Below are 144,179 nucleotides of genomic sequence, written 5' to 3'. Positions count from 1 at the left end.
GAGAAGTTTTATCATTCACTATTCATGTTTTTAGAACTTTTAAAGTTGTGCAAAAGCAACCATTTCAACTGTGACTTTTCCTTCACGTTTGTCTCTTCCGTCCCTCTGCCTTTCTTTTCTGTGTGAACAGGTATTTGGGAGACTGAAAACTTTATCAGAAATCTTCTTAATACATCGGATGTACATAGCCTTCCGCTTTGCCTAAGGTTGTGTTGTTCTTTTGCTCTTTTGACAGTGTGTATGAAAGAGGAACCACAATAAATAGGGTGTACAGTTTAATACATGCTCTTTGCAACTATGCAGCATTTGGAAATTTCTTCTTGATTCAGTATTTCTATTTTGAAACATGAGATTTTTTAATTTGGGGAAAGTATTGCAGTCTTGAGGGCTGGGGATAAGCTGAATTTCTTCTTGGCATGACCTGCTTCAGTGTGGCTTGGCTAGCAGGGACCTTTTCCAGCACAACCTGTCCTGGTGTGGGTCACTGGAGGGAGTAGCTTTATTGGCATGCAGACTCTTCGCCAAGCTCCAAGCACTGAATTGCAGCCAAGGACTGCTGGAATTTTTTGTAAGCTTATAAACAGCTTGTCCTCTGGAAATGTCTGGGGGTTTGTATTGTGGGTTTCAGGTTGTGGGATTTTTGTTGTCTTCCCGCTACAACTCCCTAACCTCTTCCCAGCAGATCATTTCATTGCCATTTCTGTCTTTTTCGTGAGATTAGCAGCAAAGTAACTTTCTCAGGTTGAAAGGAGCTATCACTTCTACACTGTAAATGAGAAAAGAGTATTTTATTCTATTTTATTTCGGAATGAAATATCAGCTTGTTTACATTTCTGCTGAGTCTTAGAAAACAGGAGTGGCTTGATTTGAATGCATACATGATAACCTTCACTATTTCAACACAGTATATAGTAACAATTTACAAGTTCATCTTTCCAAATGAGTAGTAAAGATGATTAAAAAGATCAAATGACCTTGAGCAGAGACTGACCATTTAGGAGGCAAGCTGTCCTCCTAGAATATAAAAAGAGGTAGAGGCTGTGTAAAACTTTAGAATACAAATAATATATATTAACTATAGAATTCAATGAGAGAAAAGAAAATAAAAGAGAATACAGGTAAGTATTAAAAGAAAATAGTCTTGGACTAAAAATGGAAAAGCTAATTAAGACTATTTTAAAAGGTCCAAGTTTAGTTTTTAATGTCCCACTAAATTCTAATAGTAAGTCTTTTACACGCCTGCATTATCTGGCATTTATTCACAGATGGAAAAAATGTCATAGGTCAGTTTTGAAGGCCACGGAAATTAGAATTCATATTAAATTAGTTCTTTAAATCATCCAGCTAAGCTTTTAAATGCTACAACACATATTGTAGCCTTAAAATCATCTCTACTGCTGGGAAAGCCAAAGATATGCTATCAGCTGCCAACTTTAAAGAAACTAACTTCTTTTTTTCCTAGCCAGTTCTTGTCAGACTTATAGTTTTAACTAGACAATTTACAGTGAAAGTTTATAAGATCCTGTAACTATTATCCTTGTTTATGCTGGAGTGTCTCCCTCCATTTACAGTTTTAAATTCACTTTCTTAAATGTGTAAACGGTCCTTTCCTTCCTCTGTGTATCCTCCTCAAAATCTGAGGATTTGAAGCCCAGCCCCACCAAGGAAGCCCTGGAGGTTTATGTAAGGCAGCAGGAGTTGTGCCTGGGTAGCACAAAGATAGGCAGGCTTGGCACAGTCTCCCTCAAGTTTGGTAGAGCTTTCCTCCATAAAAGGGTCAATGGTAGATTTCAGGGCTGCTGCCAGCATTCATTTCTGGCAGATGACTAGGGGGACCTGTACCATGTGAAAGGCGCTTGCTAGGTGCCAAAATATTAATGGATGAGTGCTAGAAGAACCTGGCACAGGGACAAACTTGCCTATGATCCATAATTACTATTAGAAAAAAGAAAATCTCCTTGATGGAAAAAGATAATAAAGAACCTTGGTGTGAAGTCCCAGTATCATTCTACAAGAACAATCTAGTGAGAACTGACAAAGCAACACTCATATTTAGCTTCTTTTTCTTTGCTAATTGATATGAAAAAGAAACTAGTTAGAAAAAATAATGATTTGAACTGAAGAACAGTTCCTCAGGTAGCAAAAAATTAGGATTCTAGTGGACATAATGCAGTTTGCACAAATCAAGGATTTTTCCTCCAGCCTTCTTTCAATTCACTATTATTTGCATTTCACAGCAGCCTCTGTCTTTGGTCAGAGGCTTTGTCTTCGGCTTGTGTTCCTCTCTTTCGTCTATCACAGTGAAAAAAGCCCTCATTAAGGAGTCACTTAATTCTAAGGCATCTGTCAGGAGCTAGAGCTGCTAGTGTTGAATGGGTATTATTATATTGTATAAGCAATGCAAAATATAAATAGCCTACTTCACTACTGGGTTATATATTTTAATTCTTTTGCAGTGACTGCAGATAGACTGTTGCTTTATTTTACTTTTTCCATATATTTTACTTACACAGCCTTGGGATAAACTGCTGGGGGTGAAGCTATTGTCAGGAAACACTGAAAAAAATCCTTACTTCTCCTAAATGCTTAGCTTTGAGTTCCTTCACATAACTTTTGTTGCCAAAAGCCTGAGAATGCATCTAACTTAGACAAGAGTTCTGCATTTCTAAATTATGTTTTATTTCTCTTGGTCTTCTGCTGGCATTTGGACATGTTCTCTTTTGTATTATTATCATTATTATCATCATCTATAATTTAAGATAAGCCATGTTAAGATCCTTAGGGCCTAAGCAATGTGCTATTGACCTTGCTTTATTCCACAATAATAAAGGAATTAATCATTTCATAGATTTTCTTTGCTGTTTTCAAGATTTTCTATCTGATCTACTCAGGTCTCATTTTGTTCTGAAGACTTTGGTCTTCAGGGTATGCACATGAATCACAGAAGCAATCTATCTGTCTATCCAAATTTCATATTTAACATGTAACATCACTAGGGGTTTTACAGAAAAGACAGACTGAATCATTTCTTAGTATTGCATCCTCATGCTAAGTTCATGCCAACATGAGAAAGTTATAACATTAACCTTAGGTGAGACTATAATTGGTCATTTCAACATAAGAACAAATTCTTGTTTCATTTTACCAACATAACTGTAGTGATATTAGTGAGTAGGAAACTACAACTGATAACATTTTCCCAGCTGAACAGATTCACAGGTTTTCAAAGATATTCAGCCCTTTCTATTCAGCTGTAGCACAGCCTTTTGTTTCCTAAACCACTTCCCATCTTCCTAATTATATATGTGTGTGTGTATGTGTATATATATATATATATATATATACATATATATATATATATTGCCCCTTAGTATTATCTTCCAGTTTGTAGTTCTGCCCCTTTTTACTGGATTTTTCCTTTACACTTGATGGAAGACTTTTTATGACAATCAGAAGTATGCTGTCATGTTCATGATACACCACTTACTGGAGCACTCTCCCCTGCATATAGTTGTTTAATAAGACTTTCTGAATTAGGTCATCTGACTTACTGTTGAAGAAAATATTTCTGATTTGGAGATTCACAGACAGATTTCAACTGAATTTATGCCCTTAAATAAGACATGTAGTTTAGCCTACTTTTTCCAAGATAAGATAAACCAAGTGTTCATAGGTTAAACTTGAAATAACAGCCACATCCTACAGGAATCTGCAGCAAAGGAAATAGACATTATTTTATTGAATGGCTGTGAAAAATGAAGTTCTTAAGTAGAGATTAAAAAACTCTCACAAACAGCATTCATCATATTTTCATTTTAATGAGAATGCAGCAGTACTTGTGTATGCTAATGCTTTTTTTGTTGTTCAAACAAACACCTTGCCGGGATCAGTGTTTCAAGTAACAGCAAGCAAGCTGAGTACTTCTCTGTATGATATCTCTATTGTACTTTACATTTCACCTCTTTTCTAATACAGATAAATTCTATTACTTTGTCTTGCTTGCTTAAATGAAACATTATTTTTTCTTCAAGACCGGGCAGATCAATGAGGGGCATAAAATATTAATGATAAAAGCTTGGGGAATTAGTTGCGTCTGTGACTATAGGTTTATCTTCCTGGCAGAGCTTTCTCAGTCTAACCTATTTCTTTTGTGTGATCTCTATCAGAAATGATATACAGTAGAAAAATATTATGTCTGTTCAGATTAAAATATGTGTGTTTTTTCAGGCCAGATAAAGGGCATGAAATTTGTATTTAATGATTCGAGTTTATTTAACTGATTTATAAATTTTACAGTACCATTTTGCTGTTCAAAAGCAGAGCTGTTTGCCAGTCTGCCATTTCACTTTATTTCTGCTAATGTCGAAATGCTCTGCAGAATGCCATTCCTCACGTGGACCTAGAAGAATGGATAGAGAGTGGAGAAAGAAAATTATAGTTTCATTTGCAATCTTGTGCCATGACAGGAAAAAAAGGATGCTTAACGGGCTAACTGCCATAGTGGATACAATGTGTGCTGCAAGAGCAGCTGGTAAGAGGCTTTTAGTTTTGGACTACTCTCAGTGATTTGGGGGGTAAGGGAAAGGTAAGTGATCGTACCTTCTTTCTTCTTTCCCAAAGCGTTTTTCATTCCACTTGGCGAGGGCTTGTTTGAATTGCACTAAATTGGATTGAAAATTCTGCCCAGAAGGCTCAAGGGCTGATTGAACCCCTTCTCCGGCTGAGAGACATTTTATTTTATGTGCCTTGCTGCACCACCTCGTATTTCTTGATTTCTGTCTTCATTAGTTTGCTGCTATTAGCACAGGTTAGTTAACTAAAGAGAGCCTTTGGCTTGAAGAGGTAGCCATGGTTTTCAGGTTAATCTTAAACCTGTGCTGGGTAGATGTTAACTGAGTATCCAGACTGCAAAGTGTGCAGGAACAGGTATCCTGACTCTGCAATGAAAAAATAAAAGGAATTACATAAGAATAGACATATTAGGTCAAGCTAAAGGTCCATGAAGGGCAATAAGCTCTCTCTACAAGTAGCCTGTAACTAGTTAGCTAAGAAACAGCTAACCAATTCTCATTTGTAAATTTATTTTGTTCCAGAATAAAGCTACGTTCCAGTGTATTATGCAATACCAATGTATTTATTTAGAAAGTGAAAATGAAATACAATGATCAAGTTTATATTAAATCGAAAGTATGCCAGTGTATAAATGACACAATAATCTTTTAATATTCACTTTATTCTGAATAAGATGTTTATTTTCTAACATTCAAATCGTAAAAATTGCTTGTTGGTGAGAGGAATATTCATGCAGAAGTTCACAACTAGTTTTAAAATATTCTCTCTTCCCCTTCCATAGCTGACATAGAAAGAAAATTCATGATGCATAATAAGAATGCAAAATTAGGTCTTTCAGAATTTTTTCTTCTGTTTTTTTTATGCAGTTAGGTTAACCTATCTAGGTCACATAAATCCCATGGTAGATTAATACATGTTGTTCATTATTGTCTGCAGCAAAGTTCTTCAGGAGAACCTTAAAATTAAATAATAATGGAGATTTTTGCATCCTTTGTAAGTTTATTACATGACACAAGGAAGATTTTGTACTATTCTCCCATTTGAATCATGCTGACTGACGTGCATTTGTTATTTCCAAGTTCTTTTGTTTACTACTGAGACTGAGCATTTCATCCAGCTACTTAGAATACAATTTGGAGAAAAATGGCTCAGCTTTCGTAGACACTTCAGAAATTACCCTGAAGCAATAAAGGTAAGGACAAATTCTATTCAGTTGCCCTGTGTGACAGGACAAGAGGCAACGGGCAGAAATTGAAGCACAGGAAGTTCTGTCTGAAGGTGAGGGGGAATTTCTTCACTCTGAGAGTGACGGAGCACTGGACCAGGTTGCCCAGAGAGGTTGTGGAGTCTCCTTCTCTGGAGATCTTCAAGGCCCGCCTGGATGCAACCTTGTCTAATATGCTCTAGGTGACCTTGCTGAGCAGGGAGGTTGGACTAGATGATCTCCAGAGGTCCCTTCCAACCTTACTGATTCTATAATTCTGTGATTCTGTGATTCTATGATTTACCTCATTTAACTTTAGTCATCTAAAAGTGGAATCAATGGAGAAAAACAGCTTGTCTATTCAGAGCACCTTTCTTAAATACTTGTCTTAACATGGGTTTGGTTACTTTATATGTGCTTATATGCCTAATTTGGATTATATGACTAACTTAAATGGCTAAAACCGGGTAGGATGAATCCTTTCCTAACTGTTTAAACAATATTTTGCTGCTTCTGTTGACAGTACTGTTAGCCAGCTGCAGGGTACTGTCTTTGTGGCTCAGAAAAGTGTAGGAGGCAGTGACATAAGTGTTAACACTTGCTCTTATACCTGGTCTAATCTCAGTACTACACTGGTAATTTCAATCTATCTTTCTAATCATCCTGAAAAAGTTCTTTCTTGTCAAAATTTCTCGTTAAATTTATATTTACACTCATCATGCGGACTTGAGTTACCTATCTTCTAGTCCTAGATTCCCTAAAACTCTTTATTCAACACTATTTCCTTTTTGTCCATCTCCTTAGAAATCAACAATTTGGTGATCCTGCAGTCACTGAGATATATCCAAGAGGTTCCAAAGGTTTTTGGGCTACCAAATCATTTGCAAAGGATCCCCTGGTTTCAGAGATTTTTCCTGTTGTCTGTTTCCACTGATGCTGAGTCACTGAGAGTGCTTCCCAAACGTCAGAAATTATATGAGAAGTTCCTAGGGAGACAGGAGAAGGACGACCTGTGCTATACTGTAATTGGCATTTTAATGGGACATTTTCAACATTTTTACATCCCATTCTTATTCAAACAAACCTTTTTCTCAAAACATCAGAAAAGAAGTATAAGCTTCAAGGAGACTTGATCCTTTATAAAAGTTTGCTCTGATAATGACCAGAAACCCTATAGTACAACATAGCTCTGATCTGTGCCCAATATGCCTCACAGATCAAAGTCAGGGTGGCAGTGGAGGACTAGAGTGCTTGTCCATAGAGTCTAGAAAAGTAAAGAAAAAGAAGAAAAGCGTTCTTTTACTTAGAGCTTAACATTTCATTTTTTTTCTTTTAAGTTTCACAAATACAAAAAGAATCAAGGGATCTACTGCGTCATGTTGACTTTTTGCATAGCATTAAATGCAATCATGTTTGACTCAAACTTTCCAGTTTCCATTATGCTGTGCTGGGGAAGTCTTACAATAATTATCCTTTCAGTTAATAGCAGTACATTTTTCATTTCTCTCCATCTTCAACCTAATTTACGTTTTTCTCTTTCTTCTTTTTTTTTCAATCTTCTGATTTGTGCCTCTGAAATGATAAGTTCAGGTCTCTCTAATTCACAGCTATCAAATGTTTGAGCTGCACTACAAAACAGCAGACACAGCAGGGTAAAGCTTATTTTATTTCTAATATTTCTGAATTAAAATATCACTTTGGTATGATAGAAAAATAGCTCTCTGATGCTCCATTTTTCTTAGATAAAATCATGTACACTCATAAAGATGTTCTCCTTTGCATCCAACCTGAAAGGTTATTCATTCTGGAAATGTATAACACTTTTTGCAAAAAGCAGCATAATTGCTCCTTATATATACAATAGAATTTGATCTTGACTTAAAACTGAGCTCACCTGCAGACTTTGAATTACTTTGCCACAAGGTTCCCACTTCTTATTCTCTGTTTCTTAGGCAGTATTTTTTGTCACTGTATTCTACAAAAATGTGGAGCCATTTAGCAACAAAGTACAGTACAAGAAATCTTATAAGCCGGTGTAAGCCAATATGGAAGAATTGATGGCTGTATGATGTTTTCTAAGCATGCATAGTAGAGAGGTCAGGTGAAAAACCTTTGAACTGATTGTTTATTTTATAAAGCTATAGAAAAGTGGGCAAAATGTCATAACTATAGTTTTCTAGAGCAAAGAACATTATAGACCTTTTCTTTTTTTTCTATCCACTCAAAAAAATCTAATAATATACTTCAGTTTGACTATTTCGAAGAGACTAAAAGCTAAACAGTCAAACAGATTAAAAGCATGGAGATGCCCCTAAGAGTCTGTTAGCTGATCTGATGCTCTATAAATACCTCTGTCGAATCAATTAATCCTTACTTTTTGTGTGCATGCATGTGTGTTCAAGGTTTTTTTCCTTACACTCATATATACATTTATAGGAACCTACAAATGCACCTTTAAAGAGTGTCATGACAGGAAACAACATTAACCTACTTCTGATGGTTTTAGTACTGATGGATTTACCGTGGTGGCTTTCAATGTGTATTTTTTCCATTCAGAGAAATTGCTTAGGCGATTTAGAAATTTAGACTGAAAAGCACCTACCAACCTTAACAAGAAATTCACCATTAACACACTGATGTTGTGTTGCATAGCATTCTTATGGGTCATAGCGGGACATCTGCCTTCCAGTTTGCCTCTCAGCAGCCGAAAATATGGTTTTAGTTTGGCAGCAGTAAGAAGGAGTTGCAATCAGAGAGTTAACCCTCCAGCTGCTCTTATGGCAACAAAGTTATCCATTTGGTTGCAGTTTTAATATTACAAAAGAGATCATGAATTTAGCAATGAAAGATTGGAACTGTAATGCTGAAACACACAGTGCAGGAAGGTTTAAACAAGATAAAAAGCTCTATCCTGCCCTATTGAAGACAATTCCTATACTTTTCCTAGTTACATACTATCTTTAGCAGTCTTTAAGTATATTTTCCACTCTTTAAGTATATTTACTTCAGCTAGACTTATATTTTACATGATGACTATTCTTTTGACTAAATTTAACAGATCCAACACTTTGCAAAACATGAATTTTAGAATTAGAACTGCAGCAGAAATGTTTAGATACTTGCCAAGTGGTTGTATGACATGTTGCATGACATCTGAGAAATTATTAACCTATATGGTATAAATGGTAAGTGTTTCCAAGGAACAATTTGTAATCAAGTCAAAGACTGGGGGGGAAAAAAATCATTACAATAATCTTAAAATAGCTGAATTCATAATGTATTCACTCTTATCCTCTAAACAAGAAAAAATAGGGTAAATGTGTTAGATAAATTATTCATTGTAAATTATTTTCACAGTGTTAGTTTGGATTCAAGTCATTTGTTGGTTCTACACCTACTTAAGATTGGAATTGTCCTGTCATGAATCAGTCCATTTCTACTAGATTATTTTACACCTTTATTTTGGATATTTATATACAGTAGTGTAAGATTTAAAGAATATAAGCTGATACTAAACAATAACGTAGGTGTCCTATATTTTAATTTCACAGATTGTTGCTGTTGTCATTTTGGGGGGGGGCATAGAACTGTGAATGAAACGAATCATAATCAAATATAGCTGACTGGCTTTTCTGCCCTAATTACAACATCTTGTCAGCAAATAATTCAAAAATATGGATATTAACCACACCACTTCTGGGGGATTATTTCAGAGTGATTGGCATTTGTTCCTAACATCAAACAAAAAAAGGACCCTCCCATCCCAGTAGCTAACATAGCTTTAGTGTAATGAATTATCTGGAAAAAGACATTAGATAGCAAAAAGGTGTCTGCATGCTTTTACGAACTGGGAAAAGATCTTTTACAGATTTATATTATGATTGTATTCAGATTTAATGAGAATATTACTTCTGACAGACCAGCAAAGGTGCTGCAGTGCTGCCTGTTCCAGAGAAGCTGGTAATAACATCTCTGAAAATGTATTTACAGATGTGATGCATTGATCTCCAAACACCAGCTAGGAAATCATGAGAATCAAAGAGACCTATGTAAACAGATTCAGCTTTTATGTCACTAGATGAAAGAATTTTACCTAATAATTTAATTTTGCCATATAATGAGTAAAGAAAATGTAATAAAGATGAGGTATGGCAAATTTATGTACAACAGTGACATGAAGTACATTCAGATGATGATTATGTGGATACAAGATAAAAATCAGAATAAATATAGGAAGAAGAAAGACTGAAAATAAAGCAAAAGTAAAGAACATAAAAATCCACTAATGGGAAATGAATATCATAGAATTGTTTACTTATGTGAATTGAGTAGTCTTCAAAAAAGAACTTGGACATCTGCAAGTGAGAATGTCTGTCTGAGCAGAGATTCAGAATCAGAGAAACATAATATCTGTGATAAAGATCTTTTTATTATTTTAATAATGTGAAATGTAAAAATCTATATAGCTTAATGAGATAATATGTGGTTTTAAAAAGGCAGAAAATTTACATTTATACATTACTTGGCAATCAAGATGTTTCTTTAGACAGTCTGCCTGTGGAATGCTATACTCATCTCTATTTTGCGTCTTCAGTATGACTTAGCCTAACTAAATTGACTAGATTGCCTGTAAGAGTGATTCATTACTAAACTACTGCTCATTCTATTTTATTTCTAATAGTTAGCATGTACTCTTACATCTGATGCCTACCTAGACCTACTAGAAGTCAGAATTAAATGATGGGCTTGTAGACATATGGAATAAGTCTTCCTTGTTTGTTCAAAGTGTCTACATTAATGAATGCTCTGTTCAGGACAGGGATGAGGGAGGTTTTCTGATCATCTTTCCTTGCTGCTTGTACAGGGTCTAGTTGGAGGCTTGTAGCTAGCAGTGTACCCCAGGGGTCCAGTCTTGTTCAACTTATTCATCAGTGACCTGGATGAAGGGACAGAGTGTCTCCTCAGCAAGTTCACTGGTGACACAAAACTGGGAGGAGTGGTGGATACACCTGAGGGCTGTGCTGCTATTCAGAAGGACCTCAGTAGGCTGGAGAGATAGGCAGAGGGAAACCTCATGATATTCAACAATGGCAAGTGCAGGGTCCTGTACCTAGGGAGGAATAACCCCAGCAGCTCTGTGCAGAGGACCTGGGAGTCCTGCTGGACAACAAGCTGACCATGAGCCAGCAATAAGCCTGTGTAGCCGAGAAGGCCAATGGTATCTTGGGCTACATTAAGAAGAGTGTTGCCAGCAGGTCGAGGGAGGTGATCCTCCCCATCTACTCAGCCCTGGTGAGGCCACATCTGGAGTACTGTGTCCAGTTCTAGGCTCCCCAGTACAAAAGAGATATGGAACTGCTGGACTGAGTCCAGTGTAGGGCTACTAAGATGATGAAGGGACTGAAACATCTCTCATGTGAGGAAAGGCTGAGCAAGCTGCAACCATTCAGCCTGCAGAAGAGAACACTGAGGTGGGAGCTTATCAGTATATACAAATATCTGAAGGAAGGGTGTCAAAAGGATGAGGCTAGACTATTTTCAGTGGTGCCCAGCAATAGGATGAGAGGCAATGGGCACAAACTGTGAGACTTCCCCCCCCCCCCCCCCCCCCAGGGAAACAGAGCAATTGTGCAATGTCTGTTGCAGGTAGGAATCTACTAAATGTGGCCAATTTAACAGCAAACATGAAAGAAAAGGCCCATCTTTCACAGTCAAAGAAGGTTTGGGAAGATTTATTTCCAAATTGTTTTATTTCTATCCTGTCTTGTTCTGGGTTTCTCTGTCTAACAATACAACCAGTTTCCATTTCTCTTCTAACAAACCTAGCTGTAGACATTCAGAAACCTCTTGGATGCTCTCTGGTATGAGCAGAACTTTCAGTTTCATCCCAAGACAGTATGAGGCAGATGGGTGCTCAGAGCTGGTCATCATGGCCAAATTGTGCTTAGTGTAAACACTGGTTGAAGATCACAGTGTTTTTTTTTTAAAGTTAGCATAACACTGAGCCTTTCAAGATATCTCCAAAAGGTGAGCTTGGGAGCTTAAATTTATAGTTTTGTTAGTTATGGTCTAAATACTACTATTGACTTTATTACCTACTTTTTGCTAGTTAATATACTATGCATTGTGGTAATTACTTGTCTATCTATTCTAGAGAAGATGAGGAGATTTCCCCCCTGCCTAGCTATTAGTCTTGCTGCAGGTATCGGCACGCAATATAAATTGACTAACATAAATTAAATATAGTTCCCAACCTGCATGTAGTTTAAGGTTTGCTATTTGTTTTAGACTCTTGAAGCACTTTTATGCCCAGTAGCTTGTCTATTTTACTAAGTATATAGCAGACTCAGAAGATACTGTTTTGCCTTCCTTACTTTTATTTACTCTACCACATATGCAGCATTACTAGCAGTTCCTTCTCATTCATTCTAGCCCAGTACTTAAAATCTCATTTTGCAGAGTAAGCTTTCTAATGTTAGCTACCCATTATTTTCTGGGACAGATGTTATTAGAAAGTTAATTTTTTAAGGAAATGTTGAACATGTGTTATATTTTACAGATACGTAAGGTATTCTTCCATACAGATTTTGTGGACAGAAAAGGATGAAATAAATTTCTAATATTTAGCCTTTCTAAGTACCATACAATCCCTCTAAAATATTATGTAGCTCCATATGGTGTGTGATCCCTCTGAAGTCTTATACAGCTCTGTGTGGTCTCAGATATGACAGTCTTAAGTACAATGTATTTAATTTGTCACACATAATTGTATATCCATACAAGTACACATTCTGTTTGGCCTATGAACATTGCCTTTAACCTTTTTTTTTCTTTCGTTTGTATAAAATTACTACTGAAAGGTCCATTAAATAGTCACAACCAGATAATATATGTTTATATAATATGTGGTTTATATGTTTTTCCCTATGTGAACATCACAGATTCTAAGAACATTTCTCTTCCTGACATACTTCTAAAACATGCTAATATATATTTATATTAACTGGGCAATAAAAATGCACAACAATATTTAAAGAATAACTTGCTATACTGAAATCAATCGTATTTTAGTAATGTATCTAAGTATTATGTCTGTTGATATATGTTTCATGCCTGCACTGTCTCCTACTTCAAGAAAAACTGAGGGTATGGAAATAGGTATTGGATCAAAACGAAATGGAAGAGTCTAACCACTTAAATAATTGATACTTTTGCACTTCTTTAGTCATTGCACACTGTAAATTAGTATAGAAACATAAACTATGTTTTCATATAATTTAAAAGGAACAAGGGATAACAAATCACTCTGTGGTACAGAGCTAGAAAACCTGAAATAATCCTGTAATATTTTTCTAATCAGCTGCATTTCTGCACATATGCTAACGATACATAACTGGACTGCATACCTCACATAATCTTGCTAGTATATGCTTTCTTTATGCAACTGTCTAACTTTTGATGTAGCACTCCAAAATAACATATATACATGGTTAAAGGGAATCTCAGAGAGATGTCACTTCTAGGGATGTCACACAAGAGTACACTGTGTTAGTGTTAACAGAATTTGTACACTGAGATGCCAATGGGACACTAAAACCCTAGGCTGATACCTCGTTGTAGTCCAGGCATGTCAGAAGGTGTCACAGAAAATGGTGTTTTTATGTGAGAATCTCGATGGTCATAGAAACTTTCTATGTATAAAAGTGGGGGCAACTCTTTTCTACCTCTCCTCCTAAACTCACCCTTCAAAATGGTGAACATACTCTGAGCATCAATTAGATTTTATATCATACTGAGATGGTACCAAGCTATAGCTGTGTTCTCAGGGCTTTTGATTTCATGCTCTGGAAGTCACTGTAAAGAGCAGGAAGCAATCCTAGCAGGATGTATATTTTCTTTTGGCACTTCTTTAAGAGTTCATCTCCAAAATTCTATGGTATAAAATTAAGAATATCCCAACTGCAAATAAATGAAAATCCCACCATCAAAGATTTTTAAGAAGGTTTCAATACATATTATAAGCTTATCTCACCACCATATCTGCTTCCCTGAAACACTCACTCTGACAAAACAAGTATGGGAGGAAGTAATAATTTTAAGTTTCCCCTCCCCACTAGACATTCCTTATTCCTTACATTAAAGCTTTGTGTAAAATTAACAAATGTCAGGTACAAGTAGAAGCAGCCCCTTAATAGCCCCTTAGATGAGCTAGCTACATTGCTTTAATCTTTCCTTTCCTAAGTAGCAGATCTGCAGTGAATGATCCAGAATTGTTGTCATTTTGTACAAAAGAACTAGTTTCCACAAGAACACAACTGACGTTTCTATTGCAGAAAGAGTGCTGAGGTCCTCAGCATATTCATTGGACCTTTGTTGATACAGGGGCTAAAGGCATGCATCAGTAGAACCTGTCAGCAATTTGAAATCCTAGCTGCAAATAAGACAAGCGCTTATATTTTACTGTTGAGAAAAAGTGCAGCATGTAGAATTACTTTAGGAGAAACTTTGGACTAAATCGTCTACATTTATATTTACTTCTGTACGTATTGTTGGTCTTTGAGTTAACATAAGAAAAAAAGAACATCAATTTTCAACAAACTATCAGGCTGATATTCTAAGGACCATAAAGAAGTGTTGGTGAATTTGGTGAATAGTAACATTTTTGTAAATAAGGCCTTTTTTTTCTTTTTTTTTTTTTTTTTTTTTTAGTTTAGTTTACAAAATGGTTTGCCAAAAGAAATTTGTTTGGCTTAATATTGACTTTATATTTTAAAAAGGAACTTGTAAAAATTGTCTATAGCTTTAATATTGTCATTCTCTGTCACTTCCAACTAGTACAGTAGTTTCTGTAGAATACCTTACTAGTGTAGCAAAAATTTGTATTGCATTCTGCACACTAAATTGATATTAGTTGCTAAGATGCTGTAGGTCTAATTGAGATATACAGAAGTCAATAGAGGATTCAGTGGTCTTTAAAAAGGCCCAGAATCCACAGCTTGGAAAGATAATAGAATAGAAGTGATGAAAAATTTCCTGTTATAGAAAATACTTTTGAGGTAAAATGACAACTTGTCATCTGATACTGAAACCCATTTGGATCACACATGTTATCTCTTGAAACAGCTTTAAGTGTAAACAGCTGACAAATCCTTAATACTTTTCTTACTGCTGACCACAAATTTTTATATGATTCCTAAGATATAAGAATAAAATTTAAATAAAAGACCTGGAACAATTTTTTTTCTACAACAGTTTTTTCATACTAACACTCTTCCTAAAATCATAATGTACTGTCCCACTTTTTCAGGCAACATAGAGCTTGGACAGTGAGTCATATCCATGCATGCAGACATTTTCAAAACTAACTAGTACAATAACTAAAATTTATCATTTTTTTACTCTTCTAACGTTCTTTTCCTACAAATGCTTTATTTACTGATAGGAAAACCTTGCCATGAAAAAATTGTCCAAAAGGTTTTCAAATCACAAGCCAATGTATTGGTGAAATACTGTCTCTCACTCACAAATCATAGTATTTTAAATGAGGCTTAAATGATCTAGCTCACTGGATATGAATAACTGCTGTATGTACTCCCAGTTTGTCTTTGAAATTTACTTGTAAAGTAAGCTGAATGTACAGGAACGTTCCCTTAAGAAAAAATGTCTAGCATATCATAGTTTAGGTTTTAAAAAATTAGATGAATGTGGAATTTCTGTTACATATGTGTAATTAATCCTTCATAAATTTAAATTTCTTCTCACATAGGAAATAAACCTTAAATATTCAGAATTCAATATGTGTTCAGCCCTCTTTGAAACACTGGTACATCATACAGAATTTATGGAAAAATCAGTTTTATATATAAGCACAAACACGTAGGCAGTGTCTCTTCCATCGCATTTAAATACAGGGCTTATTTTGGTGGCTGGGAGTGCCTTGTGGATTTAACACAATGGGTCACATTCCCTTCTGTTTTTCATAGCATGAAAAGTTTGGGGAAGGAATTATCAAGCTGATTTCAGGCACCTGATCTTTCTTAAAGTTCAGAAATACTTCCTATAGAGCAGTTGATTGACAGCAATAAAGGTGTCAACAGACTATATGACCATGGTTGATCCTCACTGGTTCTAGAAAAACTAGAACCTTGAGTTCATTTTATCCAATGATACATTTTTTTCTCCTTACTTTGACTTAAATTTTTGTAGCTCCAGAGAGTCAAGAAATAATGTTAATGCCTCCTGTTTCTACATACTTTGAGAATACTTTGTTGCATGTATTTAGCACACTGCTTGTTAAGCTTTAGAGTTCTCCAGCAACTGGAAGCCTGTGATGTATTCTTTTTTTTTATCAGTCTGATGAAGCCAGAACTGTCTCAAGTAAAACCCAGGAACCAGCACGAATGAACTCAAGAATTCCCTAATTCCAGAAAAGGTTAAGTAATTCTCAAAATAGACAAGGAGGACTGACTCTTTCATCTTCAGTGGGAATGAACAGATCCCCCTCTCAACCCTGAGAAAACGAAAACAAAAACACTCTTGAGCTGAAGGGCATTGCCATACATCTGCCAAAAAGCGTGTATAGTGCTAGGGTACCTGGTGCCTTACCCAAATGTGATGCCCTGAGGCTTCTTCTGCGAAAAGAATCTGTGATTCAAGAGTGTGGTCAAAAAGGTCAAATTTTGTCAGTAAAAGATGTATCTTTTTGGTGTATACCAAAGGTTACACAAAAGATATCATATTATTTTGAGGAGTTGAGAGAATTAGAGTGAACAGTATGTACAATAGATGTCCTACCTTCAGGCAGAAGAGTATGTCTATAACTTTGACTCACCCACAGTGCCTGGAAGATCAGACTGTCAGTTCGTTCACTACACTGAAATGAAGCAGCTCTCTGCCTTATTGTCCTGCCATATAGAGAATTTATTTCACCTAAAATCAGATGCTTCATTTGAATGCACTGAATGAACTGAATTTCTGATCTTGCTAGGCACTGTAGGAGAGTTAAAGATACAGATAGACCATAGAGTGCATACCCACTAACACAACTTGAGGGCATGAATCCACCGTGGCTGTTAAGCCCTTTAATGGGTATTTCTTTCTGGTTTCAAATATCATGCTAAAAAGAAAGAAAGAAAGAAAAAAGCTATTAGGATCCTACTGTGGGGCATGAAGGTAATAGTCTGTCCTCTGTGTGTTGTACTGTGATGAATCTATTGAGCGGAAACTCTATCAGCAGCAAAACTATGTTCTGGATAAAGCCTAGGGGAGGCAGAAGAGACTGAAACCTGAAGTCAGATAACTGGCTTGTGAGATGAATAAAGGGAACTGTCTTGGGATAAACGCACCGAGCTTTCAAATTTTTAAAAGGAGGATAACTTGCAACAGTATATTGCAGCCAAGATGTGCCAGTCATTGTGTCATAGCTAGGGGAAGGTCTATGATTGACCTAATGTTATTACCAGAATTGGGAGATTTCTACTCAGGTGCAGGTCCATGTTTTGGAGCTAAGAAATAAGGCTTAGTGTTTAATCACTATCCCCGAAGAGACAGCAAAAAAGACAAAGTAATTGCTATGGGAAAATGTGAATAGAATTCTTCCCTTTTAATATCTATATATGAGCCAGTCTTCTAAGGGTGTTTTTGTAGTCAGTGAAGAGAAATAGGTATTTTTAGGGCACAATTCATCACATCTTAGATATTGACTTTATAGTGAGATGAATCACAATATACAAATACTTTTTTTTTCTTTTTTTTCTTTTTTTTTTTTTTTGCTTTGGCTATAAAGGGAGACTAAGTGTGACTAGCTTAGGTACAGACATCATAAGGTGTCTGTGTTTCATCAAGTGAATCTCATTCTAAGAAGACAATGAAAAAGAATTTAATTGAGTTCCCAAACAATGGGGCACACGTCCAGTAGACATATATCCTGATACTCAATAAATGAGAGAGCTATTGCACCTATAAAGGAACAGAGCTGTATGTAAACTGTAGGCTGAAAATCAAATTCTTTTTAAATCTGTTATGGAGCCTTTATATCTAGTATTTGCTTTTACTTTTTTTTTTACTTTTTTTTTTTTTTTTTTTTTTTTTTTTGCTTTTATCTAAGATATTGCGGCTTTCTTGGTTGTTTCTTTTGTCAGTGAAAAATATCTCATTTTTCACTACTGTTTGTGTTATAGTATGCAGGACCAACTACAAATTTAAATTAATAGTCAGTCCTATTTTAACTTTAGTTACAAAGAAATGCATATTTTTTTACTGAGCAGCTCTTTTACTGTGCTTCTCATGGCAACATTACATTTTTTCCCAAATCTGAAATTCCCTTTCACCTCTAGACTGTAGTTTGTATTGCAAAAATGAAAAAAAAAAATCCCCAAACATGATGAAAGGGTACAAAGTGTACATTCAGACCACTTGACTTTTGATCATATTTAGGAAAGCTCCTTCTTGTCTTCATCACAGTGCTCTATCAATTTACTTGCACTGAAATAGCCATTTTACTTATTAACCATGTCTTTATGATATTATTATGATCTAAGACACAAAGAGTGAAAGTTTTCTGTTGCTAATCTGAAGCAATATTTTGCAATTTCTTCAGAGGAAAAGTAGTTTGGAAGTTTACATTGAAACACTTAAGATAAAATCAACAAAGATATCTTTCAGGTTTATTCACTTCCTACTACCAACTTTTCTTACTTAATGTATCTGTATATAGATAAAGAGAGATATTTAATAGATTTTATCCACTGACACTTTACCAAAGAAAGGAAGATATGGATACAAGGACTGATATGTTAAACAGCAAGCTAAAACTTCTATGGACAATCTTCGTGCAAGACGTCTGTCTTGTGTAGGGATTATCACACATGACTGGCTACCAAGAAAACCAAAGTCTTCGAGTCTATTAGGCACCATACTTTGGTATGCTAAGGGGATACACAAATCTGAAGGTATCCTGCAGGTCTCAGCCCCTTCAGCCAAAATCTAGCCTGTGTCAGCTTATCTCTCAGTAATACTTATTCTGTGAGCTAGAAGCTCACAGGTCACCCCAGCTCAAGGTTCCGCTGTCTCTTACCTGAACTTTACAGAGGAAAACTTGTCCTCCACCATAAACAAGTACCTTGAAATCATTGTTTTGATGGAATTGCACAGAGAAGCAGATAAACTTTTCAATCGGTCAAATTTTGGTGGTGAAAAGAAATCAGACAGACTTGACTACTTGGGATTCTTCAGAAAAAATTCATCTTGACCCTGACTAAATCTGGTAGTGTTTTTTTTATATATATATATAGCATATCATAGCCTAATTCATGTTACCTTCTAAAGAAAAAAATGAGTAGCTTTTTAGTCATTTCTGATTATGATCTGTAAGGAAAAAAAGTGCCTACATGCAGATTCATAGATATATTCCAATTTGGACCAATCATATTTGGTGTAGCCTAAACTGGAAAGGTGATGTTAGCTATTGAGTTGAGACAGTTGCTCTCCATCCTCTTCTTCCTTCTTAGTATCCATGCCTAGTCACAAGGTGGTAACATTACCAGAGGTACAGAAAACAGAAAGCTTTTTTTTTTTTTTTTTTTCTGTTCTATTTTTATCACAGAATCACAGAATAGGTAAGGTTGGAAGGGACCTCTGGAAATCATCTAGTCCAACCTCCCTGCTCAAGCAGGGTCACCTACAGCATGTTAGACAGGGTTGCATCCAGGCGGGCCTTGAAGATCTCCAGAGAAGGAGACTCCACAACCTCTCTGGGCAACCTGGTCCAGTGCTCTGTCACTCTCACAGGGAAGAAATTCCCTCTCACGGTCAGGCAGAACTTCCTGTGCTTCAGTTTATGCTGAAGTACGAGGAATTTCTTCTGTAAGAAGTAGGAGCGTTGGAAAAATACTCTTTGAACAGTATCTTCTGGGCCTACATCTGGGTCTTGAAAACTATTTAACATAGCATCTTTGCTCATTATTTTACACAACTTACATAGCATGTATTTAGAGCATCCTGTCAAGTTAAAAAACAATGAATTTTCATTAGGTGAGTTCCATATAAAATTATTATTTCTTTAAATGATACTGCAGAGTCCTTTACCCTCTGGGTAGACTTAGTTTAAGTATTTCAAGAGGAAAAGGTCCATTTAGAAAGGTGGCTAACTGTTATAGAGCAACTCCTAAACTCCTACTCATATAATTGATTATTTGCACAGAGTTGTGTATCTGTGAAGTCCATGGTACCTCTGGGAAATAATGTAAAATAGATTAGGAGATTAAATGTGAGAAAATTGCTTTTCGCTGGCTGTATTATTAATCTTTTTCTGAGATGATTGTTTCATTAAGACTTTCCATTGAGCACTCAGATAGTAACTTCCTGATCAATAAAAATAACTCATTCTAAAAAAATGAAAACTATGTATAAGTGTGTGAGACTAACTGTCTTATTCTTTCAAGAAAATCAATTTCATTAAGTTTTGATGAATAAACATCTATAAAATGAAAATATTTCTATATGAAATACTGCATCTGTTCCTTGGTATTTTTTTTTAAGGTTTCATGTTCCACACTCCATATATTGTCACACATATACTGCTATCATCTTTAAAACGTAATCATTTCTTTTCACTAAAAGCTATGTAGTGTGGACAAGATATGTCTGAAATCTGTCTGCTTTAGCTCTGGTCCTGCAGTCAGATTTGCTAGCAGAGAAATTCACTGATATCTCTGGGGCAATTCATGGAATCAAAAATGAGTAGTCTTGACTGCATTTCTTTAGTTCTTAACAAGAAAAACTAAAATTATGTGTGCTGTTCCATGGACTTTGGTATTTGTGGGCTAAGTCTGGATCCATTACTTTAACTGATGTTGATTATATAACTAATAGAGACAGTTTAGAAGTACCATAAAATCTGCAACATCATGCTTAAGTTACCTTACACTGAAAGCAATTAGGTCATATAAACTAAGCAGGATTTCTAGTGGGAGAGTCTAATAGCTACTGTTGCAGGTAGCATCACTGCGCCTGTCTTCTTAGTCTATATTTAACTGGAGATCTTGCGTTTCATAGAGGACAGATTTATCTCCCTATCCCCACTCAAAAGTAGACCAGGTACACAGGCAGGTTTCAGCTGCCCTGATGGTGATTTTAAGCTTAAATACCAGATTTCCAGTCGAATTCAAAAGAGTGCCTCTAGGCAGAAGTGAGATGAGGCAGAGCTTGAGATGAATAGCTACACACAGGGCTAAAAAACATTTCAGAATCCAAGAAGGCAAGTAGCATGGAATCTCTATGTGAACACGCAGTTATCTAAAGCTATTTTTAGTGAGTAGGGCCATGTTACCTCACATCTCTGTGCCCCGTCCAGGAAAACTAGCTCTGTTTGTGTAGGGAGTGGCTTTCCAAAGCACACGTGCAGCTGCATGCCTCTCCCCGTGGTAACCTCCACTATCCAGTGGATGGATGAAGCCTCATCCATTAAGCTGATGCACCATTATGCAAAGGCATAGCAGTGAAGGAGAAAGGATTACTTCCTTTGTGTTGAAGCAGATTCATTCCCAGTCTTCTTTAGGTGATCCTTATCCCATTCCTTCAATTTGTCTGTTTGCCAGCATTATATTCAGTGGTAACTATTAGGCTGTGGCAGAGATGAATCTTGCAACCTCAGCAAAGCATTGTGTTTCAAGACTGCTTTAACAGAGATACTTTTTTATTTTTTTAAGCAGCCCTAAAATGAAACATCAACAAAATGTCCAATGATGATACGGCCAGTCTGTCAGGTGTGGGAAATATACTTTCATCCCTTTAGCATACAATGAACGTGATGATTAATAAATGCTTAATAACCTTTTCCACTGTTCTATACTGCATTTATTGTAAATATATTCAAACTGTAAGAATAAAAAAAAAATGCTCTTTTAAAGATAAAAGATGTCAAAAATTGTACTTTGAATTTTCTCTTTTTACCAATAAATACTTAAGTATTTATATGACATTGAGGATTTTGGCAGCGAATATTGACTTTACATTATCATCCACCTGGTGGATTTCCACCAGGATTCCTGTAAGATTGCAGATTCAAGGCGCTAGTTTGGAAGAAAAGGCATTTGATCATGTCTCTCTCACATGTCAGGTTGTTTGCTTTTGGAGCAAAAAAAATAAATAGACGATACTTGTTTGACTCAACAGCGAAGAAGAATGGTGGTCCATTTACAGATAAAAATCTGATCCCTCCCTATTTTCATGGAGGCATCAAAACTGGAAGTGCAGAAATGCCAGCATGACTCCACTAGCCTTTACACACTTATTAGATGGGAAAAAAAAAAAAAAAAAAAAAAAAAAAGAATAGACATAGACTACCCTATTCCCCACACAAAAACTTTAGGTTATTTCTGCTCCCAATATTATGACTTTCTTAAATTACAGCTATAGGTAAGATTATATAGGACATACAGATGACATAGGGGATATTTTGCCCTCAGCTCCTGCTTTGATAGCCCTTCCCTATTACCCAAGTGGAGAATAATGAATGGCTTTAATTTTCAGCAGGGATCAATGAGCTTTGTTCCCCAACATAGTGTGGTTGTAGGTGACTAGAATTTCACTGAGAGAAATGGTTGTCTTTCTGAAATTAAGATGGGCAATTGGCTACAATAGGCCTGCCAGTTAGCTGTGGGTAAGAGACAAGCAAAAGCATTAATATAGGGAGCATCTTCTCCCATCTTAGTCATTGCTTTGCCTTGATTAGATTTGATTCCTCCATGTAAATAAATATACTCTACATTTTACTCAGAGCTCTACAGCCAAAGTAACTTTTCTAGCACTGTTCTATGTCACTCTGAAGCCATCAAACAGGGAAGTCAATTTGTCCTCCATACATCTCTATATCTCCGTATCAAATTTAAGCTCTTTATTTTTCTGTATTGTTTTGTAACTTGCTGCAGTTGGAGGATTTATTCCCTTTCAAATTCTCTTTAAACTCCCATCCCCAAACTATTGGCTGTGTGTATTTCTATAAGCTATGCCAATACTTGAAATAGTTCCTCATGTTCTGTGGGTTAAGGATCAAAATACCTTTCAAATCTCTTTCTAAAACCCACTTCTGCCCATCTTTTGCCTATCTTTCCAACGGTGCTAATTTTGAGCAATGTACCCACTCATATACCTCATTTTTGAGTTGCTTTATCCAGAATATAAGTTCTAGAACACATAAGATGCTTTAAAATGTTCACTTTGAACCCTAGGGAGCTACACAATGACAAGTCATCCAAAAACGTAAACTTAGTCCAAGTTAAAACCCCCACTTCAGCTCCTGTATTTGCTAGCCGCATTCTGAGCTACACTTTCCTTTCCCCTACACCAGTTTTTACTTTTCTGCAGCTAGTGACAGCAAACCTCCTGCCTGTCAACCTTAAGCATTTTATACATACTTTCAAGCTTTCAGTAAGGCAGACAGTGAATCTTGTTGGGAGTCTATCTGAGCAGGATGGAATAGTCTATCCATTACAATTTTCCAGTTCACTACCAACCATAGCTCAAATGTGCATGATGACTCAAGACTTTCTTTTTTTTTCCATTACACATAAGAATATAACACACACAAACACAAATATCCCAGACCTTGATGTAGAATTTAGTAATAATCGTGTTTAAAAAAATCCTGTATATTTTTCTGGATTTTTCTCTCTTTTTCTTCCTGAAAGTGTTTCCTTTGCTTCAATCGCTCTGTTTGTAAAGACGATTGAATGCAACCCTTGGGACATCATGTGCAGCCTTCCAAAAAGAAAAGCAGAAAAACAAATTGGACAAGCATTGAGAAGTTCAAGCAAAGCAATTCAGTTACACAATGGTGGAATAGTATGTCACAAGACTGAGGGATGAAGAATCCGCTTCAGAGCATCTTAGTTAAATCAAGGATTGCAATAAAGCTCACAAGGGGGTTTATTAATCCAATTATGCTTTTTTGTGTGTTATGTATGGATTTTGTTGGTATAATAAATGTGATAGAGGATCTGCTCTACTGTACCTCCTGGAATACAGACTGTGCAGTGGCAGGCAAAACTGCATGGCTGATTTGGAAATACTATTGTTTAAACATAATGCAGCTGACAATTCTGACAGCCATCAGTTCCTCTACAAATAAGCAACTTTTCTTGAACTGTTGAGGCGTAGCACTAAAGCATGTGCAAAATATAATACAAAGAGGACCTTATTGCTACAACCCTCTGCATCTATAGATAAAAGCAGTTTTTACTGTCCTGGTTATGTAGTTATGTGGTTAGGTCACTAACTTAAGTTGGCCACACTTAAGAGTAAAGGAACTCCATAGGGCCCTTTTACCTACTAGTTTGAGGAGGGAATAGTTCAGGAATGTAAACAATAATCTCTGAAATCAGGACAAATCACTAATATTATCAAAAAGCTCTGAAGAAGGTGGGTTGAATGGTTCACCACAGTGACCTTGCATGTGTGTGTGATGGAGAAGTTACTATGGGGCTCATGAAAAATCTCTGAAAAGGAGGAGGGTAAGGAAGAAAATCTTACTTTGACTCGCTTTTTCTTCTTGGAAAAAAACTATATTGACAGCACAAATGAAAGATGTTTAAAAAGGTTTAACACATTTTTTTGACTTCAAGGATTTGGTGCATTAAGAGTAGATTCTTATTAAAGGTCATTTTGTTTTAGTTTTTTTAACCAACAATTTTCAAAATTCTACTGTGTGATGTAATTTTTGCAAGGGAAAGCTGCACCTTATCAAGAATAAGTCAGTCTTGGTCTTTGCACAGCTTTCATATCTTTGCAGGATCTATAAAGAGCAGCTTCTTCAATATTGTGAAGGGATGTCGTTTATTTTAGCTCATTGTCTTCTCAATGCTGTATCGGTTTATAGAATCAAAAGAAATGTGGATTCATATTACTATGCAAAGCTACACATGTATGTGTCTATACAAATATGTATTTAGGGATTTGGGATCTGGAAAGAGAGAGTGAGGAAACCAATATATCTCATTTATAAAGGAAAAGAAAGTTAAAATTCATGCATTTATATTAAGTATTACATTTAGATGCTTATTGGTGGCTTTATGAAATGATTACATTTATACCATTCTGATATCTATTTAATTGTGTGTGAATAATGAAGGCAGGAAATTTTTAAGCAAATCTGTGATTTCAGAGTTGAATATTGAATTGAAGCCTTTTTTTCTTTTTAATCAGGGTCTTAGTTTTGAGTAACAGTGAATCTTTTGTTCAAACACCTTAATGAACATCAGGGGTCTCACTGTGGAAGGTTCTAAATCCATTTTTTTAAAGGGTTATTGACGTGACCTACACCCAAGGCAAAATTTACTTTTTTCATCACAAATTTCGCTTACTTTTTGTTCTATGATGCAATGTTACAAGCTGGAAATAGTTGAAAAAGAAATAGTTCTGGGAAAATGTAAAGAATTCTGTCTGCCTATATGAGGCTGTGCACGTTGTTATACTAAAAGCCTACAATGTGAGTTTAACAAACAGTACCTTTACACAGACTGGTTGGAAGAAGGAGCTTTGCGAGCAGGTTGAAGGCTGACGAGTGCGCATCTGCACTGCCATCTGCTGTCAGTGAGCGCGTCCAAGCCTTCTTCGAGGACCTGGCAGCTGTAGCAGGTTGCATCGTAACTGCAGTGTCCTCTTCAGTTCCTTAAGTTGGCACGAGCAAGTAAACAAGTTCATGAAGGAATAAGCAATATTAAAACTGTACTTTGCCTTCAGCTGTTTGAAGGGCTCTGTTTGCAAAACACTAGTGTTGTAATGACTTCACGTGAAACCAACACAAAAAAAAAAAATGCAAGTGTTTTCTTCTAAATGGTAACCAGGCTGAGTTCTCTTTCTGTACATCAGCATCAGTCCTCCAGTCTCATCTGTATGTTTCCCTCAACTTCTGTTCCTAATCTAAAAATGAAATTATCTAATTGATGAAAACTGTTTGGGAGAAATATATCAGCAAACATCGTTTTGAGTCAGCGCCCTCACGCTTAGTGACTTTGGTCAGGCTACTCAGACCCAAGAGGAGGGAACTGTGTACTACTTCAGATCAGCAAATATGGCACATGCAGTAATTCTGTGACTAAGAAAACACTTATTCATTCCAAAGTTTTCCAAAGGAAAATTTCAGTCTGTGCAACTGTGGAGCATCTCCATATGTTATCCCAGGAGTATGTGGGGGAAGCATCTGGAGAACCATAGTCCTTTTATATCGAGGTAGGGTCATCTGGCAGCCCTTACCAAACAAGATCAGAAGCAAGCCAAATCCCCTTTTACTCATTGCTACATTGTGGTATAGCAGTCATTGTGGTATAGCAGTGTGTATAAACTACACATGCTGTCCTGAATTCACTTGTAAATCTCATCCAAAACAGAGCAAGCAGGATGTCGAACTGTGTAGATGTAGCTGCAAAATTGGTACTGCTAAGTAACAGTTCCAGTACCAGATCCTTACAGGAATCTTAAAGGAGATATTCAAATTTCATTTTTGTAACAAAATTTAAAGTTTATAAAAGAAATGCTCAGTATTCTTCTCGGGGGGAAATGAGCTATCTTACAGAATTTTTTTTATGCATCTGAAAGTATATTCATAATAGTACACATGACTTTGAGCACACTTTGGTAGAAACACACTGATGATGTTATTAGAATACAGACATATTTGGTTCTTTTCCTATGAATAGAATTAGCCTAAGGATAAAATCTCACTTCTAAGAATAAAATTTATCTTCTTGCTAATGTTGATTTTCATACTACATTAAGAAGAAGGAAAGTGCTACTGTAATCTGAGAGGGCTTTTTGAACTTCAGGCTGAAAAATCCTTTGATGTATAAGTTATTCGTTTCTCAACATAACGATTTTTAAATTATGTTGTGTACAACTAGTGTTTGTTCTCTAAAGTTCACCATGGATCTAGATGGATTACACCTAGCAGTTTAGTGTTTGCCTTACTAATACTTGATGTAGATACATCCCTGTTCTCTAGATTCTAATGGAGTCATACTTCCTCAGTTAGATATATTTAATCAATTTGGCAAAGTATCTATGGATTTCATTTTGCACTTAGAACGTTTTTTAATGCTATTTTTGTCCTAAAAATTCTCAATATGGCATAAAAATTAGTTGAGAGAACTCATCCTTAGGTCTATTTTATGTCAGTTTAGATATTCAGTATTTTTAGAAATGTAGGTATACTAAGTCTATACTTTAAATATAGGATTTAACTGTTGCACACGCAGTACCATGCAGTGCTTTTTACTGCTTTACATAGATTAACAGAGCTTTAAGGTTTCTGTTCATATATGACTTTAATATATTACATTTCATAGATGATCAGATATTGTTATGGACAATAGCCATAATACTTTTGCATTTAAAGCAAATAAGAATATAAATTAAAAGTTTTAAATTTATTTTTCAGTTCAGAATCCCTTAGAATTTTGGCAGTGTGACCTGGAGTCTGTATTTATGGATTTTTTTTCCTATCTTGTGGCCACATCTTGTTTAAATACATGGAGTCCTACACAGGTTAATGCTTATGATTTGATAGCTGGGAATGAGATTCATCTTATTTAACTAAGGTAGTCATCCATCTCTCCTGTTAGTGGAGAAAATGGCACTTCCAGAGGGTGTTATTCCACCCTAGTGCAAATGTCGAAGGCTGATGGATGGTCCACAGCCTCGGTGCTGTTTTGTGCACCTACTTGCATCCTCACTGCAGGGAGGGTCGGCATCATGTGTGCCCAGCAGTTCTGATATCCAGACTTTTCCAACTGGTGAGGGAATAGGATCGTACAATAGCTTCTTCCCCACCTCTTGGCCTGTCTTTGGAAGAAAATCCAAATGCATGGGGAAAGAATGCATTTTCTGCCATCAAGTTGGAATGTAACAGAGTTGTACATGGGGAACTGGACTGCTGGTGCACGTAGTGGACCAATGGCAGGAGCATATGGTTTCATCTCAGCATAAAATGTCTAGGAGAAATCATGCTTTTTCTTTACTGACAAAAATAAAGAGAATTTAGATCATAATTAGGGCTCTATTCTTAACCTGAAGATGGCCATGTTTAGATTAAATGGATCCCATATATTCTATAAATGCTTGAAGAAATTTAATATACCTGAAGGTAATTTGATGTACAATCATGATTATCAGATAGACGAACAGTTATTATAACACTATGGTTTTCTTTCACAGGTGACACTACTGTTTGCCCTTCTTCACATGAGACACAACTTGAAATATTTTGATAAAATGAGATGCTTGCGGAAAAGATCGGCAGTATCATTCTTAGGAGTCCTTGTCATTTGCTTGCTGTTCATGAACTTGTACATTGAAGATGGTTATGTTTTGGTAAGTTTCTTAGACAGAAGAAATGATGCTGGAACAAACAAACAGAACAGGATGCATCCTCAGTGAAGCAGCCGAATTCATAATTCCTGCAGTTTCCCACAGCTAGTGTATCATCAGCAGTGGAGCTTCCTCAAAACATGCCCTTTATGACCAATCCATCTTATCATTATATACATTTTATGGAGTGTACCAGTAAGATCCTAACATTTCTTTTTACAGAAGTAAAATATAGCTTTATTTATTGTGGGGATGGGAAAATAGGTAACAAAAGTAGAAAAATACAGAGCTATTTCTATCAGATATTCTCCTTTGAGTCAAAATATTTCCCATATTTCACTTCCTTCTGAATTTATCTCAATTTTAATGACAAAATTGGTTACATCTGGAATAATCACATGACTAGGAGCTCCATTTTCAGTCCAGACTGCAAATATCTCACCTGTCAATATTGTATTATGTAAAATTATAAAAATATATATAGAGAAGAGAATTTACACTAATTCTGCGTTATTTTAAGCTGCTTGAATGAATAATTTCTTTTCAGTGTTTTTAGTCTGTGTTTTTGTCATGTTCTGTATCCCAGATTTAAGCCTCACAAGTTCAATGTTACAAAGTTAACAACTGGATATAAATGGTGTATAGTGCAATTTTAAGATTTTTTAAAAAAGATTTATTGAAAGATCTGAGTTAGGATTTTCAATAATAGGCTACCAGCAAGGTATTATAAACCTGAAGTTTATATATAACCTATGGGAGTCTCACAGCTGAATCCAAAGAGGGTTCTGTTGTATTCATTAACATATTGAACTTCCAGGCTATTGGTAGTTGTACTGGGCCCTGTAAAAGGTAGCTTAATATCTGGAATTTACAAATAGTCAAATGACTAAACTACATATGTAATTCTGTGATAAGATTAGACAGTGTTTTTCTGGATCTTGAATTAAACTACTGAGTGGTTTTCTGATCCTCTATGCCATCCTCTTGTTTGTCTCATACATCTAATTGGGGCAGTAGAGACTTTCTGATACTCTGGAAGATGAAGTTTGATTTTAGCTGGGTCTGAAAAGCAGCATCATAATATAAGAAATGTGTAATACATACATAGCAAAATCCTTAAATAAATTTAGTAGAATTATAGATAACTTGACCTGAAACAAAAATATTTTCTTATAACATTAATTCTAATAATATTGTTAATATTGTAAATATTAAGGCTATCCTAGTGCTTCTTAAATAATTCAAAAGAAAAACCATGCTTTTATCACATTACTGCATTACAGATATATTGCTTTCTCTAATAGTACTTGTACTAAGGTTTTGCACTATATTTAATTAATTTTTAATTTCTCGGTTGTGATCAAATTTGACCTGGCTTACCACATATTTTTTTTCCCCCAGTGGCATTCTCCTTGCTTCTTCTTATGTCACTAACTGCTTCAAAGTCCCCCAGATGTTTCTGAAAGTGCTTTTATTATCACTGCTAATGGTGTTCCTCTTGGTTTGTTTTTCAAATCTTTTCTCATCCTGTTTGCCAGCTCCCCAGATGGTTCCATGTCTTATTCCTAATTTGCTCTTTCTTTCCTGTTTTAGAAATTCACTTTCTTTCATTGCTTCTCTCATAACAGTTCTGGCATGTTTGCATTCACGTAGCTTCCAGCCAAGTCTCTTGCCAAATCCCTTGACAGTTCTCCCAGATCTCTTGATACCTTTATGGTCCATCAAGCATTTTTCAAATGTGTTAGAGTATTGACTTTTAGTTTATTTATTTATTTTTACTTTTAACTTCCCTGACCATGTCTGACAGCTCTGTTACCCTGCCTGGTGTGTTTCCTCTGCTAAGGTAAAAGATAAGCAGTTTCAGTGTCAGTGGGTCAGTGGTAAGGAGATATATTCTCAAGCACGCCCTTCAAGGATAGCAGGCTAACCCCTAAGGATAAGCGAATTTGAAAATCTTCAGAACTATGAAGGCCTTCTGACTTCCTAACTGTAATTTGTCTCCTGCTGGAATATCTCTTCAGGGTAACAGATAGAAGAAGAGTGTACTTGGCCCCAGATCCTCTCTTCCCAGTCTCAAAGAGCAAGCCGTACAGAGGGATGTGGGGCTGTCATCTCTTTCTCCAGCTATAAGATGAAATGAGTAGCATTTTTCAGGAAATCAGATTGAAAAAAGTGAGATGGATTGTGGCAAATCTTCCACAGAGAGAGGTGAACTTTCCCTTTTCGTTTAAAAATTCTCACATGCCTTAAGAATCCTTTCAGTCTTTCCTGTAGGGCATTTGTTGTGGGACTGGAAAGTAAGGGCCCACAGGTAGAAATGCTTCATCTGCAGTGTGTGTTATCACATCTGATCAAACATTTTGAAGACATTGAATTAATATAAGCTAGATCACTATATCTGTATGATTTGCAGTGATTTTTCTTACATACTCTGAGTAGTAAGTGAATTGTAAGTGCAGCATGTCTTCTTAACACTTCTATGAGTACTAGTTATTTTAGACTGCATGAAAATAGTAATAGCATTGTAGCTGACACAGCAACCTTAGTAGGGCAGAATATCTCTATAAAGAATGGAGCACTTCCAGCCCCTGCAACACCCACAGGAGCTTCCCAAGTTCCAGCAAACTACAGAATATAAGTTAGTAGTTAATTAATAGAGGAAATAAAGAACCAAGATAGAAAAGGTTAGAGAGCTAAAGAAAGCTGATCAAGCTCTTCAGCTTCATTGACCTCTGCATAATAATCAGAGAAGAACCAGGTTTTTTAAATTTATGGAATTTTCTGTATTTTAGTTTTGTTTTCCATTCAAAAAAGGAATGAAAGCAACAAAAACCAAAAGGATTGCTACCCACAAAATGAATTTAAGAGGAAAAAAAAGAAAAATGTTTGTGGTCAGTTCAAATATTTTGTTTGTTAAAACACTTTGTCCTGACATTCTCTTTTTCTAAACATTTTATAACTTTTTATGTAGAAGAACCTCAGCAATATGAGTTTCCATTCCAAAACTACTTATGAAATGAGGAATTTCAGTGTTCCATTCTGGAACTGATGGCACAGGATGTTATGACATTAGGGAAAAGACTTTGTCAAAAAAAAAAATAATAAAAATATTTGGAACCAGCATTTTTTTTTTTTATTTGACTGATTTCCCTGAAATCTTCTGAAGTTTTAGCACAGTCTCTTGCTAGGCCAATGACTGACATTTTAGTCAGAATCTGATCGATGTAAACCTTCATCTCATAACTTAAAAGCTAATGCAAAGTAGCATAGCAGCACTAGAAAAGTTTTTCGGAGAGACCTTGCAGATCAAGAGAGCATATCAGAGCAGGTAGATGCCCCTGGATGCTAGCCAAAGATCTTGACTGAGCTCAGAAGTGGATTATTTACTACTGCTACGAAAGAAAAATAATGAACGTTAGAATGAACCTAGATCTATTTACAGGAATGTTTCTTTATACTATAAAGTACGTATCTTGAAATATTTTTATTTTTGAATATTTGTGCTTTAAAAAATGAATGCTGTTTACCGTTTGAGTGATTGCTTTTGTAAGCAGTAGCACTGTTTACTGCATAATGCTCTCATTTAATGACAGGTTAGGAAAATTTTAGTGTACTAGCATATTTTAGCAGAAGAAAGAAACTCATTTATACACTGGCCTGTCATCAGAGACTTTAACCAAACACTATAAATTAAATAAGCATTTTTACCTTTAGCTTCAGTCTCCTGACACTGCAATATATTGGACATTTTCTCCTTTCTAAAAGGCTGAGGGACAGATTTTTCCTGAGACTTCTGTGAGCTTAATAATAGGGCAGTGCTAACGGAGCCTCCCCATTCCCTGTGCAACTTCACTGCAACTGGGGAAGTGTTTAGGAAGACAAAAGACAGGAAGAGGTGGCCTGGCCATAAACTTGCCTTTTTCTATACCACCAGTGTTGGCCAAAACCAGCCAAAGCTTTGGCTGTCTGGATGAGCACACGCACTTCTGCTCATGAATTTGATTCAGAGCTACTCAGGGAAGTGGCAAAGTGAGACAGATGTCAGGACACAGCTTCATGTTACCTTTGCTACAGTTGGTTTATTGTTTTAACATTGCCAAAAACATTTTCAAAATATCTCCCCCAGTGCATCATCTATGAAAATTACACCAATCACTGCTGAATGATACTCTTTATCCCTATATTGAGCAATGCAACACTTTTTGTAATCAATTTGATATCTTCAGTCCTTCTAGAAAACAGAATTTCCAGAGCTTTTGTCCAAAATATTTTTTCTTCTTTTCCTCTTACCATAATCTGAAGGGTTATGGTAGATTTCCTGTAACCAAAAATGTGTGATATTCGATAATGGGTTTTAAAAAAAAAAGTGAGGTGACATCTACATGCTTTCAGGAAAGCTGACACTGAAAAATGTTATTCTTGGAAACCTGCCTGTCCCTGTTTTCTCTCTGGCTGGCATTCACAAATGTGTTTCTCTCTGTCTCTTTCCCTCTCCTATTCTTTTTGTTTTCTCACTAATAGGAAGGGGACAAGCAGTTAATCAGAGAAACAGCCACGCACCAGCTTAACCCAGAGCGCTATGTTCATACTTTTAAAGATTTGTCTAATTTCTCAGGATCTATAAACATTTCCTATCGCTACCTAGCTGGCACGCCTTTGCCAAGGAAAAGTAAGTAACTGCAATCCGAATGTTATGAAATGAGGTAATTAAAAATGGGTGAAATCCATATAGTCCCTGTGGTATTTCTATGAAGGAGGGTCTCAGTTAAACGACGAAGGTCTTGGAGAGCTTAGTGGCACATCTGTCTTTGGCTAGTAGTCTGTGGGTAGCTGGAAGTTCATCCCTAGTAGTGAACGACTCCAGGTCTGTTCTCTTTCTGACCTGATTCGTGGTCTTCCCACAGACAGCCCCTGGACAGCTGGTGTGAGCATGCTTTGTGGATTACCCCCTTGCCAATATTAAGGCAGCAGGAGCTATGCATGCTCTGGTGGTGCTCAATAGCCACCTTCTGAGACCCTATTGTCAGCCTCTGCATGTGCAATCAGTAAATCCAATCAAAGGTATCTTTGGGATCAGGCAATGTAGATATGTCCTTCTGGTCCTCTGTTGTGTTAGTCCAGTAGCTGTAGATGGACTTCCTTGCCCCATTAGCTGTGATGATGGGAGAGAGGAATCGTGGTGTTATGAAGGTGGTAGAGGAGGATTCGTCTCCCAGCCATCTGCAAAAGGAACATCTCGTAATTTTGACTTCAGGTAGGATTCAAGACTTTCAGCCTGTTGTGAAGGATGGCCATAACTAGATTTTAGGTAGGTGTCCTTTTAGTTCCAAATCAATCACTTCACAAACATAAACAAGGCTCAAAAGTCCAAGCAGCAATGATAAAATAAAGCCATCCTTTTTTGTTGATCTTCATAGAAGATGATAAAGTTTGTTCTAATAAGATTTGAGAAAATTGGGTCTGTGTAGACAGCATAGAAGTCTTTGAGGTTGTACTACACTGTACAAATGCATTTTGAGCAGATTTCAGCCTAGCGGGAAACTCTAAAACAATTCATCAGAGCACAATATTTTACAGACTAAATTATTTCAAGAAAGCTGGGATAGTTTCGACTAAAGTACACCTTGGTAATTATAAAATGTTAACTTTTTTACATTACAAGTTACAAAACGTGGAGACATTAACAAACATCTGGAAAAAATGGTTTGGACTGCTGGTAATAATGCAGTGGTAGTGACTCCAAAACAGCATATATGAAAATTAATCCTATATAATTAAGCCATAGCTCTTCCCAAGAAAATGTAACAGCATTAAAAATTACTTATAGAAATACAGGTATGCAGTTGTATGCTCTCTTCTACTTTAAAATTATATCTAAATTATGCCTTACAAGAGGTATTTTCCTGTAAATTGCTCACTAAGTCCTGAAAGAGGCTTAGGAGAAGAAATACTAGCAAGGAAAAATTGGACAAATTCAGTTAAAGATAAAAATTCAAAAAGAAATTATCCATGCAACATTTATAAAACTACATTTAGGTGTAAGTGTAGTCTTGTGCAATCTTTAAAATGATCAAAGTTTGGCAAATAATCTTTAGTTTACACTTCTGTGCTGTATTTCACAGTGGCTTGAGTTAAAAATGTTGCATGAATCATAACTCACAATCCCCTTTCTTTTAGCAGATTTTATAGCTTTCAACATTGTCTAAATGGATTTTTCCCCTACCAGGCATATACGTGCACATTGCTTTGACTTTTGTCCATTTCACACCATTCCTTGCAGTTAACAAATGAATGTTCAATGCAATAGTCTCCATATGTCTATTTGCTTGCAATACAGTTCTTCTTTCATGAAAAAGCAATAAATATCCTTTGTTGCATGCAGTTTAATAAGTTCACATACCAAACTTCTCAGACTTCACCATTCAAAAGGTTTATTATATAAGCACAGCCCTGGAGGGTAGCTTTGTGGCTAGATGGTATTCAATGTCAAATATTCAGTTTATGTTGACTTCTCTTTTGTACAGGGTATCTTACGATTGGACTATCCTCTGTGAAACGGAAAAAGGGAAACTACTTGCTTGAGACTATCAAGTCCATATTTGAGCAGTCAAGTTATGAGGAACTTAAAGAAATTGCAGTAGTGGTGCAGCTGGCAGATTTTGATTCAGCCTGGTGTGAAGGAATGGTCCAGGATATTTCACAGAAATTTGCTCATCACATAATTGCAGGCAGATTAATAGTTATTCACGTCCCTGAGGAATACTACCCAATATTGGATGGCCTCAAGAGAAATTACAATGACCCAGAAGACCGAGTGAAGTTTCGATCCAAACAAAACGTAGATTATGCCTTCCTGCTTAACTTTTGTGCTAATCTTTCTGACTACTACGTGATGCTGGAAGACGATGTTCGCTGCTCGAAGAACTTTTTGACAGCTGTTAAGAAAGTAATTACCTCACGAGAAGGATCCTACTGGGTGACTTTGGAATTCTCCAAACTGGGGTATATTGGAAAACTTTACCATTCCCATGACCTTCCACGCTTGGCTCATTTTTTGTTGATGTTTTACCAAGAAATGCCTTGCGATTGGCTCCTGATCCACTTTCGTGGGCTGTTAGCTCAAAAGGAAGTGATACGTTTTAAGCCTTCTCTGTTCCAGCACATGGGATACTACTCATCTTACAAAGGGGCTGAAAACAAGCTGAAGGACGATGATTTTGAAGAGGAATCATTTGACATCCCTGACAACCCACCTGCAAACCTGCACACCAACATGAATGTATTTGAAAACTACGAGGCAAGCAAGGCTTACAGTAGCATTGACGAGTACTTCTGGGGAAAAGCTCCTTCTACCGGAGACTTCTACGGGATTGTATTTGAAAAGCCCATTAAAATCAGTAAAATTAAAGTTGTTACTGGAACAGAAGACCGGCAAAATGACATCTTGCATCATGGGGCCTTGGAAGTGGGGGAAAAGATTGTAGGGAGTAAAAAAGGGAGACAATGTACAACTTACTTGAGACTGGGGGAATTCAAAAATGGAAACTTTGAAATAACAGATGTAGAGCACAAAGTTCTGTTCGATATTAACTGCATGAGAATACTTGTTACCAAAAGTCAAAAAGAGTGGCTGATCATTAGGAGCATTAGCATTTGGACTTCTCAGACACCAAATCAATAAAGCAAAGCCACCTGAGGTGGTACAGAGCGAATATGATCACCTGGGTCCCAACTGGTGCCATTCCCCAGAAAAAAACTGATTGACTTCCGGTTCTTTACTAAAGACACAGAAATTCTGGGGAAATCGTAAAACAAACAAAGCAATTTATTTTTTACTAGTCTGGCCAGGCAATATATAAACACTCATTTGTTGAAAAGTTTGAATTTTATAGGAAAGGCAAAGTTCTCAAACCTTTCTTGAGATCTTCAACCCCTTTTTTATTATCATTTCTCTTTTAGGGAGATCTGCTGGACAAAACAAAACAGAATATCCTTATTGTGCCAAAAGGTTTAAAGCTATAACTGGTATGTTGTGAAAAGAAATTATATTCCATCTTATGCACATACAAATTTAAAATGTTATGGTAGTATGCATTTGTACAATAGTTGATGATGTGTTTCGTTCAAAGGCAGTTGTGACAAGGAAGTTGGTCCTGGTCCTGGCAGTTTCATTCCGAGCACTGTAAGAAAATGGTGTGGCTAATCTTTGCAGCTTCTTTTCAAAAGGGAATGTATGTAAAATTATAAATCTGACATGACAACTATGTAAAAAATAGATAATTGCATCTATTATTCTGTCTCAGCAATTATGCTTTATTTCTTTTCCTGAGTGTTTTCATTGAAATGAGGCACTACTTGGATTCAGTATAACTTAGGGGACCAATTTGCTCTCCTTATTCAGGCAAAATGCCTCATAGTAAGGATTCTGCTTGAGTACGGATGTCACTATCAAACCCAGGCACCTCAAGGGCAACACTTCTCTTAGACGAGCATCTGAACAGATCTCAGCTTCAGCATTTTCTTTTCCCTCAACATATGCAGAACTCACCATGAGAAATATGCACATAGCTGAAAACTTCAGCATACTTTCTGAGAATTGTTATTCCCTCTATATTTTATATCCAATCCATTTATGATACAAATGCAATTGTTAGGTACCAGGTTAAGCAATTGGAACTGAAGGTAATCACCAGTCTTTCCTGGCAGATCTCTAGGCAACACAGCTGTGAAAAATCTTCTCCATGGTATGCAAAATGAAAAATCTTGATTTAATGAAAAAAAAAATGTTTCTAAATCAGTTTTGATTTTTTTCTATAGTTTTCCAGTCCTGATCATGTTATTTTCATATCAGTTTTTCCACTGCCTCTGGTTATTTCCTGTAACTTTATTTTGCCTGGCTTGAGCCAATAAGCTGAAAGGTTCCTTGGTCCTAATGACTTCAGTGTCAGCTCTGAGCTGTTAGTGTATCACAGAGGGAGACTGTATAGCTGTACGATTTATATTATACACATACATACTTGAGTTCGCACAATCTATGAAGTTTTTCCTTTAAGAAATTCTCCAGACTCTTTCAGTAGATACTAAGAAATCCACAAATGTCAAGTGTGACACAGATGAACACTGTATTATTAGTCTCATGAATACTGTGGTTATCACCTAATTGCGTGTACGGGTTTTAGTTAAACCTGGGAGGCAAGAATTAAATTTCAAGAATGCCTGCACTGACCAAGAGTGAACTAAGTTCTGTACTCTGCCTCATATGGCTATTTCGCAAGGATAAATTATTCAAAAGTCTACACAACACAGCAATCCAATTGCTTTTCCTGATTCATAAATCCTGCTAAATTCAGATCCAGGTTTGGCAAATCTCCCTGTACAGAGGTAGTATGCTTTTTAAAATAAATTCTCTAGTAAATGCTTTCACAAAATTCAAAAAAGCATCCTTTCTAAAAGAAGAGTCTTTGCTTCTTTGTTCCGTAATATCCATTTAAATCTCTAACTTTGGTAACGATAAGATACTTTAAAATATCTTTCAATCTGAAAAGAAAAATATTGCTTTTTAAATGAAAAATACAGGCTAATCTTAAACGGCTATAAATACATATGAAGGTTGCGCTCTTTTAAGATCAACTAGTTAGGTGATAGTTATTCATTAGTCAACACTACTTTTTTAATGATCTGTCATTTTTTCCCTATTTTTCCTTTCCTTGATCATTAACTATTAGTGTGAGCAAACATAGCTAGGAATATAGAACTGATCTTTCTTTTTATTCAGAAAAGCAGTGTTTCCAAACGTATGTTATGACTTAGCATGGAAAATACACGCTATCCTAAGGCTTAAAATGTTCATGTAATCAAAACCATACACAGCGTGAATGGTTAGAACAAATTAAATGCTCTCAACATAAGCCTGAAATAATTTAAATGGTATTTTTGAATTATAAATACAAAAAATCAGTTCAGCTGTGCAAAGACATTTCTTGCTAATGAAATACATTTTTGCTGTGTTTATAGTAAACAAGCTAATTTGCAATTATGTTCTACATAACAGACCTTCAGAAGGGCAATTTCAGAGTGGAATTTAGATGCTGGCACTCAGTGCCTGGACTTGCTGTTCGCGGCTGGGAGGAGTTCGACGTGTCAGCTGAGCTGGTCACTGCAGCCCCTCCGAAATGCCAAGTCCCAGGATTTAGGGGACAACTCCTCTGCACTGTGGCCTCTAGTCCTCTCCCAGGTGCAGGAAGACCTTGAACTGCCTACAACCATTCCTCTCAGAGTTGAATATAACTGCTTAACCTTTCAGAACAACAGTAGTAGGGAGTCCCATCTGCTCTATCGTAGCATAGTGGTGAGCGTTCTGGTATGGTTTCAGGCTGTTTCCAGGCAAACCCACAAATGTCAAGAGTATGCTCTCAAAATAAGCTTTTCTTGGGTATGGATGCCAGTATATGGTGGGAATGAGAGACACTCACTACTCTTGTGGAACTTGAGCTGATTTGCAAAAAATAAAGAAAAGTTAATTCCGGGAAAAAAAAAAAAAAAAAGAAGCCAGAGCGTGGATCTGTAGGCTAGTGCTTTGAGTGCTCATCTGAGTGTTCAGATTCCGGTTCTTGCTCCAGAGAATAAATATTTTGTTCAAATCCTCCATATGAAAATGGTTATCAAATTCTGCAAAAGAGAGAGAGAGAGGAAAAAAAAAAAAAAAAGGATGTCATGAAAGTTAATTATAAATGTTTTTCAGATAAATTTAAGAAAAAAAATCAAAGAAGGTAGCTTCTTACTATGTGTTGGGAAAAGTGTTTGTCCTTTAGAATGGGGAACATTTAATCAGAAGTGTATATGTTCACTAACACTTCTTAATACTTTTAGAGTTTTTTTTTTTTTTGCAACATTATTGATGAAGAAAGGATTGGCAGAGTCGCAAAGCTCTGTTCATGGGTGTACACAGTTGTTTCTGTTTCTGTATGTATTTGTTGTGTTCATTTACGGAGTGAACGTCAATATTTTCATATTAAAATTCCAATATGGAATAATTTAAAAACATTGTACTGAGATTGAACACTAACAGATCTATTCTTTACAGAATAGGCATATATTGTTCCTATTGATACTGTTTGGGATTCTTCACTGTACAACATCTGTGGGTTTTTTTATTTCTTTTTTTTTTTAACTAAAAGATAGTTTTTCTTCTATCTTGCTTCATGTGGTGTAATCTCTTTGCCATTGAGAATTCTTAGGAAGTAAAATACTACTCACTGTGAGTTAAAAGAAGAACTGAGCCCTTAATTTAATACAAGATATTTTACAAACCCAAAAAATTGTAGTTGTCAGGCAACATAATTTTATCATATCTTCTTTGTACTATATTTACTATGATGAAGAGAATTCGCTAAGGTGCTATATGAATGTACTGTTTTTACATCAGTGTGTTCTAACATGATGCTCTGTTTTACTATCTGCTCAATATTTTCTTGTTAGGTATTAATGTTTTTTGCTTTTTTAAAGAAAAATGGGATTTTGTTCTTTACTGAATTATTAAAAGTGAAATAAACAGCAAATTGTAACAATCTAGAAAATATTTCATCTCAGAAAACGTTAAAAGAAAAAAAAAAAAAAAAACGTGGCAAGCATCCTTTAAACCGGAGATACAATTGGTTTTCATTGTGAAGCATTTCAGAGACTCTGATGGAACTGGTATTTCTTACTGCTTTCATCTAAATGTTAAAGTTTCAGTTTTATGTTAAGCAATGTTTTAATAAGTGTTAAATTAGCAATACTAATACAGATCATGTATTATGAGCTGAAGAAGTGTCACATCCTCAGATGGCACAGCATGATGGTTTGCAAAAAACAGCCTTTTTGCAAAGTACAGATGAATTATAATGAAAATAAATTAAATTATTTCATTGTCTTAGTCTATACACTAAGACAAGTGAATTAAAATATCGCCACTGTTTCATCAACTTTTCAGATAAAGTAAGACAAGGGGATTAATCCTGCCCTTGGAGATTGAAATTACAAAAATTTCGCTCCCTTTAGTGGAAGCAAAATTGGCTTATTTAACATAAAAGCCTGGAAGTGTTGATTTCATATAATTATTCCTTTTGGATATAAATGGACATTTGTCTTTTCCATTTTTCTTTTTGGCCATCCTGGAAAGATGAAGCCAAAAAGAAAACCCTCCAAATGGATGTCTTTTGGTAGCTCATAATGGCATTTTCCAAGTTCTTGCCTCTTTTAGTAGTTTTGAAACAGCAAATATATTCTGTGTCTCTGAGGGATTCATGTCCTCTAATTTCAATCAGCACAGCTGGGCATGTAGCCTAAGGCTAGATTGCGGCTTCCATTGTAAAAGCAGAGAAAGAGGAACACACCCCAAATCACTGCAGTCTATAATAGCTGTTTAAGACCTATTCTTCTCTGTTGACTATGGAGACAGGCTACGCATGGAGTCTGACCTGAAGTTCAACCCTTAAGGATGTGGGAGGTCTGTTTCTTTTGCACAATTGCGTGCAAAATACATACAAACCAACACATAAACATATGATACGTATAAACCTTTAAACCAAGTATTTAAAGGTAATTTGCTATCAACAGCACCACTGCTGTTGTGGTGCTTCACAGCAGGGATGTCTGATATCTTCTTCATATATACTATCTTCCATTGCAATGAAAATAATTGGTTCAGTTTTAAAATGGGAAAAAAGAATCTCCCCCTTCATTTACTACATGTTAGTTTAAAGATGATATTAAGTACAGAGAAAGGTTAATTATGAAAACATTTCCATAATAGTAGTGTGTTGTCATAAGGTTAGACTGGCATCTGGGAAGATACTAGGCTATTTTTAGCCATGTTTCTAGATGGTTTTTTAACTGTCATACTACTTACCACAAATTTTGGAATAAAATTCCACTTTATACTGACAGTCAGTAAAAAGGCTCTTAAAATGCCATATAGCACTTGAAAGCACTTTAAGTATGGTTACATTATTAATTAAACCCTTTACTAGCTCTTTGGTAGGCTTATGCAAGAGTTTCATATTTACAGGGTAAAGCTGAACATAACAGCTAATGCTAATTTCCTCTATTCAGCGAGTTAAATAGCTGTCTTCCCTCTTTCTTGCTCTTTACTCATTAACTTTTTTTTTTTTTTTTTCCCCTTTAGCCAGTTCTGGAGAACTGAGCTGGCAACCATGGTGATCTCAGCTTGGGAGTGTGAATTCTCAGTCTCAACTCAGAGTTACTGTGTTTGTGCTATCACTTTATGAGATATTCCAGCTTCTCATAACATTTTCTGAAACCAGCAGAAGCACGGAGTGCTGTTTCTTGGTGTCTTTCCCATGAAGTTATTAGGGTGGGTTTTCTTTACAGATTACTACATCAAGCAAAGGCATGAAAAGAAGGCAATATCAAGAAAAAAAAAAAGCTATACAAAAGACCTACTTTTAATTTTTAAAAGTACTTTCCAAACCTTCTTTGTGATCAGGCGTCATCTATCCTTAGCCATTTGAATAGAAGAGCTATGAGCACTGCAATGACAAGAAAAGGTTAAATAAATACTTTGTGCAATACTAGCAATGGGAAGAAAGTATGTGTTGCTGGGCAACAGGGTCAACCAGGTACAATTCTTTTGTGTGATTGCACTTAAACCTTTAAACTTATTATTTAAAGTCGGTTGTTTGATGGGGTCTCATTATTGTGTTAACCCTTTCACAGCGAACGGGTGCCCATGATGGTGCCTAGAACTGCTCGTTTTTGCTCTCTCAGTTAAAATAAATAGATTCAGCTTTAAAAAGTATTGTGTTAAGAATGCACACTGATATGGTAGAGAAAGAATAAGAGAATATTAGCTGTCCACCCAGCCTAATGCACAGTCACCAGAATACTGGTGGGGGTGGGAACGTAACAGAGGCGGTGAACAGTTCCTATCCTTGCCCATAGCACTTGTAAAATTTTTGGAAATAAATGTAAGATAGGAGAAGACGCTTTGGCTTAATGCCCTTCTCTTTAAGAAGGGTATTAGTTAGGTTGCTTTGCTTTTGTATTTGTTTTGTAACAGTAAGGGCCAAAAATGCATATAATCACAGAGAGAAAAACATACCTTAAAGGAAATGTGACAGTGGGTTACTGTATGTGCTGTCCTTTCTCAAAAGTATGTTCACTTTCTTCTGACAAAGTCTACCTCTGCAGTTTAAGATATTCTGACTCTTTCCTCACTACACCTTGCACCACCAACAGCAGAGGTCTTAAGACATAAATTAAGCCCTAACGTCGACACTTGCTGCTGCTGAAAGTCCCCTGCTTCGTGCTGTTACCCCTTGTGAGATTTCAATTCATTTGCAACTTTTGAGTCTATTCTGCTTTCCACATTACACTTTGAACAGCATGTGCAAGCATTGCCTCTCTCTCTCTTTAATTTTAGTACCGAATAAACGAACATCATGGTGGGTAAATATTGCAGAACCACCTTCACCTCAGTTCGGGAAACTGGGCCTGTTGCTGCCACTGATAGCTCAGAATTACTTCCTTCGTTTGGCCATTGCTCACCATATGTAAGTGCCATTTCTGCTGAGAAGGCAGCAAGCATGCCATAATGAGACACCCTTCTAAAGGAGCAGGGCTAACTCAATTTTTCCCATATAATCATAAGGATGCAGTATTTAATTGTGTCAAAATTTCATGCATACCTTTTCATCTTCATGAATATCTAGCAAAACAAACTGGTTTTGTTATTCACTCCTGCAAATGATTCCTGGCAGCAATCTGCTTTTGCATTTACGAACTGAGCCAGGTTTCTTTCCTCCACAGAGCTGAATAGCTTCTTTCAAGGAAGGAAAAAAATAAAAAAATAAACCCAACCCAAAACAGGTCTTCTCTCTAGTGCTTGTCTAGTTAGCTTTCAAAGATGCAATCTCTTCCATATGTTCCCTCCCCTCTCTCCCTAAAACTGTATTTTAAAATCAACATGTGGTCTCCCTGATACCTCAGCTCACTCCCATGTGCATACTCTTATTTTCTTTTGGAAATGGGCATTTTTTGTGGCCCCCAAATTCTTAAATTTGGGGAGTAAATGACAAAATGCAGACAGCAAATTTCTTCAAAGTTCCTTTTTTTTTTTTTTTTTTTTTAAGAAGAATTCAAAATAAAGCATTCAATATATTCCCTCAAAGGAAATGAAATGTTTTCTTGACAGTGTTTTGTGTTAACTTTCCCTCAAACAAAAGCAAACAAACAAAAAGTCAGGTAAGGCTTTTGGGGTAAGTAAGTGTGTGTGGCGGGGGTGCATGTTTAATTTAAAACAAAAATTAAAAAAAAAACACATCTACACCAAAGACTTTAAGCTCTCTAGTTAAAGAGAGAAACTCTTTTCTGATCCAAGCAGTGTATCAAAAATAATTTGGGCATTAACTTTTCTACAGTGAATCACTCTTTCTTTTGATACTAAGCCAATTCCATAAAATATAATTTCTTGGGTAATATCTCTTGCCAAGCTGTTGCATGTCTTTTGTAAACAGATGCTACTTTTATTGAATATTGATTACAATTAATCCCTTTACCTTGACCATAAACTATTGTTAAATTATTTTTTCTTGTCTTGTTCTATTTGAAAACTGCTTTTTCTCTTTTATACTTAGCAAATAAATTGTTCTTTTCAATAGCTTTAAGACAAGCACCTTAAAACAATAGATTAGGAACCCACATGTAAATTCTATACTAATAGTATATTTAGAAAATGTATATAAGGCATAAAAGTGTGTTTAAACTTTTCTCTGCTCTAAAAAAAAAATATGGAGTGTCTTTGTTTCAGGGCTTTGTGAGAAAAAGGATACAACTAAAAAGAAATTACTGGAAAAAAATCCCTTTCCCAAACATTTTCATCTCTTGTGCCAGCAGAAAACATCACATTTCTCCAGTTTTACTTCATGAAACTCAGTTTCTTTGTATCATATATTTCCATCCCCTCCATAAAATTAGGTCAGATCCCCATCAGGTCTGCATATATTTACTTCAATGAACTTTTTTTTTTACGCTTTCTAAAAATTGGGCAAACATTTTCCACAGTCCTAAAGAAGGAAATATTGCAAAGATTCTGTTTTTCTCCTTCCTTGTTTTTATAGGTAATGGTAAGCAGTTTCTCATTTATTTTCACAGAGACAGATTCCCTGAGAAAAGAAAATCTGGTCGCATTTCTCCGTCACCAATTTTTGCCATTGTTTGCTTCATATCCAGACTTTGCTGCTCCCCTTATTGCTGAAAGCTCAAATTCACATAGAGACAACAAACAAACAAAAAGGTTTTGCAATTCAATAGCGTTTCTCGCAGAGAGGGGAGCATGAGAAAAAGGATCCGAATCTGCCTTCGATATTTCATGGGAATCTAAGTTAAGCAGAGGAAAAAAAAAAAAAAAAAGGAAAAAAACTAAGAAAACATTTTGTTCTGCTGGCCTGTCTTTTCGCTGTGACATTTCTTCCATTTCATGGGCCTCTGCGGATACGTGATCTGAAGCTCGCTGCACAGAGTGGGAACTTTTCTATTAACTTCACACTACCTCACCGCGCCACTTCAGTCATATATCTTCTGTCATGTAAGCCAGCTTGCTTTCTGCTCCAACTACGCCGTGCTGCGTACATGTACCCTCTAGCTGCCGATGTGGTTTTAATTCTGGGATGAATTACTAACACAGCAAACGCTTACGCAGATGTTTAGGTCAGAGAGGTGTGTGCTCCCGCTGAGGCTGGGTGCTGGCACCAAACGTGGCAAGCTCCATCACCTGGAAGATGCCTTGGGCGTGCGTTACAGCACCGCACTTCCCGGCCTTGCGTTCAGCAAGCCGGCAGCTAGCGTGGTTTAAAACCTTACTGCTCTGCAGCTGTTCTGTATATTCCCCTCTCCCTGCTTTGCTTAAAGTTGCAGCCCCAAGAGTGGAGTCAGCGGAAGAGAAGAGCTCAGTAAAACTCAGTCCAGGGTCTTTTTATGCAAACCTCTTTTCACTGGTATTTTAAACAAGCTGCCAGGCTGCCAGAGGCTTTGCCCCGCGTTCCCGTCTGCTCCTGTCCCACTAGGCAGCGGCGTCTGGCAGGGGAGCCAGCAAACAGCTTGTCTGGTAACAAACTCAACCGCTTTTCTACATTTCCTTCCATATCGAAAACAATCCCTCTCGCTGCTGTTTGTGTAGTTATCACATTTTAAGACAGCAAGTTTTGGAATAGCAAAGTTATAAAGCTATTAAGGTAAGCAAAAAATTGGTTTTGACTGTCAGGTTTTCCAATGCACAGTTATTAACAATGGCTCAGAACCAGTAACAAATTATGAGACGTTTCTTTTTTCCCCCCACTGAATTTAGTTTTCTTTTGTTTGTTTGTTCCCCCCTTCCTCCCCCTCCCCGCAGTCAAAGTAGAGAGGACTAAAACACCCCAAAACCAAGAGCAAGCCCTTCCCACCCTTACTTCCCAGTTTGCAGAGATTTAGAACTTTTCAATATTTACCCACATGGAAACATTTACCATCTGGTGAGCATACTTTGGTCAGACTCTCTGCTCCCAGTAGTCAGAATGTCTTGGAAAAATTCCTAGTTCTTATTAAAAAAAAAAAAAAAAAAAAAAAAAGAGAGAACAAAACCTTTGTCTGTGCCAGTGTAGTTTGTGAGCCAGATGCTTATCTCATTTACACTGGTGCAAATGGCTAAATCCAATACTAGTTGAAAAACAAAAGTTATATCTCTTTTTTTTCCTTCTGTATGATTTTATTTTCTTCAATGTAATGCTACAATTAAACAGACTATAAATGATTAGAGTAGCTCAAAAGCCTTTTAAGGGGGACAGGATTAGTTTAACTCAGGATAAGAAACCAGCTACTTAAATTTAGATAAATTTACACAAGATCACTTCCCTTGTGTCTCACGAAAACGAGTGCTAGAGTGGATTTCCCAAGCATTTGAAAGCCATTATCAGGATCCTGGAACAGCTCCTCCTGCCTCATCTCAGTATAAGTTCTGCAAAAACATGTTTCTTCCAAAATAGTCTTTACTGCAAAGGATAAAATTCAGGATTTCATACATGAGATATATCTACAAGCTCTATTATGAGAGCATTTCCTACTCGTTCCACACTTCCAAAATGCTGGATTCAATAGCTTAACTCTCTCCGTTGTGCTTTTCCTAATAGACTGATTTTCAGGTTTTGTTCTATAATGGTATAAAATTTAACAAAAGGAAATTATTTCTATTCTCTCCATATATCTTGTTTGATACAGTTCACTAAAGTTTTCAGACAAAAATGTGAGAGACACAAAGAAGCAATTAGGAAAAATGTTTATAGCCTTCAGGAGAATTGTTCATTTTTTATCCCTTTTGTTGGAAAACAGATCTTTTCTCCCATATGGTACCTTAGAACAGAGTTTTGGCACTTAAACTGCTATTTGCAACATACTCCTAAGTGCTAATGCACCTTTTTTTTTTTTCTCAATTGCTTTTTTTAGTTTTCTGTTGTGTCTAAGTAATCACCGTCTGTTAGAGAGAACGTGTCTTTTTTTTTTCCTTTTTTTTTCTTTTTTTTCTTTTTTCCCTCTGGCTGTGCTGGAGGGCAGATGAGGACATGCTAACTACTTCTCTTTGGAGCTTTTTTAAGAGAATAGGAACTATTTGTAAGAAATCATTCATCTGTTAAATTTATTTATTTATTTATTTACTGCAGCAAAAGAAAGGCTACAGAAAGAAATGAAGCTGAATTGCCCTAACAATGCTACTGAAGGACATTTTTCCTTTGGGATATCCTACCATATATTTGTAGTAAGCATTTAGGATGGTGTCTAAACAGGCAAAGCAGAGAAATTATTGTAACTCATTCCTTGAGCCTGGAGGCAGCAATTCCACTGCCACTGAAGAGGAAACAGTTGTAAGAAGATAGTAACAAAGTGAAGAATGACACAGGCATTTCTACCACTCACAAAATACTCCACATTTCCAGTTACTTCAGGCTTACTCCAAAAACCACTGAAGTTAGGGAGAGTCTACACCTTCATTTCAACTGGTCTTTGGTAACATCCTAATTTGCCAATTGTCTTTAATCATTAAACCAGTCTTGGCAAAAGCACTTTGAGAGAACAGTCACAGAAACAAAATAGTGCTGGTACTGATGGTCTTAAAGAAATTGTATTTGGAGTTATCCAAAATCTCATGAAAATCAATTATCATGATTTCCTCTAAGCTGAAAATAGGGTTTTGTGGTTCTTCCCCACTTTGTTTCCTATCATCTCATCACCTCTGTGCACCGTCCTGGGTACAAATAATCAATTCAGTTTGGTAGGTCAAACTGAGGAAGAAAATATAGATCATAATCAAAACATAATTTAAAAGTTTGTTGTTAATTCTGATCTGTCACGTGATCCAGTTCACCTCTTGACTATATCTCTGCCTGTGCTGGCATAGCTGAGGGAATGGAGCTACACTGGATTCATTTCTGTGGCTGACTCTGTCAATATAAAGTCATTTTGAAATGATGGCTTAACTGTCATCCATCACACAGGCCTAGAGGTATTACTAAATGATCAGAACAGTAATATTAAATGTGAGAATAAGACCACAGCATTTGTTTTAGGTATCTCATTAGGTGCCTACCAAAGGTCCACCTCTCGTGAGTGTAGGCAAACACAAGCCTCCAAAGAAGTATTCAGAGCCAGAGCATAGCTCCTTACAGCAGGAAAAGTCTAACTCTCTCCCCATGTCTCAGTACAGGAGATCAGCCTCCTAATACTGACATCTGACATTAGATGAAGACACTGTGTAGTTAACTTCTAAGCAGTTATCTATAACCCCTGCTGTATCTACTGCCCCTTTACTTTAGTACACATACTAGCATATCTAATAATCTTCTTGTCTCAGATCTAAAGAGATTTAAAAAATAAATCAACAGAGGGAAAGAAGGAAGTCTTAATTCAAGCAGATGAACCAAAGCACAGATATACTAAGAAAGTATCATAGAAAGGATCATAGAGCAAAACTACAGCAGAACCCTGGGCCAGGTCCACATCTCATCGGTGTCTTCTCATCTCTGAGCTGTAAATATTTGTTTTGATTTTACTTCTTCACTGGCATTTTGTGATTTTACACAACCTATAATCTCATGATTATAAGAAGATTCAAAACAAAAAGTAAGCACCTGCTAGATTACATATCTTAAAAAACAGTTCCTGTAAAGAAATCCTCTTTAATTTCATTTTTATCTCTTACTATATTTTTGCTAACCATTGTTGTAGGCAAGAATTTTCTACACTTTAAAATCATACTGATTTGAGAATTTCAGTGTGAAAGGCATAAGTTAGGATTTATTTGAATGCCAGCTATGAATGAGTCTATCTTCATATCCAAAGAGCTGAATGCTGTTCCTAGTAGATTAGTGAAGAGCTGAGTATAAATCAGCAGCTTTGTGAATTAGTTAAAAAAAAAAAAAAAAAAAAAGAAGAAGAAGAAGAAGAAGAAGAAAAGAAAGAAATCTAGGAATCTTTTTCTAGTTGTATTTAAAAAAATCTTCCAATTGGAATTTATTAGTATGTTAAATATTTTTCAAAATGCTTAATCACATGTATATTTTAGTACACAAAGGGCATAAAGGTAAATAACGAGACATAACATGTCAACAGATAACTGTTGAATGAGTGAACCAGGCTGCAGAGAACAAACACAGAGACTATGTCTAAAATGTAGGGCCTTGACATTTTCCCAGTTTCTGAGTCTGGATGTCTACCGTCAGTGTTTCCCGTAATTCCCGCTATTGGGCAAAGGGTTCAGCAAGAGACTGCAAGAGTGTGAGCAGAAGAAAATCACGGAGACAAACCTCATAAGAAACAGTTTTCACAGTGAGAGGCTACAAAGTCATGGCAATGTGGAAGGAGTGTTGTGAGAGAAGTGCAGGGGGGAACACGGAGGGGTGTTTTTCTGCACAGCTGTAGACCTGAGGATAGAAAACCAGCGACTAATTGGATTGAGTCTTGTACAATTTTTCTAATATAAATTCCAAGATCCCTTGGGTTTTTTAAGATTGAAAATGGCATTTGGAATTGCAAGTGATTCACAGTTTTGGAAAATAACTGCAATTTTCTGTTTGCAAGTTGAGCAGGGGTTTTCAGCTTTAAAAATAATGATGTCAGAAAAACTCTGTTGTAACATGGAGGGAGATGGCGAAACTAGAAAGGATAAAACTACATCAATCCTTTCCATTTCTTAGAGGGCTAGACACAAAAGTTATGACCTTTAGTAAAGCAATTTAAAAAAAATGACAAGGATGGGAAAAAAGCTTCTAGTGCGGCCAATCCTGCTGGGAGGCAGGAGAGATTGAGAGATGTCAGAGAGCCATAGCATAGATCAATATCAGGTAGATTCAGGAAGGCAAGAGAGACTAGAGAAAATAGAGATGAAGAATATGAGCTGATAGAATTTACACCTACATGAACACATTTGTCTGGGCTGTCACTTAAAAAAGGCAGCAACTCAGACGAAAAAGAAAAGATATTTTCTATGTGTGTAATCCATTTTTAAATAACTTATTTTTTGGTAGTGGTAAAAGAGAAAGTGCTGAAGCCAAATGGGACCTAAAAAGTCAGATCTGAGACACTAGACCTCTAGTATATCGAGATTTTTATTGTGAAGACTAGGTTCAGAGTTGCTATATACATCTTAAAATGTCTGAAGCTGCAACTGGTTCCGAAGATATTTTCAATATCTTTCATCTCAACCTATACGAATGGTAACAGTCTACTCAACTTATGTGATTACACAAGCTCATTTTTTTAATTGAGTTTTTTATATTTCTGCTTTAGATAAGCAAATAAAATAGTATAAAAATTTGTTAGTTGTACTCACAGTTTCTCACACTTGTAATTTTGTTTATTTTTCTTTTTTAATTAGAAGGAAAATCAAGTACAAAGAAATGGAAAATTAACATAACCTCTCAATATTTTCAAAGGAGTTTAGACTGATTCTGGTCAATAAATGGAAAAGGTTTGTAATTATTTTTGGATAGAATTCAGCTTTGTGAATATTGATGTTCAGTGCCATTTTAGATATTATAGAGTATCAGAGACATCTGAGATTCAGGGTTGATTAATATAGTATGAGACCTATGGGAAATCCACAGCCTTCAGGAATGGCAGATGGAAGACAAGTATGATAGCTTTCAGGGTAAAATGACTATAAACATCAATAAAGCACCAGAATTACTCCCATGGACTGAAATCAATTTTGCATAACTACACAAAAGTAAAACCTAGGCATCAGGTTTAACATACGCAGTGTAGGAGCACCTATAGCCAGTAGAGCGCAGGGCTGTTCATCTTGTGCTGGAATAGATTAAATGCCAAAAAGAGGTGGGAGCCTCTCAGGGGACATCTCTCGCAAGGGGCTGCGATGGACTCTGGGTGACTAGCTTAGACAAGACTTTCAGTGTTTGTGGACTGATGCTTTGGTTGAGTGACCTAAATCCCCTGGTTTTGTCTGTTTATCTCTTTCCCTCCACACCTCCATTCTCAAAGGGTGCTCAGACAAATTGATGTTTTACACTTAACAGGCTTATGTCTGTGCTTTTTTTATTATTATTTTTTAAAGAAAGAGCAATACTTACTGTCAGAGTTTGCTATCTTACTAATTTTGAATCATTATACAAAAACCTAAGGATCAGTTTGAAAGCCTGACCATTTTATTGCAATATCTTGGGCTTGTCTTTTTTTCTAAAACACTAATGTCTTGCCATCATCATTTTAATGTTTAGATCTGCAAGGAACAGTACTTTGACTAAATAATGTATAGCATTATTAAACTCACCTTTATTTATAACTTCCTTCCATGATCTAATAATTGTCCAAAATAGTAAAGAAAATTGCATCAAGTTAAAATGCTTTTGAGGGCAAAAAATGTTGTAATAGTCTCACAAACTAAAAAGTAAGAAATTTTTAAACAACTTTTAGCTTTCTTGTATTGATCATACTCATCAATAGTACAATCTGTGGGTCAGATGTTTATGTAGTAAATGTGAATTTTATGTTACTGAATGGATAACAACTTTATTCCAAGATGGTTTAGGCTTCGTACCACTGAAAAATACAGAGTCTGCCTCCAGAACAAAGTTTGTTCATAGTGGAGTCTGACCTTCTGCCATTTCACAATTCACATGCTGCTGGCTTTGCCCAAACCGCAGCTTGCCTAACCCCACGCTCTTGCAGAGTGTATGGTGAAGTCTACCAATATGTAATGGGGGGGGGGGGGGAATTGTTCATGGTTTTGAGCTAAAATTCAGTTTTTCAGCTTTAGACTCTCACTTGGTATTTGGATTAAGGGTGCCACCTACTGGTCCTATCATTTAGATGCGAAATACCCTATTTTATTTCTGTTCAGTGCCTTTTCTTCTTTCTCTAACAAATAAAACAACCTAATTCAAGTATTAGACAGGAATTATCTCCAGAATTGTATATGTTTCATATACAAAAACGTAAAGCAATCATAGAAAAGTTGCTGAATCAAATTTTGTTTGCATCAGTAGGCTTTGGATGAGAACTTATATGAAGATTCATACATCTCATATAATATTTTCCCTCAAATGAGCAAAAAATCAAAACCCACATGCGTTAGTATTTTTTGACTATTCAAAGTTCCCCACTGCTACTGCCATGTGGAGGAGTGATCTTACCTCTCCCCATTTTGAGGACCCAGGAAATAATATAATTTTCCTGCTCAAGACTTTCATTTCAGGTCTCTGACTCTTTCCTACACATTTTTTTCCTCTGTAGCACCTGTAGGACATGCCCATGTTCCTCCTCCTCATCCTTCCTTTCCTATCATTGTAGGACACACAGGAAAATCTGAAATTAGCTCTCATTTGAGATTGAAGCGTTTCATACAGAGAATAATGAAAGTATTTAATTTAACAAAAAAGAAGATCAAGAGGTATTTTAAATGCCATTTATAAAGTATTTTACAGAGAAAAATTACTGGATATTAAGGATGATCTTTAATCTGGCAGAGGAAGTCATAATAAGAAACAAATGGCTACAAATTAAAGCTTCACAAATTCTAACTTGTACTGTTTATTTCTAATTTTCAGCAGTTAGGATCATTAGTCTTTGGAAAACATGATCAAAGGTGGGAGTGGATTATCTGTCTCTTGTAGTCTTCAAACTGGGACTGGAAAACCAGCTTTAGTCTTAATTAAATTCTCTTGTCTCCATTATAGAACAAGTCGGAATCAATGATCTAATGTTTCCTTCTTCCTTTTCTAATTATGATTCTCAGAACTCTAACCACTGACACAAAAAGCCTGAGCACACATTTAGGCATCTGGACTACAAACCTCAGATCTGTGCCCACTAGAAGTCTAGAAGGAAAATAAAATATTGAGATGTATAAGGTAGACAGAGAAAAACAACAGCAAAGCTTGTATATTGCCATTAAAAATTTATAGTGTAGGACCTGTTTTTTCTAAACATGATGTTTGGCTCTGGGTGCCATAGCAGGAGACAGATAGGACAAAGCACAAAAGACCGATGGTATTGATTTTAGAAGATCAGAAAAACTGTGGCTCATCAGACCAGGCAGCATGTAGTTAAACAGGGTGACATTGCTAAATAAAATAAGTTTTCACAACTTTAATTCAAGTCCTTCAAGTGACTTGAAATTTCAGAGATAAAGGTTTCTGTAGATCCTTTCTAATTTTATCACGTAAGTTAGGAGAAAACTGAACTTTTTTTTTTTTTTTTTTTTTTTTTTAAGGACAAATAAAATCACCATCTTTGCAGTGAAAAGGGAGACTGCAGACTAATTCTGTCATTTCCTCCAGGCAAAGAACAGAGAAGAAGATTTCCTAATTTTTCTGGAAGTAATTTTTGTTATATTGAAGGCTGAGTATGAAATTGCTCTCAATTGCTGTATGTAGTCCCGAGGCTTTGGAGATTTCAGCCCTGTCCAATAGTAACAGGGAGAGAAGTAACAAAACCACCTAAAAATTTAAAAAGTATTGTGTGTACAAGAATCTCTCTTACGAAAAGAGCAACCAGCCAGCTGCCCGATGGTATGAACAGTTTTTAGGTAATGGAGCTATGTGATATAGCCATGTCACAGTAGTTTGAAGAGGCAACAGAAGAATTTGCTAAAAAAGCAGCCTATTGGTCAAACAACTAAAAGCAAGTGACAATATTGCTATTCTGCTTTCTCTAAAAATAAGCATAATTATTCACTTGTGTAACTCATTGCCATGGGATTCAAATGGACGAGTAGCTGCTTACAAAACTAGCACTATTAGGTCTAACAAAGCCACCTGATATTATCAGAAGCAAGATAGATGGATTCTTTGCATTCATAAGTATGTGGCATTCAAATGATGCAGTCTTCTGAGTAATTTTAATGGAACTTTTCATTTTATGTAGATTTCCCATTTTCTCTTAAGCTCTATGGCTTAAACCCAGTCTTCTATTCCCAAAAGAACTGCAGTTCCTGTTCTGTATGCTTAGCTGCATCAGGAAAATGATACTTTCTTTATTTAATACAATTAAAGTTTTTTAGTCTTTTGCATTAAAAGTTAATTGGTTTTAAAATTAAAAAAAAAAGGGAACGCTTCTGATCTACCCCAGATAATCATTCTGCAGAGACATAAGCATAATTTTTTAAAAAAGTTAAGTATCAAGAGGACATTCAAGGTCTGAATCTGGTTATAGAAACAAATTTTACAGCAACACAATAGGAAGCTTATTTTCTAAAGGGTATTGGCAGTACAAAGAGATTTTTTCCGTAAGGTTGTACTTAAAAATGTGAAGGGAGAAAAGCTAATAGCAAAAAGAAAGTCATCCTGCCACTGAGCTTTTGAAAGAGCAAGAAATCAAATTCTACAAATACAAGAGTATGCAGTATTATCCTATAGTCTATATGATAAGTATTACTTGATTTATTAGCAAAATATTTTGAAGCATCTTCTTCCACTGCATGTATCTTGGAGACAGACCAACTATTCCTAATGATGAAGTATATATTTAGATTTAAGAGCATCTATTAAATCTCCTAAAATTAAATCACTTAAAATTAAATAACTATTTGAATTAAATGGACTGAATAGAGTTTATATAAGCACAATGTGGAAGTTGCGTAGATTTTTAAATACTTTAGTCCTGTGAAGCCTTAAGCGCCCATGGAAGTCAGTTAGTAGTAGGAAATTGTTTAACTGTAAAAATTCCTAATTGTCAAGATAGGAAACTGCTCAAAAAGGAAACCTCAAAAGCTTTACTTGTCTTGCTTTTTATTTCCCACCAGATGGTAGTATACTGCAAAAAATCATAACTGTGAAGACCTCCTCTCCACTCCTTTCTTAAAAAGGAAGGGAAATTCTTCATCAGTAAATTGATTTTATTTGAATCCGTTCATTATCGTTTCAGATGTCAGATAGCTTTATTGAATAGGAGGGATATTAACAATTTTTTAAATCAAATATTTTTATATGTTTCTACTATGTTTCCCACTTCAGCAGATATTTCTAACTATGTTATTTTCGTTCAGTTCTTTCTTCTTAGCAGATCTTATTATCTGGTATTTTGCTCCATGCCTCACCTTAATGGACCTCACCTGGTCCATTTTACCAGTGATGACATTCAAAGGTCAGTATTTATCCATACTTAAATATCATGATATAGCTTTTGAATGTTATGAATGTTTTGACATCAGTCAAAGAAAGATTTAGCTTTGAAGGATGAGCTTTAACACAAGCACATTCCTTCTGATGTTGAAAGAATTACTCACACTAAAAGGTAAGTGTACATAAGCCACATCTGCATCCTCAGCACTTCTAGAACTGAGTAACTCAGTAGAAACACCAAATTTTGAAGTTCTATGGTCATAGCCACTAGATAGAGGCAGCAGAGACTGATGTGATTTGTGGTGTTTCAAGTTTTATTCTAGAGAACAAATACTCTGTAAGAACAGTATACCTCCAAGTATTGTGAGATTAAATTAAATCCTTTATGTGTAGTCTTTTCAGTACCTAAAAGTAAGAGAATGATGAAGAGCTCCCACTTAAAAATATATATATATTCTCATCTGAGAAGACAGAAATTTTCTGTTATTGGTGCACTGTTATTTCATTGTCTTAACAAAAGAGAAGTTGTATACTATTGATTTTAACAAAGGAAAATGTTAAAAAGTGAGATAATAACTTTGTCTATACTTTGTTCACTGTAAATTTCCAGAAAATACTTTTACTATGAATTCACAGGTAAAAGTGGCCAACTTTTTAATCCTTGAGTTCCAGAGCCCTGAGCCCCCGGGAATACGACGCTAACACAAGTCCTGACACTCCACCCTAAACTGTGTGGATGTTAAAAGTAGGCTTCAAGCCTGGAGCAGGACTGTTTCCTAATTACTCTGCATTCATTTGAAAGTCAGTTCCCAGAAGCTGAACATAATTAAATCTAACATTCTACCCTTTGGTCCCAAACATGAAGTAGTCCAAACTCCTAGCTTTACTATCCAAACTCTGCTGAGGTCTTTTCTGCCAGGTCAACTATTGTCACCTCAGCTACTGACTTTCTAACACAGATCAGAAGATCATTGATCGTGAAGAGCAGTTCATCATTTGCTGTCCTTCCCCTAGGTTACAAACTGTCTAGTGTGACATGGAAACCTAGAAAAGTCTTGACCTTATCAGCTTGTCCATGTATGTACTGCACAGCCTCTACAAGAACTTTGCATTGACAGGAGTCTCCTAAAGTCTGCTGTGGAAATTAATCTATCTCATCCAAAAATGAAGGTGAAGGAAAAATACATTTTTTATTCGTTAAAATCAGCAGTGTTCACCTCAGATTAGGAAACTTGATGGAGCACAAAAGCCATGGAAACTTTTATGGATAACTCGCAGCTTTATTTACACATTCAAATGGGCCTGAAACATTGCTAGAAAGCTTCACCCCTACCTTTATAAGGAAAATGATCTACCAATAATTTTGCAGATGGCAGTAAATGATTTACATGCCAGCTCAGTTTGTAGGTGCTTAGTTTGAAATAATTTGGAGGAAAAAAAAAAAAAAAAGATAGTATGCAAAGAGGAACATTTTCTAAAAAGCATTCTCAATTAACATGGTGCAAATTGGGCATGCAGACCTATTAGAGGCTTCAGAAAAAAGTGATTTCTTGCTTTACAATAAGTCAATAGTATCTGCCATGGTAAAGTTTGTTTAAGATCTAGTGTTGCTTATTTGATCACTTGTAAAACAAGGAAAATAGCATTATACTTAAGTTTAATCTTCTGTTGTTTTTTTGTCTTTCCTCTTTCTCTACTATCTCCTTTTCCCAGAGTATTCACCAGCTCAACACAATCTCCCTTTTTGTTACAGATTTAAATAAAGAGAACACATACAGTAATAATATATTCCAAGATTTTGAAATACAGATGCAAATTTTATAGCTTCAGTCTCTAATTCCAAAATTAAATCATCTTTCTAACTTTCTATTGACAGTGGATGAAGTGTGTAAAACCTGGTAAAAACACTAATAGTAATCACAAAAGCTTTAGAAAAGTAAATTGTGTTTGCACCTCATAACTTCATTAAAACTTTTTTTTCTGGTAACAGAATACAGAATTATGAATGCAAAGTTGTGCAAAGCTGTTATCTTTTAGATCTTTTAGGTTCATCTAGAAACATGGATAATCTGTAGAATGAAAACGAAAACAAAATTGATGCCACTGACTGCAAAGATAAGTTAAAATGAAGGAGGAGGAGTAGTTCTGTTGTAAATAGAGTACTCAAAGTACATACGCATAAACAGAGTCACAAATTCTTACTGAATTAAGACCTAAATATGCTACAATATTCCCTCATATGCAGTGTCAGCCTCCTTTTTGGAGAATGCTCTCAAGCTTTCCTGTTTCTTTTCAGTGACAAAATTTTCCAATTCTCGACATATTTAAATAAACTTATTCTTAATCTTTCTGTGGCCATAGCAGTTTCATGGAACAAAAGTCCTTGAAACAAGAATTTATTTAATCATTTTTCACAGTGCAACAATTTTTTTTAAATAGTTCCTTACGTTGAGGCTTTCTTTAATTATAGATACATTACGCAGGTATCATCACATGCTGGTATTTTCTCTGGAACTTTAGAATCTTTATCTTTGAATTCAGAAAAATTTACTACTAAAGTAGTAACTTACTACTAAAATTGTATCTATTTCTCTCTTCTCTTTTAATTTCAAGAAATATTTCCTAAACTTTTGAGAGTTCTCTCAAACATATTCTCAACAAATATTTCACATTGCACTTGCAAAATATTTTCTATGGTACCAGGACAAGTAAGTAAGATGGTCATTTATTTAAACTTTATTCTTTTACACCTTTGTTTAAGGGAACTATTTCTTTTGCTGGTTCATATTTCTCATTTGATGATGCTTGTAGAGGGAAACAACTATGAATCATTTTGGGCTCAAAGAAAGATTCATTTACCATCTTTCTAATATAAAGTTAAGTGTCTTATCCAGGCTAGGTTGCTGATTTAGAGATAAGTACTTCCTATCTGTGCAGACTTTTTCCCTAAAGTGCTTCTTTCTCACTGTTAGCCATGGAGGAAGTCTATATAACTGGCTTAGCTCACTTTTAGATGGAAACACCTAGGTGGGACAAATCCCATATGAAAAGTTGAAAACCTGCCTACCTAAAATTGTGAAGGATTGAACTCTGTGGCCTGGCCTCCTGTGTCTATTGTCCTTTGTGTTGACCTCACATCAACTTTCCTATACTTTCAACTCTGTAACAACCCTTACTTTTGCAATCCCTGCAACAGTCAGAATGTTCTTTGGGAACTATAGAGCAAATTACTTTTTTCTCAGTAGTGCTGATCTCCTAAAAGTTAGGATGGGCCAAATTTCTAGAAACCAACATAAGGGAAAAAAAAAAAAAAAAAAAAAAAAAAGTACAGTGGGAGACCCATGCTTAGAATATCAATTTAGCCTTTTCAGAAAGTGAGATCAGAACTTGGCTAGTGCGTTTCCATTTTCTGCTACTGACTGAGTGCTTACTCCGTAGGCAGACTGACACATAAACAAGAGCTCTCACCTTTCAGCACCGTTGGTAAAGGCCTGGCTTGATTTCTGCAGTGCCAGGGAGGCAATTAGGACAGGTAAGAACCTGCTGTTTCTTGTTCTTGGGAGAGGACAGACATAAACTCATCATACTGTCAGGAGGAAGCAACTTTCAAAGATGGCAACGTCTTTTTAAAGAAGCTTACTTTTTGTTGAACTAATGTTATGTGCGTAACATGCTAATCCCTCTCCCTTTTTTTCTTTCTTGTCTGGCTTTAATGGTGACCATTTACTCCCTTTTCAGGTTGGGTCATCTATGCTATTTTATTCAACCATCATTTTCAGCTTCCAGAAGACTACCCTCCTATCACCATATCTGCTTTTTTCATATGTCTACTGATGTCGTAGAGCTAGAGTGAGGTTTCTCTGTCAAGAAAGATCAGAAGAACATCTTTTCCTCCTCTCACAGTCTGAATTTTGTGCTTGGTTCAGGTACAAATGTAACTGCACAGGACACGGAACTGATTCTGTGAATGTTGGAAGATGACTGTCAGGCGGATGATGCAACCATGCATGAGATAAGCTTTGGGTTCATTATTTTGGACAGCTCTGCTAATACACAAGAATAATTCCAAAAATTATCAGCATTTTTTTTGCATATTTAACAAGCAAAATTACTCATCTTTTCCTGGTAAAGGAAGGGCTCTCCCTGCAGATATCTTCTTGTAAGAGGAGACAGAGCTTAACAGAGATATGGCAGAGGACTTTATGGACAGTGTCTCTTCATATACATGTGCATGTATGTGTGCAAGTTTATCTATGTATTAGACAAAATAATACTGTCCATTTATTTGACTACTTCCCTGTTTTCCAAAACCCTTTCAAGGGCGCTGTACAAAACTGTACTGCTTTAGCAAGCTTTTAGCCTTCCATATTTTCAAGCTCAGTGAATGTCTATAATGATGAATCTGAGCTATCATTTCTCACTCACACCTGTGACCAGTCACATTTTCTTGGTAAAAGTTTAGCTAAGGAAGATGAGTCAGAGAGGCTTTCTGTATCCTCTAAGTGGCAGATGTGTTCTCTGCTCTGTGAGCAGCAGAGAAGCACTGAAGTGTTTAAGTGAACAGAAATCAGGTTTACAAGCACCATGCTTTGGATATTTTAACACTCACTCTATCTAAATAAAGACTTTTCACAGTAAATGTCAGTTCTCTCTTTTACATTAAAATATGCCTTGGGAAGTGGTGCAAATAGTACATTATGTTTCTTCACACACTACTGAAAGCTGCTAATAAGGCATCGAAAACAGTTTAGCACAGTACTATCTTCTTTTGCCTTCTGCCTTCTTGAATACTCAGAAGAAATCTTGTTTATAATCTATATTCATCTAGGTCACAGAAGCATACATTCTGGGACCTGCAAGATTTAAAGTAAATTGTCTGATTTGCTGTGATTATGCCGGATACTTGAAGAAGATCTACTCCATTCAAAGACCAGTTCCAGGTGACTTTCTTCAATAGAATATACATTTCTGGAGTTTCTCTTTAAACATTTGTCTCTGAAGCCTGTGTAATTAAAGATACGTTTCCAGATACAACTGCCTGATCTTACACTGAAGGAAAAGAAGTTCTGCAAAGATACAGAGGTTTTTCATAAAACATTTTTGGTATTTGGGCTTTTGGATATTTTTTTCCCCAAAGAACATGAAAATGTGGAATTCATAAAGGTAGTGTCATCAAGGTGATGTTTCATGAAGTTTAACATCAGCAGTCCTGGATCTTTGAGTTTGTGGTCAAAGTGAGTGACTTCTCAGCAGATATTTTACGTTTATTTTCCTGTACCAACAACATTCAAGGGAAATGCTGTTCAGGGTGCTGGGCATGCAGAAATCATCCAGATTTGAACATAGAAGTGTTGTGGTTTTTTGAAACCACACACATTCATTCAACATTCGCCATGCCTTCAAATTAATAAAATACCCTGTTTGAAGCAGAGCAACAAGCTGGGGATCTGTTAGAGTAAATGGAACAGAAAGGCCTGATAAAGGAAGTACAGAAAAAAAGATCAAACTTGTACCACAGAAATGTTATTACGAAAAACTGAACTTACTCTTTTTAAATTAATTTATCCGTATGCAGAGAACAACTCATTCTATTTTTTATTATGTGAGCATTGTGCTTTTTTGTATTAAAACAGTCCTTGGACTTCTTCATTGCCAAAAATAATATACAAGCATTTAACAAAAATATTCTCTAGCATGTTGACAACCCTCACCTATTACAGAAATCTATATTACTGTCATATGCAACACTGATATTCCTGGCTCTGCAGAGCTTACTGAATCATTGACCTGAGTCCTATTTGTTTCATTGCTGCCCCATGTCACCCACTCCCTCCCCTTCCTGCGCAGCTTCTTTCAGTTGTTGCAGTTTCAACTTAAAAGTTCTCTGCATGAAACCTCTCAATTTCAAGTTGCCTTTCTGGATTCAAGGAAAGTGCAAGAACCAAGGCAGATGGTTGCCCTCACTATCATCTACTGGCAACTCTCCTTTTTTAGACTCTTCTGTATCTTCTAGTTTACACAGTCTGGGTCTGCTTTGTTCTTGGCTAGCACTAGCAAGACCTAACTAGCTATTAGAATAAGAATACTTTGTGTTATCTTGCAGATTTCTCTGCTTATCTCCCTTCCTCTTCTTGTCTCCAGTGAACCTCCTTTTCTTTTCTTTGGGTCCCGATTTCCTTATTGGTTTGATTCTGATTTTGGGTATGACCTAGAAAAGAAAAGCTAGTAGAAAAGAAAAGTTTGGCTAGAGCCAAGCAGAAGGAACACCCCATTAACATCTCCCACATTTTCCCATTAAACCCTCTACCTATCTGCATTTTATTTCCCATTTGAACAGCTCCTTTCTGTTCAGCTCTGTAACACAAAAGGTTGTAAGATCAAAAAGGAAAAGTGGAAGTGCAGACGATATTTATAAAAACGAATGGTAATGTTGATAACACCCCTATTCTCCACAGGCAGGTTCTTTGAATATTAAGTTTTAACTCCACTATACTGAAAAAGTGCCTTTAGTAAATGGAAACTTTTGAAGAAAATGGCAGTTAAGTATTCACCAAGGATTTCAGCTTCAAAAGCAGCTGCAATCTTGTTACTTCAGTGTCTTCTGTATATTAAAGACAGTCATTTAGAAATCTGTTCCATTATTGTAAAACTCTGAGAGTGCTATGGCATCACTATGCAGTTACATAGCCCCATAAATTATATTTCATTTGCTGCAAAATTCAGAATAATTTGAATAAATTTATCCATTTTTGAGTACATATACATCTTTGTTCCACTAGTTCTATTATTCCTTTGGTTCCTACTGTTTGAACAGATTAAAAGGCTTGCTCCCTGTTCCAAGCAGCTCCTTATTTAAAAGATCTGGAAATAAGATACTAAAATACAACAGCATCAGTATTGATATAGTTATTATATAGAATGATAGTTATACAGCTACTCTAAGGAATTGTTAATACACAAAAAACCCAAAGAGATTTCCACTCATAAAAGATCCATTAAGTAAAATATTTCTAAGCATTTCTCTATATCTACTATAAAATAGGAAATTTTATTTTATTTTTTTTGAGGATTTTTTAATCATATGGAATAGATATCTTTAACTTCATACAAGCATTATGGTTTTTAAAACATTTCTTTGAGGCACCACAGCATTCAGTCCAGTTTTCCAAATTACATTGCTCTATGGACAACTTTCTTGAAAAAACGATGCTTAATAACAAACAAACAAATAACAAACAAAATCCTTTTTTGTGGTAGACATTTATTTTAGGCCTTGAATTAAATATTTCTGGAAAAGAAGAAATATATAAAAAAACAATCTAAATTTTAAGATTACAAAAACCAGTTAAGCAGATTCAATTTTCAGATGACGAATCAGAAAAAAAGCCACAAAAAACAGTGTCAAGATTTTCTTTGGAGGTGTCTCAAATTCATCTTTACAATAAGAATCACTGATATATGATCCCAGTAGTTTTTCATTCATATACTGTTCATACTGCATTAAGTAGCTTAGATGTCATATCTAGACAGTTGACCTCAGGCTTCTTGCAGGTATTTATGAAAGCGAGGAGAGGTTGTCTGAGAAGCCCCTTTTATGGACACAACCTGCAAAACATTCCTACAACCGTACTTTAAGAGTAAAACATAAACCATTCCTAGTGCAATTTTCGTATCTCTGAACTGAGCTTAGTATCTTGAAAACAGTTCTAGGCTAAAGCTGGGCTATGACTTCTGAGTTAAAACAGCCTAACCCGGTGGAGTTCCAACAGAGAAATGCTGTGGTCCCTCCGTAATTTCAGTGTAATTATGTGTAGTTCCACCTTCTCCCTCTATAAAAGGAGATCTGAGGAGAATCCTGAGAAGGCTGTTTGCTTTCATCTAAGTGAAACAGTAAGCCTTAGTTGGGCAACTAGTAGCTTCTGAAGGCTTTATGTTTCTTAATAGCTAACACCTCTCCTAGAAGCCCTTGATTACTTGTTGTTTATCTCTACTTCGGAGGAGTCATTAGTTGTGGTGAGCCAAAGTCTGTGTGTTGTTGAGGTACCATGAAACTCTTTGAGTCCTCATTGGGCCTCTCAGACCCACCTAAGTACCCTGTGTTTGGCAGCTCTTGAAATGTGATCATCAACACTGTATTTTGTGTGTCTTAAAATGTCAACTCCTATATTCAAGAGATTGGATGACAATGTCAACTTTCGATAGTAATGCTTAAAACAAACAAAAATCCACTATATTTTAGCTCTTCTTAGTGCTGACAAAGTTTGAGAATATGAATCTCATGAGCCCTGGCAACACAGTAAATAGAGGAAAAGAAAAATCACTCAAAATCTATTTATTAATTTACTTATACATTAGGATTTTTTATTCAAGTTTACATTTTCTGCAGCCTCACTCATGGATTTTAAAGCTTGAGTTTGGTAATAATGAAAAAAAACTTGCCCAGATTCTTTATGGAGATCAAACCCCCCTCCACTCTCTTTGCTTCAAAGTGGAGCAAGTTACAGGTTCTGGCTCTATAGTCAGCTCTCAGGACTTTATCTTGCAGGGGTTCTGCAACTGTTGTTTTGTGACTGCTTTCAGACAGTCCAATATTTTGGATGAGGAGAACATCACTGATCGATCTGGAACCCTGGCAAACTTCAGAAGGACCTACTCCTATTTCTGCCCTCCTACACCCAAGTATTAGAGTGGTGGCTTGTATCTTCAATTTGATGCAGCATGGTGCAAATTGAAAACTAATCTTGGGAGAGATCAAGACCAGATGATAATGACTCAGCTGTAGGTTAAGTAAGAGCAGACTATGAGCCACAGCAATAATCATAGATTGCAAAATTAAATCACTTGTCTCTTTTAATCTGTAAAACTCCACCATCCATCCACTCTGTTTACTCCACAGCCATAAACTCTTCACAGCAACCTACATTATAGTTTAGACTTATGTTACAAAAGGCTGAAAACAATAAATATTATAATATGTCACAAGCAAGACTCAGAAAAGCTGAAGTGTGTTATTTTATCACCACATATTAAAACTTGAGAATAATAAATATTACTTTTTAATCTGATTCCTTTTAAAGAATAACTAACAAACGTATTCTTAAGAGGTTATGAAAGTATTTATTTTTCTATGCTTTGCTTTTCATGTATAGGGGCTTGTGAGACTGCAGAGAGTAATTATTCAAAAAATATTGCATACAATCAATTTAAATCTCTGTTAATTTTAATTCTACATTAGAAATAGCTTAGAGGTTTATGTAGTTTCTCCATAAGACAATATCCAATATTTGAGGAGTATGAGAAAAAATTAAAGTATGTGAATAATTGGTATAATTATTCATCTATTCATCTTCATTGCACCTTGATATGAAGAGCAACAATGGACTATGTAGAAGAAATGGCTTCCTCTGTGGAGACAGAGAAAGGCAGCAAATCTCTCAGCCTTTTTAAAATACAATTGTCCATTTCAAGAGATGTTTCTAACAATCAAGGTGACAATCACAGTTAATGGCCTTCAAAACAACCTTTTTAAACTTAAGGCAATTATGAACTGGGAGAAAAAAAGAAGAAAAAAAGTCTGAATTTACAAAGCTTTACATACTGGGAGGAAGGGGAGGGAGGAGGAAGGACCTTCTCTGACCTGAAGTTCATTCAGCACCCATAGCTATTGCAAATACAGTGTTGATTTTACAGGCAATGCACAGACAGAGCCAAGACACAGGCCCTAATGATCTCACTGCTAAATAGGGGCAAATATATATATATAACTCTGCCTATATTTTGCAGCCATCATCCAAAACAAGGGCTGAAGAATGGCTGCACTTGACAGCAGAGAGGTCAACAGGAGGTGGCAACAGCTAGAAGTAAAAGGAGATTTCAGACAATGAAGGTCCCTCAGACATCAAAATGCCCCTTTATAACATTGTTTCTCTAGGTTAATGGTATGACTTTTGTGTATTCTACACAATTTTTATGTAGCTGTGCTTGTTTTTCACCAATGATTACATTTTAACCTGAAATACCATCTCTAGCTATTGTAACTTTGCTGTTCCATATGACCATTCCATAATTACAGATTTTGTTTCCTTGTCTAGTTAGGACTTTCTCTCGATCTAGATGACTCACCCCTCTGTCAGCTCCCTGAACATCTCCATGTTTATAGGCTACCTCCTACCACACTTTATATGTCTCCTCCAGTGACATAGATTCACAGCCTAATGGAAGAAAGGCATGTAAGTCATATTCAACCAGTTAACCTGGCTATTCTGTTAACTCTGCATTGCAAGGAATAAGCACATAGCCACTTTCAGGATAACTTTGAATTAAAATGTGGATCACTAGACTGGGTGGAACACATAGAGAAAATGATTTGAGATCCTTCAACCCTGAATATATAAATCATCTGCAAAATGAAATATGGATGCCTGCACTTCTTTTTTTTTTTTTTTTTTTTTTTTTTTGAAAATTTTAACTGTCTTTCTCAGATGCTACTCCTATTACCCTATCCTACATTTTTTTAACTTGTATGCTCAGATTGAACATGCAGAGAAATAGATTGTGACAGTCTATTTCTTTTTTTATGTGTCCATATTGGCTAGTAAATAGTGAGCTGAAATCTCTATTTTTTTCTTGTATTTTAATAGTGAATTTTTGAACAAACTCTATTCTGCTTTGTTATTTCAGTTCTACAGAAAATTTAGAATTTAAAATGTCTGTAACAGGATTATGAAGCTGCTGCTTCTTCTTCTTCTTCTTTTTTTTTTTTTTTTTTTTTTTTTTTTTTTTTTTTAAGAAAGGGGAATGTTTCTTAGTTACTTGAGAGTATGCTATGTCTCCAGTCTAATTCTATAACGGTTTCGTTAAAAAATTAAAGGGCTTTGAATCGTCTCGAATCTTATTTAAGCAAAGCCCTTAAGCATATTAAGCTTTTAAACTATTAAGATCTAATGTGCTTAAGTACTTTGCAGTTTTTGAATCATAATGATTATTATAGTAATTACTGCATGCTCAGTTACATCTTGTGAATGTATGCATTTAGTGGCTATTTAACAAATAAACTGATTAATAACATTTGCAGTGAGAAAGGGAAGTAGGATTCACTTTAATGTTATGAAAATACATTTTACAGCTCAAAACCATCCTTACTGTGTAACAAAGTTAATATAACCACTGATATGGATATACTTTTTATATGTGTATCCTTGCATGTGCTTAATAGTAATTGACAGAAAATCTCGTCTATGAGAGGATTTGGAATTTTTGTGTTTTTTTTTTTTTTTTTTTTCCTAGCAATTTATTAGAGCAGAAATGATGTGAGGAAATATCTCAAACAGAAAACACATAACGTTTCAAAGGCAGCCCATCTGATCCCCCTTTTTGCCTCCTGGATCATAGACTATCTACTTATTCCAACTGTTTTTGTGTCCCCCATTTTTTTCTCTCTTCTTCCAGATCAGAGCCTTAGTCTTGAGAGTCTTAAGTCTGGTGTAGAGATTGGAGACACCGAGTTAGAAAATGTGTGAGTCTCAGATGGCACCAGAGTTTTTATGGCTTGTAAACGCTTTTTTCCATGCTGGGATCTTCACCTTTGGATGGATTCCTAAGGCTACCTTTAACTCCTGAAACTGCCTACTGTTATTCTAATTTTTTAGAGGGAGGGAAAGGAAATGCCTTTCAATAACAAGTTTCAAATGTTCTAGCACTAGTTCCTCTTCTAAATGCCTTTTTTCCAGAATGTTTGTATTTCTCACACTAGAAGTATGTTGTGATTTTTTTTCAGTGACACCACACAAGTGTGAATCAGCTTTTATTTTTTGTCTTTTTAAAAAGTTTTTTTTCTTTGAGTATACATGAATTAGATAAACATCATAAATTGTTTTCCTGACTAAATAAACTGTTTTCTTCATTTTATCACTGATAGATAGCGATCTGGAAGGGCATCAGGCTTTGTTCACACTAGCATGCTTTTTTGAAGTCTCATTAGGGTATGGTTTTCTTAAATTATGACCTTTGAGCAGTAAATTAGGAATAAAGAAGTTAAATTCGTCTACAATATGAAATCTGAAATTGCCAGACAACAGTTAATAGTTAGTTCATAGTATTTTCCTTCCTTACTTAGACCTAATCTCTAATATTTTAAAAGGGCCAATATAGAGGAAATTATGGCAGTTCTGACTAATGTATTACACAAAAACTCACATGCATGCATGGATTTGGGGTGTTCCATTAAGAAATTGTAAGATTCTCCATAGGGTTTTCAGACAGTATCAATTTACCTGGCATATGTTGATGTGCTTTATAAAACAGGAAAAGAGTACCACATTGTAACAAATATATCGAAATCTCGGTTGTGTACAATACATCATGCTTAGAAACTAGATTTATTTGCAAATGTATTGGTCCAATTAATCTCAAGTAGGAAAAAATCACATTCAAGAAACAACAATTGCAAAAAAGACACAGTTATGTTATCATCTTGATGATTTTCCATAGTATATTTTCACACAAGTATGATTTTAGATTTAAATAAGATAACCATAATGCAGTTACCTATAAACTAAATATACATAGTTTTCTTCTGCTGCATCAGTAATATGAACTTCTCTTGAGTATGTATGGTCTTCTAGCTTTGTTCACATGTAGCTGCCGTTTCAGGATATAGGGATTTTTTCTCTTCATTATTTCCTTATCCTGGTTTGAATTCTCTAGATCAAAAGCATCTTGCTGAAGTAACTGTAGGATGTAAGAAGAGACACCATGGTATCTGGGGTTTGGGGTTTTTTTGGTAATGAAACTTAAAAATTGCTATAGAGTTTTATAAAATTTGTCTTAGCATCTTCTATAAGGAAAAAAGCTTTACCATTATAGTATCAGTAACAAGAACAAACAACCCCCCCACTCCCACAAACACTAAACTGACAGCAGGCTAAAAATGAGCTGAGTCCTACGGAGGTGATATTCCACTGATAACAATGAGAGGTTGATTTTCACTAGATAAACTGGTATATCCTCCTTGGACAAGAACCTAAACTTTAGTGAAAAATTCCTAACAATTGTCATTCCATAAACTTTAATTCAGCTTTAAAAACTCCTAAAAGGCTTCAGCTTTTGACCAGTAGCTATTATCTGCAACTTCCCACAATTAAAAAATAAAAAATGCGTAAAATAAATAATTAACGTACAAGAAAGTCAAAATTTTGTCAATGAAAATGTGTTATGTAACTGTGTTTTGAGTTTTACTTGGAGTTTTTAGTGTTTGGTTCATATTAGTTCTTGGTTTATCTATTAAGAGTTCATCCATTCTATTATCATATTCTTCCATTTTCAAATATAATCCTACTGCCTAACTGAAAGGCATTAAACTAAAACCATTTTTATACTCACCTCAATGCTTCCCTAAGCAAACTCTGTTACTCACTTAATTACTCAATAAATGAGTAGTCATCTAAACTCTTCATTGAAATTAATGGAAAAAAATCATGTTTTCAACAAACTTGGAGTCAGTCCTGGATGAGTAAGATTACAAGAACTTGTCTCATTACATATATTGCTTATTACAAGCCTTCTTCAATTTCTCTCCCCCTGGCTCCATCCTTTCTCCTTTTGTTGTATACATCTTTGCATTTCATCGCCTTACTACTAAGCCGAGAGAGGAATATCATTACTTTTTAAACTTCACATGCTACTGCATGCTACTGTTGAAAGTGATGATTCCCAACTATCACAAAAGGTGATGGGACTGCAAAATAAGGAACTGTGGTTAAATCATATGCACTATTGTGTATAGTCAGGACTATGGCAACTCCTCTTCTGCACTAAATACACTGATAAAGAGGATCCTCAGCAAACTCAGTTTCTCAAAGATGCTGCAGTCTTTTCTATGGGCAATCCCAGCAGATACAAATTATTGAGACAGAAATTCTCACAGAGCTGTGGTTCAGCAAATAAAAGGGATGAAGATTCAGTAAACTGTCTGTGAACCTGGTATAGCCAAAGAAACTATGTTTACTGCAAAGTGGGCATAATATCATTTTTCCTTACCCAGAAAAAACTCTTAATGCAATATGCAACAGTGCAAGTGATTTCTACTCAGCGTGCCTCTGTGTGATTGTGGCAGTAAGGTAATACCACAGACAGATTATAAAACTCTGTCTAGGACCAGTGATCCTATTCACTCACAACTTCAGCTTAGGAGCATCCCTCTTAAGTGGCAGAAGAATGGAGAAGCAGGAGATCCTCTGCTGCTGGTTTCCTAGCAGTGGTAAGGAACCCAGAGTACCCAGTAAAATTACATGTATACATGTACATATGTCCGTGCATTTTGAATCCAGTTTGCTCTAAGTCCTTGAAACAGTTTTTAGAAACCCTGTCTTTGTTTAGTTATGCCTGAATAAATCTGCAGTAATTTCTCTTCTATTAAACAGATACTAACTTTATGTTCTGGCACAGAGCTCATTTTCATATGTTTGTTTGGTTCTTTGGAATGGTTACAAAGAGTGGAGAAAATATGTAGCTAAGAATATTTCACATTTAACCACTGATTCTCATCCAGAAGAGACATTTAACTCTTTAGAAACTGTATTAACTCACAACCCTTTTGATAAGATCGCGTTAGACATAATAGATATTAGAGACTACAACAAACTAGAAAGGGAAAGAAGGCTTAAATAATGAGAAGAGGGGTGATTTAAACCAAGAACACTTGAGATTTGGAAGAACCCGTACGACATGGACTTTAAAAGATCACTAGAAAGGTAAGGAGAACCGAAGAGTGCAATAGTAGTTGAAACATTATTTGTGACATTTGTTTTACCTCCCAGTGCTGAAAGGCTCTGCTGTGGCAAACTTTTTGGAGTTGATATACTGTCAGCATTGCTTCCAAGGTGAATCCATCCAGAGCATCAGGAAATTGTCTTCCTGAAATGAGATCTTCTTCATCTACTTCTGCTGTTTCCCCTACTTGGTTGTTTATGTTGTTGATAAAATTGCAGACATTTAGCAGTCATCTTCCAGTAAGGAAGTTTTGCTCTGTTAATCTGAAAACACAAATGCCCAATAGTTAATGCTTTGCAATTTTTGTTTTGTTTTTAGTAATAATATAGGTAAAATGTAAAAATGTCAAACATTTTGGTAGGAGCAAGTTTGTTTATTTGAAGTATTCTTCATCTGCCCAAATTTAAGTCAATAATTAGAGAGTGCTGAAATTAGGACAACTCATTTATTAAATGTACTGAGCCTGCTTCCCCACTGCCTTGCCCCCAGGTAGGTAGGTAGATATACAGGATGAAAAAGCAAAGCACTACCAAACTAGAATGGTAGCATTTCACACCCATTGCACAGGTGCAAGCAAAGACACTGATGGAAATTAATATAATATAAATTCACAAGTGTAAATGAGGACAATGATTCAAGTGTACTGGACAAATTCCCAGTCCTGGATTCCAAGCTGGATGCCTGTGGTTAACTAGGCACTCCTCCCCAGTTCAGAGAAAAGGAACGGAGTCCCTGCTTCAGGGCAATCTCTCTGATGAGGCTGGGTCTGAAGTTCTGGAATCTGTAAGCCCCAGGAGTTTTGAATTGTGGGGAGTAAAGAGCCTGCAAGGTGAGAATCTAAGGTCTACCAGGCTTAGACAAAGATGGAGCAAAGCTGTGAAAATAGTGGATTTCTGATTGGGGGCTGGACTGAAAAATTAAGATGAGCTGTATTTGGGTGGTCACCAATGGACGTGTTCAGAGGTGTTACCAAAAGACAGAAGTAAATTGAGACTTTTCAGCATGGATTGACCCAAATTTTGCTTAATCCAATAACTTGCTTTATTTAGGGGCTTTTAAGTTTTAAATTCTCTTAAAAAACAAACAAACAAACAAAAAACGGAAAACAGTTTTTCAAGACAAAATCCAAATTTTTAATTTGGGAAATGCTCAAAAGAAACATTTTTGCTTTTCTATAGATACTTTTTTCCCCTAAATAGTTGTAGTGGGAATTTTATTTAGTTTTGGTTAACAGTAGAAAAAAATTAAGTGGAAAACCTAATTCCCACCTCATTCACTGCTTTCATGCTTAGCTTGCTTTGCCATTTCCTTGGTTTTCCCACTCAATATTAATTATTTCTTTCAAATTTTATTCCTCTGGTTGATAAGTACAGAAACTAGTTTCTTTCAACCACAGTTGGTGACCTAGTAATCTCCAGTCAAAAGCCAAATACTAAATTCCTATTTATACCTGGCAAGTGTTTCCCTGCTATGCACACTAGGCTGACACTTTACCCGGGAACTGAAATGTGGTGGCTGTTTCTTTTCCTGGATGTACAAAGTTTATATATACATGTATATATATATACTATAGTAATACAGAATTGCCTTTTACTTAGTGACATTATCAAAAAAGAGTGTGGATGTGGTGTTTACTTAGCTGATCATTAAGCAGTCCTATAATCTGATGTTTCTTTAAGGCACCTTCCCAACAAAGAGATATTGTATGCAAGATTTATGCATGTTTGTCATTATTTACTTTTTTTTTCTTTTGAGAGATGGAAAAAAAATACATAGGAGTGAGGAAGAAACAAGAAAGTAACATCACTAATAGCATTACTTACAAGGAATTCCCTTTTGACCATAGTCTTTACACCAACATACACATGGGTTTCTAAATGACAGCAATTTAGCCTTTTAATAAAACCACCATGTATTCTCAGATTCCCGACAGCATAGGAAAGCAGCATAAGATAACATTTTTCTAGCTAACTTACAATAAAGAAGTAGATCTAGAAGCAATGCCACATGAGCAAGTGGGAGTTTCAGGTTAAAATTGAGATTATTCAGCTAGATGGAAATGGGAGAGGAGACGACTGGGAAATTTGTTGGGTCTTCCTACATAACTTATAGAATCTTTTTGATCTAAATTTACTACTTCACATTAGCTTGATGCATATCTTTGTTTAAAAGAACTTTTTGTGTATATATTAGCCAAATACCTAAATAGCAACCTTCAGTTAGGTGAAATTTATCATAGCTGTTACTTACTAAGTTGGAGAAAAAATCTAATAATTGTGATGAGGTCTGCAATGCATAACTCATTGGTAAAGTGAGTCTAGTTCCCGTTAATACCATGCATAGATCACTTCAAAGTATTTTTACCTGGGTTCACCTACTTCTGATTTGCACTGCCGCCAGCTCACAGAATGAGACTGTAATGCTTTAAAATTTTTAAACAAGAGTGAAATAACTTCTTAACTGAACATGGAGCTCTCCAGGCCATGCCCAGAACAGAACAGCTGTGTTACTGTTCTACTCTATTTCATTATTGAAGTAAACATTAAAATCAGTTTTATTCTCTGTTTTATAGGCTATGTGAAATATCTAAGGTGAATATCCTAAAGGAGTCTGCAAAAATACAGTTTTAGATTACTATAACTCAGATGTTCTGGTTCTTTTTCAATATGTGATATATTTGCCACCCAGGTCTAGGCAATACCAACTACAATTGCTCAAGATATGTTTTCAAAAGTAACTATGTAAGAGCTCAAGAAACCTATATCTGAGATGGAACTAATTTTTTGAAGATTAACTTGAAAAAAAATCTAGGAGTGATTTCATGGAACAAAAGAGACTGCATTATGAGTCTGAACTTAAAACATATTAATTCTGAAGAATTCATGTAAGTGAATATCATGCATGTGTTTCCACTGATGAACATTCTCCTGAAATAATACTCAGAAATATGGCTTCCTACATCTTTTATCTATTTTGAAAGATAATTTATACTGGACAGAGAAACTGAAATGAGCTGCAGAATAGCTCTAACCGTAACTCTAGCTCCTCCCTTCCTTTCCCTTCCCTTCCCTTCCCTTCCCTTCCCTTCCCTTCCCTTCCCTTCCCTCCTTTTTTTTTTCTCTTTAAGCTAACATTATCTCAACCTTGTTTGAGTTCAGCTGAGTATTCTGGGATCTGGGAATAGAGCTAGTTATTTGATGCAAAAGAGAGAGAGAACAGATAGCTATCTGTATATTTGAAACACTTCAGATTGTGTTCTCTTACCAGATCTTGCAAATAGCTCTTTGGAGTTTATCTTGGGAAAAAGACAAATAAAGTATTTTAGGGACATGTTTGATCCTTTTATCTTCCTCGAGATAAAAGAGCATGGAAGGGTGGTAAACTGTATTAAAGGTTGAAGATGTAATGGTAAGAATGGATGTACTTCTTTAGGGATGAAGAGTATTTCAGTACATGTCTCTAAAGAGTAGTTTTTAAAAGGCCGTCAGACACTACAACAGTCTGTGAAGTCAAAAGCATCCATATGGTAACACTTTCCATAATATTGGATAGACTCCTGAACACTGCAAAAGATGAGTGCTTCAGTTCAGTTCACAAGTGCCCACTCATGAAGAATTCTCAGGCACATACTAGGAACCACAAATGATAACTTACTTTGCTGCCTTTTTAGATCTAGGCTTTCATAACTATGCTTTTGTTTGTCTGTTCGTACATCTTAGATGTACAAACCATAAAGTTCATCTAAATTGGCTGGATTTCCCTTGATGTTGATTACAAAATCCATGTCAAAGACAATGAATGCAGTTTAATGTAATTGTCCTCAACTGGAACCAGATCTCAGGCACACAACAATCCATTTATGAGGTGTATCATCCCTAAATTTGTCTCTCACACTTCCAGTATATCTCTACATGGTTAGCAGAAACATAGTTTTGTTCTAATGAAGGTTACAAACCAGCAGATGGCAACAGGAAAAAAATGAAGAAAGAATTAGTCATTTCAGTGATCAATGGAATTGTGGTACATCCCTTGTAGGTGCACCATTATACACATTTTTAGTCATTCCACTATGCTTTATTTTGATATCAAGAAACAATATATATTACACTACTGAATTTTAAATGGAGATTACAAATATTATCACCTAGAATAAAAACAGTGATACTTCTACCATCTATCCGCTGCTTTTATAAACTTCAGGGGTCACAATTTATCATATATACAATTAGGCGGTCAAACAGCAATCACTTGATGAAACACAACATGTAATAGTAGACAACAAACATCTTTACATTGTCAACTGTAGCACTATATTTGTGCATTCCTAGTTAGCTGGTATAAAACTCTTTCAGAGATTGTGCTGTGTGCTAAGAGAGAAGAAAAGATAGAAGAGGGAGTTGGAGTCACAATTCCACTAAAGTCAGTAGCAAAAATATCACTAGCTTCAAGGTTTCCCCAGGGCATATTAAGCTCTGGCACTCAGAAGAAGAACTTTTTTGTCATGCCCCTATATTTACATTCATCTCTGGAAAAGAACCTTTATTAAATCATTCTCTTTGTTAGAGAAACAAGTAGCAAACAGGTTTTTTTGGCACCTAAGGCCAAATACCATGCAGGTAAAGACCATGAGAACCTAAGTACTACCACATAAGATCAAAACATCATCTATTCCAGGATGATTTCTTATTCTAGGATGTTCAAAGGATACTGAAAAAAAGTACACATATAAGCAAATATCAAAAATATAGACGTCTTCCAGGCAGGCTTTATCCTTAACCTTCATCTGGTAACTGACTTATTATTTTTTTTTTAATTGTCATGAAAACATCATTTCATTTTCCATTGAAATTAAGCAACAATTGAACATTACTAAAACAAAGAGTTAAAGCATTCCACCATAAGCCCTTGAAACTTGTTTCAGGATTTATTTTTTAATATATTGCTAAAGAAATATTAGACAAGTATATATTTCTTAGTTTGTTGGTGGAAAAGAGAAGTGTTGAGAAAGTGTTTCTCTGCCAGCCTGTCCAATACCTATGTTCAACACTTGCTGCTTCACCTACGTGAATATGAGCTTGGAACTGAACTTTTGTCTATTTGTAATAAACAACATGTACATCGCTCACAGTCTTGTGAGCCTTGGCCTCTTGTCAAGGAAATGTTGTTTACCAGATTAATAGTTTCATAGACATGTCCCCATGTTCTTGTACTAACTCTATGAAGAAATTTCTAAACCAAAATCAGCATACGTAGTAACAGCTTTTGTTTTATGACTATTAATGTTATATGCATATAGAAAAAATTCTGCATAAAAATTTCACTTATGGATTTGACTCAAGGTTAATTTAGCTTTCATCAGGCATAATCTTATTGGAACCACATTTCCTCATATAACTTTACATCTCTGCACATAACACAGTTTTGATGGTGTAATGAAAGTGCCAGTGTTAAAAGTGAGGGACACTTTGTGTGTGTCACATCAACACCTTTAAATTTCCTTTGAACAAGAAGAAAGTTTTGTACCAAAGTAATGTCTAGCACTGAACATTTAGGTCTAGACCGTAGGTTATTACTTTGTGCAGAGACCTCTAGGTTTATAATGAGAATTTATTTGCTCTCTGCCTGTCAGCTAAAGAAAGAAAAATAATTACCTTTGATGTATACATATTGGTCAATAAATCTGCTTCTAATGCTTTCATTTCCTCTTCTGAATCTAGGAATAAATCAGAAACATATGTTTATTATTTATTATTTTATCATAAATCACAGACATTTGAATTCAGCACACAGAATTTAGGCACATCAACAAGTTTTGAAACAAACGATAGATAAAAGCACAGCAATGTGATCTAAAGGGACTTTAGGTAATGGCAGCACAAGATAAAACCATTATTTTAAAATGGAAACTTGCCACCTTTTTAAAGCTTGATAAAGCACATTGACAGGACTAGAAAGATTCAGTAATTTCAATTCACTGTTAGAAAGGCCCACAAATCTGCAAGCCATTTCATTTAAAAAAAAAAAAAAAAAAAAGTGTTGTGATATTTTTCATTCAAAATCGGCATGATTTTCATAATTACTATGTGTCACCTTTGCTAACTTTAGAAGAAGACTTTCAATATTTATTTTTAAAGAATATTCATTAAGTAACAATAAAGAAATCAGACTAATGGTAGTTATGAGTACTTGACAAAATATACTTTCAATTATTCTCAGATAAATGAAGAATAATTTTGCTGATGAGTGGTTTGAGATAGAGCAGAATTTGGTATACATACTATTGCAATATATGCACAAAAATAAAGTATTTTAACTGAAATTCTTAGGATTTTATTTACTAATTTAATTGACTGTTAATAGCTCAGTGCATTTAAAAGACCTGTGATTTGATGGATAGAGTAACTCTTGAAAAAGAAAACACAGTCAAAAATATATCTCTCTGGACTGTACATAAGCACAAGGAAGAGCTGTTGCTTTGAAAATGTAACAGCAATCTCAACTCAAAGATGAGCTATATACAGAAATCAGTTAAACCTTCTGCTGAAGCACAGTTCCGTTTAGCCTTTATCTTCTCCAGAGTATTGGCAATCCAGACCCAAACAATACACTTTTATTTAAACTAAAACTAAATCAGTATCTATGCTAAGGTAATACAAGTCAAATCTCTTTTTGATTAAAATGATCCATGTTATTAGTATGTAACATCCTAGAATCTGTGGAGAGATTCTGCCTGCTCTTTAATTTTAGGAGTCGTCACCACAGTATCTTATTAACTTCCACAGGAACATGAGACTGAAAGACATTTTTTTTCTAAGTCTGTACTAGTCCGTTCTCTCTACTAGCACAGGCAATCATTATAATATTTTTTAAAAAGTTGATTGTGTTCCATCTTAATAATTATTTTTCCCCTCACATTTCTTCTTTGAGGAATTCCTCTAAACCATCACTAGTTATTCATCATCATCTCATTTCAAGTCTAATTTGCTTCTAATTACAAATTTATTTGTGGCTAGTATATAACCTCCTTCATTATTATTGGTACTTTTCTATTTCTAGTTTTTACCCAACTTGTGTATTCTTTGAAAGCAATCATAGCCATTCTCAGATTAGATTTTTTAAGGTGTATTCACATGGTGGTTACCAAACAAACACACTGTCACTGTTTCTTTACCCGAGGCTTTGGGGAATATGCCATTCCTCTGGAAACCACATAAATAACATCACTGCAAGATTATGCCCAGAGCTGTTAGACTCTATCTATCACCTAGTCTCCTCTCATATAATAGACCACCTATTCCCAAAGTCCTCAGAATGGCTTTCCTCTGCGCCTGATGTAATCTGAAAAATTGTACCATATACTCCAGATGAAATATCTCAGAATTTAACTACTTTAATGCGTAATACATTACCACCAGCTACAGCAAATAGCTCTCTGGCACATATTAGGACTTTACTTGCCTTTTATGATTGAAAAAACTTAATATCTCATAATAAGGTTGATGTCAGCTATCTCCTCAAACACTTCCAACAGGAATGCTTCTGTTAAGGGGAGTTTTAACACACACCTCTATTATTTACCAAGCTACTGCATCTTGTACTGTTGCACTGTTTCCATTATTGAAGTCATCAAAAACTTCTATGTGTTATGACAGTCTTCCTCTCTACGGATGCCCATGTTCATTGTGTAACAAGAGCGCTACAATTGCTTGCTCTTCCTTTTTGCATTGAAGTCGCTATTGAAAATATTGAACAGATCAGTGTTGCAGGAAGTCACTAGTAACTTCTCTCTGTAAGAAGCTTTCCATTCAGCACTACCCGATGTCAATGTTACCTAATCTCTTAAGCAATTTGCCACTAACAGAAGCTGTATGTGGAGCGCCAAATCTGCTCAGCCTAATTTCTACCAATGATAGCAGTAGCTGCTGGGAATAGGGAAGCAGCCCAAGTGGACAACATCCTGATTTGTGGTGCATGTCCTGGGTCATATCAGCTGGGGACAGCAAAAGGATGTGTGTCTGGTTAGCACCCAGGTTTTGAGGCCATGGGAGATGGAAGAGAGCTGTGGAAGTGGAACGCTATGCTGAATCATTAGGTATTAAGAAGCTTCTTGATCAAGTAGCCTGGAGTACGTTACTCAGGAGACTGTTCAAGATTCCTGGAGTGAATAAGGAAGCAAAGCTTGGGTGTCTATTCAGACGAGAGCACATACAGATAAAACAGGATTGAAGGAGGCAAAGGAGGAGGTAAAAGTATAAAAAGAACAGACTCTCAGAAAGCACTGCATAAAAAGTCTGATTTTATGTTATTGTTCCTATCGTCAGAAAATCCACACGCTTTGCTGTCCTCTTGGTCATTCACTACTTCCTGACAAGAAATATATTTGCATTCTACAAGAACAGTTAAATTGCATAAGAACACACTTTCCCCCGAGGGCAAACATTTTGAAAAGAAAATTAAACTAAATGATCATTTTCTTTATAACACAATTATCAATAATAATTAAAACTGACTCAGCCCTTGCAACGGCATTTCTCGTTTAAATATAATTTCAAAATTTCAAGCAAATGAAACATCAAGTCAATTATACACACAATTTTATTTCTTTTAGGTGGAATTTAATTTCCACCTAAATCTTTGACTTTAATGGGTTTTCAGTCAGACTCTACATACAGCAGAGTTGAATATTCTTCACTGAAAATACTAATCATGTCTTCACTTAAAAAAACTTTAGATATATGAGAAGGGAATGACAAATACTAAGCACTGTCACTAAGATCACGGGCTCTCTAAAACACACGATTTGAACTGTGATGAATATAAAACTCAGGTATTATGTGTACTACATTCTTCTGCAGAGTACACACTGGAAACTTTCATTTAAAAGGAGAATTATGAGCTTATGAATCCTCCTCAATAGTGAAGATACTTGCATATTTACTCTTCTAAATTTTGTGGAGTTAGAAATTAAAGTAAATTGCAAGCTAGCAAGATTGAGTTTTGAAACCTATCTTTCAAAATCTTTGCTTCTATGACACCTGCTCTGTGTCTGTATGTTTACCGACATGTTTAATTACCGCTAAACTATCTTTTTTGTCATACACACAGGCATACATGCACACACACAAACTTAGCTGTGTCATTTTCTGAAGCAGCAAGCAATGCATGTTAACACATAGTCCTCTTTTTCAAGTTTCTAAAACAATTATTCTTGGAATAGTAACACACACTGAACTTCCTACTGCATGAGCTGCATGTAGTTCAACATTTTTTTCTCATCATTTCTAAGCAGTTGCTGTTAGCAATTTTTTTCTGAAATCCTAATTAGATGGTGTCCAGTAAATCACGTATGAGGTAGCACTGGGTACAGTTAAGCAAGTGGTCTATACCAACACATGCTTCTCTATGCCTGCTCTATAGCAATAAGCATGGTATTGATGCTGTCTTCCATGCTGTCTGAAGGAACGGCACACGTGAAGGCAGAAACTTATGGGCACGATGGAGAAAGCGATGCCGGCCGGACCCTGTCACCAAGGGTGGCCCCTTGGCACCTCCTAGACATAGCCGCATGAGCCCCGGGGGAGCTCCAGCCCCGTTCCGGGGGCCAGGCGCGCCTCAGCTGCTACTGCTGGACTTAGTCCGAGAGAGTCGGGAGGAAGAAAAGAAAAAAGGAGCGAAAGCGGAGCCGGCGCGCAGGTGCGGGACCAGCCCGCCGCGGGCTCTTACCTGAGCAGAGGCTGCAGGCGGCCAAGGCCAGCAGCGCCACGCACACCAGCTGGGCTCTCATCCTGCCGCTCCGCCGCTAGCAGGGCAAGCCCATAAATCCTAGGGAGAGACGGACAGAGAGACACACAGAGAGAGACACACAGACACAGCGCGGCCGCTCCGCTGCCTCCCGCGGGCGGCTGCCGGGACCATGCGGGGCGCCCGGACCCTTCCCCAACTATATAAGCCGCGGGGTGATGTCACGGCAGAGCCGCCAGCGCCTCCTGAGGAAGCGCCCTCCCTCCTCCTCCTCCTCCTCTTCTTCCTCCTCCTCCTCCTTCTCCATCGCCGCCGCGGCCGCGGCCGGCCCCGCCGCCGCTGCGCGCCCGGGGGCGCTGACGCCATTCGCCGCCTGACGCACGCGGAGACCCGCGGTGGTGGTGTTTTTTTTTTTTTTTTTTTTTTTTTTTTTTGGGGGGGGGGGGGGGGGGGGAGCGGGGAGGGATCGCAGAGACCCGCGGTGGGGCGCGCCGCGGCTCCGCGGCTCCGCACGCACACCACCGCCCTGCGCGGCCGGAGCGGGTCGTGCCGAAAGGCGACGCTCCTGTAGCCCCGAAAAGCGTTATTTTATATATATATTTTTCTTTTCTTTTTTCTTTTTTTTTTTTTTTTTTTTGGTAAAGTTGCACGGACAGCCGGTGTGCAGTGAGGAGCGGGAAGCAGCGGTGGCGGAGCGCGCCCACTGCGCGCAGCGCCGCGGTCCTCTCCGCCCGTTTTACTTCTCCTCACGGCTAGGGAAAAATGGGACAGAAGCGCTCCGCGGAGGAAACGGAGCCTCCGCAAAAGCCCGCGGCCGCGGGAGAGGGAACGGGAGAGGCGCCCGCTCGAGGTTTTTCCCCGATGCACAGTACCCGGCACGGCGCGGCTCCCTGTGAGCCCTGAGGAGCACATGCCGTGTATCAGCCAGCTACTGCTACGGGACTGTGCGAGCTGCTACAGCGCATTCCCGTAAATTTCAATTTTTTTTTCCAGTTGAATTTTACAGCACTGGTAGGACTTTATTTATTTATTTCCTCCACAACTGATACAGACCGATTTCGTGAGCAGCATCCTGGGCTTAAGACACAATGAAATCCGCTCTTTGCTGCACATCCTACCCCCGCAGGATGGCCAAAACCTGGTACGGCCTCTCCTTCTGGATCCCAGTCGTAAATGATCCGAAGCAGAGGGTAGGGCAGGCTAATCTTTAATGTGTGAGTATATACGTGTAAAGCTGAAGGCTGGCGTCACACTCCATCGCTATACTGCTTTTAGTGTGATTTTTCTCAGATCCGGACAAATGCTCCATCTGTTGAATGCACATATTACAATTTGGAACATTTTGATCTCGGTGAATACATTTCAGGGCTGATGCACATGCTACATATAGCAGGAACACATTCACTGAACAGTAGATTCTTCTGTCATCTTCACTGCAGAAAGTTTCCTTTAAAAAACGTGCAAATATGAGTGAGGGCAGTGATGAGTTCTGTTTTCCTCCTGTGTTCCCTGTGCCTGTATATGAAAAATTAAAATAGATTCCACAGTAAACCAAAAGCACACACAGAATTTTCAAAATTCTGCCACGGAAAACACATAATGAGAAAAGTTTAATTAACTGATTTCTTTCCTCTCCAACATTTGCAGTACAGCAAAATTTAAACTTGAAAGTTCTTTGGTTTTATGTTTGAATAAATATAAACAAGAACAAAATTTAGTACAGGGATGTGGTTTTAGATGTCTTGAGAACACAGACTTTTTTGCATACTATAGGGAATATATCTTTCTGCTTTGTTAAGCAGAGATTAAAAAAAAAGAAGAAAAGAAAAAAAAAAAAGAAAAAAAAAAACATTGTATAGGCTCTGCTAGTCTGCCAGAAAGTTTTAGCTATAGTCATCTGCCTTAGCACAGAGGCTAGATTAGGTAGCCACTCACACTTCCCTCTAGTCCTATTTTCTATTATTTCCATGATGTGGAGAGACCAATCTGCAGCTCATTTTGCTCTGTGGGTGTTCTGCAGTTCAGAAAGCTCTATGAATGAGAATCATATTTCATAGATATTTTCTAGTGCCTACTTTCTGTCACAGGTTTCTTCAATAGATAGTGTTATTGCCCATATTCTTATGTAACTGGAATTTATAGGAATAATGGGTTATTTTTTCCTCAGGAAGACAGTAATTGTCAATTTCCCTGACATTAAAATCTGTGATCACCACTGTTGCTTTTTTTTCTTTTCTTCTCTCTCTCTCTCTTTTTTTTTTTTTTATCCTGAGATTCCAATTATTAGTGATTCCAAGGGGATGAAGGTATGATATGTTATGGCCCATAATCTTTTTTTATCATTGCTCTGTTTTTACCCTTTTCCTAGAAAATGACAAAGCAGAAACTTCAATGTTCAAAATCTTTCTCATCATCTTGAAAGTTCTTGACATATTATCTTCCAGTGCCCTGGATCCGGCACAACTGAGCGAAGACCATTAAGCAATTATGTTTTTTTTCTTGATAGAACTGAACTGTCTTCTATTCCTCAGTTACTCCTTTATTTACTTGCAGTTACTCCTTTATTTACTTTTTTCCAGCTCTTTCCTGCACTTGTGCCATCTTCTAGTGCTCCAGTAACATTTACATACTAGGAATTTAAAATGTTTTTACAGTGCATTCCCCAAATCATCTTGACTTCCCCAAGTCACCTTCATATCACCTTTTTCCTCATGAGAATGATTTATCTTGCAAAGCAGCATACTCTAGAGAACTATTAAGAAAAAAATACGTATTTTCATCTGAGATCTTTCTTTTTTTGTGTGTTTGTTTCTTTTCTTTCTTCCTTTTTTCCTTTTTTTTCCTTGTGTTTTTCAAGCTAGAGAAAACACATACAGTTCTTTGTCAGTGTGGGAATCTCAGTCTACCTTTACCTGCACTCAACACATGGTTTAAACAGCCTGTCCAGGCCCATACATCAGCTCCATTCACAACTGTGAGGCATCTGAAGATAATGAAACACTCAGGTAAATAGCAGATCCATGAAAGAACAGATACTTGTATGTCCATTTACCTGGTTACTGGAACACAAAATACTACCATCATAACGTATGGACAACACAAAACACAAAAGTTGTAATAGTGAAACAGAAGGAAAAAGAAATTAATTATCCCATAGTAGCAAATACTGGAGACTATAATAAAGAACAAGTGATTCTCCAGTTGGCTAAGTCTTATGGCTTGGGACCAGAAATAAACACAGAGAGAAGAAATGGAAGCTGCTGAAGGCTGAAGCTGCTGAAGTCTTGTCATTAAATATATTAATCTTGTCTGAGAATTTTCCATGAAATTATTTTGCAGCCAGACCTTGCTGCAGGTATAGAAGTTTGGCACCTGGAAGAAGAATTGTCCTGGAATAGGTCAGCAAGAAATTTAAAATACCAACTGTGGTTCAAGATGCTGACTCACAAGTGTCAAATTTGAATTTAGTTGTGGTGATTTGAGCAATTTTACTCCTACATCAGTTTGACTAGCAACAGTTTAGGTTAATATGCTGGGAAGAAAACTTTGGTGAGTCAAGTTCATTTCTATCATGGCTGTTTGAGCCATATAAGCTCCAGCAAAGCAGCAGGACAGACTGGAAAGGGTATTCAAAACATATTTAAAGCATAAAGCATAGTCACACACTGCAGCTTCATTTCCAAGGCATTGCAAGTCCTCCATTTCTGAGCAAGAAGTATTGAGGGGTTTTGTTCTGTTTGATCAGGACAGTAACTTTAGGCACTGATGCTGTGTTTACCTTCTGAAAATCCTAAGTGAGATCCTGGAGATCAGTTGTGCTACAGCGGAGAACAGAAGCAGCTCAAAGGTAAGGGGAGCTGTTCCTTAACATGCTTGGCCATTCCAAAGAAAAATGTTCGGCATCTGCTCTACTTCAAATCTGATCTTCTTTTGTCACTCTGTGTCTTTCAGTTTCTGAGTATGTATCCGAATTCTAGTTTAGACATGGTGTTAGTAAATTAATGTTTGTAAAGTACCAAAATTGAAAGATACTATGTATGTGCAAAATATCCTTCTTCAAGGAAAACCTGAAGAGGCAACTGCACAATGTGCAAGAATGTTCTGTTTTAGAAGAAGCATAAACAACCACATTGCTATCTTAATCAGTAATGTTTCTTAATATGTAGTGAGTCTATGTCACATTTTGAAAGGATCTGCATATCAGCAGAAGCTTCTTGGACTTCTAATGGCTATAGAATAATTTCTTTATGTTTTAAGATTCTGAAACTGTGAAAATGGCATTCTGTGTAGACACTACACATGAGGACTACATGCTTAGCAAGGCTCCTTTTCTTAAAGCTTTGACCCGTGAAATAGTAGTAACATCTCAGTAACCTAGGGGGATCATGATTCTCAAAGATTTTTAAATGGCATCTGCACAGATTGAAGTATCTGAAGTATCATTTCTTCTTTAGAATACTACTTTTTTTTTTTTTTCCCCAAAAAGCATGGGCATTAGATTTTCAGGACTTTGAAATTTCTAACTCTTCTCCTGACAAAACAGGTTCTTTCCTGTCATTACAATAAAGCAAATATACTATGCATGCAACTACACAGCATACAATTAAAGCTACAAATGTTGTGAACCTTATGGTCATACATACACTTTTATATATATATGAATGTTTATCTGTTTGGAAATTGTGTAGGAGATTAGGAAAATGATTTTGGATAAAGAAGGTCCCTCAAAATGTCCCCTTTGGGCTTAAAAAAACCAATCTTTCCTTCTAATCCCACTTTCCATTCATTTTTCTTTCCTTTTGCCTGAGAAGGCAAACACTGCAGTTTAGAAATGCCACCACAGTGTGTCATGGGAGTTATGCTTTGGACACCTCCTGCTCACTTTCACCTCTTTGAAGTGTATTCTCAGACCAGATTGCATCTTTCTCATTTCTCTTAATACACATTTTTCCCAAATACCTAACTTACTTGTCTCCAGTGAGATATACATTTTTTAATTTAAGTTCCAGGGTATAACATATGCAATAGGCATGAGTGAACAGCCTGATACAACTTTGTTAAAGACTACATATTCATGTACTCCACTGTTCACTGAGCAGGTCATGCTTTGATATTCTGCGTTAAATCGATAGTTACAAGTTGCAAAATTCTTGCTTTACTTGTGCTATGATTGATCAGATGACAGTGATTATCTATCTACAATTCCTAAAAGAATGAAATGAAATCAGTCTGAATTCAGAGGGGGGACTATCTCTTTCCTATGATATTTGGATTTTGGCTGCAGTTGTTTTTCAGTTTTCCCTAGAACATTATAACTGCAGGCAGGCAATATGCACTTTTATATTACAGTGGTTTAATTATGTTACATAAGTAGCAATTGTACTCCACACTAAAACTCTTGAAAACATTCTATTTTGTCTCTCCTACCACCTTCACAAGTTTTTTTTTGTTTTTTTTTTTTGGGTTTTTTTTTTTTTATAATTATGCTGTTATTTCCTTTGTATCTAAGAGACAATTTCACTTTAACTAGTTATTTAGAAATCACAGAGCCATGAAAAGATTTTGAGCTAAAAATACTGAGGAATATTTCCTCTGTGCACAGAGAGAAGCAACGTGTTATTATGATTGTAAGTCAGTGAGATAATGCTGGGACCCTAATTTTTCCAGGTATGTGTTCTTGCTAGGAGTCCATAGCTGGCTTAGGAAGTCCTAACTACCAGTATCCTCCTTTTCCTATTTCTAGAAAAGGGTATTTCAGGAGTCATGGCCAGTCTTCCACAGTTCTTCTCTGTATTATGAGAAAAGATTAAGAATCACTGCCTCAGTTCATGCAAGTATTTCCTTTACTCAGTTTGTTAGTTATTTTTCCTTATCTTCTTTCTTCAGGAAGGTTTATTAAGCAGGGTAAAAGCACTAATTTTACTTTATGCTTCATAAACAAGGTGCTTGGTTTGACCATTTATGGGTAGACCATTTAAAAAACATTGTTACATCTGATTACTCTTGGTTTAAGAGTTATCTTCAGAACCAAACAATGACTTCAAAGAGCTGTGGTTTCAGTACTGTGCCAACATGCACATTCCCAATATACACCCCCTCTGCAACTTCCAAACCTTTTACCTATGAGGGATGGAAAACATCTGTGCTATTTGCATGTCTGTGAACTGAAATTTGCATGTATAGCATTTGAGAAATTCCTGGAGATTGAAAAGCAGACATCCCAATAACGAAAGACAATATGGTAATAAGAATACATGTTACAACAGCAAGCACAGGCAACCAATCATTTACAATATAAGCAAAAACAGAGCTGACAAAGAAATAAAGCAGTCTTTCTGAAAAATAAGACTGCATCAGAAAAAATATTTTGCATTTACATCATATCTTTCAATTTCAGTGCTTTACAAACATCAATTAACTAACACCATGTCTAAACTAGAACTGAGATACATATTACTCTGGAGAGAAATGTTTCTAATCTGGGCCAATTTATATCAGCCTTGTTTCTACTGGTAAGGCTTGTCACAAGGAATACTGAAGAACTACACCCTTTACCCCATCCCCTATCAAAACCCTGCAGAGCAATGCATCATCTTAGGTGTCCTGCCAGTAGCCCCACATCTGCAATTGCCATCCACATCATAACCTCTTCAAGCCTTGGTTTGCTCACTCCTCTCTCTCTCTCTCTCTCTCTTCCCCCAAACAGATATATGTCAGGATGGCAAGAGGACAATTTCACTGGCATAATCAAAAGTAAAGTAGGGGATTCAGCTAGCACTGAGAGCTCACAGCCTACATTAATGCACTGGTATTGGCAGTAGCTTGTGCTGCAGATACATTCTCAGCTTCAAACCACCCCTCACTGATTTGTACTACTGGAGCCATGTTTAATTGAGATTCATAGGGGACTGTTTTCTAATTGCTAGATGATTTAGCCCCAATCCTCCAAATACCTCCATACATATCTAATTTTAAGAAGAGTAGCATAACTCAAATGCTAAAAATCAAGCTTGTCTGCGTCTGGAACATTTCATTTACACACACTGAGGAACATGAGTGGCTGATTTAAAGAGTGAGGCCTGGATTTCTTCTCTTGATTTCAGTGGGATACTTTGGGAATAAGTTTAGGCATTAACTGAAAATATGTTAAGAGTCAAAAGTTAAAAGTAGGTTTGAAGAGCACAAAATTTGCCTGATGGTGCCCTGTGACATTTCGCATTTTTGACTTAGGCAAAATAGAGACTTGAAAATCAAGAACAAAAATTTAGAGCAAAGAGGCAAACTTCAGTCTGTCTCCCTCTTTGTTCCCTTTTGCCCCCATCTTCCCTGGATGAACAAGTGCTCCAGCTGTATTCACTGCTAACTGGTGAGAAAGCTTGATATTCACTGTTAGGGCTAACAAATGAAGGACACCTTGGCAGAGTTGTAGCTGTTGTAGTCTCACTTCATAGGGCCATATCTTTACAAGCAAGGTAAGGTTTTGGAGGTGAACCTCTCTGCCCATGTTCCGCAAAGGTCATCAGGGGAAAAGATTTGTTTATACAGACAAGGTCCTTCCACTGTGGGAACAGTAGTCTGAGGTCTGGATGTAGAAAGTATAATGTTAGATACCATCACAATAGAGTTAAGGGGGGTTTTAGAAAGAATAAAGTTCAAAACTTTATCAGGTGTGGCAGGCTTACACAGGTAAAGAAAGTACAGGTAACTCCTACTCTCTACAGTCCAAAATCACCACAGAAGGATGTGCGTCAGGGACTGAGGCCTCCATTAAAGTAGCAGAGACATTTGCCTAACCCTTCCTCTTCTGATTTTCAGATGTTCAACTTTTATTGACCTCAGCAGAGAACACAGGATAACATTGACCAACTTCTGCATTCTAAAAATCACCTCCAAAGTTTCTCAGAAACAGAAGTGTTCAAAGTAAGGAGTTGGCCATTGAATAATTTGTTTATTATTTGGCATTTGTTTATAATGGGTAGTTCAGATACAATGCTAATTTCATCAGATAGCCTGTGCTGGGTGATCATTTGTCCTTCCTGTACATTTTCCTTTAGCGCAATAGGGATTATAGTTGTGTTTTGAAATGTTTACAGTGTGCAGATGCCAGTGCGAATGTAGCATAGCCTAGAGCCCTTGCAGAAGGGGCATAATACATGGACGCTAAGGGTAATTTTCTCTATGCAGAAGACAGGGAATAGGACACTTTTCTGCTAAGTATAATAATAATTCCATCTTTTTTTCCCCCTCCTATACAGTTCTGCTAGACACCCTGTATCATAATATTCCCTTTATTCTGCTTGTCAGGAATTAGGATACTAGCAACCAGTAGGCTGAGGAGAAACCGATTGAGTACATTCCTATTACTCTCCAGAATTTCGGTGCCTAGGCCTTCAGTAATTTTCTTGCTGGAATAATAATTATCAAATTAGCCAGAGGAAAAAGAACATACATATACTTGTCCTAGAAGCACAAAAGAGTTCTACAAAAAAAAAAAAAAAAGAAAAGTCCTTTAGAAGGAGAAAGTCTAGCCAGTTGTGAGGAATTCTACCACAGTTCAATTGAGGATAGTATCATCTTCAGGGGAAGGTATGCTGATTTATACATGTCTGATACAAACAGTGTCCTCCTGCTGCTTGTTTTTGCTCTGACAGATACAAGCATGTGTCCCACATGGTTTTGCACCCACTGGAAACTCTCCTGATTGCTGGGCTGGAATGCCATTGCTTAGTCTGAATTTTGAGTCATAAACATTTGAGTATGTAAAATCTTCCTAAATCTTCCATTACATAGTCTTTTGGAGTCTCTTAGATAGTCTCCTTAGTCCTTTGGTCAAACTAATAATGAATCTGTGAAAGAGCTAACGGGGCTTCTAAAGGACTAAAATAGTTTTTATTATATTACTGCAAATTTGAAATGAACAAAGCACTAAAAAATACACTGGATAGAGTCTGTTGTAGCTAAAGAGTAGACTTAATATTTTTCATTTTTCAAACTTTTTTCATGTCTGGGTCTTAAATTGATGCTATTTGCATTGCTTTATTCTGAAGTTAACAAGAAGTTTATTCTTAACTTAGTGTTCTGTGTAGTAAATCTGCTTTCCAGCTAGGGTGAAAGTAAGAAATTCTTCCGGATGTGAATTACCAACTAGTCTCAAGAGGTGCTTTTTTTGTTTGTTTGTTTGTTTGTTTTGTTTTTGTTTTTAACCCCTGAAGAAGGCAAAACACCAGTGATTCACTGACCCAGAGATTAGTCTTTCCTAACACATTTGCAGTTGTTCATTTGTGTAGGAAGGCCTTGATCAGACAAAACTCCCACTGGCTTCAATGCAAAAGCTTTACAAAAGCACCCAAAAATGTGTATTTAATTGTCTCCAGGTATGACATCATATGCAGATTCCTACCCTACTGAAACCTTTTTTTTTTTTAATAAGAAATTGAGTGAAAGATTTAGAAGCTGCTATAGCCTAGAATTTTCATATGTTTTATATATTTTTTTATTATTATTCATGATGCACTGATTTCCTTTAAAAGTAATTCAGGAACTGGTAATATGCTAGTAAAGGATTATGCAACAGCACCCTTCTGCAGCTGTGGAATTATCTGTGATACTTTCCATGTTCCCCTACATGAGATAGGATTTGGGAGGTGTAAATCTTTATTTCTGCCCTGCACACAAAAATGGGCTTCAAGAATTGAGATATTTTGTCAATTAGGTAAAGTCTGAGTATCTCCTGTGCATGGGCTGGGATTTGACAAGGGGAGAGGGCTTATATCTTAATGTATGCCTGGCCCAAATGTGAGCCAACATCTGGAGAAGGTCTTTTTCTTTGTTCAGGAAGCCGAGAGCAGGCATACTAGAAGCATACATCAAGAACATAACACCAGTGATTTTGGTGTAAAGTTCAAAAGTGATAGGCTTAATCAGTGCAGGCACTGACAACACCTCAGAGATTGGTATTAAAGAAGAACATAAGAACTACTTCTGTAACGACTGGTATAGTGCATACCTCTCAGGGCATTTGTTTCAGATATTCGTTTCTAAAAGATGTTCTCACTCACTGGACAACAGCACACTCAGAGGAATAGGTCTCATTTATTTCTGAAAATTACTTTCAGTTGAAAAGGTCAGTTTTTCTAAATACTGTAAAATCTACTTAAATTATCTGAAAATGAATTGCTTTCTCCAATTATTAAATAATGATCTAAAGGTAAATAATTATCAAAATCCGGGTTCAGATGAGCTGAAGCCTTTTGAAATGCAGCCACAAGAAAAATAAATTTTACCTCTGTAAGTTCTATCAATATGTATATTTGAGGAAGCAAGCCTGACCATAAGCATATCAACAGTTTATCTTTTAACCCAGTGAGAACATAGCATTCTATTAAGAAGCTATTTTAAACAACATTCAAAAAAGAATTAAACTCTACAATCAGAGCATGAGGATTCATTGCCTCTGAGGCTGTCTGGTGGATCTACACGCCCTATCATTCTTAATGATATATACTTATCAATATATATATTTTCTTAATGATATATACACTTATACGATTAAAACCAAGGTGGGCAGAGGAAGGAGAACAATGTTGTACTCCAGTTTGTGGTTGGAAACCATTCATTCTCCTTCTGTTTGAGTCAAGATCTTGGGAGAGTCCTAACTCTAACCTAAATTTAAACTTCAGAAAACCATGAAATATCAAATGAATTGTACATATAATTGCAGGTGAAAAGGTACATAATTAACATCCCGTTTATTTGTGAAGTGCAAGCATATCATCATTACTGGAGGCTTAAAGTCAAGGGGATTGTCCTGAGAATCATTTCCATAGATTCTCCATTTTTCTTTGCTTCCTGTGTGTTCATATCAATGAAAATAATATTGTCAATTGCTTATTTGCATAACATCTTCATCTTTTCTCATTTAGTGCTGGAAGGACTGTCATTTCTTATCCGTGGATGTAGGCAGCATAAACACAAGCAACATAATCAGAACATGAGAATAGACTACAGCATATTAGGAAAAATAGAACCTGTCTTTTGAAAGGGAAAATTGCTACATAGACAGAGTTTCATTAAATATATTCAGAACTCTATAATATAGTTGTATCTAAAAGTATTGCAGACATATTTTAAACTAAAGTAACTGGTTTCCTTAATTTCTCTTCCCTTCCAAGAATAGGAAATCTCCTTGGTGTTCCCAGTGTGTTTACAATGTACCTTTCACAATGGATGCAATTTTAGCTAAGGCTCCTAGAAGCACACTCAGATCAGTCTTACGTTTTGTGATAAATCCTCCACACCAATTATTAAGGGCATGGCAGCTTGGGACACAGTAGTTCATCCAAACTGCTCTCTTTGAGTTAGATGTCACGGTAGTCACAGATGCTACTAAGTCAGGCACTTAAACTAAAGAGGCTGAATGTAACCCCAAACCACTATTGCAGTATGCAACAAGAACTGCTGTGAAAACTAATTATAAAATACTTCTCATATGAGGATTTAACAAGGAGAAAAATGAGGGTATCAGGCAGATCATTTAACATTGTCTGATGTTTCCATGATAACTGTGTAATTCTGGAGAAACTGAGAATTTAATTCAAGTCTCTTAACACATTTTAATCAAAATTGCAGAGTAAAGGGGAAAAAAAAGAAAAAAAAAAGGGGGGGGGGAGCTGCAGAAAGACACAGGGAATGGAGTAATTGTCATGTTACATCCAATCATTAATAGAAGAACTTCTCTGCTGTGTCAGACCTAATGCCTAGTTGGCATCAGATCCTGTCTCTGACGGTGGGCAGTAGCGGATGTTAGGGATGAATATAAAAGCAATGCAAGTATGAGATAGTCTTTTTCCTGCCAGCACTGGGTGATCAGCAATTCAAGGATTTTCAGAGCTGAAAGTTTATTTGGACTATTATATTTAATAGTCCCTGCAATAGATAGAAGGATGTTCTTTCAGGCAGCTTGATGCTCACTTCATTTGCTTTAATCTATTGCAGACTTGCCAGTTACCTGAGAAATACTTACACCATTACAGAATGAGTGGGAACACATAACGGAGCAGAGCATTAGAAGTGAAGAAAATGGTACATACAGTCACAGGATGTTCTCTCTCACCTAATGAAAGCAAGAGAAGGAGACCTGAGGGCTGGCTGAAGAATGTGCAAACTGGGAGAGTCATGGGGAGACCACGTATCTGGGGACCTGCTCCCTGCCTTGAGACTGAGTGTGAGGCATGCTGAGGAATACTTGTGGCATATGGAACCTAAAAATGTTCCTTGTACTTGCAAGATTGTATAAAAACCTGCTTACATGGAGACCTGTCTGTTTTGTTTCCTGCTGTATTCAAGCACAGGGGAAATCCTTTTATGCAAAGACTGCCCTGTGGTGGTCACAGTAGTTGAGATGATGTTACACCTGGGCCCAATCTGCAAGTCTAAAGTAATTGGTAAGGCTTACTGTATTTAAGGCTATGCCAGAGACTAGTGAGTGGTAAAGGAGGAATAAGAGAACAAAAAGAGGTTTGGGAAAGCCAGAGGACATTTCTGCAATTTAATTGCAACTACAAAATCATTTATTTTGTTTATTTTAACTTTTCTGATTATTTTATTCAGAAGGCCCTTATACTGTGAGAAAAAATAATTGTTTCCTATTTCTTTTCTCCATGGTATATGTGATTATAGGCCTCTTGTATAATAATCACATAGTCAGCCTTTTCAGACTGAAGATCCTTATCTCCGCTACTTAATCTCTCCTCAAATATTAAGTTATCCTGTATATTAAATCTTTCTCTCTTCTTGACATTTGCTGGGGGTGTTATCTTTCTTTCTTTCTTTCTTTCTTTTTTTTTTTTCTTTCTACAATATCCTTTTCCATATGGGGTACGTGTGGTATTCAGGAAGTGGGCTCTTAAGAACTGTTTGTAGTGACACAATGAGGTTTTCTGATTCATTCTTTCCTCTGAATAACTGTGAATTTTATCTCTTTTTTTTTTTCTTTTGTTACTCTAGAGTTACTCTAGAGCATTGACCTGAGGCTTTGAGTGAAGTACACCAAATGAATTATCTTCCTGAGACATGGCAGATAAATTAAGGGTTTATTTAGATTTTTTGTTCTGATTATATTACTCTGCACTTATCAACATGAGCTTCACCTGTCACATTTATATTCACCAGTCTTCTGAGTTCCTTTTGCAAACCTTCTAAGGCAAGTTCAGCAGCACAAATCTTCCAGAGCTCCCTGGGGTAAACACCAGTCTCTGAGGATGGGTCACACAGTTTCTTGCTATTTAACTGGTTATAACCCAGGCATTTACCTTTCCTCTTATCCTATTGAACCATTTAGTCTAGTGTCTTATAGACTTATCTGCACTTAATACAAATAAAAATATTTTTGATAGTTTAAAATGAGACAGTGGAGGTACCAGAAATAGCTGAGGTGCGGTGGTCTAGAGGAAGGAATGGGTAGTTTGCTCAAATAAGAAGTCTTTCTCCCACATCTGTCTGCCCGCGCTCTTGGCCCCACAGTCCTGTCTCATGACAATTCTGTCACTTGTCTGACACCTCAGCAAGCCAATTTAACTAGTTAGTCCAGTAAAAGCTATTTATCCACTTCCCTGTGTCAGGTCAGTCTAATACATTGAACGATGTAAGCACAAAGCCTGGTGAGAACCACAGCTGGGATAAGGAAAGCAGGGACAGCCTGTGGCTTCTGAGAGAGGATTGGGATCTCCCTGCTTTTAATGGCATTGAAAACTGCCCCAGATCAGCTGAAGTCATTTCATGTAAATCTACCCTTAGCATGTGGTTTCACAGGGGCTGTTGTGCTGTCTTACCACACTGCCAAAGGAGAGGATCTTGCTCCTTCTCACTCTTTCTCTGTTCGTTTTTTTTCACTTTGCTTCCTCTCTTTTATTCTTTTAGTCCTGCTTCTAGTTCAGCTCCTCCTGTGCACCAGCTCTCGAGATCCCACTGTCTGACTGATCTTGTTTGATCCCAAGGGAAAGCAATTCACCTCAGTAATCCTTTCAAAATGGAGAAGGAAAAAACTTCTGTTGCTTCGTTGAAATTTGAGTGAGTTACGTCAGCTTACGATGAGATCAGATGAAGTCCCAGAGACTATATAAGATGAGCACTGGAACCATGTGCTAGTTAAAAGGGAAGAAATGGAAGGGGAGGGCAGGAACACACCTTTTGCTTGGCATAAGAAATTAGTTTGACTCTTTACGTCCTCTGAACTATACCCTTGGAATGTTGCAGTTTAAAGCTAGATTGAACATATCTGTGCTGCATTTTTTTTTCTCCCCCCCCCCCCTTTTTTTTTTTTTTTTTTTTTTTTTTTTTTTTTGCTAAAAGGATGTATACAATGCTCAGTGTGAGCTGCTTAGGAAGACAGCAAAGGGAAATACTTCAATTTAAGCCTTAAACCTTCTGATTAAGCACTGAAGATATGCATTCAAATTTACTGTTTGTTAAGCCTATCCAGGTGGCAGGTATTACTCAGGTGTTAACAGTTCATTTTCTTTCCCCTTTAGGTACCACAGTAAATTGTTGACAAATCTTTCTGATGGTCTCAAGTTCAGGATGTGCAAATTTGATCCAATGTTCTCAAAAAAATGAGTCCTGTGAACAGAACTATCTGCCCTTCTTTCATCGCTTCTCCTAGGGAGAAGAAACTGCACAGAAGAATGATTTGGCTAAGCCTCCCACTGTCAGTGAAAAATGAAACATTACCAGCTCTTTGCCTTTTTGCCTTTGACATGCACAACCATGATTAGGAGGTGATCTTATTTGACTTGAGTCTTGGCTGCTTTTTATGTCCACATGGTACGCTGCGATGTGCCAGGGCCCTGGTCTGGAATGTTGGCCCAATATTCCTGGAAGATCAGAACTCAAGTTTAAAGAAAACTAAAGACATGTACATACAGATACAGGCAATTTGAGGTGCTTTAGAAGTTTAAGGCTAAGAGAACTAAACTGTTGTGTCAACATTGCCTACAAAATTAAGCTGTCCCTCTGAAATGTTTTTCTAATAATTCTCGAAATTCAGAGACCAGTTTGTGTGCTGAGGAATGAATTTTTCATGTTCTATTACTAGGAGATATACCCATTTATATTTTGGTTTTATGCATATATATACTCACAAGCATTTCTACCCTCTATATTTTTGATAAGAGTTCTGTAAATTAATTGAATACAGTGTGAAACAACATATATTCAATTCTTTTTGGTTGCTGAATGTCCTTTTTCTTGTTTCTAATGAAGAACAGTAATTCTCGTTCATCAGGATTCTCTTCTTTATATTTTGTAAGGCTTTATCATACTCTTGCTTACTTTCTTTCTGGCTTTTGTTAGCCTAATTGTGAAAGTACATAGTCTGAAAGCTGCCTTTTTTCCTTCAGCTGTGGGGAAAATGTCTGAATATTAATGCTGGAGTCTTTCCTACAACTCGTTGCATAGCTACACTGAATGTAGAAGCATTGTGATTTACATGTATAGAGGTACTCAGTTCCCACATTATGTATCGTTAGTTTAAAATTATTTTGCATTTGAGGCAAAATTTTGCAGAAGAGGAATAATCTCCATGGCATTTTACTATTTCAATAAATTAAAATTGTGAAATGTCTATTCAGGAGCATAAGATCAGCTATGGATATTGCCAGGTTCCTATTTATTCTTTTAATAAGGAGAAAAAATGAGTATTATTTTGTACACAAAGCTATTTAATTTTACCTCGGCCAATAAAAATGCTTACTTGAATGTTACTTTTTCTGTAGGAAATCTTACACTGATCAGGATTTTGTGCCAAATATGACCTGAACATGTCTTAGGAACTGGAAAATTTTCACTGTCCTCTAGACATGAGAAAATCCCCTCTTTGATTCAAAGTCAAAGGAAAGACTTATATGAACTTAATGGGTTTGGGATCGTGTTCATAACGCCAAAAGCAAATTGTGTCTTAAAATCTCCCTTGGCAGTAAGAAAGTTGTTTTGTTTTAGTTTCTCTACTTTTCTGTTATTTGGGTGATTACCCAAATGAGGCTCCGATTTCTCTCTTTGTAGTCACAGCTCAGGGAATTTAGCGGCATGGGACTGAACTGAAAATATGTGGGGTGTTCCCACAGCTGCTAGTAATAGGTAACCCATGGACTAGGCCCTCACTTTGTTTTCTTTAGGCTGCTGTGACTGCCTTGACAGAGGGGGGGAAGAGGGAATTGGGGGGGGGGAGCCTCCGTCAGATAAGCCCTTAGTCTGTTAAGAGTCCTGTCCAGTCATCTCTCCTGTTTAATAAAACAGTTCCCTATTGTACTGCATCTCTGGGCAGTCACACACAGAGTTTACCCTGTAAAAGGCAAGAAACAAAAGAAAAGGAAAGAATCGGAGTGATTTATGTATAGTATGAACCTGTTAAAATAAGTGCACAGAAAAGAGGGCTCGGGTGAGCTGTGCTCAGGGCTTCCTGCCCACCCGGCCCGGGACCCTCACCCACCAGCGTCAGCCCTTGCAGCGCAGTGGGTCTGCCTTCCCTCGCTCTGCTCCAAAGCCACTCTGCTCAGTAAGTGGAAAGAAAAAAAAAAAGGAAAAAACTTTCCCCTTCTGAAGCTTTATTAGGAATCTCTTGTTCCCAGGGGGTTCCAGCAAACAGGAACTTTAATGTGCATTCATTTCCCTGCTGGCAAAGCCAGCTTAAAATAATAATAATAAAGGTCCTGCAATGTCCCAGCACGAACTGAGCCACTGGTTGCTGCCTCGCTTGTTCTCCACTAGGCCACATCTAAGAGGTTTTCAGAGGTGCTTTTAGTCATAGTGGCTCACACCAAGGTCCACGAAGGTCTCTATTGCAAATAGCATGTTTTCTTAAAAATCCAGGAAAGGCAAAGGGACCGCAACAGTCTAATTTTGTCCCTTCATCTTCCCATTACTTGTCCAACACCTTGTAAAGTCGTATTGCTCCTGGATCTGAAAGGCAGGTTATTATGCACAAAGAACTGGTGTGGCAACTGTTGCTTGCCCTTCATTAACGTTGCTGTTTAGCTGAACGACTTGACCTGAAGTAGCTGCAGCCTCCCGGGAAAGTTTTCAATCCTTTTGTTGTTTGTTTTTGCATAGTTCTCCACTGGAGCAAAACCCCCGTTTTCCCATTTGCTGGCTGGTGCCCTGAGGGTGATGAGGCTGAAAGTTTTGCAAGTTCTGTACATAACTTCACATCACAGGAGCAAGTGTGGGGTTAGACACCCCCCCTCGTTTTTTTTTTTTTTTTTTTTTTTTTTTTTTTTTTCCTTTTCCTTTTTCCTTGCTCCTAAACGCCTCCTTCAAGATTGCAGCTGGGCAGGACTCCAAAGGTGCAGCAGCGGCACCAACAAGCCGGAGTTCAAAGTTAGCAGTAAATTACACAACTTCCAGCTCATCGCTACGCTCAGTGACTATTAACAAGCTGGAAAGCGCTCAGGGAGAAGAAAATAGGGGAGAAGAGAAACATTCTCGAACTGTTTGGGGATCGCTGATGTTATGCTTCTGCCGCTGGGATCATGGCTCCCTTTGGAAGGAATTTATTAAAAACCCGGCATAAAAACAGGTAAAGTCTGTGCGTGCGTAGAGGAAGAGGGAGGGGGAGCACGGGATGGGTGTTTTTACACTTTTTTTTTTTTGGTTCTGGGAGAGGATGTGTCGCTTCGGAGCAACGCAGCTCCCGTGAGCTGCAACTTCGGGGCTCACGTGCGAGTGCGAACCGGGTCGGGGGAGCGAGTGCGGAGGGCAGGGGCGCTTGAGCCCTCCTCTCCCCCGCTCCTCTACCTGCCTCTCCCCGCTTCGCTCTGGCCCCTTTAAGTCCCAGGCAAAACTTTCGGCGAGGAGGACATTGCTCTTCCTAACTTTGAACCTCCCCCGTGCAAACCAACGCCAACATCTGAAGTCCCTCGTTTGAGCGAGCTGGGACCAAACCGGTGCCGAGAAGAGGAGCTGGCCGCCGCAGGGTGCGGTGTCCGCGCCCGCAGCGCTCCGCACCCGCGCTGCGGAAAAACTCGGCGAAGTTTCTCACGGGCGGGCTGCGGCAGAGCCCCTCTGCGCCCTGCTCCCCCCGATTTTCCCAGCGTGGGAGAGCCGCAGGCTGCAGCTGCGGAGAGTCAGCTCTTAACTCGTCTTCTGGCCGTAAGTCTAGGAGGCAGGAGGGCGGCGGGTGCGCGCCGGGCGGGGGGAGGTCTTGGTTACCCGTAACCTTGAGCTACGCTTCGGTGCATTTGTTTTTGCTCGGGAAAAAATAAAATAAAATAAAAATGTTCCGGTTGACAGCTGTGCTGCTCAGGTCGGCTCCTTCCGAAGTTTCTTTACGAGGACTTTGCCCCTCGCTTTGTGCGTGCTTCCACATGCCATTCATATGGATTGTAAAAAGAAGAACAACAAAAAAATGTCTCCTGTGTGATCATTTTAAGTGCTAGGAGGGTATTAAAGTTTTAAAGTGTAAATTTTCTTGGCGTGAACGTGCTGCTTTGGTCTCTGTGGAATTTACAGTGGTTCAACCCGTCTAGCTAAGATTTACAGAAACATATCACTGACATTTTGGCTTAGTGATAAGCTCATAGATCAATTGTATTCTCTTCCCCACTTTAACTGTTGTTCTTCAGCGAAATTTAGACCATATTTGAGGGTACCCTGGGGACGATCTTTTTTTCAGAAGGAATAGGATTGGGCCCTAAAAAGACATGTAAAAATGTCCTGATTTTGATCCAAATGCAGGTTTTGGCTTTAAGAATTTTTTTGCTCTCATTTGATACACCGAGAGTTGTTCTGGAGGTGAGATTGCTGTTGAGACTGAAATGATTAACTTAATAGATTATATGGAATTAAAAAATAGAACAACAGAACTACATTGCTCTAGGTTTTAAAATACAGTACTATTTGAAATAATACCGTAGATTTACTGCTTATATATTTTGCTAAGGAGTTTGGAAGCACAAATATTCACTATATGGCTATTCTGTATTCAGAACATCTAGAAAGGTGTACATGAGCTTTTTTATCAAATTGATTTTACATAAAATTGAATGTTCCTGTTGTTCCTGTTAAAATACAAGATTTGCTATTGCCATCAATTACCTGTATAACTATGTTAAATCACAAAGTACAGTTCCAGTCCATTCCTGTGCATCCGTTTCTCTTTGGACATTTTAAATAACTTCCTACTAATTGCATCAATCTCATTACATTCACTGATGTGACATTGTATTGCTTGGGAAAAGGTCATAATGCAAAGCTTTAGATTGCAAATAAAAACTGAAATACTGAATGTTCCCTGTGATGGAACATTTAGCATTTTCTTTTCATTTGATGCATTTATGACTTGAGAAGTGTTGCCAGGACAATAGGGGTAAGTCTTATGACTATAGAAATGGGGGGGGGGGAACAAGAACAAAGCAAAATACATAATTATTTTAAGGATTTGTTATTACCTATTCAAATATGTAAATTTCTCTATATATCAAGTTCACTTTCAATAGTGAATTTTGACTATGTTTCAGACTTTGCTTTTAGACTTAGTAAATGGATCTTGCAGTACAATAGAACTGTGAAAGAATTCTTTTTTTTTATTATGATTGTATCTTTGCCAACTCATCTGAAATTTTGAACTGGAAGTCAAGTGACATTAAAATTCTTAGCTGTGTTTAGAGCAGTAGATGCAAAGTCAGAACTTATGGCTGGTTAGTCTACCTTGCCTTAATTTGCCTATCTGTAAAGAGGGACCAAAAAAGGACACCCAGTGTCCTTTTGTGTATGTACGTATGTGTAATTTAATTTACTACTTATTTTTTAGGTTTAGTGCTTGCCTATCTCTTTGAGAAATTCAGTTGTAAGAGAAGAAATACGGAGCGAAAGGGGAGTACAAAGGGAGCAAGCGCTATCCTTCCCCGCCTTCCCACTTTGCATTTTCACTAAGAGTAATTACCATTAACTACGTTGGAGGAGTAATATCTATGTTTACAGAAGGACGTAAAATTAAGTTAAATGGTTTAGTCAAGGCAACAAAGATAGTTGGAGCAAGAGCCAGAAGGAAAATGAAGGAGTTGCAGTGATTTGCTCAGATAACAAGATGACACCTCTGTAATTAGTGCTCCTCTTGCAGCACTGCCTAGAGGTCCCAATAAAAGATCGGGGCCCTGTTTTGTAGTAGGCTCTTCACACCTAGGTCATAAAATGTCAGCTTCTACCCCAAAGATCTTAGAGTTTAAACAAAGAGTTTACTTTAACTGTAGCTCTGTGTGAGCTATGTGAACAGCAAGTGTGTGGGGGATGCTGTTGTGATGCCAGAAGCCTTCAGAGAAAGAAGCTGTGACTAAACCCTAGGAATACCAAACCTGTGTTGAGCTGCTTCTTGTGAGGTCTTCAGTCTATATTACTTTTCTGGGCTGCTGAAATCTAGGTTATGAAGAAAGATGGCACAAGGCTTAGGTAATCATTAGATAGGTGATTGTAAGCCCAGGTTTGATTTCAGAAGAGCACCAGCTAGGAATTGGTCTCTGACATGTTTTTATGGGATAGAAAGAGCATGAGTGGTATCTTGATATATTTTTCAAGACTTATGAGGAGTGTTTTATACAATTCTCCGACCTCCTGTGGCATCCAGAAATAATTATACTTCCCAGAACGTGTATATACTTGTTAATGTGTCCCCTGGGGAACAACACACCCAAAAGATAGTGAGGCCTCACCCATCTACAAATCCAAATATGATCCATGGGACAGGCTGCACCTTATACAGCAATAAATTAAGGAAAAAGGATATTTTCCTGCAGGATTCAGACTCAGTGACATGACTGAACTTGAAAGGATTTATTTTTAGGTAAACCTCTTAAAGATGCTACTCTTTGGAAGTACGTGATGTGAGAAAATTCTCAGCCAAAGACTGAATCATATGGAGTATGAGAAAGGGTATTGAGTTCTCTGTAGATTATGTCTGGTGTAGGTATAATGCATTACTCTTCACAGAGACAAAACAGCTCCCTATTTAAGTCTGAGCAACAAACACAAAGCATATATATTTGCAGTGTATGTGTTTTATGATTTCACACTGTATAAAATTTCCTAGTTGCTAAGTAACACAGGAATCTGTGCCCCATTGATTTTCTGAGATTAAGACTACTCTGCTCTTGGGTGCTAGTTTTGATCACTTCTGAGAATGGGTCTTTAGGTTCTCTTGTCATTTAATTACTTCAAATGTTACTCATCACCTCAAAGATATCCCAGTACATCACTGTCTTGCCATGTTATCTTCCCAGTGATCTCACTCCAAGAAAGTTGATTCCATTGCTATTTCTCTTTCATTGAGGCCATGTCCTTGTTTCTTTTTAATCTAAACTCTAACCAAACTTAACAGAACTCTAGAGTTCCATGAAAACGTTTGATTGTAGGTAGGTTGAGGAAGAAGCAAGCCAAAAGGGAGAATCTACAGAGAATCCCTCTTCTTCACATAGTAGTCCTTGAAGCTCTAGGGCTACGCTGCGAGGCACAAATAGCTAGAGAAATATTTTTGCCCGTGTAAGTCATGCTGGTCCGAAGTTTACCACAACCACTGGTATCCTCTGTTGACATACAACACATTTGAACCCGCAGTCCTGTTTAATGATGACACAGTTGTGTTGCAAATCTGTTACTATTTAAATGTTACTGCTTTTGTTCTTCTTCGCTGATTTTTTCCACATTTTACCCTGAAAGTCTCAGCCCCACAGCAGTTAGCATAGTGTTTCTGTGTAGGAGGCAATCATTTATTTTGACTCCTTTTTTGTATGCCTCTCTAATTATCTCCTCAACTCTGCTTCAGAGATGGAAAGAAAGACCATGCATACCCATTCGTTAGTATGCATGCAGAGGGCGTTCTTCCTGTCCTGAGAGTCAGAGGCCCCTCCCCAGTGCGAGTAATATTAAATTACTCTCTCAGGATTTATATTACAGTGCAGGATAATGAATTAGATTAGAGACTTCATCTATGTGATACTGACCTAACATTATCATGTTCCCTCCCCTCGTCTCTCCCTGCAGTAGTTTGTTGGTGTACCTAGGTAGCTCAGTGACTTGAGTATTACTCTGAACACCTCTACTGCTTTACAGTTGAGTGCACTGTAGTGCGTTTTAAGCCTTGATGAAGCAAAACTGAAAATACTCAGCATTTGGGTTTGAACTGGAAAAGCTCTTGGAGATCAGCTGCTTATCTGAATGAACTGCATGTGAACTATACTGTAAGTCTAATGAGATCATGTGAAATGGCTAATACTTCTCTTCTGGGATGAGCGTACCCTGAGAGAGGTCTGTATGAAGTTATAAAAGTGCTTTTCTGTTCTAAGACTACCTGGAATTTGGTATGTATGTTGGAGGAGGTGCATAAAGGCTTATTTAGAATCAGTGATGTAATCTGTAATAAATTTTTGAAATGAAAGATGATTTTGGTATGCTTCAGTAACGATGGAACATATTCGTGTTGTTATTTTCACTTTTCCCGGACTGTGAGCTGCGTTACTGAACTATCAAAGAAGAGGTTCCTTTTTGAGCCAGAGCTCATACATTCTGATTTATTTACTGGTACGGCTTGTCAGCTTTGTCTCAGGGGTCAAAATGGTTGCATACATTTTCTAGTAATCTCTGTACACATTTGTTCACTTTCAGGAAGAGCTTTTCGTCTAGCAAAACACTAACTTTATTTCTAAGGAGTTAATTATCTACTATCCCAGGAGGGCAGACAGCAGTTTCATTCCAGTGGAGTAAATAAAATGACTGATAGATGTGTGTAATACTACACCAACTAAAGAAAGAGCAGTACTTAGGTTAAGTTGAAGCTAATCTGAAGCACTAATATAATGTACAGTCAAGCTGAGAAAACACACGAGACAAAGAAAAATGTTTTTAGTAACTGAAGAAAAATCTCACTGGTTAATGATGATTTCCTATTTTACTAATGAAAAAAGTAATATTTTACATGCAGGGAAAAGGATCAGATATTGCTACATGAATAATGTCAGTACAGAGATGAACATTTTCAGAAATGTGAATTTTTCTTTTCAACTCTAGTAACTTTCATAAAAGTCAGTGATAATCACAGGCTAGAACCGCTTGAATGCCCTGCAGTGGTATACCTGTATACTCAGAAAATCTTATTTTTTGTTTGGTTTTATACAGCAAATAATAATAACTTAAAATTATAATCTTAAACATTATTATTTGCAAGCATTAATATCACAAATTATTACAAATAATGTAAAAAATTAATTCTTCTAACTTCTTTTTTTGGTATGTAGGTAAATGCTTATTAATGGTGACAAGAAGGATGATATAAGGTAAACTTCTTGCCTGAGACCACAAACTAAATTAGCCTAGAATTGTATGTTGGACATGCCAGTAGCCAGTTTTGTGCACAGAGAACTGAGTTATCGTTGTCCTTTCTAATGCTTCTCTTACATCTTATGATGCTTTCAATACTGGACACTACAGATAAAAAGTCAAAGGAGTTCTAGACAATGGCCAGAAAGAAAAAGTGACCAACTTAATGGAATTAGAGCAAAAACTAGATGACTACATTTACTTGTCTAACAAAGGCCAGAACAATCCTTTACAGAGCATAGGTGTTAAATATATATATAGCTTAATGTAATCCTCAGGTAGGTACAATACTGTATTACAGACAAATGTCTTACAGACATGTCTGAAAGTTTCTGTCTAGTCAGTTCATACCTGGTTTGTATCTGGACTTATTTATCGTTTATTCCATGCCTGTGTCTCCCTTTCACAAAAACTATGTAGAATTGAGTGCAGTATATTTGTCATGCATATATTGGTGATGGAATTTTTACTTCCAGGGTTGTAAATCTTCCACAGAAGTGTAGAATTCTTGCAATAAAAAAAAAATCATAAATCATTTCTCATTTATATATGTTAACCATAAATATAAAGACAAGAGATAATTAGTGATTTTGGAAGTTGCAGATTTTGGGGAGCCCTGTTAAAAAAAGAAAAAAACCCACACATTTTATGGAAATTGTTGGGCACCTTTTTGGAAGTTGGCTCAACTGGGCACCAGAACCACCCACTAGTTGCTTTTCCTGTCTTGGCTGATCCAGAAGCACGTTTGAGGAGCACGTGTTGTAATAGTGATAATGATACCAACTTGCTGTGTGACCTTAGACAGCCAATACGCATGTTTGGCTTTCCTTAGCTGTAATTTGGGTGATAATGTTTACATGCCTCAGGAGAATAAGTACGACATGACTAGACAGTGTAAATTCTATAGAAGTCCACAGTGTGAAAACAAGTTAGTAGGAAGTGTATGACTAAAATCTGGGAATTCCTTGTTTCTAATCCTGTGTACAGTCCACCAGAGTTGGCTGCCACACAGAGAAATGAGATTACACCACAGATTGTTTTGTTTTGATTTTTACATGCTTCACTGAGAAATTTCCAATGGTATGAGGTTTCTCGTAATGATAAAACTGCTGGTGAGGAGGACTGCAAAATCACAGAAAATGAAATAAATATAACTGTCGTGTTTCTTAACAGATTGTGAGGTGATTTTGTGAGGTAAACATAAGGAGAGAAAGATGATTTTGGAAGTAAAAAATTAGAAGGTCTTCTTTAGTAATGATAATAAGATTTTCCTGTAATTTTATTTTTAATATTATGAAACTCAAGTCCTGATACCATATGGAGAGGAAGAAAAGACACCACACTTGAGAGACCATTTTCCACTGTAAGTTTGGCAAACCTCTCAAATGCATTTTATTTAAAAACCTGTTTCTTTTTCACTGAATATTAAAGTGTCTGCCTGAGTACATGCTTGCATGTGTCAATCTGAATAATTTTATATCGAGTTATAGGTGGTTACTAGACATATTCTGGAGCATTAGGATTGCAGATAGGTAAGCAAAACAACTGGCCTATTTTTTGTATTGTTATCTTGGATGTGAGCTAAACTTCTGTTTTCCTGCCCTTTTTTTTTTTTTTTTTTTTTTTTTTTTTTTTTTTTTTTTTTTGAGGGTTTTTTTTTACTTTCATTAATTGGCTACATTACCAGAAGTAATGATAGGAGGAAAATATATTTAGACAGGGGTATGAAATTTGCTGTGAATGAGATACATAAGTCTGAATTGTCTACTTTGAGGGTCAAAACTGTCAATCTGATTACTTTGCTTTCTTTATTTTCCATCCCTATCTGTTTTCATTCATTAATGTAAAGCTTTCTGAGTTACAAATTTCCCATCATAATGGAAAATATAACCAGCTCTCCTGACAAGCACAAGATATGTTTCTTTTGTTCTCCTTAATAATGTGAAACTAACAAGGTTTAAATTAAATACGGAAAAGTGAAACTTTCTTTTTCAGGGATAAAATCATTTTTTTTTAGAAATATAATAATACTGTAGTAATAATGTAGACCAAGTTTTGTTTTTGTCAGGGATAAGTATGTTTACATCAATTTAACTTGTAAGCATGCATGACCTCAGAGGAGTTGTGTAGTTGAGTGAAGACTACTAATTTTTAGAAGAGTCTGCCCTTGGTCTTGAACCTGCCATTTGTTCTTTGTTAATAGATTCCCTCACCTATGTGGAACTCCTTAGTTGGCTTTCCCCGAGCTCCTTCAAGTTCACCATAGGATTATTTCTACTGAGGGTCATTTCCACTGTGAAAGTGCTTTAGACTTAAAAAAAATCAGAACAGCAATTGAGGCAGTATTTTGACAATATATTTTATGCCTCATTTGTTACAGGAATTTATCAGATTCTTCCTACTGATCAAAGAGTGGCTTAGTGATACTTATAAATGCAGGACCATATGCTGCTTTTCATTTGCCCTTGTTTCTTTTGGCTTTATAATTGGTAAATTGATATGCTGAGCTGTTGTTTCACTTGGACAGTGCCTGTTGTTAGACTTCCTCTGTACTGATTACTAAGCTACTAACTTTACTTGTTTAACTTAATAGTTGCCTATATCTCTCAGGGCCACTTTGTTATTAGTATCTTGTTTTACCAAAAAACTCTGTACAAACCCAGCTTCCTAACAAAAGTTTGAGATTGCTGTTGACTTTATTATACTTTCCCAGATTTTTATTTCTGGTACTTTAGGTTCTAGCTAGACAACTATTCATATTTATTTACTCATAAAGACCATTAGAAGAGTCAGAAAAGAAACGAGTTATTTTTAGAACTGTGGTTGTGGATGTTTGGTATATTTACTTTTATTGATGGTTAGACTGTTCATAAGATTCAGGTAGACTGTAGAGCACAAACACATGGTGAGATGCATCTTACCCAGCTTTAACCATTAGAAATACAGGTATCTAGTCATCTTGCTACTCTTTGTAGTTAATGAGTACAGCTAAACATTTCCAGAGGGCAATTCATTTTGTCTTAGACATCTATTAGTCACTCTTTTGGAGGTACCTATCTTATAGCACTGATTACAGAGGAAACTCAGAGAATTATCTTTGACTACACATCTGCATTTTAAATAGATGAGATGAGCTCCACCCAAATCACTTTCAAAGGGAAGGTTAACATTTCTGAATATCCTGCCTGCACAGCGCATGCTCAGACTTTGTAGAGGACCTAGTTAACCCTGTACTGAATGTATACCATATTTTGTGCCATTCATTTTAGAAATTAAAAAGTAAATAGTTAATGGAGCAGTGAATTACAGGTGGCTAATATATGATTAAGGGAGAACCATTTGAATAAGCTGGATGGTATTCCCTGCCCTTGCCACAAAATTCTACGTGATGCTGGGCAAGTCACATAAACCACACTGTACAAAAGTGGTTACTCACTGTGTGTTCCTCATTTTCTAATTTGATGTCCTGAAATCTGTTTTGCACGAGGGCTAAGCGCTCACAGGGGCAAAGGAAGTTTATAGATGTCCTGATGCAGACATATTTTGTTATAGGTACCAGTTCAGTCAACCAGACAGGGAATGAGTGAATGTCTTTGGCCTAACTCTTTTTGAGCTTTGGATTTGTAAGAGGAAGGTAGTATACTTCTTTACTTGCTAGAAGAGATTATAAAGATAAATTCAGTAATGTTATTGAAGCAATTTTGTGTCTAGTGATAAAAAGCACAAAAGAAACCAGGTACAAGACATAGTAAAATGAAAAATTGTGTGTTTTATCAAAGGTCATATTCTGCATAGGAAATGGGCACATATATAACGAAAGTAAGTAATAAGGGCTACGTCTACAAAGGAGAAGGAGACTTCGGTACTTACATGCCATTGCAGTTGCTTAAACCAAGCATTAGAAACTTCTAATGTTCACAAAATTGTCATTAAAACTTTTCATAGTAGCTTTTGGTTGGCAGCATTCACCAGATTCAGACACTACCATTGCTAGTCTCACATAGGTCCCAAAAGCTCTGCAGCTGTGCGTCTTGCTCATACCCAACCAAATGAGAAGAAAGGCAGGTTTTCACCTTTCCTAGCCATAAGGTCTTATCTAATAGCCCTCTTCAGAGCATATCTAATGATAAACAAAGTGCCGCCAACTGTTCCTGTGGTCTGAACACCTTGTGAGATACTTGTATTCGGATCCTTAGCATCTGTCAGGAAAGTCCTTAAATCAGCTGGAATTCCCTGGGTTTCCTGTTGAAGCTGTTCAATTTGTGCTATAAGTTAATTACAGTAACTAGGAGAAAGACAAAGATTTGTGTTGAAAGCTTCACTGGGGGAAGGGATTCAGGCTTTTGATTCTAGTTTTAGTTAATGCTGGAACATCTGAATGTGGTCTAACAGACGTGCTTAAGTCCTGCCCTTTTGTTTGCATTTCTGACTGTTTTAGATCAGTTCCTGGTAAGCCTGCTGGTGTCAACAAATCGCATTGTTAGGGGTCTAACTCTTCTGTGGCACTTTTTGTGGAAAGAAGGGATTATAAATTGCAGCAGTGGGCAAGGCACCTGAAAGTTGTAACACCCAGTATTTGCAGAGACTCAGTACCTTCTGGGACTCTAGCATAAATGAGTGTGGTCTACTGTACACATTCAGTGAGGCAGGGTTCAGGATGTAAGAGCAAGGATTCATCTCACTATAAACAAACTGAATTGAATTCATTTTCATTGAACTAAGAAGCATAGCAAACACTAGTGCCTAAAATATTTGAGTGTGTGACTTTGCAAGTTACATATTTCTTTTTAGTAAAGTGTATGTGTGTGTGTATGGTGGGTATATATTTAGAATATTAGCACATGCATGAGACAGCATTGTATGTGATCACATAATTTATTCACATGTATTGCATATAAGGTATACTGTCATATATATTATTATAGATCTAACCTGCATTAAATAAGTGTTATCTACATCTAATGTACAATAAAATATATTACAAAAAACAGATTATCATGCATAACGTACAGAAGAAATAAGCATTTCTGTAAGTTATATACATATACATCTAAATGTTATAGAACTGGGTACATACAAGGTTATTTAAAAGTCAGAGATGACGAGTAGAATGTGAACATATCGGAGAGGAATTCTAAATACATGTATTTCTCCAAACATTATAGTTGTTTGCATGGCAGAAGGAAGAGTGCCTTCATTTAGCTGTCACTGCTATATCCATTCAATTTATGAAATGTCTTCTTAGAAGTAAACTGTCTTTTTATCTTCCCTAAGCTATAAAGTCATCTGCATTGCTCATATGTTGAAAGGATCCCCAGCTGCAAAGACATTTGGATATATGAAATAATGATTAACTCAGATTAATTTTAATGTTGACTCAGTCTGACTTTCTGTGAACTAAAGACAAGTAGTTTGCAGTGTCTTTCTGGTGTCACAGCCCTCTTGGGATAATCACTATCCTGTTGTAGAGGATATCCTGTAGGATCTCACAAAACTAGACCCATGGCTTCTTGGGACTCTTGTCCTCTGGCCATAGATATGTGTCCTCTTTCAGCTTCAGTCCCCCCCCCCCACACACACTGTTCCTCACAGATTCTTTGCTGGGAGTTACCATCTCTGCAGTTTAGCTGCCTGAAATGTTTCTATGATTTCTTCAGTCGCATTCAGGAGGCTTATCATAGCCAGTTTAACAACAGGCCTTTATTTTCATGGTCTAACTCATCTGGACTCTTGTGGTTTGAAGAACAGTCAGATAAGCAGCACGGCATATCTAAGTTGAGTCTACTGCAGTAGGAGGGTTGTGGTGGACAACTGACGTGACTGTGAACTTCGTCAGGTGGCTCCAGCTAGAAACAGAGAGGAATATTTCTTGACTTCTGAGAAGCACTATATCACTTTCCATTAGCCTTCCTGACCCACTTGCTGTACACTAGCTCTGTCTACTGTTATTTCATAGAAATGGCTCCTCAAGGGCCACTTATATTACTGGCTTCAGCTTCCACAGTGAATTCGTTACAGATTTTAACAAGTGCTTCTATTTTTGTGGATACTCTGAATGTAAATACCAGTTCCGCAAGTAAACATGACAATAAAGCTAGACTGTAAACAGGCTGTGAGGATTCAAAATTGAGCCCTTCCTATCTTCAGCTAGAAGAGGAAAAAGTATATTTTTACTCATTATAACAGTTTCATCATAGTTCTAGACCACTTTGGGGATTAAGTTGTGATCTGTGCTATATTTTAGGATTCAAATGGTTTTTTATCTGGATTACAGAATGTTTTTTCCTTTGCAGTCAGCTTCCTTCATCTTCTCACAGCTAAAAATGGTGTCCGTTTAAGACACTGTTCAGTGCATTTCTCTCTCTCTTGCCTATACTCTCTTCTTTATCAGAATCCAGTGAATCTCCCAGTTCTCTTGATCCTTATGATCCGGCATGAACCTTGCTTCCAGACAGCAATTCCTCCCTCCTTGCCTTTCCCGTCTCTGTCCCTCAGCTGGATAGAATTAGTTTCAGAAGCTACTGTGCCCTCTTTAGCATATCCATTGCTAGGGAAGAGTCTGGCTGGTAAGGTTAACAGTTTGTTTTGTTTGCTCAGTAGCTTCTTCAGAGAGGATGTGGTGATAGTTAAGAGACCCCATCAGCCTGTGGCTGAGTAACTACATATTGAAGCATTCATTGATAAGCAATTTTAGAAAATTACCAGAATGCATAAGCAGCACATAGATCTCTCAGATTGTCAATGGATGCTAAAATGCTTTAGATTTTTTTTTTAATTCATGTCCAATTTTCTTGTTAATATAATTATATATCTAATACTCAATTTAGCTCTTCAGAGTGGAGAGTTATATGAGAGTCATCATGAGATGATGAGTTCATCATCTCATCTCTCTTTTTTTTTTTTATTCCAGCTCTTCAAATATTATAAGTAATGGAATACATTTGTCATTGAATTATGTTTCTGAAAGTTTGAGGGAGAAATTTGGAAAAGCTAAGAAGAATTTGATTATAAATGAGGTCTTGACAGAACTCCTTTTGAGGTGACATCTTCAATATACTTTAATGAAAACAAATGAAACAGAGAAGATAATACAGTATAATTTGAAAGTGAAGTGGTTGACTGTCTGTAAAATTTATTACAATAGTGAAATACAAAAGAAAATTTAAGCCTATGCTGCTGTTCCCACTTCTGGCAAACTGAATTGCTACTTGAACTAAGTTTAATGATATATGAAAGGGCTATTCTGAAAGAACATGAGTGATGAAAAAATAAAGAAAGTAAAGGTAAAAAATGCCTGATTTTTGGTGCCCATGTGACTGTGCTTTGGCCTTAAAAAAATAAATAAATAAAAAAGGTATGGAGTAGCTTTAATTTGTTAATGCACACTAGGATAAATTTGTAATACTAAGGGGGAATTTTAAGGGTGATGTTTCAGAAGATGGCTGCGCAGATCTAAAGGGTTACTCTTGCTGAAAGGGCAGCTGTAACCCCATGCCAGGCTTTTGGCCACTCCCTGCCATCTTCTTTGCACCAGCACTTGTTCTCTGCTGACACCATGGGACCCAATTCAGGGATCAGTATTCACACACACAAACACTTTTGTATATGTATATATGTGTATGTATGTATATAAAAGTGTGTGTGTGTGTGTGAATATATATGTATGTGAATGTATGTATGTATATGGAGGGATTAAGCTTTCTGCCAATTCAGCAAGCTGAAAACCCTTTGGTCAGATTAGCACTAGAGGTGGCACCTATAACCTATAAAAATGTATTTTACAGTAAAAAAAATAGTGTTTAGGATAATCATTTTCCTAAGATGATTATTTTATAAACAATTTTGTATATTTTGGGTTGGGTTTTGGTAGTATTGGGTTTTTTAAAAGACAGAAGATAAAAGTACTGATTCCTGTGATGTTCCTTATCAGAATCATGGACTATAGCATCCAGGCTCTGAAGTTCACCACAGGCTATTGCTTGAGTAGCTACAGAGGTAATTACAGTAGGTAGTTGTAAGGAAGAGGCTGTAAAGAAAAAAAAAAAGATGCTTTACAAAGCCTTAGGTTTGAGGAATTGGTCAGAAGAAACCAAGTCCACCAGGACTTTCTTTTCTTTCATTGTTAGTTATGGAAGAAACTGTCTCAAAGGGTGCCACCAGCAGTACAAAAGTAGTGATAAATTGTTCAAGCCATGCTCTGTTTCTGAGGGTCCATAAAAAGATCCCAGTCGTCTTTTGTCCCAGGGACTCTCAGAAAGATGGCATGAAATTCTGTGGTTTCCTTGTCTGTATCTTGTTCCTTCATTCAACTTATATGAGTATGACTGCTCTACCTATAGTGTATTTCGTTAATGTTTTGGCAGTACAAACTCAGCTTCAGAATCTTCTGTGTTTATTTATTCACTGAGCAAGATGTCAATAAAGCCAGGGGAGGGAAAGAGTGTATGTTTGTCTTTCAAGAAAGGCTGAACAGAATTTAATCAAACAACAACAAAAAAATAGTGCTTTTGACCCATGGAATTCCCCTTACTTCTTTAATGCCAAAAGCTCTGTAGAAAAAATCTAATGTGAAAAATGAGATAAACTAAATTTCTATTATTTGGCTAATAACAACAGTTCTAACTTTGTTTTCAGAAGTCTATTAGCTATAAATGTTTCTACTTCCTTTGTGTACTGAAGGTGTCGGTAGAAAATTAGGAGCACAATAACTATGGTACAGTTTAACTGATGCTTAAATACGCTTAGGAACTAAGCTAAACAGAGGAATACTACAAAGAATTATATTTTTGCAACACAATTGTGGTAGGTAAAATTCCGTGGTATCTTCAGTTGTGAGCTATGCGAACTGACCACTGCCCAAAATCAGAATGTAGCATTTGCTACACTGATATTCCTGAAGTACATGTTGCTTAGTAGCACTGGAGAATTTGAAAATGTCCACCTTCCCATTCACCCCCTCATGGTCCAAAGAATTACTACCACTGGATACATCAGTGTTTGTTTTGGCTCTGGAGCTTTTAATAGGTCTGCTATTCCAGCATCACATCTGCTTCCTCAATAGCAGTTGCAATATGCACGTCGAAGCGTGTTTTGCCAGTAAATTGTTAATGTTATTGTTGTCCTTGGAAAATATTTTAGTGAACAGCTAGGTCTCCTGTGTTCTCAAACCTCCGCTTTGGCCGGCTATCACAACTACATACTTCATCCGATGAACAAGGTGCCTGCTACAGCATTCTGGGTACTTAGCAAACTTGCTAATGTTACTCATTGCAATCCAAACATTTTTTGACTAATACCCACTTACCAAACCTATGCCTTTAAATATATAATGGAAAAATGATGATTTGACAGGAAGGCATATTCAAAGTGTGTATGTAATTTATAGAGAATGTGTACCCTGAGGGGGAGAGAAGTAATTTCAGAACTAAGGCAAGAGAAAAGGACTGGAGCAGATGCAATCTTCCTCTGAACGGAGATTGCAGCTTTTGCAGTTGACCGTAGGTTAAGTGGTTGGCAGGATAAATGTGACATAGAGCAGAGCTAATAAGCGAAGGAGAGGACATAGTAGCCATTCAGTCATCTCAGCTGAAACCTGCACTTGAATTTAGCAAAGAAGATTTTGCAAAACAGCAGCCACCACTGAAGCAATGACAGAGAGCTATTGTATCATTATTAAACGATCTTTTTTTCAGGATAATCTTCCATAAGTATCTTTCTTATCTAGTGAGCAGGGTGGATAATTCCACTTATAATGCCCTTTCTATATTTCTATCTATTCATGTAAAATACTGAGTTAGTACAATTTTTTTGCCTTCACTTTTTTTCTTTTTATACTCTCTGCTGTCTGTTTGCTTATCAGGTGATGCAACTATTAGAGTCCCATTTTTCTTTTCTTTTCTTTTCTTTTTCTTTTTTTTTTTTTTTTTTTTTGCTTTTGTTTCTCTTATATCTGTTGTAAATAGTACCATTTTTCTTTCCTTTTTATTTTTCTTAAACATGGGCCCTTGTTCAACTACCAGTGTCCAATTATTAGATATTAGAATGAGACTCACATTTTCCCATGTGTTTTTTTTTAACTGAAGTTTGACATTTCAAGTCATCAAGAATTCTGGTGTGAATGACTTATTTGTAATAAAATGCTTATTTTACATAATTTTTGTTTATCAGTCTACCTTTTCATGTTACATATGTTGTGATACAATAGTATTATTCCATACCTAATCACAAGTTAATTAAAAGAAATTTTTGAAAAGCACTAGGATAGTGTGAAATGATTGGATGAACAGAAATTTCTGCCTTATTTCACTGTTGAATTGTAATGTGTGCAATTCTGTGCAGCAGCAAACTAAGGTGAGATGGCATCCAACTGCAGAAGGAATATAGAACTAGTCATATTTTTAAGTGCAAAAATGTGTATTGATGTAGAACGTAACTCTCAAGCAGTGGCTAATTTAAATGTTTCATAAAGGCTTACTGATGGTATGGGATTCTTGCTGAGTTAAAAAAATGTTCATTTAAAAAGGAATTACAAATTGTAGCTAAAATGATAGTAAGAGGAATGTGCTGTACACAGCTGGCTAAAATAGTGCTTGTTTTTTATTTCAAGTACCCAGAATATTTTAATTTGAACATCCAAATTATTGTCTGTATGCATTTATGTTTGATAAATGTCACATCAGTGCCTAGATACCTAATAGTCTCTTCTGTTTTTAATAAATACCTAGATGTGTTTCTGTAAAAGAAAAAAAAAATGTATCATTGAACATCGTTAAACAGATGCAAAAAGAGATGGGTATAGTGAAATGTAGGTTAGTTCTTTTGAAGGAATTATTTTCCTTTCCCAAGTTCTATGTTGTCCTTTCCAAGTTTTACTGCGCTGTCAGGTGCAGCGTCTCTGCACACTGCTATCTATGTCGAGCTATTTTGATTATTATTGTTACAGTACCAGTCCTGCCTTGCCTTGACACTTTTTAGCGAGGCATTGCCCTGGTGCAGAAAGGAAGAAGGACCAAGCTATTGGCATATCATGTATGGAATTTATATCCTCCACATCACATGGACATTAACTCTGCCTCCATAAACATTGTTTTTTAAGGATAAGTGAAGGGGAATGGGTATGGAGTTAGTTAATAGGCTGCCTAGAATCCCTCAGGCTTTGGAGTAATTCCAGCTTCATTGGGTGGTGAGAAAACAGATACTTGTTCCATGCTGCCCTGAGGAAACTCAAGCATGTAATCTAGTTAGGCAGGAGACATACTTTGTGTAGGATTTGGCCTTTATTGCTTTCTGAATGACTATCCAGAAGGTGATAGGAAGTTGAGTAAAAAAGTGGATTAGATGTGGATGATCTGAATAAACTTACTGTGAACTTCTAATGTGATCTATTTGTGCTTGAAAGGTTGAGGGGCTTTTGACCTAAACTTTCGGTATGGGATGTGTATTCTTTAAACTTACTCTGTCAGAAATCCCACTAGATCAAATTAAGTTAGTTTCATTTGAGCAAGGACTGCAATACATGACACCAGTAGCTTTACTTTTTACAAATCCCACAGAGACAAAATATGTTTAGACCCTTTTTTCAGAATTATATTCTGTTGTTTCGTATATACTTGTATATGTTTGGTAAAATACTGAGATTTTGAAAAATAAATAATAAAAGCAGTGATATTATCATTTCTAAGTGGAATATGGTGATTGATGAGGTCAATAGCCCTTATATGCATTGATTTGTAAATATGACTGGTATCAGAGAAGCTCCTAAATGACACTCTGTGTAGCATGTGCCCATAGGACATTTGCAGGTTGTTCATATCAAATAGGTGTCCCTGCAATTTTGTCCTCTCCTTTTTCCCAGCAAGTAAATACAAATGAAAGCTATCAAATTTTGGTGATAGGCAATTATGGCGAAGACCTGAGGTACCAACGTAAAAGGAGGTAACAAGATTCATTAGTGAGCACCAAAAGAAGGCATGTGCGCTCTGTGTCCTTGCAAACCAAGGAAACACTGAAGGGTGCAGAATGAAGAGATGACCACAGCATAAGGAACTGCTCACTGAAATCCAGGTGGGCAGATTTGTGGTGGCCAGTCAATGATGAACCTCAGTTACCATCTGATCTACTGCAGATCTACTGTCCACTCAGTTGCAGCATTGCTAGGGTTTATTCTGCAAATAGGAGGCTGTTTATAAATGATTGTTATGTTGCCTTTTTTTGCATTGCTAATGATTGTTGTATTGTGCAGCTTTTGGGGGCTCATGCATGATGAAATGTGTTTATGCAAACAGAGTTTCAAAAGAAAAAAATACCTGAAAAGAAGAAAAAAATCTCAAAAGTGCGAAGCTTAATTCTTTTTCTACACCAGAATGAGCTAAATGAGTTATATCATCTACCACCAAAACAGTGCAAAGAATCCTCCTGACAAAAAGAATAATTAATTACAGATGATGTGCCACTTGCAACTGCAATGATGAATGGAAAAAAAAAAAAAAAAAAAAAAAAGAGGTGACATTGCACTAAGAGGTACCAGAATATTCCAGTCCACAAACATTTTGTGCTCTTTAACAGGTTCAGCTTTATGGCATCTGATTAGCAATAATTACATTCATACATAATAAGTAAAACCTCTTCAGTCGCTGAAAATCAAAATTACAAAAGTTGATTTTACCAGTAAGTTGGTGAAAAAATAAAATTAAGCTATTTCACATACACGGCTTTTCAGCATGAGCTTGGTGATGGTAAATTTGTAAATCCTAACAGTTTTGTATATTCTCCATCAAAGGATCAGTGTACTTCTTTGTGTGCTATTTTCACTTGCAGGTTTTTTTAATTCTTTATTAATGATTTTAATGACTGGGGGACACAGCTAATCACATTTTTGATCATGAACGTGGTCTCAGGTTTTGAAGTACTCTACTAATATACAAAAATTGGTTTTGGAAATCGGTCGTGTTGATTTAAAGTTGATAAAGTATTGAACGATAGTGCTGCCAAGGTGCTCATAAAATTATGTGTTTCTCTCTCTGTCTCTCTCTGTGGAGAACATCCCTTAAATTTGGGGAATAACAAAAGTGCTGCTTCCAGCATTTAAATTATCTCATATTTTGACTTTGCACAACAGGCATGCATACCTGTTTTTGTTTTGTCTGTGCACTGCTGCTATGTACTACCTTTTTTCCCCTAGGCCTGAAAAAAAGAATTAATGTAGTGTGTAACTAACATTCAGCAATCAGCTTGTGCTGACACGATCAAGGCTTTGTGTGAGGTCTATAAAGTTATTAGATTTTCTTTTGGCTAACAAGTAAAGAATAGAAGGAAACTGGAAGTCAGAAAAAATAGGAAATGTACTTTTGACTATTCTTTAGCTTAAATGCTTCTCTGTTCCTAAGCAACAAATAACTTAAATTTGTAAGAAAAGTGTTGTTTACACATTGTCATTATTATCAAGGCTTTTAAATCATAAATGGATAGCTACAGAGAGAGCGAGCGAGCATTTCAGTGATCTATTCAAAGAAACAGAATTCAAGACAGAGCTGTAAGATTTGAGGGTGTCTACAGCAACAGCCATAAACCATTAAAAAAAAAGAGGAATTTGCCTAGATAGTATTGAAGAAGCTGCATTTGAAACTGTTTTCGAAGAAAGCCAAAAATTTAGACTGTACAAACATCCTAGCCATTACCGACTCAATTGACAGGTTACTCAGAAATGACCATTCTTTTTCTTTCGTTATAAAACTGAAGGATGTGAAGGCCAAGGAATTATTAAATATGAGACGCTGACCTCTCTATTAGAGTGGCTTTCTAAAGCAGAGCTTGTTGGTGAATGTTATCGTTTTAATACTACATCTCTCTCTCTCTCAACAACAACAACAACAACAACAAAAGAAGAATCTAAGACCACCATTTATTCAAGATGAGGAGTGACAAATGGGATTATACTTTCATTAGTATTGAAATTACTTTATAGATTTTCTTGTATATGAGAGTAACAAACAAGCAGTGAATAGTCCTTTTTAGGTTACTGTCTCAAAAGCTTTGAAGTTGTAATACCTAGGTCCCATGTTTAGTTATCTTTAGCAAGTCTATTGCTATCTAAACCACTCCTGTTATAGTTCTCCAAGATACTAAACTAGAATTTGGTTGAATTATTCTCACCTATACTTAGCTATTGGGAAATGAGGTAGCTAGGTGAAGGTGGTCAAATAAGTCTCTTGTGGTCATTGAAAGACAGAAATTTCATTTGAGGATTCATCCCAACTATTTTAGGTGGTTTAGGATGTGATGACCCTTGGAGGTCATCTCTCCTCAGATGACAATAAGAAGCTCTGATATGTTTATACTTAAATCTTAATTTACAGATGGCTAAGTGAGATGAATTTCACCGGATATATGCAGAATCTGCTGCGTACCTTCTGGGAGGAAAGAATACCATAATGAAAGATGACTCGTAGTATAAGCATCTTTTTCATCCTGAAAACAAATCTTTAGAAATTACTAAATTATGACTGACAAGCAGAAGCCTCATTTTTGGTTTGACATTATCTAGATTAACTATCATTAAAGAATTATACAATAAATTCTACTTAAAAGGCCTGGAAGGCCACATCACTTTACCATTTTATGGTTGAAGATAATAAAGAATGCTTGATTTCTTTAAAAGACATTAGAATTCCATAGGACTTTGAGATTATAAATGAATAATTAATTTTTTTAAAATTAAAAAGCAAGAGCAAAAATACAGTAACAACAAACAGAAAAATAATTAAAAAAATTTTGCACTTTGTGCTTCTATTTTCAGAATTTCCTTTTTCCTTCTCTCCTATTCTGTAAAAGATGGCAATATAAATATAAGATATATGTTTCATATATATTTACCAATGCACACATATATATGCGTATATATATGTATGTATATATAAAAATATATATGCGTATACAAACTTCTTGATTTCTTTATGTATTGGCATGTGCATATATTATCCCTTCCTGTAATGCTGCTGCTAGTTATGGACTGCAGTATTTTCTGACAGGTTCTGACCACTTTCTATGTTGTTTACAGAGATCATACTGAGATAACTTTGTAATAAACAATTCTATTTTCATCAGAAGCTTGCTTAACTCCTGCTGAAGTCAATGAGAAGTCTACATAAAATAGTACATCATAAGAATTTATCAGTACATTAATACTGTATCTATTTAAAATTTATTTGACAATTTGCTAACGTCACATACAGAAAGGCATAGCTTTTATAAGCAATCTTTAAAGGAGCCAGGAGAAAAAGAGAAAGTAACTCCTGCTTAACTCATATAATCTGCTTAACTCATATAATCCAATAAACACTGAAGATATTGGGTAGGAGAGAATGCAGAAATCAACCAAAAACAGGAATGGGAAAAAAATAAGAATTTCAATGTGGAAAAAAAATGCATAAGAATCTCTGAAGAATGCTAACAGACCAAGATAACACAAATTCTCTAAAATGTGTTTACTGATTATAAAAAGCAACAGGAAAGAGCCATTCTGAACTTACTGCCTCAAAGTCCCAAACTGGTATTACACTTTTGCACTTATTTTATTTTTATTTTCTGTCAGTAGATTTCTGAGATGAAATTCATTGATTGGTAATATATTTTTATTTCTAGATCAGTTATTTATCTAATGGAAGTTCAGCTGGATTTTTTTTCTTTTTATGTAAGTGTGAGGAGAGGTATTTGACAGTCATAGATAACCTGTGTTGCAAAGACCTATGTTGCAATTATCTATTTATGCAAGTTTCATTTTACTATCAATCTGTCGGCAGACAAAAATGTTTCAGTAGCACCCTGTATTCTGTAAACCTACAGAAAGGACAAATAATGATTTTTTTTTCAGCATATGACATATTTAACAGTAGCATCATTTAATCTAGTATTTTTTTCCTTCTTTTCTCTCCTCCTTCCCTCCCTCCCAATTTTAACCTGCATATTTCTGCTTATTTGTGATGTTCTGCCATTTTCTCTCTCTTTGATATGTATTTTCTTATTTTGGGTATTAGTCTAGAAAACATTTATTAATCTTCCAAACACCAATTAAAAATTATAACTGTCAGTAATAAATGCCAGCAAAATGCTGGCCGATAAGAAGGAACTATTGAAATAAGAAGATGATTTCATCACTCAGAGTAATTTAACAAAACACAATTTTTTAAAGAGGAATGTTCCAAGAGATGAAACAATGCTGTTGGACAGAGTTTTCCTGTGCAATGATACTGATAAAACTCACTCTTCTAGATTTTATTACTATTATGTTGCACTCACCTGTCTTTGGAAGATTCTTGCCTCCCAGTCAGAGTGGTACCTACAGCTGAGTCAATCATAGTTCAGTTTTTTGGATTGCACTTGTCTTTCAAGTTGTGTAGCAGTTAAGAAAGAAAAGCAAGTTGGGTTGCTTTAATAATCACAGAGTATTACCCTAATTAAGTCAAGTATGACTCCATTCCTACTGCATCTCAAATGACTAGAAAACTGCTGTGACAAAGTACTGCCCGATAGGAACAATCATGGTATTAAGCCCTTAGGATACTGTCCAAATTGTCATTATCATTTTCAGGCTTTCCCTGTGGGACTGTCTCATCCGTTCAAATGAACTGAAAGTGATACCAAAAAATGCAAAAATTTCTCAGGAATTAATTGTTTTAACATTCTAGGCAAGATGCCAAATCCCCGGCTCAGGGTAAGCAGCAAATTAAGCTTATGGAAGCTGGAGGATTGTAATATTCAGTAGAAATTCCATTACTTTCAGCCTCATCTCCTGCATCGGCTGACTGGTCTTTCATCATTGGATGTAGTCCTTTGCAGTCCAGGTTGGACAGATGGGGACAAACTTAAGAGTTTACTCTAGTGTGAACATCTACGTTTGGTCAGCTGGATGACTCTCTAGGTTCCAGTAATTAGGTTTGATTAGAGAGCTACAGTAACAATAATGGGATCCTCAATACCTGAATTTAGATGTCTTAATCTGTAAATTGGTATCAGCTGGTAAAGTTAGGTTAATACTCTATTCAGTAGAATTCATAAATTAAAAAATGTGTTATTTTAACTTTTAAAACTTCATGGCATTCATATAAGTTAGATTCTGAAGCATTTCTACATCATTTCAAAGGTTAAAAAAGTGTATGGGTATATTCTCAAAGCTAATATTCTCTCAGAAGTCATTGGGATTCATGCAGTTTGGTACGTTAGTAATAGTACCAGATTTCATGAGATTTGCTAATGAAAATCACAATAGCAAGCAATGATGTTTATGGTTTTCTGTGTGCATGTGTGGCAGAAAAGCTATAGTTTTGTCTTACCATCATGTTCTTTTAACTCAGATGCTGTTCTATCATCTTTTCTTATTTTGAGTGGTATTTCAAAGGCCATGTATGTTCAGTGTGCGTTTGGAAACACGATTCTTTCCTTCAAAAGCATAAGTGATATTAACAGCCTATCGATGTTTATGCAATGTTTATGTGATGAGAACTGATATGCAGATCTGAAAGTTACATGACTCCAGTGGAGTCTGGACATTTTGCCAAACTTTTGTCACTTCTTGTTAACACATGCTCGTTAAATATACCAAAAAAGGGATAAAAGAAATTTTATGTAGAATTTACATTCATCTGGATTAGTAATAATATTAGAGCAGCAGTTGAAACAGGCATGCTTTTCTATTACTTAATCCAAAGGTATTTCTCCAAGTAATTAAAAAAAAAAATAAAAGAATATGAGCAGTTTTCAGTATGGTAGTCATATCAGAATTATATTTTTTATTCACATAGTCTATGCCATTGAAGTGTAACTTATATTTTGTGTCATTTTTCTTTCCAGATCTCCCAGCAAGGACATGGCTTCAAATGAAAGAGAGATTGTGGTTTGGGTTTGCCAGGAGGAGAAGATTGTATGTGGCCTGACAAAGCGCACAACTTGTGCAGAAGTGATTCAAGCGCTACTGGAGGAACATCAGACAACATTTGGAGAGAAAAAAGTCCTTTTTGGAAAACCTAGTGATTACTGTATTATAGAGAAATGGAGAGGTTCTGAGCGAGTCCTTCCTCCTTTGACAAAGATTCTGAGACTCTGGAAGGCCTGGGGAGAAGAGCAGCCTAATTTGCACTTTGTATTGGTAAAGTCTGATGCTTTCCTCTCATTTCCACTGTGGAAGACAGCTGAAGCTAAGGTAGTACAAAATGTAGAAAAACAGTGGGAGCTCAGTCCAGCAAATTACATGAAGATGTTACCAATAGACAAGCAAAAGAAAATTGTCAGGAAGACTTTCCGGAAATTGGCCAAACTTAAACAGGACAGTGTTCAGCAAGAGAGAGATAATATGGAGACATTGATTCATCTGATCATTTCTCAAGATCATACGATTCATCAGCAAGTCCTTAGAATGAAGGAACTAGATCTGGAAATAGAAAAATGTGAAGCTAAATTCCATCTAGATCGTGTAGCCAATGATGGAGAAAATTACGTACAGGACTCTTATCTAATGGTCAGTCCAAATGAAGCTGAGCAGCAAATGAATAGACCAGATGATCAAAAAGAGATGCATGAATATTTGAATAAAAGTGAGGGAATATTACAGGTTGAAGAGAGGTTGAAACATCACAAACAATTAATAGAAAAGCTTTGTGCTGAAATTGAAAAAGAGGTACGTGGTATATGCACAGAAAGAAATGCAGATGATGTGCACACAGAAGGAGCTACTAATGCTGACCTGGAAAACTCAAATTTGGAAAGTGTAAAATGTGAGCTGGAAAAAAGTATGAAAGATGGTCTGAGAATCAATTCATGCTTGAGCTGCATTCAGAAAGAGCTTACATACAGGGACTCACTGCTTCAAAAGAAGGAAAAAGAATATGAACTTCTTGCAGAAGAATTTAATTTACTACATGTTAAAGACAACATGGAAGCCAGGCTTCCATCAAATGGAGAACCATCCAAGGGCACTGGCGTCTCCAGCACTGCAGTTCCTGACTTTGTTCACAGAGTGACTAATTTAGACATAAATGACACAGACTCTGACACTGGAATCAGCTCCACCCATAGTCAGGACTCTGAAATAACTTCAGGGGACATGGTCCTGTTATCAACATAGTTGGAAAGAGTCACGCATTTATAAACAGTCGTCTTTTGGAGGATATTTATAACCGTTAGTAAACCTTACTGTCTTCAGAGTGCAGTCCTTTAAGATGTTAAAACCATGGCATCAAACTAGCAATGTAAACAGTGTCTATTTTTGTGCTTAAAATTATACTTGTGCTTAAATGCATGGGCAATCTCATGGGTTAACTGCTAGTAGGTGCAAGATCGTTAGCTCTGCTAAACCAGAACAGTGTTTAGACCTTGTAATATTGATACTCAGTGAAACAAGAGCATTCTGATTGGCTTGGACCAAAAGTCTGAATTTGATATCACATAATCTTTGCATCTGCCTCTACATCTCTGTAACTTTTTAGGAATGTGAATTAGAGAATAGCTCGAACTAGAGAGAGAGAGCGCTTGATTTTCTGCTGTGTTACATTAGTTTTGTTCCGCTGGAATTTCCTTGGCATAAAGCTGCTGTAAAGGTGTGTATAATCAAGCATGTAATCTATTTAAAAATAGTTTTTATGATACTCTAGGACAAAAAAAGAAACTGCTTTTATGCTCTATATTTAAACTTATTTTTGAGTAACCAAGATGACATCTTCACAAGCACCTAAGTCTCATTTAAACAATGACTTTGTACACAAAGATTTTTATTTTCCCTTCTCTTTTAGAAGCATCCAGCCACTACTAAGATCCCTAACAATTCTGCTCATGTGCTGTCACCCTCTAGTTGCCCCAGTGATGGTTAAGTCCACATAGTTTCTGCCAGTGAGCATGTCAGAACCACCTACAGCCTGTTTCTGCGAGCTGCTCAAATCCCTAGCTCACACCTAAGCCCCAGGGGCGTTTTCACCAGGGCGTTCTCCTGCCTGTCCCACCAACAGGATCCGCTCTTAGATCTCCTCCGACCACAGCTACCAAATCGAGCACCACACAAGAGACAGGCAGGAACGAGATGTTTTTGGCTCTGGCTGGATGCTGTTTCCCAATGGCCAGGTAGTTAAGGTTTTCAAATAAATAGACTGTCAGATCCCATTTCATACTGATTTGTAATAGGGTATGAACCTATGTTTCCTGCTTCCTCAGTGAGGGCTTCAGGATATTATGCAGCAAATCTCACCTTTCCTGCTAAAAGTGTTCCAGTTTATACAGCTAATTAAATACCGGGGCATGGAAAATGAAAGAAATACAAAAGGTGAGAATTTTACGACCATGTGGTTAAATCAAACGCCTCGGATGTTGCAGTTAAGCTCTAATCATTCTCCAGGTAGTTTCTGAAAGTCCCAAGTTGAGGTGTATAAGTCTCCTCAGTTACTGAATAAGATTTCTAACTCTGAACCAGACACTGCTAACAGGGGAATGTGAATAATTACAGGGTTGCACACTGAAGGGTACCATGTTCATATTTTGCAGATCAGTCTTTTTAACTTTTGAAAACTTATTCTAAAACCTGATTAATTAGATGAAGAAACAATATATTCTGAATGAAGTTTAGCTCCAGCAAAGCTCAAACGGATCCTGGAATTAAAAGCCTTCAGAGTAAATAAAAGGACAGTACCTACATGGTATAACTGTAAAATAATTTCAGATACACTGTTTTTATTTCTTATATTTTTGACTATTTTGGACTTTGGTAATGTCCCTTTTTCTTCCTTGACGTGTCTGACAACTATCTGTTTTCTAAAATGACGAAAATGCTAGGACTGCTGATTAGCACATATTTGACGTAGAGAAAATCTTTTCTAAAAAAACAATTTTTTTTGTGTTTTTAAGATTTTCAATATTGGATTTTTTTAAGAGAGTTTCTGTTCCAGGAATGTGTGCTAGCTGCCATAATAATATTTTATGTTATGTTTTTATCATACAATGTTATTTGAACACTTCACTAATAATATGTCATATTTAGACACATCAGTTCCTGATGGAAACTCATGTATCAAATATATTATCTTAATGTTGTAATAATTTATTAACGCAACTCAGCATCTTTTGAACTCTGTGATATCACTCTGACAAGTGGAAAGCACAGATTTCTGAATGTTGAGAGTAGGCTAATGTATTCTATGAGTTCTTGTGAATTTAGTTAACAGTTATTTCTAAAGAGTAAGTTTTTTTTTTCTTTTTCTCCTTTTTTTTATAAATAACTTGGAATAAAGAATTCAAAGAGAATAATATTCACTGCTGTGCAGGCCAGTACAAAACCTTTGGGGGAGCTAATTTCCATTCATCTTCTAGCAGATGTTTTTCTCCCACAGGAACTGGTACTGTTCTGAGAGAAGTGATTTTCATCCATACTATGTGCTTGACTGTACATTCCCTGTAATGTGTAGACTTTAAGAGTATTATTGTATTTTAAGAAGAAAATGGGAAGAATAGACTGGGAGAGAGTATTTCTTAAAAAAAAATAAAAATTAAAAAATCTACATTGGTTTGAAGCTTATATTTTAATATCTCAAGCAAACTGGGTTCTCTGAGAATTTAGATGAATGTACAAGATTATTAAATATTGTGTGTGCTCTTTGCTGCTTAGCTGCTTCTACACTTTACATATACTTGTTAACCCTTGTTTTAGGATGCCAGAAGTATAATTTGTAGACTTTTCTACTCCCTGCTTAACCATTCTTATTTTGCTTCGACTGTCTAGAATTTTTTATTCCTACAAGAAAATACAAAATCAAACACTTCAGCTCCTTTCCTTTCCATCTCCACATTTTTGTTTTATGTTGTAAAAATTTCCACTGAGTATGTTATTCCTACTGCCAAGGAGGAAGATCACAAAAGTCCTGCTTAAGAGAACAGAAAAATCCAACATAGGAAGTGGAAATGTATAAATTAATATGAAATAAAAGGAAATTCAACCCATTGCATCGATCTGTGCAAAGGAGTTTTGACAGAAGGACAGTTATTTCTTCAGTGAGAGGAATGACAAGGTGAGTAGGTGTCATGACTCTTTTGGGATAGGGTAATTTAGTTCCTGTTATGAAGCTAGGCAGAGATCTTCAGAGACTGTCATTGAAATGGATGGGCTTGCAGGATATGTACTGCTTGACAGCTTGGATCCATCTCCCTATTACGGTGTACTTGTTGGGTTTAGGGTTTCTTTTGTCTCTTTGGTATTGTTCTTAGTGTACTTGGGTGGTATGCTGGTGTTGTCTATTCTGTGTCGTTGACTACTGATCCTTTTCCTGAAGCATGGGGGGACTGATGGGTTCTAGAGTATGGTACTGGATTTACTTTGGTAGTTTTGTTGGTATGATGATGGGGGATTTCATCAAGTTTGGGACACGGGGTAAATACTGTGGACTGTGGAGGTGTCATTTCGCACAGATTTTTAGTAGGATAGCTGTGTTTCTTGAGGAGAAGGGATGTTTTTGGTTGCAGGTGGAGGTTGTTTGTGGTTTTAGAGGTTGTGCAGGAGTTACTTCAGTGAGCGATTCGAACAGTGTAAGGATAGGTAATTAAATATCAGAAGATAGTTTAATGGAGAACATCAGCTTTAGGAGCTGGAGGTAGTTTTAAGTCCTTTTTTTTTTTTTTTCCCTCCTCCTCTCTTTCCTCCCAAAGGAGGGAATACAAGAGTATCACATATATACATGTAACCAATAAAACTCTGATAATTTCCATGGAATACACTGTATATCCAAATCACATGTTTGTACATGATTTATGATGTGTGTTTTTACAAATTTGATGAAAGCAAATGAGTCAATTTAATTACTAGCTTCAGTCCTTGATGACTCTTTCCTTTAGAAGGCAAATATAAGAACATAATTACCATTTGATTATATAGAAATTTACAGTATTTACCATCCATTTATGTGCTTAAAAATTAAAGTGTTATTACAAAATTATTGCTTTTTTTGTATTCTGCAAAATTGAGCAATCCTCAAAAATTTTATCACTTCAAACATATTGATTATATTTTTGTCCGCAGCTTCAGCATTCAGAGATTGTTCTAATAGCCATCCTTTGCCCCATACATACATACAGAGTGCTAACACAAAGTATCTAATTACATGATACCAAGAGATTGAAATTTGAGGAAAAGAGAGCTTTGATTTGCAGCTTCAGGCTGCTAAGATAAATAGGCTTTACCAGTCACTACATTTCCAGAATCATGATTTGTTAACTTTTGCATATTTCCAAATATATAAATACGTAAACAGATGGAATATAATGAATCACTATAACAAAGTCATATTATTTTTATTTCTCATTGCCTAATTGTGTTCACAGTATTGGAGGGACAAAGGCTCAGATCTGTGAGCCTAATTCAGCAAATTGCTGATACCCCTAACCTTAAGTAAATAGTAATTTGAATGATTTCATGTGTGCATATCTCATTTTCTTTAATAATATGTGAGCATTCCTTCTAAATTTTTAATGTGCTTGTGACTGTTCATTCTGTTAAAAACATACTTGTTTTCCATTTTAAAATGAAATATCTCATCAAATAGTATTTTTATAATGAAGTATCTTTCCAAATGATAAATATTTTGCATTAACAGTGTAAGTAAAACACACACAGAAAACAGGTCTCTAATTCCAATTTTTTTTTCTAAGCTTGCATTAGACCATCTCTCCCTGCCTTGCCAGTTGAGTTAGCTTGAAAATAAATTTTCTTCCAGAGGTAGTTTTATAATGATTACACGTACATACATATTTTTTTCCTAGGATGTTGGTGTTTATCCTTCTGGGTATGTTACTACAGCATTTAAAAGACAATTAGATAATTTGACATTTTATAATTTCTGAAAATAAATTGCTGCTCAGTATGCTTCTCAGTGCTCCATCTGACAACATAAACATATTTCTGAACAAATATGATGAGTTTTTCAGTGTCTATAATGTACAATTGAGTTTTCTCATATATTAGAAAAATAACTTGAAATATATTCAAATGATTATAATCTTTTGTTTAAGATTATTTTGCCTCTACAATAGTGTTTCTTAAAATGTAATAGTATCATTCCAAAGGATTTCTTTTAAATTTAACAGTCAGCTCAGAGTATATTATATTATGTCATAATCTAACAGAGCTTTCTCAAACACAGCTTTCTGTTACTGAAATGAATTTCTTCCAGAGAGGAGTCTGCTGAGATATAAAATACATACATTAAGATTTTATTTTTAATTCTTAACAGATTCCAATATTTTCTTAATATATTTTACATGAAGCATAGCTTTTTAGAAGGATGCTTACAGATTGATTATCTAGAATCAGGTTTGTGGCTGTCTTGTATCTTGGACAACTCAGATCCCACTGGAGTTGTCACTATCCATAATGTTTTCCAAGCCTCAAGGAAATATTCCCATATCACAGGCATATACTCAGATTTGGGCAGTATTTAACTTTTTCTGAATTTTGAATTAAGTGCAAACATTTTATGCCAGATGTATTTGTCAGAGAGAGAGAAAAAAAGACCCTCCCCAATTCAAATCTGACTAGAATTCCTATCAGTTTTCTGTATTATTCACCTGGTATTTGCGGGTTTTCACATTAACAATTTGTCCAAACATGAAATGAGCATTCCATTTTCAAAACATTTACAGTAAGGATGGCAGAAACTATTGACTGTACTAGCTTTGTTAGCTGAATCCCACATAAGGGTGGGAAAATATAATCTTTGTGCATGTGAACACAAGTTTTTCCTTGTGCAATGACTATATGCATATTTTGCTTGACTAGCTGGTTGGTTGAGATTTTAATTTATCTGAATATTTGAAAACTTAATTCATGATGTTCAGTCCATTCATTTACTTCTGTTTTCCAGGAATTAATCTTTGGTGATAGGTGAATTACTTTATTGAAAACAATACTGAGGTACTCTTGCTAGGGTCCAGTTAAAATAAAAAGTAAGAATCCCAGCTGGTACAAAAAAGTTTTTGTATCACTGTCAGCTAGAAGTTCATCTTAATACTAGGAAGTATTGAAGTTTGTTGGAGAATACAATATTAACAACAGAGAAAGTCGTGGTTATTTGCTATGAAACAAAATTTGTGTTCCACAATGCAAAACATCAGGAGGACAAGAGTATCTGAGCACTTTAATAGTGCATTCCTGAGTATACTAAATGTCATCAACTCTGTTTTAGATTGTAGAGGGAAAAGGATATTTATTTGCATTTATTTAAAATTCCTTTTTATCTGTATTCAGAATTTTTGTTAGGCATACTATTCATGAGGCATCTTTTGGTTCAAAGTGCTTTTGTCATTCATGACCTAGTAGTGTGGACACCTTTTATATTAGATTATAGTGAGAGAAGGCTATACTAACAGTGTTGGTCATTTCATTTTTTTCACATACTGTGTGAACCTGAAGCTTATGTGGCTATTTTCCCTGTTTCTGATTTGACTCTCATCTCCATACTCCATACTCTCCATATCTACATTTTCAGCTCCATGCAATATTCATTATGTCCATACTTGTACTTCTTCAGGATTTAGATTTAGTTTTCTTTAGAATTCCTTCCATCATCAAATATCTTGCTTTTCTATTTTATGTTCATTCCTATTTTGCTTCAGATCTGCTGTATTTGAAGTTCTTATTTCGGAGTATATGCATTTGTTTTAAAATGCAAATTAAGTACCTACATTGCTGCTACTTTATATTTCATTTTACTCAAGTATTCATAAAATAGATGTATTTACTTCCTTGAGGAAGGAGTCTACTGCTTAAATCTCAGTTGAGCAAGTCTATTTGCCTCTTAATAGTTTGAATATGGTAGATTGCTCTTACTTTCACTCTACTTTATGTAAGAAAAAATGTAAGTGCATCAGAGATGTTTTTATGTAACAAAGGAAAGTCTTGACTGAAGTATTTCCAACATTATTTCTAGTTGCAGTGGATTCTGACAGCAGAGGAGTTCTGCAACAAAATACTGGACGGACATTATTCCTTTTTGTACTCATTTTGTGTTAAAAAGAGCCAGGTCAATTATAAACCTAGAATTGTACTGCACAGTCACGCATTTTTAGAATAATTGATGAGTGAAATATGGATTAGCTAATGTTCACTAACCTGTTCTGGTATACTTAAAGGTGCATGCTTGAAATGGTTATGAAACTGTTACAGATGAGGACCCCAAGAGGCATAGGCTTCCTCTTAAAATTTGGTTGTTTCAGAGATTGCTTACTTTTTTTCCATCTAGATGATTGTTTTCCTACGAAAACAATTTTATTCTGTAGTTTTAAACCTTCCCTTCCTTTAAGAAGGACTTCGTATTAACAAGCAGGTCTTTAGTTGCTTTTCATTTCTTTTCTTTGCAAAGCCTAGATGACATAAACAAATTTTAGCTCAAACATTTTGAAGAAAAATCATACAATTCCTTTCTATAAAGATTAGTCACTTCAAGAATATTGCTGCTTTTTGTATTGTTTTCCAAGACATATTTCATATATTTGGTTTTGATGTCTAAAATTACAGACTGAGAGTGTTTGTAGTTAAGTCAATATTTGAGCTATGCAATTATAGGCATTTAGGGAAAGGCCAAGTCCTGTGCTCTTGTAACTATTTCATTGCTGTAAAATTCTGTGAGATTCAGGAAAAGCAGATCATTTATGTATGGCTATGAAGTGGAAAACAAAGCTATTTTACAGCATCTGCTGTAACTTTTTTTTTTCCCTACAACTGAATTTTGGTGAAGATGGCAAGAGAATCTGTAATAAACTCTTGCCATTTCCTAATAAGCACAGTTTTTGAATTTTATGAATACATGACACTCTGTGCTTTCACTGATCAAGAGAAAGTAAACTTCCAGACCTAGCATTTCAGAAGACTGCATGAAAATTGATCCACATATCATTTTTGCTCAAACATAAGAAGTTAGTTCAAAAACAGCATTTTAAAAAAATGATCTTTAACCTAAATTTATGGTCTGGAGGTCTCACTAATGTCTTTTAATTCTTGTGTTGGTAATACCATAGTTTTAAGTCACGGAACATCCTCAAAAAATTCTTCACAGCTAAATTCAGTAAACCACAGCAGAGCCACAGAGCTGTGTACAAAAAAAAAAAAAAATGTCCATCAGAATAGCTTCCTGTCATCTGGCATCAGAGAAATTGCTTTGATGCCATCACTGGACTCTCTCCTAAATGGTACACGAAAGTATTGGATTTTCCTCAGAAATATTTTACATAGCTGCATATTTTGAGTGAGTAATATACTTGTTCAAATTTACACTTGTGGTAAATTTAGTGGAATAACACAATGAATTAATATATTCATTTGTTTTCTAAGAGTAAATCATTTTCCTTGTTTTTACATAGAAGCACAAACATTCTTTGTGTTTCCTTGTTAATCCTCCACTATTTTTTAGCATTCTCTCTGTGATTTCCCTAACATTTTTTTTAAAATGATAGTGATTTTTTTACACATTGTTGGACTACCTCTTTTTTATGTTGCTAAGTAACATTCTTCTTTTTTTTTTTTTTTCCATCTATAACTGTACTCTGTGGATTAATGCTTGTTTTTCCTTCTTTTTAGACCATGGTTCTCACCAAAAAGTGTTTTGATTCAGTATCTTGGTTACCTTGGTTTGTTAGTGTAGCCACTAACAGTATTGAGATAGACTTTTGATCAATACTTCAAAAATACATTTATAAGACAAACACATGATTTTGTGGATTACAGAAGAGATTGACAGTGAGAGTGGAAAATCACTAAGTCATAAAGAGCACGAAGAAACTCTGTCTGCATGATTTCATTGTGGGAAAGTGGGGGTTTCTTGTTTTTTTTGTTTGTTTTTAAGTTAACCGAGTATGGAAATACACTGTGAATGGACTTGTTGTGACTCATACATTTGCATTTGTCTTCCTCCCCTTTCTAGTTTCCCTGCCACAGCACTGGTATTTCAGGCATTCACTGTGCTGACACTCTCCTGCTCCCTGTCCCCTTGTGCCTGTCACAGTCTGCCAGGCTGAGATATGACCAGTTGCATCTTGTAGTTGAGGTCCCAGAGCGAGACAGGCTACAAAGTTATGCAGAGGTTGGCAGATCTATGCTGTCTGGTAGATCCTTGTGAGTCTCACAGTTGAAGTGTGGTAGGATGGTCTAATACGTAATCTGATATAAGTTGGAAGCAGCAGCATCACATGATCCACTGTCTGTCACATCTCATGCAACATCAGATAATTCCTGCCTTCTCTTTTCTGTGCTAAGGGACGGCTTTTGAGAGGTCTGAGAAAGGAATTATTTCACCTATGTTTTAACACAAAATAAGTGAAAATAGAGTAAGGGTTGAGGGGGACCTAACCATGAAAGTAGACCCTCAAAACTTTCATGGTTAGAGAAAGCCAGCAGAGCAAGGACATATGCATAGATATAAAGCAGAATATTTTATCCCATGTTGGAAATGTGGCAGACTTTCAGGCCATAATCACCAGTATCATATGGCAGCCCCATATTTGTTTCTGGTTTAAAATGAAAATTAGAAACAACTGGTTTGCAGTGATAGTAATCATCCATTTCCAAGGAAGAGGCAAATTCATCATCACCCGGATTCCTTAAATTGAGACAGGATGTTTTTATGCTCTAGGAAACCACTAATTATTGGGCTTGACAGTATTCACTTACATAGTAAGGGAAGATGATATGTTCCATTACAAGAATTACTGGTGAAATTTTATGGCCTATGTTAGGCACAGATCAAACCAGATGATCCTTAAGTCTTAAAATCTGCCCTTAAAATTTACATCTGCTCAGAAACAAAATCTTACCAGAAAATGATGAAGGGGAAGAGGAAGACCGAAACACTAGCATAAAATGTTTTCCTTATAACAAACACCACTTTCTCAGAACTGGCAAGTTTACTTGTTCTGGAATTGTTACATTCACGACCTAGCCTAGCCAAGAACTTCTTACACAGAAAAGTCAAACTGGGAGTTTTTTCCTACTTTCTTTTCTGGCAGTTGAAAGAAGTACTGACTGCTCCACAGTGTACATCAACCATGATGTCAAACCATGTAAAGGTTTGTCTACCCGTATAATGTCTGCCTAAGCAGACAAAAAAAAAAAAAAAAAGTCTTTTTACAAGTGAGAAACTAGGCACAGAGTGACTGGGTTATTCATAATGAGAAGTTTCCCAGAGCCAGAGAATAGACAGAGTTAGGTTTGGACCTTTCATAAGATAGGTCCAAACATAAGACTTTCCTTCCCATCTAGAGTCTTCTGTTCCTTCTCATATCATGGAGTACTTTAGCCTAGGAAGAGAAGTGGGAAGCAAGATACTGAGGGACTAGACTGACAGCCCTGGCGACGCAGTAAATCTTTTCTACTTCCTCCTGCTGAAATTAGGATAGTATTGCAGAGCTAAAAAGAGTAGGAGTACTTTCTGTGCCACACCTGACAAAGGGAGGGAAGAAGACGGGGAGAATGAATGAAAGGGAAAATAAATTGTTATATAAAATGAAAAGACCTGAGATAAGCTCCTAATTTTTCTTTACCTGTGTGAAAGACGAAAAGAAATACTGTAAACCAGAGACATTACGTATTTTCTTCTGTTTTAGCTTTTAGATGCATGTCACATCGTTTTTAGAATGCATTATAAATTTCCAAACTACTTCAACTTTAATTCTTAATGTTCAATTTTAGTTCTTAATGTTTAGCATTCCATTCACTATTTCACTTTGGGCTTGTCTTGCTGGATGTGAGTATATGAAGTAAAATTTTAAAATACAGTCTTGGTCTTATTTTATTAGGGTTAAATTCTGAGTGAGTTTAAGCTTTTTTATATTTCTATCATGCAGTCATACTCAAGTCTCTTTAACCTATTGCTATAAAACTATAGATACAGAGATGACTTCTGCATTTTTTTATTTATATCTTCACTGTAAGTCATCAAGCATACAAACAGAAGTTCTGTAATCATGTGAGGCTTACACTGTTAGTTATGCAGCTTAGTAAATTCTAAGAAGTTGTCTGTAAGATTGAAAAATAAGAGGTACATTAAATATACTCAAAATAAATGTCAACAAAATCAGAACACAGTGTCATAGGGCTTCATATTGACATACACCCTTTTAAATCACAAGTAATTGATTTGTTCTCAGTGCTTGCACAAAAAAAAAAAAAAAAAAAAAAAAAAAAGGACACTTATGTCAGCAAGGAAAAAAGGACATTTTCGTTTTTTTTCAGTCAAAATGTTTCCAGAAATTTGCACACAAGGGGCTCTTCAGGTGACCCCACCCCAGACAACTATAGGAAAAAAGTTATTGTATCCCCTCTCCATTCCTCCTTCTGTTGATCTAAAGGTACCTTCCTTGTAGCTATCTGTACATCACAAGCTGGTCAGGGCTGCAGAGGAAGCTAAGGTAAATTTCAGAAGAATAGCCTGAAAACTGATCCTACTAAGAGAAGTTAATTGGCAGATCAGAACACTTAATACATGAAATATCTGACCTAAGGGTAGAGTCTGATCAAAAACTTGAAAGGTGGTAGAGGAGGAGAAGTCTGTGATGTCTAATTATCTCCCTTCACAGAAACATAGAATTTTAACACTCCAAAATCTTGTTTTAAGAGTCTTGTTTTAAGGCTGATGCAAGTTAGTCAATTAAATGAACAGGCTTAGAAGGATCAATCTCTCAATATTTTAAATAAAAATAATCTGTCCTACTTGGTATTTCTCACCCATGCTTTGTAAAGCATATTATGAAAACTACTTAGTTCAACAATATTGTATTTAACTGAAACTCATTTAATATCAATATGTTTTTAATTTCTCATTCTTCTCTATTAATATTTCTAATCTGTAATCTGTGTAGTTTAATATATTATTATATTAGTGTATTGTACGTAGTATAATTATAATCTATAATCTATATTGAAAGCAGAAAGCCTTTAGTTAAAACAGGTGAAGTGAAGCAAAACAAACCAAAAGCTTTTCCAGCAAAATATTAAGAAACAGGCTTAAGCAAACCTTTAATTTATCATCTTTCTTTTATCACACCTTTAAATTATTAGATGAACTTCACTGGGATGACAGGTTTTAGTAAATACTTCCTGATGTACATCTTCTGTTATGCCTGTGCATGAACCATAATTCATCATATATTGTTCAAGTTCCAACACATGAAGAGTCCAATACAATGGCTGTTCATTTTAAGAATTTTTCAGTATAATTACATTTACACTGAATGACAAAAATAAGATGAAAAATCTTATTTCAGGTATAATCAAACTAAATAGAAATGCTCCAGTGCATTCTTCAGCTTTAGTTTCAGCAAAGGCATCAGCTAATAAAATTTGGATGGTCCTATATGAGACATCACCTAATTGCTGCACTCCATCTGTTGAAATAGGAATTGGATAATTTACCATACATCAAAGCTGAGAGACTATTGGTGTAAACGTCATGCTTTTCTGACAGCAGCCTCTGGAAAGTAATTTTTCAAATAGCCTTTTATTAAATAAAGTTATTTGAAAACAGCCTGCTTCGCTGAAAAACTGTGTTGATCTCTGAATATACACACCCATGCTGAGCAGTAAATTACATGTGAAAGCATAAGAACATCAGCAATTCAGGTTCCATTTGTCCCTTAAAGGTAAGTCTTTTTCATGCAGAGTTAGTTGCGTGACTTTCCTCTCTAGTTAAGTTAAACGCATCTTGCCTTCTCTAACTTGGAAAATGATATAATATTCTTGGGAATACACAAGTAGTTAACAATACAAGAACTGCAATTGCTGCTCTAATAGTCTCTCAAAGCGTAGATGTACTTGGAAATCCGGGCTCACCATGGGACTTATGAAAGCCAAAGTGTTAAAAAATAAGAAGAGTCACTCAAGGGTTGGGAAGGTGGAAATAGTGATCTGACTTTACCTAATTGGCAGGGAATTTGGCACACAGTTCAGGCCTGAGTGTCGAGGAAAGCTTATGCTGCATCCCAAAGCAATATCAGGGCTGATACAGCAAATACCATGATGATGAACACAATATGATACCACAAGCATCAGAAGCAGTTTTTCAGTTATGCTGTTTGGAAGCATCATGTGTTTGTGCAGTGTTCAGCACAAAGATGTCTCAATTTAGGATGCTAGTAATCCGGAACAAGAAAGTGTGTCATTGGCAGGTCTATGCTATGGATCTCATGTTAGAAATGGAAAACTTCAATAACCTTGTTTCTTTTCTTTTTCTTTTTTTAATAATGAGCTATGTATATTTGCATAGACTTTTTTAATAGATGTCAAAAATTTGCATGTGACTTAGAAGTGTAAAATTTTGCAAGAACATTGATATTGAAGTCATTCATAAACCGGCTATACACTGATGGGCAAAAGACTTAAGGAACATAAGGTATTTTGTAAATACATCAAAAGAAGGAAGTGCTAGAGAGAAAACAGATTCAGCAATATCTATTCAAAACTGGTTATGGCACTGCAAACTTATATGAAAAAAAGGTGTTTCACAAGGAAAAGGAATAAAAATTGTAAGTAAGATATTGAAAAATATTCACTTATTGTTTAAGGTCTATCTTAATTCTTCAGTTGCTGCTCACTTTAGACATACTCATCTGATCTTGTAAAAAGCAAATTATTGCTTAATACTGACTTCACACACGACAAGCTGCACTAGCAGAACAGTCTCAGTCTTATTGTGGCTGTCAAGCTACAAAAGAGAAAGATTCAGACGCATTTCATTATTTCATGTTAGCCGAATTATTGATTTTTCTAGTAAATTAAGATTTTGCAGTCCAGCATCTGTAGGCAAATGGTTGGTCCATGGACTGTTTGCTCAGATCATAATACCATGTTAAGTTTTGCAATTCTTGATAGTGAATTTGAATGATAAAATAAAATTGCAACTTTTGGAGCTAGACTTCTGAAGCGAGAGCTGAATGACACAATAAAATAACAAAGTGATTGCTTGGTTTAGCATATCTAATGCAATGCATATTGCTTTACCTACATCTCACATATATCAAAAACCTTCAAACCCTCTTTGGGAAAATCTCCCAATTAAGATACCTTCAGGATTTGCAAGGATGGACCTATTCCTTGCAGAAGTAAAAGCTGACTGGGACTTACTGCCAAAGTCTGGATCAGTTGCAATCCAGACATTCAACAGAGCAGGCCTCTGTGGGGCCCTGTGGTTGCGAATGAATTCTGAAGAGTAAAGAGGAAATTGGAAGGAGGGACAAAGGAAAGAGCACCAGTAATAAAATTTTCCTCCACACTCTGCTGCTAAAAAAAGAATGTGGAAGAGGAAGAGAGAATGAATATACTGCACATAGATTTATTTCCTTAGAAGTGTGCTTATAGAGCTTATGAGAGCCTGGGACAGGGGCACAGTGATTTGAGGCCACTGTATAACGTGGTTGGTCCCTACTTCAAAGGAAGAAAAGACCCACTCTTATCCAGTTCCTCCCCTAGGCCTCAATCTGGCCTTTCTGCATGCTTGTGATCTGGTATCTGCAGTCACTGCTGACCACAGGCCCCAGGAAGGCCATGCTGCATGCATTCTCTATAACTTTATCACTGACTGGTGGTATGATAGGCATCATGACCTGTTTTTAGTAAGTCTATTTGCATTGAGTATCAATTAAGTATGCAATAAAACAACAATCATTTTATAGGAATTCATTGTTCCTCGTGCTGAAGGAGTCATTGCCCAAAGTTCTTCAGTGTTTACCAAGTCATTTTCCAAAAACAATAGCTGTTTTTTTGCCAAGTATGTGGAAGTTTACAACAGCTTCTTTATAGCAATTGTGCAACTGCTTAGCTTCACGCTGAAAAGGACATGCTGTGCATATGAGTTAAGAATAGCGTATAGGAATTTTCTGGCTTAGGATAAACCATATGGGCCATACTCAGGCATCTCGTGCTGTGGCAACGAATGACACAGGGTCTGCCATCGCTAGCGAATATAAGATGTCACAACTTTTTTTATTACCATAGGATCATGTCTTGAAACTGTTTCAGAGCAAAAGTAAGAGACAAAGCTACTACTATTAGCATCATTGCCACTTGTTTCAGTGACTTGACTTTGTGACTCTGGGGGATTTGTTTTGAAAATTTTCCTTCTCATATGGCATCTGAAGTGAAAAGCTGTGCTGTGTGAGCACCTGCTAAGAGAGATGAGTTCTTCTGTAGATACATATGGGGGAAGCCATTTGACTCTTGATGTGGGGATAGGAGTCATGATTCATGCATATGTATTTTGATGTGCAAGTGCATGTTGGGAAGGAAGGACGGGAAAAAATGGTCAAAACCAGATTATTTGCTCTTTATTATAACATATAGCAGTAATTTAGTTGTATCTTACTGTCTCAGTAACAGCTTTTAGGAAAGGATTGTTTTTTCTAATGCTTTTCATTGTCTTTTTGTAAAGTTTCATGACACCTTATGTGTATCACTCTTTCCAAGGTAAAGGAAGGCAGAGAACAGAGTTGAGATCAGACAGTCAGTGGTAGAAGTGGAATTTTTAATGAGACTGTGGAGTCATAGAATAGTGCTCTGTCCATTATTTTGCATAAATTCCCCTTTAGAAGGATTAAAAGATCTGCAGTATATTTATTGCTGGGAATAGAGGTTTTTAAAATCTACCTTCTTCATAGAAGGCTTTTTCCTTTAGTCCATTTTCTCACAGAGACACAGGTAATAGCAATTAGGATAACAATAGTTTTTCTGGGATTTCTAGGATTATGTAAAATAAATAGTCATCTGTAAAAAAAAAAAAAAAAAAGAAAAAAGAATTTCCAGCAAAAATGTTAAATGATAATTTGTAGCATTTATATGAAAAACAAATCAAATTTAGCACATCTCCTTTCTCCGCTACAGAGCTACAGATATGCAGGTACTGTATATGGAAACACATTTACAACTTTTAAAATGATATTTCCATTTGGAGAACAGAATCAGTTTTTTGGTCATTAGCATCTTGAGCATATAAATAGCAATTTCTTCATTTTTGTGTTAGTCATGCAAAGGGCATTTGCCTACATGAGACTGCAGAATCAGAGTTTTTTTTTTTTTTTTTTTTTTTTTTTTTAAGTATACTGTCTACAAAAACTACATTAAAAACATTATTTAACTACACTATCAAACACTCAAACATCAGGGTTAGCTTATTTTCACAAAATGAGTGCACTTCCTTTGGTTTCATCTATTATAATACACAGGCACCAATCACATTAACATGTGCTATTTTTTCAGCAGGACACTCCTTTTTTCGGTACAGGAAAGGTATTTATCACATAACAGGCCACTGTTTAGTACATTATTTTCTTCTTGTTCCTTGCATGGATTTCTGCTCTATGCATTGCACTCTATTCAGACATTAAGAAGACTTAATAAATTCCTTCTGGATTTCTCTGTGGGAAGCACCACTGGAATCAGAGGCTCACCAAAGATTCACAAGGACTCACAAATTTCACATCACAAGCCATTCACAGAAGAAGGGAGGCTGAAAAACAAAGAGATTATGGTCAAGCATATCCGTTAATACTATATATTTAATAAGAATTGTTTAGAACTTGACTTATAGCATTAGCGTATAGCAGTCAATAACAGGTGCGAGTTCAAAATACTGGCTTCCATCAGTTTCATTTGCATCTGCAAAGTCCTCAAAACACCTATAAATCAGGCCTCAGGTTCACCGAGCAAGAAGAGGGCCTGCTGGAGGGGGAAAAGAGCAATGCAGCTGCAGTATGTGATGCATAGCACAAGGACTAGGTGGGACAATACTGTCTCTCAAGGAGAGGACAGACTTATCTGTCTTCTTCCTGTAGAATCAGCATCTGTTTAGGAGTCAATGAAAAGTTCTGTTCATCATTACACCGGAAACCCATATCAGATGAGTTTTTAGGTGATTTTGCTTAGACTTTTTGCTTATTGTGAGCTCTTTGGGGCATATAAAATAAAAACAAGCAAGTAAGGAAACAAACAAAAAACAACCAACCCAAAGAACCCTCACCAAAAATCTAGGTTTTGTTGAATCAGAAATCAGAATGCCTTTTTAATTTTTTTCCTTTTTTATTTTTAAGAGAATATAAATAGAAACAGAATAGAAATTAAAAAATGACTTTTAAGCTACCCTTTCTTTGTCTCTTTTTTTTCTTTTCTGCAGTCAGATTCAGTCAGCTCAATGTTTTTGTGGTTCAAGAAATGACACAGACCCCTTTAGTCCATAGGAATTTTCTCTTTCCATTGCCTTAGAAGCATGTCCATGCATTCCCTGATCTCTGCGGTGATTCATGCTTCCAGTTTCTTGCAGTTATTCCCCTACTTGATTCTTCTGCCCTGCTCTGTAGTCTCTGGGAAACTTTTTTCTTTGTCCATGATCTCCGCTTGGAAGCAATTTCTTACCTTCCTGAAAAGTTGGCCTGACCCTTCCACTCTGTTTGAAGGAACATAATGCAGACTGGAAACAAGTAAGTCAGACAGGCATTTCTCTTCATGGTCATGTAGGAAATTTTAGACAGAAGCTGGGTTATAATCCAAAATTTCAGGGCTTCATTCTTTTCCTAAAGTCTTCTGTTTCATTCAAAATCTCTCTTTACTATATAAATCCTATTCCTCAAGGCCACAAAGGGACAATTGCCTAGATCTGACACTAAATATGACATTTCCAAAATAAGATAATGTTCTTTTTTTTTTAATCAGAGGAGCAAGGAGGTAGATGAAGATTTTGTGTGTGTGTGGGGGGGGGGGGGTAAATGGGGAAAAAATGAAGTTCTACAGTGTGAGTTCGTATTGACGCCTGCATGGGTCATTAGAATTGGAACACTTTTAATCTTCATTTAAGCCAGTGGAATAAAAGAGAGAATTTAAGCTAATCTAAGTTAATGTAGTGAAAAGAAGGATTAGCAGATTTTTATCCTCTGCATGGACAAGCCATACAGGAACATGAGAAATTTTGCCAGTGGCTTTTTGGATTTTTGCCAAAAGGAGGGAAAAACAGTGAGATTATGGAGCTCAGGGCTCTGCTCCAAGCTCTAAGAAAAGACACAACAGCACAGGCTCTCCCAGCATTGTAGTCTACTCTTCTGTTCCAGCTTCTCTAACCTCACGTGTATTTTCCACTTCTACCTTTTTCCCTCTCATAATTTCTTGTTCCAGTTGTATTTCCCTATCCATAATATCCTAGTCTCAGCTACTCCCCCCTTTTACTTTGTCATTTCTACCACATATTTCTTAATTCCCTCTCTTAGCTTTTTCCCATTGTCTTCAATTACTTCTGTCACTCCCAGATCAAGTTTTATTTTCCAGATATTCCCAGTCCCACTCTCATTCCCTGGTTTCACTGTCTCACTCTTCTTGCCCAGTCAGTCCTAGCTCTTGGAAAAAAAAAAAAAAAAAAAAAAAAGAATTGTTTTGTGTGGAATTTTCCTCAAGAAATCAGCCTGAGGCAGCTATGAAGCATATGGAATTTCAGCCTAAATGGTTTAAGGCTGGCAAAGTTTTATACAACTTAAAAGAAGGTCTTTAATAATAATCAGTACTGCCAGCCAAATCTGTATAAATCCTAATCTGGTTCCCTTTGAAGTCAATAGTAACAATCCCAATGGGGCCATTAATGTTAAAACTTTGTAATATAATAAGCAAGTAAGCACATGCTTAAAGTGCTTTTGTGAATTGGACAGCATTTAAAAATTAGAATATATCTCTGGTTAGTATAAATGTGGAATATTTGCATTTACTACTTTGACTTCCATTTTATGAATTTATCCAATGAAATCTGAGAAATCTCTCTTTGAGATATCTCTTTGAATAAAGTAGTCACATGTGCTGGAACCCTAGAATGATGGAAAGTAAAGAAAATTGTTAAAGGGTCATTTCTGCATATAACACTCTACCACACTTTAAAAAGAATATTCTTTCTTGTGGCTTTAGTGGACAGCAGCATTCCAGTTTGTAAGCATTTTAAGTGTGTATTCAAAGTAGCATGGGAGAGAGGAACATGATCTTTTACCTTTATTTTCATTTATGATTCCAAAGTATAAGAAGGAATCTTTTATGCTTTTTCTATGGAATATGATGTTTTTGAAATTCCTGTATAGGGAGGTTACAGTCTAGGAGCCTTCAGCAATATGACCAGGATATAAAACCTCACAGAAATAACAAATGTGAAGAAAATAACTTATGAGATTGGAAGAAAAATATATTGCGGCAACATGCTATAAGTTTGTTACACATAGGGGCTATTTAGAGTTCAAAAAAAGGACAGGTAAAGCTGTGTGACTTTTATAGATTGTGTAGAGGGACAGTCTCCTTTTGAGGATTGCACAGCGAAAGCGAAACCACCCACGTCCTACAATCCTCTGTACATATCCTATTGCCCAAATTACCACTCAGAGGCCCTGGACAATAACAGTCAGAATTTCCCCCCTTTTGAATACAGTGATGAGATCTCCAGATGTGCTATCTATGGAGTTTGTGTTGTATTTGCTTAGAAAATCCTACAGTGAGCCATACCTCTTAACGTTGTTTTGGAAATTTTCACTAAAAAATAAGTTGTCATTTTGCTGCTGTCACACTTATCTGTGCTATCATTTTTAACATATGTCACTTAACACGTCATACTCAAGGTCATCATATGAAATAAATTACGTGGGCATGGAAAGTGTGAAAATAGTATCTGACAACTTTGTTTTTCTGATAGGAAATAACTGAATTCAGTTTCTCTTGTGCCCTTTGAGAATAACAGACCGTCTTTATTTCATATTTCAAATTCCACGATGGCTCTTCTGGGTATCGTAACTTATAAGAAGAATAAGCCATCGTCTGTACTACTCACTCTTGACCTCTTCCAAGTAGGTCTTGTAGTTTGAATAACTTGGTTCTGCTCTCACTTTTGCACTGGAAAACCCATTAGCAAAGTAAGTTTATTAATAGTGGTGCAATTAATCTCAGAATTAGGTCCAAAGCCTTTGTTGTTTGCTGTAGTATTTCAGTTCCTCATGAATCAGAATACAATCCCTTCCAGAGCTCTCCTCAATATAATATTTGCTGGATTCTGCCAAAAAAAAAAAAAAAAAAAAAAAAAAAAAAAAATACAAATTGAATTATTGCCTATTTTCTGTAAACTGACAAGTTGATTTCCAATGCTTTCATATTTTTATGTTTAGAATACACAAATTTCCTTGTTGTTTTCTTAAAGGATTGTCCTCTGTTCTGTTTTTCATTGGCAGCACTTTCACAGTTCCCCTGAACAGTTGCTCTCTTGTTCTATAATAGGCTTCAGATTATTTTCCTAGCTATGCAGCAGCTCCTCTCATAAGGTATCTGTTGCAAAATTACATGGGACTGCCCAGGACTGTAATTCTCCTCTGTGCACAAGTGCTACTGAAATTCAAAAATGCTTACTTTTGAAATTGCTCTCAATAGTGCTATTGCTGTTGGGGTAGCAGTATCTTTCTGGGGGGAAGCTTTTTTTGCAGTCGTAGCTTGCTTCTGTGATAGAGCTGAATGGAATGGTTCAAGAAAACCCAGAGCCATGCCAGTTTGCTGCTAAAATCTGATCCACAGTGATCTACAGATGCTTTTCTCCCTCCTCTTTTGCTCCCAGGTCTCTTGCTCTGAAGCTTTTTCTCAGCCATCGTGATCTTCTCACATTGCCAGGATCACGAATGTCTGTTCAACATAGCTAGAGGCCTGCTTTTCTTGTGCTTTTATGTTGCAGGGCTAACGCTGCCTTCTGATTAAGTGATTCATAATGGAAATAGATACTGCTCTTCACTGCAGGGTGGAGTACAAAGGAACTTACGCTTTTTTATGGAAAGCCTATCCAAGTGACAAATAAAACTGAGCAATTCATTCTCATGGAAATGGCCTGTGGCTTATACTTATTTATATGATATGCTGATCGCATAGCAATGAGGAAGCATCAGAAATACTGAAGCACAGTAACATTAGTGAGTGCAAACATAACTGAATACATCACTCATGCTAGTTGTTGTTTTAATTTGCAGGACATTTGTTGCAGTGTAGTTAGGCAGAGAGTTCATAGTCCATCATAGATGTTGTGGGCATATCTTCCTTTGGCCTGCTATACAGTAAACATCATTACTGGATTATTCTAACATCTAGTGAAGTCAAGAGGAGTTCCGAAATTCACTTCACAAGAAGCAAAAGCAGGCCCAGCACTGCAGGTAAAGGCAGGTCAAAGAGTATATTTAATACTAGAATTTTTAAAAGATAGCAACTAATGCCATATAAATCTTCAAGTAAATTACTACATACGGTAAAGCCTGTTAAAAATACACAGTAGTTATTGCTTGCAAGGATAGGAAATGAGAGAATTTTACATCTCATGCTAAAGGCATGTAACCAAAAATATAAAGCTGTAGTGAAAAATAAAATTCAAGCTAAACATGTAAAAAATTTCCAAGTATCTATGGCAAAGATACTGAAAGGTGTTTAGGAACTTAAGCCAATAGAAATTAGAACTCTAAATACTGTTCTAAAACTCAGGCTATCTTCTAGGTATTTATACACCTAACTACCTTCAATTTCAATTGATGCACAGGTACCTTTGAGAATTGAGCCCTACAGACAAATCTGCATTTCCAAGCAATATATAATGATGTACCTGCAGACTGGTCAGACAGGCAGCCCTATAAAGAGCATGCTGTGAGTGATCACTTCCTTTGGAAGCTCCCAGTTTTAGAAGGATGGTGGTGGTGCACTGAAAACATTAATGTAATTGTTGCTCTAGTGACTAATTTGACTTTGACCTCTATGGGAAGCTGCTATATACTTAAATTTTAATATATGCTTGAGCATTTTCCTTATTAGAAATACTTTCTAGTGAAAAACAAAAAGGAAAAGAAAACAACAACAACCAAAATACCCAAACCCTGTTTCCATCAGTTTTCTGAGCTTTAAAACAAATTTTTGGATTTAAATAAATAAAGTCTACTAAAGATGACTTTCCAATGTCACAATGACATAGGTATTGCACAATGCACAGAAGGACCCCAAATTCTTTTTGGCAGTCTGGTTCATCTCGATTATCTGTCAGGGATAAAAAGGGACAGAAACTGGAAAAAAATATATGACAAAACTAGAAACACCGTAAGAGTTGAAGAGACTTTGTGGACAGAAGACAAAGGCAAAGAAAAGAAGCAGCAAGTTGAAAATGCTTCAGTAAGAAAAGGTGAAGAGTTTGTGATTATGTGCTTCCCTTAGAAATTCATTTTTTTTCTTCCTACTGATCCCTTGTAACACTTTATATTATTCTTGTAGCTTTTATTCAGCTCTTCTACCCTGTTATCTTTTACTGTTCAATAAGACATTGGAGTGTCAGATTTAAAAAAAATCTCAAATTCTTTTGTTGAATGAAAAAAATGTTGGCTGGTAATCAAATTCTGCCAGTTAGGTTCAAGTCATTTATTGTACATAATATATATACATATACATTATATATATATAAAATATAATATTTATAATATTTCACTAGTCCTGTGTGATATATGCTGTTGTTATAATGCAATGTCTGAAACTGAAAGGGAGAGGAATATAGTAAATGAAAATG

General features: G+C 36.4%; 3 protein-coding genes across 4 annotated transcripts; 2 read left to right on the top strand and 1 right to left on the bottom strand.

The window, feature by feature from the left end:
- The first annotated feature begins 27,988 nt into the window (after positions 1–27,988).
- MGAT4C (MGAT4 family member C) lies at positions 27,989–35,816 on the top strand. Its single transcript, XM_062568172.1, has 3 exons — positions 27,989–28,138; positions 32,657–32,804; positions 34,660–35,816. Exons 1-3 carry the CDS (start codon positions 28,010–28,012, stop codon positions 35,814–35,816), a joined length of 1,434 nt encoding a protein of 477 aa, XP_062424156.1. The 5' UTR covers positions 27,989–28,009.
- Positions 35,817–67,320: 31,504 nt separating this feature from the next.
- Positions 67,321–79,291, bottom strand: NTS (neurotensin). The gene is given in 5 exon segments (XM_062568163.1): positions 67,321–67,467; positions 69,548–69,734; positions 69,736–69,770; positions 75,159–75,220; positions 79,231–79,291. Coding segments are annotated over 5 exon segments (492 nt in total).
- A 17,304-nt stretch (positions 79,292–96,595) lies between these two features.
- RASSF9 (Ras association domain family member 9) lies at positions 96,596–124,109 on the top strand. 2 transcript variants are annotated; one of them, XM_062568151.1, is made up of 3 exons: positions 96,772–96,817; positions 97,070–97,389; positions 120,448–124,109. In XM_062568151.1, the coding sequence occupies exon 3, from the start codon at positions 120,464–120,466 to the stop codon at positions 121,715–121,717; it is 1,254 nt and encodes a 417-aa protein (XP_062424135.1). In that variant the 5' UTR covers positions 96,772–96,817; positions 97,070–97,389; positions 120,448–120,463; the 3' UTR covers positions 121,718–124,109. The 2 variants fall into 2 exon arrangements, with proteins under 2 accessions (XP_062424130.1, XP_062424135.1); XM_062568146.1 differs by lacking the exon at positions 97,070–97,389 and having other exon boundaries at positions 96,596–96,817.
- The last annotated feature ends 20,070 nt before the right edge of the window (positions 124,110–144,179 follow it).

This window comes from Rhea pennata, chromosome 1 (assembly GCF_028389875.1).
Source record: "Rhea pennata isolate bPtePen1 chromosome 1, bPtePen1.pri, whole genome shotgun sequence".
Classification (NCBI taxonomy): Eukaryota; Metazoa; Chordata; class Aves; order Rheiformes; family Rheidae; genus Rhea; species Rhea pennata.
Note: the sequence above shows the minus strand (reverse complement) of the source record. Positions and strands in the feature narration are given on the sequence as shown.

Excerpts from the sequence above, each read along its gene's own strand:
- MGAT4C (XM_062568172.1), top strand. The coding sequence starts at position 28,010 with ATGAGACACAACTTGAAATATTTTGATAAAATGAGATGCTTGCGGAAA. Across the intron at positions 28,139-32,656 it reads TTGAAGATGGTTATGTTTTG|GAAGGGGACAAGCAGTTAAT; the intron begins GTAAGTTTCTTA and ends TCTCACTAATAG. Across the intron at positions 32,805-34,659 it reads CACGCCTTTGCCAAGGAAAA|GGTATCTTACGATTGGACTA; the intron begins GTAAGTAACTGC and ends TCTTTTGTACAG.
- RASSF9 (XM_062568146.1), top strand. The coding sequence starts at position 96,771 with ATGGCTCCCTTTGGAAGGAATTTATTAAAAACCCGGCATAAAAACAG. Across the intron at positions 96,818-120,447 it reads AAAACCCGGCATAAAAACAG|ATCTCCCAGCAAGGACATGG; the intron begins GTAAAGTCTGTG and ends TTTTCTTTCCAG.